Below are 144,179 nucleotides of genomic sequence, written 5' to 3' on the forward strand. Positions count from 1 at the left end.
TCTGGAAGCGTCCACCTGCCTTGAAACCCTGCAGAGACATGTTCAGATCTACCCTGGTTTTTGCTGGTAGCTTCATTGCTACACTGGGAATAGCCTCAAGCCTGAGTGCTCACAGACCAGAAAGTTTCTGAAGGCAAGGAACTGTCCATCTCCATCTCTTCCCTCCTTCCATCTTAAAACAAGAAATAATATATATTTCAGAGTCTCTTTAGGATTTCTTTCAATCTCTTACCTTGTCACAGGAGCCAAACTGTCACAAAAAGTGTGGGCACTTAACATCAGATGTCCAACAGGTGACAAGACTGCCCTGTAAACCAAGCTTAACAGCAGTTCCCAAATGCAGCTTAACAATCTTATATCATAGTCCCAAATTCTAAATTTTGCTTGATGGGCTTTGTGTTTCCTTCCACCTCAGCAATGTGACAACACAGGTATTGCCTTAAGGAGGTGCAGTAACAAATATTCAGTTTAGGCAGTGACAGGGCCACATCTGAACTCAAATAAATCCTCAGTACCTTGAGGCCTCATGCTGGCCTCCACACCAACCAAAATTTCCTGAATATTGGTATCTCTATTCAGCCTCAGTAACATGATGTGGTTGAGATGGGGTCCAGTGCCTGTAAATGGATTGGATTCAGTGTTAGTGAGCGCTTATACCAATATATTGCACTGTTTCTGCAACCCACAGACTCCAGGACAATTGCTCTACCTGAACACTCAGTAGCCACATGACTGCCCATAGCTGGACTTCTCTGAAGCTTTTTCACTGCTGGGGAATTACTTCTTATTGTGCCCAGAAGCTCAGCTCCCAAATGAAGTCAAGATTTTTGATGTATGAATCCACAGGAACTGTCTTGTTTCCAAACAACTCACAATTATTCTTCAAAATATTCATTCAGAATTCAGATCAGAGTGCAATAATTAAATCCCAAACTCAAGGATAGCAGAAAAATTCACAGTCTTTGGATCTTTTGGCAGTAAGGCAAGCATGAAACAGCATGAATTATGACATTGCCTGAGTGCTGCAGTTCATGTCTCAGGTAACCTTTTGCCTTCAGACAGCAGAGGAGGAGGAAGAAGAACTGCTGTGCTGTTGAATTGTTTAACAGTAGCTGTAAGCACTGTCTATAACCACACCCTGGTGCAGTCTCCTCACTTTCTGGCTCCTGCTGACCATGATACCACGGCAGCTTGTCTCTTGAGGGAATTGATTTTCAGTCTGGTGATGTTCTCAGGTATTAATGCATTTAGAGAGACCTCTAATCCATCCCAAACTGAAACTGTGATTCAATCCAAAAGGTTAATACATTGCTTTCACATAGTATTGTGAATAAGTTGAACTTGTGTGTTATCACTCATTGTTTAAACACTATAACACCTCACAAATGCTCAATGTGTTTCAGATAGGAACTTCAAAGCATTTTTTCAATCCCAAATTTAATTCCACAGTGCACCAGCCAAGTCAGCTGGCAGATACAACTCTTATCTTTTTAGGTAGGTAAACTGAGGCAGCGAAAACTCAAACATATATGTCCAATATGACCCATTTTCAAAGACACCAGCTCCTTGCATCTGCAACTGCTTTGGGATTCCTACATGTTTCTGAACTTCAGATAACATTTCTTGAAATAAATAATGAAGTGAATAATGAAGTGAACAAAACACAAATAAAGATGACAGATTATGGATGTATTTTCCTGTCCTTTTTGTGATCCTTTAGACATCATAACTTGTTTTATAGATCCAAAGAAGATGAATGGAAGGCCAGGGGCTTGGAGGTTATTTTGCCAGAAGGAATGGTTTGTGTTCCTGAACAAAGACACCTAATTTTTAGTGAAAGCTGAAAAGAGGAAGAAAATTCCATACTACTGGTATTATATATTCCCTTGTTTATACACACTGGCCTGTGTCCAAAGCAGAGCGTGTGGAAACCATATGACTACTATTGAATATGTGCCTAAATCAAATTTGCAGTGTTTTTCCTCTGCTTGCCAAGGATAAGCCTCCAGTGGGGTTAGATACCATATGTTAGGTAGAAAACAGGTTGCAGTTTTATTGCCTACCTTTCCAGGTACAGGACAACCTTGCCAAACTAAGTGACATCCAACTGTATAGAAACTCCATAAATGCCTTGTTTAGTCTGGGTCCCAAAGCCCATCCCAATTTCTCCAAAATGGTTGACCAAAGCAGACACCTACTCCTTCAAAATCTGTGTCTAAGCAGAGAGGGCAATGGAGAAAGTGAGGCTTTGGGTCTTTCTTCCATCTGATCTTGGGGAAAACACATTTCCAGGTAAGATTGTTAGACAAGTCATCAGGAAGCTACAGGCGCCATGCACCGTTGTACTCTGCAGCAACACTAAAATTTTCAGAATGTGTTTTTGCTCCTTGTTGGCACAAACCCAAATCTTTTAGAGTAGAGTCTGTGCTGTAGATTTGTTTTGCTGCTCATAACTCCAGGCACAAATGGAAGAGCCTGGCCCAGCTGCCAGTTTCAAAGGGAAGGGGCTCAAATATGGCTTTCCACTTTTGGCCAGGAAATACAGTGGAAGACTAGCCACTGGCCAGCTGTCATTTTGTTCAGAGATATGGAGTCTTCTAAGATAAATGCTAAGAGTGGCCATAGTGAGTCAAGTCAATGATCCATCCAGCACAGCAACCTGTTTCTGAGAGACACCAAACTCACATAACCACATTGCAACAGCCTGCTGCTCAGGGACTTCCAGATCCAAAATAATTTTATTTATTGGGTCTTTCTCTTATGCTAATTTTCCCTATCTCTCCCTTAATCAAGGTCAGCTTTCACCATTTGCAGCATCCCACAGCAGAGCATTCCTGTGGTTTCCAGACATGTTGTATAAAGGAATATACTTTCTTCTGTTTGTTTTGACTCTTTCCTTTTTTTTCTCATAAAGTATAATTCCATATACTTGGCCGCCTTTTCATCCTTCTCTGAACCTTTTCCAGCTTTGTTATACTCTCTTAGAGATGAGGGGCTCAGAACAACATACAAAACAATAACTTGGCAAGGGTATGCTGTAGATTTGAGCCATCACTTTAAATGGGTCACCTTTTCTCCACACGCATTTGCATTTATTTTCATTGAATGTCATCTGCCATCTCAGGGCATAATTACTTCACTTTTAGTACATTCTAGAGCATGGCATTAGTCAGTTTATGGAGGTTCACATAAAAGAATGTCCCGAGCAAGGAAACATGGCATACCTACCACACAAAGTACGCTTTAAAAAAGTGTATCCCACCTGTATGGGAGGACTCACACTTCTGAAAATGCAGGATTTACAGATCAAAAATTTAATAAAAGGATGAAGGTAGGAATGCATCCTGTATAGTGAGCTAAGCATAAAGTATAATTATATAAGGATGTGAAGATTTTTTAAATATTCTTCTCAGGAGGAAAAGTTTCAAAAGTCCATCTAAAATACTGCATGACCATATTGTTGTAATAGAATGTCTACTGACTAATTTCGTTTAGCATTTACTTACCTAACAAAGATGATAACTGGCATCCACACATAAATTTGGAAGCAGCACTCAGTTGTGGGGCACATAACAAACAGAAGCCAGGGTCACCGTGTCTCAAACATGGAACACTTGGCATTGACATTGGCATTACACACCTCAGCTGGCATTATCTCTGTGCCCTACTTCATTGAAGATAGTCAGAAGTGGATATCCAAACACAAAGCTCTGCTCCAGTCTTGGTTAAAATAATTCACTATTTACAGGCCAAAGTTGATCAAAAACTGATTTTGCTGTTGAGCTAGAGTTCCCTGATCATCTAGATCACAAATCCTAGGCCCCATTTCTTTTTTGAAAAGGCCCTATGATCTCCATGCTTAACTTCAGTCCTTTTGTAACTCAAATGCATGATTCTGAGATTTATGTACTGGCGATCTGTGCAAGAGCTTGAAAAATCAAAATCTCTCACAAAGTCACAATGTCTCCAACCCCAAACTGCCTACTGAGCTGCTGGATATGGAATAATTTTCCCTGGCTGATCACAGTAACCACATGAGGCATTACAGGGTTCCCAGAGCTGTTGTCTCATGTCCAGCCACTGCTGCCATTTCCTGTCACCATGCCTGTGCTGCCTGGGACTCTCCACTGCAGCTCAGAGAAAAGAATGCAAAGAGACACCAGTCTGAAGCAACTAACCCAAACTGTGAGAACAGATCAGCTGCTGGGGAAAGGTACTGACAGAGAACAGCACTTCTCAAGCACTCTAGCTCAAAACAAGTAGGAAGCCAGGCAGACAGACAAATGGAAAATGCAGATGTCAGGGTTCAATGGAAAAAAAGAAGGGAAAATGTTCAGCTTATAATCAATCATGGGTACAGTGGAGCATTACAAAAAGACTCATGTTACATTCCAGCACCATGATTATCCCATGGCAGTGGGGAGCTGACCTAGGATTGGTCTTCTGATGAAGCAGCAGCATCTGCTGTATAATTTTACCAGCTCTGAAGGTGCTCTAGATGCATGCATTGTAGAAGAAAAGTATTGACTAAAAGATTGCAGCCCTTCTACTGGATGCACTTACAGCCACTTACAGGCTAATGGATCAAGTTGCTTCTAGGTGGATGGAAAGCCCTCTGAAATCCATTCCAAGAAACTCTGCTAAACAATAGTAATGGACTGTCTGTAGCTATCCTCACATGGAGAATTAAAAATATAAAGCAGAGTCAGTGAAGTCTTGGGAAGAATATGTGCAGTGATTGGTTATATTAAGTGAAAAAAATTTAAGGCCAGTGTGAGAAGCTGGGAAACCTGTGAAAACAGAGAATCCTTCTCACTGGACACAGGCATAACTGGCATTTTGGAGTCCTGGCCATTGCTGATGAGCAGGCCACTGCAAAGCATGGACCTGACTGGCACATGAAGGGACCAAGTGCCCAAGTAATGACAGTTTTCTGTGTCATTTTTCTGTGTACCTCAGCTCTCTCTTTGGCTCATTGATGCACCTGAACACCTACAGGAAGACATCAGATCAGATGGGAAGGAAGTCCAGACCTGCAATAATGCAATTTAAAAATTCATCCTCTCAATAGCACAGGTGGCTACTGGGCAGGAAGTGGGCAGGAGAAGACAAAGTCTGCTTCACTTGGTGTTACAGCCTGTAACTAGACAGAGAAACATGGGAGCTAAATGAGCAGCCCCTGAAGGACTGGAGAAAAGCACTTGAAGCAGTCCCACGATTAAGCAGCTTTCATAGTCTTCAAATTCTTTTCTAAAGCAGCAGCAAACAGCAGCAGTCCAGGCTTCAGTAGGAAAGAGATCATACAAGAAGCACAGACACATGACCATGGAGAGAGAACACTTCAGATAGTTCCAAGAAATAAAGGAGTACATGGCTCATTGATAGAAGCCAAGGCCTTGGGCAGATAAGTCAGGAGAAAGAAGGAGATTGTGAAACAAAGCAAACCAATATGCAAGCCAAGAAAAAATTCAGTGACCAGATGGAAGGCTCATAATGTCAGATACAACAAAAGCAACAGGAGACAGGTTCATGGAAGGGGGTTCACAGAAGGAGTATCACCCATTTAATCTGTGATGGGTTGCTGGTAGAAGAACTTGTCAGGGTGCAGACTCTCAGTGACACTCAGTAATACAGTTAACATCTGACATGTGTGTCACACTCTTGTGCTGTCACACCCATCTGCAGGGCAGTGATCCTTCTCCTGGGGTGAAGCCAGGTGGCTGGTCTGGTATTTGACAGGCCATCCAGTTGTGCCTGCTGCTGGTGGCTCTGGGACCACGGCGTGTGGGGGTCAGGCTGCAGGTCTGGGACTGGAGCTGTCTTCCCAGAGGTTTCAGAGAAATCCCACTGAAATATGCAACCTTTGGCAGCAACCTCCATCTCTTCTCTTTACTGCCCACCAGTAGAACATTTTTCCATTGGACACAAGCTCTCAGAATCACTCGTGGGAGAAGTATATTTGTGTTCTAGCCAATCTCAGGGTCATTGTTTTTGTACCAATACCCATTTTCACACAAAATGCACAGAAAAATTTAACACTGAGGCAAGGGCAACAGAAAATTAACTACTAATTTTCGTAGCAATTTCCAAGAATTTGTTTTCTCTGGATTTAAGGCAGGTCGGGTTAAAACTCCTTAAATGCTATAAACATTAATTTTAAAAGACAGTCTTCCTTTGGGCACCATCAGAGCAATGGAAACAACCACAGAAAATACAGAGGAATCAGGTATCACTTGTAAGAAAGTAACTGGGGATGTAGTATTCCATTACACAGGATGCATTTGTACCATTTTAGCTTGCACAGATGGAAATATAGTTCAATGTTTCAACATCATTTGACTTTCACGTGTTAAAATATTGATAAGTGCTGCACAGGATAATGCCCCTATGGTTTCAAGTAGTAACTGGAGCATGATGTTTATTGAAGTGAAATACAGCAAAGCCTTTAACAAGTATTTAAAATTCTGAGAATCGTTCTCAACACTGTCATAGATTATTTCTTTATTTTTCTTCAGCTAATCTTTGTTGATATCTTCCAGTTTCTGGATGTTAAAATAGAATTCATCTTCTGATCACCTCAACGCTTCTGTGTTACAAGAAATCTTTTAAAAAAAATCCTATTTGAAAACTACAATGCTGCTGTCATACACAAAATAACAAGCTCCAATAAAGAAAAACAATGCCACATAAAATAGGCATAAATGGACCACATACTCTCTGTTCTAAATATTTATGGACTTTTACGCTGCAGCAAGAACATCTGAAAGCCATAAAACACATGATTATCCAAATTGCTCAACGAGGTCTAACTTGTATCATGTCAAAGCTTCAGTTCTAAAATGCACAGTATTTCCTACAACACTTATGATTGCTAAGACCAAATTAGTCCAGCCAGAAGTCAGCAGAGACCAGAAAAGATGTCACTTCAATATTTTTGAAGGGAAGATGAGCCATGAAGAATATTCTGAAAGTGCATATCACAAGGGTAAGACCATCATTCATTCAGAATTCATCTATCCAGTCTGCAGCATCAGATTTAGCACAGAGATGCTTTGGTCCCCTATGAAAGCAAGACTTCATTTTATACTTCCAATTGGCACAAACATGGAAAAAAATCAAAAAGGAAGGCAGTTCACCAGATATAGTTCAGTTGAACAGACTGGAAATTGTTTAATGCTTTCTGAATGTAATTTGGAAGAAAAAGAAAAGTTTTCAAGTGTAGGAGCAACCATTCATTGGGGTACACACGTCTGCAAGGAATTTAGGGACTTGACTCGCAAACAGGTAATTCTTAGAATGTACTCAATAACCACATCATCTCATGTGTACATTGAGTAGCCCAGAGCTACATGGGGAGCCTGAGTAATTCCCAAATGAATGTTCAGTACCAGGAGCTGTGTTTGCAATTCATGTGTAAAGGTGCACAGCAAATGTTCTCCTCTCCACTTAACCTCACAGTAGTTCTGAAGACCAAAGAGCACTCATTGCTAGACTGTAAAGAGAATATTTTTTTCCTCTTCTTAAAATAAAATAAGAAAAAGAAATCCTATTTATCCTATTGTGCTTTGTCTGACTGTAGGAATATCAGCTTACATGGAGTATTGCTTAAGGCATTCATATCTCAATGGTTGTCCCCTGAACAGTATTTAAATTAAATGTAAGTTCCCTTGTTTCCCAATGCATACACATATTTTAGCACATAAATCATAGCACTAAGAGTTATCAGTTTCAGTGTAAATTATTATTTTGCAGAGCAAACACTTCCTGTCCTTCTAGTCACTTCATTATCTGATAATTAGAACTTGTTATAAAAGTTCTAAGTTGCCAATTTCAATCCTGGTTGATGAAAGTTCTGTGAATGTTCTTTGCAAAGAATACTGGAGCATCTAATTTCTAAGTTGTTGAAGTGATTCCCTTTGTTTTTATAATTTATATTAAGAGAATAGAAAAGTTGATATTATTAAATCAAAAGAAATCCATACTAGCATGGAGTGTTGCAAACTTACTGAAACAGAAAATTCTGGTTGTTCATGTAGATATTCAGGAGTAACTAAAATGTCAAAATTTTGCCTCTTTGTTGTCTTAAGAGAAAAGTTTGAAATGTTAACCTTTGCATGGAATAAATTCCCTCAATTTTGAAATCTGCTGAAGATGTTGAATAATAGGCATCGATTGACTTCAAAGTACCACTTACAAGTGGTACAAGAAGTAGTACAAACCATCTCAGAAAAAAGAATTGTATTACTATGAATTAGTGATGCAGCAAGATGTTCAGGCTACTCATTATGTTTCACAGTGTCATATGTTGAACACTATTTAAAACAACAATAACATAATTTTTCCACTGGGCTTTGCAGAATCTGCCTTGATGTCTTCCTTTCTACAGGAATCTGGGCCATTCCCTGGAATAAATTAATCTCTGGTTTAATAAAAGCTAGCCAACAGCCTTAAAACAAAGCACATTGCCATGATCCCTGAATCGTTTGGAATGTGTAAAATGACACAAATCTTTCTCCTGCACCACAACTCAGCTGAGAACATGCCTCAGCTGTGTCCTCAGTGTGCTTGCAGCTCAGTCACAGAGGACCCATATGATCATATGCTATACTGCCCAAAAAATAATTTTCTCATGTGCAGAGAGGCATTTAACCAGAGATACCGTGTGTAACATCTTCTGTGGCCATCTGTTCAACCTCAGGAGCACAGGTATTTTAGAGCAGCACACAGGTTAAATGCACACAGCCAGGATGTGCCTCGACACAGCCCTGTACTGCAGTGATCAGTGCATTGGACAAGTGGAAGTGAAAGTGGCTAGCAGATTAAAAAATGGGTGATCATGGACCATAAGCTGTCATGTGGATGTCACACAGGCAAAGCAGAACATGATATCAATATGTCCTGCTAAAAAAATGGCTAAAAGTGTTTAAAGATAATGTTCTGTTTGATGTTCATATATGCTGAGGCAGAATCTCTTTGAACAGGCAAACCCAGACTAATAGCAGTAAGAGAAAAGCAGGTAGCTGGTAACTTCCCTGGATGGCTAGCTAGTCACTCAGGAGTCAAAAGCTGTCACATCTGCTTTCTACAGGTGTGACTGTCACAGTATAGCTTATTCAGAAACAAGCCACAATTAAAGACAGAGTACCCCTCAGAAATCTCATGGAGAGGAGTGTGACACTCTACCATTGTGTGAAGGCCTCATGCTGTTGGTTGATAGCTCAGGTACTTCATACCAGACTGTGCCTCTGCTCAGACCTCATGGAAAATGCCAAAATGCACAGAGAATGTAGGGGGGGTGGGAGGGGATGACCAGAATATGCCTGTTTCATGATACATTATAAATATCTTTGGTCTTACTTTAAAAACCTACAGTCTCAAAATACATATTATAATTCTTTGCATATCCTTAAAGAAAACCTGTATGCTTTGTTTGACACTGAAGTTGAGGCCAGATGGGAATCTGTGGGTTGTGTTTTATTCATTGATTGATTCATTGATATTCATTGATTCATTTATTCATTGATCCTTCATCTGAAGGAAAGCATGGTGTGTCCTGAGTCTGTTTCCTTGTGTCCAGACCATGCTTTTCAGATGTTTTTCATGCTGTTCAGCTGGCTTTTCAGAACGAGGCAGAAACAATTCTGCACTGCATCACATGCATTGTTGGTGCTCTCCTGCCAACTGAGTTTTAAACTCTGTGTTCTTGACCTCATTTGGGTGAAGATCCCTGCTGCCAAAGTCAGGTGTCCCAGAAGCTGTGACATGGAGCCAGGGGATGGTTGAAATAGTCAGGCAGATTCATGGATCAAGAAATGCAACTCAGAAAGACTACCTCAGAAACCTATTTCCTAAAAATTAAACCTAAGGCATTAAAGGAATTAGGACTTAGACAAGCCACTGCCCTAGAGGAATGTGGACCATCCAGTCAGAAGTCCTTTCCTTAAGTTGGAAACATGGAAGTAGACAGGTTTTCTATGGTTAGCTGTGGTTATACCCTGCCTTGTTTGGAGTAAAAATCAACACTGAAGTTTCTCACATTGTAGGGGACAATGGAGGCAGCAGTGTTTTTAAGATGGTAAATTGCTGACCCTTGAGTGAGGCCCCACAGACAGGCTCTGTCAAGGGGCGTTTGACCTAAGATGGCTGATGGGTCCAAGGCCTAAAACTTCTCATTGCCCTCAGAGTGCCCTAGAGCTGCTTGATGCCTTCAGAAAATTCCTGAACACTCTGTCTCTGAAGTGTGGACTTTGTGAAGGCTTTACTGGAGGGATCACAGGAACCTGGGAGGCTTAGCTCATAGTTGAGTGACAAGCCCTCAGTGGATCTGGCCCAGACAATCTACAGGTGGAAATGGAACACATTTCTCTAGAAATTTCTCCTAACCATACATTCCTCCGAGAAGTTTTTTTATGCATGTTATGATTTTCATGGGATAAAATTATTAGATGGTGTCATTATTTCAAATCAGCAGTCATTTGGAAATAAACAGAAAATAACATGAGGTGATACCTCAGGAAAAAATGCTGCTGCTATGAAAAAACACATAGCTGCTGCTATGAAAAAACAGTACCTTCTAGAGAAAGTGCTTGCAAAAGGCAGACAAAGACAAACTGATATTACTTATGTAGTATGACACACCTCTTCTGTCAAGGTTTGGGGGTGGAGTTCAGGTAGATACTGAAGAGGGAAAAGGGAGTAGGGAAAACTTTGGCACTGGTCGCCTTTAAATCTGACACTGGTAATGATGTAGGATATCTAAACTTGGGTTTTTTTCTGCAAAAGGAATGGTTTTTTTCTTCAAAAATATATTTTAAAAAGTTCTTAGCACCAAAAATGTGAAGTAACTACCTTATTTTTATACCTTATATAACTATATATATAACTACACCTTAAATAACTACCTTATTTGTATGAAATCAGCTTACACCTAGAGCTGGATAAAGATACATGCTCATATTTAGTTCTAAGTAGTGAATACACCTCCACTAACTAAAAGCATCGTCTTCCCCTACGCTTAAAATGAACGGCGTGGTGACCTCGCAGTGCCGCTGGCGACATTATCACGCCTTCTCTCATTAGGTGCATTTCCCACCGCTTGCCACAGACCTTTCCCTTCTCGGCTGTGAAAACGGAGGGAAGTTTCACAGACGAAGGGCTGCGGCCATGGTACCAGTAGATGGCAGCAAGAACACGCAGAAAAGGCTTCCCTGCCCAGCCGGGCAGCCTGGAAAGCGGCGCAACTTTAAACGGATTCAGTATTTGTCTTCCATATTTGGAGAGTGAAAAGTATATGTGACAATTAGAGGGTAATGCAATATTACAGTGCAAATAGGAGAGCGAAATTACTGTGTAACCACTGAATAGCTCCCTGATTTAATTTGTTTGTACTGACCTAACTTCTCTGCAATTGCAAGTTCGCCTCTGAGGGACCTGGAAAGAGGGATGGAGATCTGACTGCTGCCACTCACTAGGAACTTCCCCGGCCCTCCTTCTCTGTTATACTTTATGTGCAGGGTAAAGGTGATTAACACTGCTTTTAGGCTCAAAATCGCAGAAATCTGCAAATGAAAGAAATATCTCCCTTTACACTTGGCCATCATGATTTTTTTTTCTTCATGGAGGATTCTGCTCTCTATTACAGATACTTCTAAAAAAAAAACAAAAAACAAAAAAAACCAAAATGGTTAAATGGTTAAAGCATGAACACAAGCCCCAAATATGCACAAGTATGTGTTGTTTTTTTTTCCCCTGAAGAGACCTAGGGTCTGAACTGACTCACCATGTATTGTAGTAATTGCAAAGATGGAATGCAACAGCTCCAGAAAACTGCCAAGGAGCAGGCATAAAATCTAGGCATCCGGGAGGCAGCTGGGTTTCCTAATTATTGGCAAATATATTTATGTATAAATATTTTGCCAAGCGTGATTTGGGTTAAGAGTTCCTGTGAAGTGACCTTTTGCTTTCCTTTGTTTTATGTCTGTACACATGTCCTAGATAGATACATGGGGAGAGAGAGAGACAGACACACAGACCCAGATAAATGAACGGATTTCACACAGCCCTCCAAAATCCCAAACGATGCCTAAATTAAATGAAGAGGGATATGAAGCGAGGCATAAGTGCAAGCACAGATTTCAGAACTGTGAAAATATGTCAGCAGAGCATCATTTTTTTGTTCAGGCTGATAATCACTCCCTGCTCTCATTATAAGATCAGAAGGGCCATCTGTCCTCTCTGGATAATTTGGAGCTCAGATACAGTGAGCACCCTTGTTAGAAAATGACCCTCCTACTCTGTGTAATCACAAGCACTTGCAGCCCTGGATCCGCACGAAGCTGGGGAGGAACAGATTGGTTCCAGATCGGTATTGATTATGTACAGATTTGTGGTTTATTTGGCGCTACATTTGGGTGAAGAGGTTTTTATTTTGGAAGGGTGGTGGGGTTTGTTTCCTGCCTCCGTTTTTCAACCTGTCACCTTCACTTCTCCAGACTTTCCTCTCCCCTCTCGAGATGTAACACTGGGATGTTGCATGAGACAGAAGAGTCTCCTGATTTTGTAATGAGACAAGTAAGCATCAGTCTGAACAATACAGCTCGGGAAGCTGCTTCCTAAGACACGATCCCCGTCTGCAGTGAGCAGTTTCCCCTCTGATACACGGTTATTCTCGAGTGACTGGCTCACTCATTCACAGCCGCAGCAGAGAAGTGTAGAATTCGAGGATTCTTCAACGTTTGCTCTGGACCTGCAGACACAAACAAGCCTTAGTGACTTCACTGACATAGGACAAAGTCATTAGCCAAAGGGAAAAACCTTTGGAACGTAAGCTGCCTTCCTCTTCTGACCCAGATTCAGTGACAAAGTCCCACGTCCCCCCCATGTTTCCAGGCAAGAAGACAACTTAATCATCAGAAGGGGAGGACCGGAATGAAAGTGCCCCTTTTTGGAGAAAGGTTGCAGGAATTCACACGGGATGAAATCATCCCATCATTCTTGTGGGGACCGGTGTGTATCGCTAATAGCAGAACAAACATGAGAAACAAGACGGACAGTTTCAGGACATGAGGACACGGGGAAGTCGCAGGTGGGAGGAATCCGATTTTAGCACTAAGAGCTTCGTCGTCTCTAACGCCCCGCTGTAAGAGACTTAGGGTTTCAAGAGGTAGTTTATTATTATTCTGACGGTAGCGGTTTCTCCTCATTTGTAAGACAATGATGTTTAATATTCACCGAGGAGTAGTGAGGTGGCATTTGAACAGCCCCAGCCCCGCTTTGGGGCCAGGGTTCCCGTTGCACGAGGCTGCGCAGAGCCCGCAGGCACCGCTCCCGGCAGGGTCGCCGGGCCGGGCCGGGCCGGGCCGACCGAGACTCAGCAGCAGCCGTGGGATTGGGCAGGCCCGAGCCGGGCATCTTCCCAAGCGGCTCCAAAGCCATCCCATCTGCGGAGGTGGGCAGGTACTGAAGGACCTTTGCAAACTCGGCCGAGTTCAGCCCACGGTGTGTGCGCAGCCGGCGGGGACGGGCGCTGCCCCACCGTGCCCGGCTTTCCTGGGGAATGGGGGGGCGAGCATCCCGGACTGGGGCGGGCAGAGGCTAGGCACACTCCATGCAACATTCAGCAGGCATCCCAAGTTCGCTTTTTTTGCGATTGGCATCCATAAAACATGTCTGCTAAAAATCAGAACAAAGCCGAGCCCAGGTAACTTCGCGGTAGATACTGGCTGGCCTTAAGGACAGGCACATTTTGGGCAATGAAAATAATATCTCCGTTAACTTCAGATAGGTCTCTTTGTCCAGCAGATAAGTAATTTCAAGTGCGGTCTGGCTGATTGGGGTGAGGGGGAGAGTTGTGTTTGGTTTGTTTTTTTTAAAGACTCCGAATCCACCCAATCTTTAGCCTCCCTCTCCCTCTTTCCGTAATTTACCTCACTAGGAAAGCTTGTACATGTTTGTATAAAACTCGAGCACACTGTGGAGAAGGAGAGGGAGAGAAAGTGGGTGCAGGACATAAAAATTCTAACAATAAGTAGCCCCGAATATGTGAGTGATACGTGTATTTTCATTCTCGCTGAACACTTCTATATCTGCTAGGCTCTCTATCTGCTCAGTCCTGTGTACTCCTGTGCAAGAAAACGCAGTGAAATCGCTTTACGTGCTTATATATATGCGTGTGGGACTATACAGACAGATAGGTAGATAGACTGCGCTCGCATAATCTGCCCGTGTCTATCTATCTGGGAGGATTAGTTATCTCTGCATCTATTGAGAATTAACAAGGGCGAGAGATTATGTATCAACGTACAGACAACGGCTATGAATATGAAACCTTACGTACATAGGTAAGACGGATTCAGTCAGCCACTCAGCTGCAAAGCTCCTCTTTAAGGCTGCTCTGTCTTATCCTCTCAAAGCCCTCTGACAGCTTCCTCCCAGTACCTTCACCAGGGAATAAGGAGAAGGCTCGGCACTGCACATCCCTGCTTTTCACATCCGAAAATGACAGACATATGTCACCGCCGTGCCTGGACTTTGCTGGAAACGGGCCGCCTCCCCCGACCCCGCCACACACACCTTTTGTTCCAGGCAAAATAAACAACTCGGAGGAGCTGGGAAAGGGTGTTACGCCAGAAGGGGAGAGACGGCGGGAGGGCCGCGCTTCCCCCCGGCCCCGGCCCCGCGGGCGCGGATCTCTGCGGGAGCCCGGCGGGAAGGGAGCGGGCGCGCTGCGGGGCCGGGGGGTCCCTGCGGCGGCGGGAGCGGCGGCCCAGGCAGGGCAGGGCAGCCGGGCTGCCGGGCCGGGCCTGCCGCTCCTCCAGGTGCGGGCAAGGGGCCGGGGCTCCAGCCGGGGGGGTGGCTGAGGCAGACGGGGGCTGAGGGGAGCAAGAAGGGTGGTTGTACGACCGAGGGGGCCGGGGCGAGGGGCCGGGGCCGGGGCAGGGGTCGGGGAGGCGCGCGGCGAGGTCTCTCCGCGGCGCAGGACTGTATTTTGCGGCAGAAACTCTCTTGAGCGCAGACAATGGAGCGGGATGTTTACTGCGGGCGGGAAGACAATTAGCAATTCATCGGGAGAGATGTGTCACCCAAATGTCACGGGGAAGCTAACATGACATCTGTTTTAATGGCTCCGTGCTAATAAACTCCTCTCGAAGGGCGGCTTTGTGGGGACGTCAAAGATTATTTACAGAATGAGTCAGTTTCCAAACGGGCTGAGGCGCCGTCGGTGGCGGCGGGACCGCGGCGCGGCGGGGACACGGCGCCCGGGACGCCGGGCGGGAAGGACCCGCGGGGAAGGGGCAGCTGCAGGCACCGCTCCGGCCCGGCCCGGCTCGGCACGGTCCCGGCAGGGCCCGCCTGGCGAGGGGCGGTCAGAGCGCCGAGGGCAGGTGCAGCCCCGGGCGGGTGTCCTTCCTTCCTTCTTTCCTTCCCCCCGCGATGGCTGCGCCGCGACGGCAGCGGGACGCGCTCCGAGGGGATGCACGCCCGTCTCCGTGGCTTGCCTTCTGCTCAGCTTTGCCAGGAGGACGGGGGAGCCCCAGCCCCGGGAGAAACCGCGCCGTGCGGAGGGCCCCGAAGCAGCACGGACAGGGTGCCCGTCCTGGGCCGCAGACGCCGGGTGCGGAGCGGCCCGGCCTCGGGGATGGAAGTTCCTCGGCACCGAGAAGCAGCGGGGCCCCAAAAAAGCGGCCGGGTTTTCACCGAGTGCCACATCCTGCGTTATTGAACAAGACACGCTGCAGTAAAACACATAAGTAGACAAACTGAGAGAATCCATTTAGAAGTTAACACAGTGACTCGCTCACAAGCACACAGTGGGGGGAGACAATTTAATTTCCCTCTGATCCATTCGAAGATTTTTATGTTTAGATTGTTGTTTAGATGTCATTAAAAGGTTCTTTAAAATAGGGGAGGGGGAAACCTAGCGAGCCTCTGGCCACTGGCTTGTATTCCTGTGCCTCCTCAATTTTCGTCCTCTGTAAGGACAGGTTGGAGAGGGGATGTGTGGAATATATCCAGCTGTTCTTGCAGATACGTATGTGTGTAAAGACAAAGATGTGTTTCTGTGTTCCTGTCTCTCTATATACGCATATATGTGCATCTCATCTGTACAGAGAATGGATACTGCACCTTTTTAAGACAAACAGAGCGAGCCAATCCCAAAAGTCTTTACTCGGGCAGAATTGACGCTGAACGTAATAGCAGGTTATTGCAAACCTGTCCTCCGTACTTATTAATCGTCCAGATCAAATACATTAATGGATAGCGAGAATGAAAATAGGCTGAGAACCGTCTGTCGTCCTTTCAAGGGCAACGAAAACGTGGTACTGACACCGGGACTGAACGGAGCGGCGTGCTCCGTAACCTGGAGCGGGGAAGGAGGTGGGCCAGGAAGTGGGTGGGTAAGAGGAAAATTGCCATTGTCAGGAAAACTAAATGCAGTTTTAGGTGGCCCACAGCTGAGATGAGTAAATAAGCCTCAGATCTACTTTTCTTCCTGTCTCCAAAGGTATCTCTAAAGGTGTCTCAAAGACAGCAAGGACAGGCAAGCACTGGCCCCGCAGGTGTGGGATTGCCCAGGGGACAGAGCCGCGGGGAGCAGGGGCTCCTCCTGACAGGTACCCCGGTGTCCTACTTCCCCCGCTCCCACCGGGTCATTCTCTCCCAGCCCTGAACACATCTTCCCATTTTAATACAGACCTCGTGGCGGGGATCTGCTTCCCCGGGCTTCGAGGGGAGCGTGGTCCGGGCCTCCGGGGAAAACGCGCCGGCCGCTGCCCGGGACGTGGGCCTCGGGGAGCAGAGGAGTGAGGGATGGTGAGGACACCAAAATTGTTCCTACACGCCCTTCACTTACTTGACTGTTTGTACCCATCCCCGCACACGGTTCCGCAGCGGGGCGGCCCCGGCGGGGCGGGAGCGGCGGGCAGCCGGCCCCGGGGAGCGCTGGGTGCAGGGGGCGGCCCTCTCGCACAGCCCCCCCGGCCCCCAGACCTCTGAGAGTAGGGGGAGGCAGATCCCGCTCTCCATTCCAGCTATTTTCAGAGCTTGGGAGCAGGGTAAACAAAACGCTCTTGCTATCTCCTCGCGCAGATAAGGCAAGAAGTGGCTTTCTTTAATAATATGATTGAAATGTTAGGGGTATGATGCCTCCTCGTTAGTAATATTGGCTTTGCATGCAGAGCACAATCCCATCCCTCTAGACTGCTTAGCCAAAACAGAGCGTAAACTCTGTAATTAGTAACGTGTTCCATCATTAAAGAGCCCTGCTGAGAATTTCTATTTAATAATGGTCTTAAATTAGTTATGATGGTAAATACTCATCTGGAAATTCAACATCTAAAACCATCTACAATCTGGAAATGCTCCAGTGTTGCTGTAATCTCCTGTAACACAGAAATGACTATCACATTCAACCATCGCATTAGAAATTCTTCGTACCGTTTGGTCCACTAATATACAGTATGGATGTGTTAATTAGGTTAACCCATAGACTGTCTGCTTCACAAATATTTAGAAATAAACAATGAAAGCTCCTTTTTAATACGATACAGCCAGGGAAGAGAGGAGGAGGGGCGGATTTGACTCTTTCAGTTGGAAATTCTTTTGTTTTCTGATAAGGTGGAACTGCAACGTCGGGCCTAAGAGTTCGCCAGCACAGAGCCACGGACACGCACCCACGGGCACACACCCACGGGCATGGACCCACGGGCATGGACCCACGGGCATGGACCCACGGGTACACACCCACGGGCATGGACCCACGGGCATGGACCCACGGGCATGGACCCACGGGCACACACCCACGGCCATGGACTCACGGGCATGGACCCACGGGCACACACCCACAGGCACATACCCACGGCCATGGACCCACGGGCACACACCCACGGGCACACACTCACGGACATGGACCCACGGCACGGGCCCACGGGCACGGGCCCACGGGCACACACCCACAGGCATGGACCCACGGGCACACACCCACGGGCACACACCCACGGGCACACACCCACGGGCATGGACCCACAGGCACACACCCACGGGCATGGACCCACGGGCACACACCCACGGGCACACACCCACGCCGCCTCGGCCACGATCAGCAGCTCCCCACCACAGGCAGAAGCAACACCCACGGCTCCTTCTGCAGAATGTGGCTGTTACCATTCGCCTCCCGAGGCAAATCAATCCATACCACACCTTTGGGGTTTATTGGGGTTTTTTAATTTAATTTGTCCATTTTAGGAAAGAGTTTATCCCTTCTCTGCCGTGTCCTCTATACAGAGGGGCTTGGCTCCAGCAATCTTTTTAAAAAGAGCTTTAAAAGGATCCAAGGAGGAACAAGGAAGAGGCAGCAAAAGAGTAAATAAATAAATAAACAAATAAATCTGGCTTCCCCCCTGGCTGCAAGCGGAATTAAAGTTTCACATTCAGACTGTGATGCAGGTATAAATAAGTAATTCAGGTACGCTTATCCCCACTGGGGATATAAAGAAAACTTATTTGTAATAACAATAGAAAATCAGTAACTGAGATAGCTGGGGGTATTGGTAGGAGCAAGGGAGGGAAGTGAAGTATATTTTTGTATTTACCTAGACGTCTAAACGTTTATCCTCTCTAGCACTAACCTTTCATGTTTAATGAATGAATCTGCATTGCAGGTTTTTTTTCCCCCTCCATGTGCCGGCTAGTTTTAAATCTGCAAGCACCACAAAGAGGCCGTGATCCCATCTGCCTATGATTCCAAATTAAAGTTCAAACGGATGGCTTACACACTGCTGATCCTGTATCATAGCCTCTCGCGCCCCTTCAATTACTATTTAATAGAATTACAGTGTAAAATCCCAATAGTCTTAAAGAATGTTTTATCACAGACTGAAGAGAGAGAATATACAGACACCTCCAATGTTATTGAACTGTATTACTGACCTATTTAGATATTATAAGGGAATATTCAGTGTTCTACAAGATATTACAAGAGCTCCTTTAATCTGAAAACACGCATATGTGTGTACACATATATATTCCTCTCTGTGTGTGGACATTGTACACATCAGCTCCACCCCATCGGCAAGTGCCCACATCCAGCCACGCTCTGTGGGTGTGTGGGCTCACCCTTGTCCACACGGACACACACCCACGCGATAACACACGCTCCTCCAGGTCCTGTCCAAATTCGTGAGTTTTGGTAAACTGCAGCATAACTTTATTGTTGCCAGATATTGCTAGAGAGGTTAATCCAGTAGGGAAGCAGTTCTGGAAAACACTCTGTAAGTGACCTTATTTTTAAATGAACTTCCCCTGATGATGTTTCTATGGTGACAAAAAAAAAAATCACCCCCCCCAAAAAAAATCATAAAAACCAAACAGCAAACCCCAAAACAACAAACCCAACCAAATATTTGCAGTATAGCTAAATTGCCCTCTAATAACTAGAACTGGAATTAAAATCAGTCGCAGTCTGGATTTAGCTGTTGTAAATCTTGACTTCTAGTGTAGTTCTCGTCTTACTTTTTCTACTTGTTCAGCAAAGGTCCTGTCTGCCTCAGGGAGAAACGATTCTGCCACTTCACCTGAGCGAGGTGATTCTAACCATGTACTTGGAGGTATTTACAGCTACACTTTATTCAATACTCTTTAACATCTTCCTTCTCTTGCAGATCGCGAGGTACCAAGCCACTTCGAAGCCTCCTGGTCTGAAACCGCCTTACTTTCAAAATAAAAAAGAACAGCGTCGAAAACAAAACCTCACAGCCGTCCTTCCCCCAGACACAGCAACACAAATCCCTTTCGTATCATTTAATCACAGCTATAACCCGACAGCCCTTGCCTTTTGTCATTACCGTGCCAGAAGATAATATTTACCATGATTGTCGGTAATATCCTTAGTGCTTTCCCTTCCCAATTCTTTCTTGCACGTACAGAGGCACACAAACACCCGCCTCCCTGCCTTTGCCATCCCTTGGTCAGTTTGCAACTGGATGGTTTGGTTCATTTCCTCCTTTTTTATACACCATTTGCAAACTTCTGTGTCTCTGGGCTCTCTGCGGGGTGGTGATGTGGCTACAGACCCTCTGCATTTTGTACTCCTGTGTGTGTGTGTGTGTGTGTGTGTGTGTGTGTTAGTGTGTATTGGTGTGTGTCAGTCTGCACACCCGTGTGCGTGTGTGCGCTCCAGAAAAAGGCGATGTTTGTCTGTCCTCTCCCTACACGCGGAATCCAGGCCAGTGCGATGCGGAGCTCAATAAGAAACTGCATGAATAAACACGAATAGAAAGTTGTGCTCAGCTAACCGAGGAAATCAGAGCAATACCAGGGCACCAACGTCCACATTTCTTTTCACTTCGGGCCGGGGCAGTAACCTCATCTGGGTATGCTAAAAATTAAGGGCAACGGGCAAGCAGATTCAAGTCCCTCGAAAAGGCTGCTGTAATTGATCAGACAGAGAGAGATGGGGTGACCGAAGCCCACGCCTGACCGTGGAGGGCCAGCAGCAGCCGCGGCCCAGCAGGCACACAAAGGACCCCCAGCCATGCTAAAGGGCTCGGGCAGCCACCACGGAGAGAGAGGGAGGAAGGGAGGGAGGCAGGTGGCGTCGGTGGTCCCCAGACCTCCGCGCCGGGTGGCACGCGCGCCGGTGGACCCGCAAATCGGAGCTAGCTGGGAACGAAGGCAGTGTTACAGCAGTGTTATAGGCGAGGGGTGGGTGGTGAGGGGGTTAACCATCGTCTCCAAACTGCTCCGGAACCGGCTGGTCTCGGCCCGACTTCCGACGGGCGGGGCGGGGCAATGCCCCCGCGGCGGAGGGCGAGGGGCGGCGGTGCGGGACGGCGCGGGCCGGGGAGGCAGCTCGCTGGGCTGCCGGGCTCCGGCCATCTGCCTCCTGTCCTCCGGCTTTCTCTTAAATATTGATCAGACGCACTTCAGCTTCTGAGTAATTTCATCTTAATCAGAGGCCGGGCTCGGCGCGGATAACAAACTAATGCTGGAGAGGGCCTGTGGATAATGCCGGGCCAGGGGCAGGGAGGAGGCAGCCCTCGGGTTTGGTGGGGCTCGATAGGCCCTATCTTCCCGGGGCAGATGGACTTAGTGGGTGAGAAGGCTTAAACGCAGCTTTTCATAGATTTACACCTCAATCAGCCATTCAGGTTTTTTATGCAAATCCTAAAACAACATCATTTATCCATTACGAAGCCCGGCTTTGAAACGGCATATCATTAGCTGCGCCCTTGGCACCCCCAAACCATGCAGGCACCGACGCCCCCTGGATGAGATGTGTCCTGATCCCCCACAAACCCCGCCGGCTCCAGGGAGGGGTGGACACTCCCAGCGCGGCTGGGGCGGCTCCTCCTTCGGGTTTGGGCTGGGGATCCGACCAAAGGAGCAACTTTTGGGGATGGGGGTGACAAATGGCGCGGGAGAGTAAAGGCCCTGCCCTTCAGCTTAAGCTGTGCTGGAGCCTAAGGCCAGGTACCGGTGGGGCGAGGCTAAGGGCGATCTCTGGCCTCCCCTAGCAGCCACGGCACGACGGGGTGATATTCGGGAGGCTTAATCAGAGGGAAGAAGAATCCAAACCTATCAGTGTAAGGCTGACCTGAGGTAGATTATTGCTGCCGGCTTGACGCCTTCTAGCTGCAGCTTCGAGACGCGAAAATGAAAAGAAAGGAAAAAAGTACGTCCCAAACTTTCACGCCTCTGAATCCTTTCAGGTATTAAATTCCATTAAAAACGACGCTGCTATCAGAGAGGAACAGAAATACTGCCCTTAAAAACAATGTACCGACACTAAAGATCTTCCCACCCAGAACTGGGGGTGACTGGAAAGCCAGTTTGTTCTTCTAAAGGCCTCTCCGCTGCCTCTCTGCCGGCGGGGAGAGAAAAAGCAGCCCAAGCTTTAGCGAGAGACCCGATGAGGGTGTCGGCCATTGGGGAACCTTTTATCCCCTCCCGGGTAATATTTTCCCCTTCAAAAAGCCGCGTGGGGGAGGGGAAGAACTAGGTCCATCACACCACCCACGCGGAACACGGTAGCCCCATTGTGCACCTGCCCCCAGGCAACTCCCGTCCATTTCAGTTTCGTACGACGGGAATTTATTTTCTATTAGCTCCCCACTCGTGTTGGCGGCGGGCCAGCGGCACGGCCGGGGCTGCCCGTGGGCAGGGCCCCGGAGCGGAGCCGCGCGTGGGGCGGGCGCTGCCCGGGGCCGTGCGTGTCCTTGGGCGCGGTGGGACGCGCTCCCCACGGGCTCACTGCGCTCACACGCGCCGCTGCTCCTCAGGGGAGCCTCAGGTGTGCGAGCGTGTCCACACACCAGCTCGTCCTTTAAAATTACCCATTGGTGGCTTGGTCTAAAATCTCGCACCCTGTGGCAGTTCTCCCAAATCCACAGGTAGCCTCGTGAGGCGTGGGGGGGAGGGAGGAGGGGGGAAGAGCCCATGCGCTTTCTATGTCTCTCCGCAGACCTAGCTCGGACTTCACTAAAAAAAAGGAAGAGGGAAGAGGGAGAGAGGATTCGGGCAACACAAAGGTAGATGGGAAGACCATACTAGTTTGGAAATGGTCAAGAAATTCCAGGCACGTTTCTCTTTAAATCCCTGGTAATATTCAAAATTGTATTTTCAAGTAAAAACAAGTTTAAAATTCACCTCTTGCTAATTCACGGCTGAAAAATCTGCCCAGGGCAAAGCAAAACTTTAAGGAAAAGGAAAAAAAGAAAAAGGGGAAAGGAAAGAAAGAAAGATGCTGAAATACTGTTAGTCATGCAAATAAAGGCTTCTTTCAGCACATTACAATATACTCCGGATTCGAGGGGAGGAGCTGCAACCCGTTAAGGGCGAGGAGTTTTTGTTTTTGTTTTCATTTAAAGCTACAAAACAAATCCCGAAATGTCTTAACCGCTCTCTGGAGACACCCATCCTTGCAGGCAGGCGGTCGGGGAAAGCTTTTTAGCTCGCAGTGCCCAAAAAAAATGACCGGGGTGAGGGGAAACGATGGAGCCCGCCGTGGCGGAGGGGACACGAAGGGACACGGCCGTGCCTGGCGCCGCGGCCGCTATCGCAGCACTGTGTCCCCGTTGCCGCCCGCAGCCTCCTCGCAGGGTCGCTCCGTGCCTGTGAAATCCCCCCGGGCTGTCCCGCCGAGCCGGGGAAGGCAGGGCCCGGAGGGGCGCAGGGGCTGCGCAGCGCTGCGCGCCCCGCCGCGGGACAGAGAGCGGGGCCAGGAGCCCACGGGGAAGGAGAGATTTTCCGTGGCGGACAGAAACACCGACATCGCTGGGTAGATAAGAAAATGGAATACTGTATTTGATTTAGAAAGTTTGTACATATAGATAAACACGCAGTTAAGGAAACAATAGTTTAAGCGTCCTACGTGGAGTTTAAGAAGAGACCCCCCAAAGCTGCTATGAAATACTCAAAATAGCTTTTGCATAAGATAACTACAGTTGCACCCTAAGCTTTTTTTTTTCTTTTTCTTTTTTTTTTTTTTCTATCGCTGAGGTCCCTTTTGGAAACCAAGCACGTCAGATTTTGACGGCTAAGTTTGTGCAAGGAACACCGAGTCAAGGAAAATAAAAAGGAGAGAGAGAGAAAGGGTTGGAGGGAGATAGAGAGAGGGGAGGAAGAAAGAGGAGAGCAAATATCATATACAAGCATTTCTACACATATATTACAAACTGGGAAAATGACCGCATCATTAAGATATACATAATTCATATAAAATTTTGAAATAAAAATAAAAATCTGTTACAGTCATAACTATTCTTTTTCCACATTTATAACCAGTACCCACACAGGCAGTGACAGAAGTGTAGAAAAAAAGGTGCTTACGAATAAAATGATTGTCTGCGGAACAAAAAAACAGAAAATTGCATCTTGGCTGGACCATCACTCGGACTAAAAAAAAAAACAAAAAACAAAAAAGAGAGAAAGAGAGAGGAAGAGAGAAAGAGAAATAGGACCAACAAAAAGGCGATAAACATTTGTTATTTCCCTCTTCAAGGAGTTCCTTTTAAATTTTTTTTTATTTTTGATTTTTGTACAAATTCGATCGGAGTTTGCATTTGTTTGTCTGGTTTCTGTTTGTTTTCCTTTACTATAGAGAATATTTTTTCCCAGATACAAATTTAATCATCATCATCATGCAAGTGGGTGAAATGCGTCCATGGAAAAGCGCAAAGGAGAAATCGTGCTTGTCCTAAAAAGAATACAATTGTCACTTTTGCTTTGTTTTTGTTTTTTTTTTTTCCTTTCTTTTTATATATATAATAATTATTATTTCCCGCCCTCCCCCCCACCCTTCCCGCTGCAGCACCAGCGTTTGTGACTGTTGAAGTTTTAGCTCCATCTCTTGGTGGTGGTGTTGGCTGACGGTGGTGGTGGTGGTGGTGGATTCTCTGATCCCTGTCTGTTTGTTTGCTATTATGTTTGGGTCGGGTTTGGCCTTTTCTTTCCTCCCGGCTGTGTGTGTGCGTGCATGCGTGTGTGTGTCCTGATTCTAGGTTGCCTCGGTTTGTTTTGCTCGGGACGGGGAGAGGGTGCTTGGCTGTTTGGATTTGGATTTTTTGTTTGTTTGTTTGTTTGTTTTCCGATATCATACATCACATTCCGAGTCGCTGGAGGTTACCGAGAGGATGGAGGTGCCCGTCTCGGCTCTTTCTGTCAAACTGGAGACGCTGGTGGTCGGGCTGGCCGCCGTGGACGGAGACTCGGCCGAGCTGTGTGTCGGGCAGCCGGGCTCTGCCAGCGACCGCATGCCGCTCTGTCCTATCGCCTGGTGCTGGAGCCTGCATCGCGCCGGGAGACAAAACAACAGCACAGCCCCGCTCAGACACCGGGCGCGGCCGAGGGCACGGCGCCCGCCCGGCCCTGCGCCCTCCCGGGGCCGGCCCGGAGCGGGAGCGGCCCTGGGCCGTGGGGCGCGGCCCCGGGCCGGCCGCTCTCCCGCAGCGCCCCGCGCAGCCCCGAGCGGCGGCAGGGCCGGCAGGGCAGGGCCGGGCCGGGCCGCGCTGCCCCCGCTGCCGGGCAGGCCAGGCCGCCGCAGGGGGACGCGCCCGGAGCGCACAGGGCCACGGGGGCCGCGGTCTGACACGGGACGGGGAGCGCGGGGACATCGCTTCCCCGCGCCCGCGTTTGGAAAACACGAGCAGCGCCTTCTCCTTCCCCGGATAAAGTGCCATTCATTCGTGCCCGCAGCGCGGCGGGCCTAGGAGAAAGCGTGCGGGGCTGAGCCCCTGCAGCACTCGGACACCGCGAAAAGCTTCGAGGAGCGGTCCGTAGCGGACAGGAATCGTACTGGAACCCCGTTTTGTGCTCTAGCCAACACCTGCCTAAATATTTCCCAGTGCACAGACACTGTGAGTCTGCGGTAGGGAAGGAGGGAGGTCCTGTCCCAGGGGCGCAGCGCAATGAATAAAATAAAAGAAGGAGAATGTGGAACACAGAGCTACTCTCCCCTCGAAATTTAAGTCCTTTTTTCATCTGAAAGCCATAATCAGCTTTTTAGTGCTTTTTCTTTAATTTCTTTCATTGTTAACGCTTAAGGGAATATTACCTTTGATTTTTTTTTAAGAGGCAATAAATATTTTTAGGTACCCTAGCATATTGCAAATATTCCTCTGGCCCCGTTTATACCACTCGAAACCCAAAGCAAGCCTAATTCAGGGATAAGAGCTAAAAGTCCTGGACTGAGCAACCAGCCTCAACCTCTAGCGCCCAGGATTGCCTGTGTGAATCAAAACACACTCTTCGCTCAAATGTTTCTCACCGGGGTATTTTTTTAATTTAACTTCCTGCAAAGAACAGAAAAAATGTAGCCAGTTTATTCTACATTTCTCATTATTTTAAGCTGTCTAATTTCAGGGTCTTTGATTTTTCTCCCATTTACAAATCCTGGTGCATTCATCTGCTGTCAACAGCGTTGAGTCAACAAAAGCATCCGTAGGCAACTTCTGTTTATTTACAGTCCTAAGCTGATCTGTTTTCCATTTAATGGAAATTAAATAGCGAGGCACTTTTAGGTTGCTTTTCTCCTACAGAATCTTTAATCAGTAGCACCACTGCTGTACTTAGCAGGAATTTAAGAGACAGCATTTATAAGAAGAAGTTTTTGTTTACACGCTTACAGCGGTAGCGAAACTTAAATTAAAATAAAACCAATGTGTCAAACTAAATTAAGGGTCCATTTTCATTTGCAAAATAACTTTTACGACAGTAATGAGAAAGAAAAAAAAAAAAGCAAAAGAAAGGAAGAAGGGTGCCTCGCTTTTATCATGGCAAAGCGGAAAAGAAAAAAAAAGAAAAAAGACACCGAGAGACACGCAAATAAATGCAAGTGTAAATGCACAGGAAACACACGACCAGGAGGCCAGGTCGCCATGTGGTGTAAACACAGAAATGGAGATGCAGGGGGGAAAAAGATTCCCGGTCTCTTAAATGTTGTTTTCTTTTTGGTTTAGGTGTGGGTTGTTTTTTTTGGGTTTTTTTTCTCCATGAACTAAAGAGCTCTGGGGTATGCCAGTGCTGGTCCCGCTGAGCACGCAGAGCAGAACGAACAATTGGAGCGGAGCCGCCGGCTCCGCCGAAACCCGCTCTGAACCGCACAGCCTGCCTCGGCCCTTCGGCCGGGGAACCGCGCCTGAGAGCGGCCAGGCACGAATCCCGGCCAGCCCAAAGCCGAACCGAAGCCCACCGACCCGGAGCCGTGGGGTTTCCCGTCCCCCGCGCCAGCCGCCGGAGCAGGGAGGAGGGAGGCCGGGAGAGCCGGGCGCTGCCCCCGCGGCAGCCGAGGTGCTCCGCGCGTATCTGCACACAGGCGCGCCCGCGGAGCTGCCCACGCCCGCCGGGAGCCCCAGCCCTGCCCGCACCCCGAGAGCCCACAGGGAGCCGCGGCAGGGCTGGAGGCACGTCAGGCAACTTTGAGCCGTGCCTATCCCCGTCGCATCCCCGCGGCTGCCGGGAGAAGACCTACCCGCCCGGCGGGGGGACCGATTTCTCCCCGGTGGAGAGGAGGAGGAGGAGGAAAGGAGAGGCGGAGGCGCGCTGTCGGCCAGGCGGCTGCCGAGCAGCGGAGCGCGGCCGCCCGCCCGCACGGTCCCGCCGCCCACCTCGCCCCCCGGCCCGGAGAGTGGCACGGCAGCCCCACTGACCTGTTTTTAGCCGCCGCCGCTCTGTCTCTTTGCCTTCGGTTTTTGAACCAGTTGCCTACTTGCGTGGGGGTGAGCCCCGTGGCCTGAGCCAGTTCCCTTTTCTTGCTGGGGTTGGGGTAAGGGTCCTGCAGGTACCACTCCCTCAGGAGGCTGCGAGTCCTCTCCTTGAAGCAGTGCGTCTTCTGCTCGCCATCCCAAATGGTCCTGGGCAGCGGAAACTTCTTCCTCACCCTGTATTTATCAACCGGCCCCAGCGGGCGACCCCTTAGCTTCTCGGCCTCCTGGTAGTGCGCTTCGAGCCACATGGCCTGCAACTTGCCGTGGGACTCCTTGGTGAATTTGTGGTTCTCCAGGATGTGGTAGAGGTCTCGGAAGTTGCCCGTGTGGAAGGCCACCACCGCCCGGGCGCGGAGGATGGACTCGTGCTTGTTGATGGCCTCGCATGCCCCCGGCGCCACCGGCAGCGACCAGAGGAACCTCCCCAGCCTTTCTATGTCTCCAGTCTCCTCCAGCGTCTCGCAGACGCTGGCCACTTGCTCCGGGGAGAAGTTGAGTGTGGGCAGCTGAAACATTGACAACTCTTCGTGGGGTGCCCGGGAGCTGCCGCCTCCACCGCCGCCGGCACCGGGGCTGCAGCCCGAGCCGCTGCCGCTGCCGCCGCCGCCGCCGCCGCTGGCGAGAAGGAGGGAGCGGTGGTGCGGATCGGCGGCGAAGTTTGGCAAGAAGAAATGGGTGGGATAAAGCTCTAGCGGGGACCTGAACACCATGGGATGACCGGGGAGAGGGGGAGATAAATCAAGGAGAAAAGAAAGAAAGGGAGGAAGAAGGGAGGAAAGGGCACACGCACCGCGCACGCATCCACACCCGCACACGCACACACAGCCACATAGAGGCACGGGGGCACACACACTCACACGCACACGCGGGCACACGCACACGCGCGCTCACACGCACCCCACACGCACACGCACTCACACACACCCGGCCCCGCGCCGCCGCCGAGTCAGGATTCAGTGATTCAACAGCGATCGCCCTAATGACAACAGCCTCATAATATCTCCCCTAAATCCACAGTGAGTGCAGCGCTGAAACATTTTGTTTCGCTTTTCTATTGGTCTTCTGAGTGTCGTTGTGGCGTTGCCATGGCAGCCGCTGCCAATCACTGTCAGCCCTGCCAATCATTACGGAGTACGTAAGGGAGGTTTTTACCACTTCGCCCAAATGCACGGGGGGGAGGGAAGCCGGGCGGTTGGTGGAAAAGCCTGGTTTGTTGTTTGGATTTTTTTTTTTCCTCCTTAATCTTTGCAACTCCTAATCTCAGCACTTCCCCTTCTCTCTGTCTCTCCCCCCTCCTTCTCCACACCCCTCCTAAATAAGGGATCAAATAATGCGAAAAGCAGTGTGCACATATTTGTTGAATGGGATGAGCAATTAGAGGGTGGAATATTATTGTGATCTTAACGAGCCTCGTTAAAGCTAAAGGAGATATGGGGGAAAAGTAAATGGGCCAGGCTGGGATACGCGTTCGGATAAAGGGCTCCTAACTGAGACAATTTACACATGATTTGCACGTAGTTTCACTTCATTCTGCCTATCTGAGCACTAATAGTGCCGGGGAAGAAAAGAAAGATGAGATCATTAGACCCATCCTCGCGCCGGTGACCCTCCCAGAAGCAGGCACATACAGTACAGGCTGGGTTTAGCCCTGGTTCACCCAAGAGTCTCTCCTCCCCTCTCCCGCTCCCTGCCCCTCTCCGCGGAAGGAGGGATCCGCTGTGCGCGGAGTTCCGCGGCCGCTCCGCCGGGAGCCGCCCAGGGCGCCCAGCCCGGATCCGCTCCGGTCGCCCGGCTCCGCCACCGACCCCAGCTCGCTGCCTCCCCCGTCCCACTCCTCGCTTCCCCGCCCTCCTGCTCCTTCTCGTCTTGCCTTTCCCTCTCCTTTCTCTTCCTTCTCCCCACTTTGTTTTTCTTGTATTCTGGCTTTCCTCCTCCCACTCGCCTCACCTCCCCTCGCCCCTTCCTTTCTCCGGAGCCCAGCGACCTTGCGAGGTTGTTCCTCACCCCGAAATCCGCCGGGGCTTTACACCTTACCTCTCCTTTTCCCCGCTAACTCTGCCCCCCGACTTGCAAGGCTCTTGTCCGGGGAAGAGGAAAGGGATGAGAACCAAAGTGGTTTTGAGCTTTAAAAAAAAAAAAAAAAATTCATTTATTTATTTTTTATTATGAAATTGAGAGCAGGGAAAATATCCGTAGTGGTGGTTTGAGTTCATCCCTCAGTAAAACACAGCTGGGTCGTCAGACCTTGCTACCATGCAACTATATTTATTATTAGGTATGTTGCTTTTAAGAAGATTTAATCAGCATCTTGAGCTGGTAACTCTTTTGTTTGGTTTCTGTAGCTATGGAAGTGTGATTTACAGAGATTTGTACGGGTCATGGACATCTTTCCAGACTTACTGTGTATATTTAGACAGGACTTTGCTTGGTGTTAAAAAGTGTATATTTTGAATAGGTTCACACACAGTAGCAAACAATACCGACATTGTAAAGGCATGTACAACGAGTATTGAAACGCAGCATCCAGACTTCAACTAATCTGCCCTCAATAAAGCTGAAATAATTATCCTAAGCCGCCTTTCTAGAAGAAAAATCATTCAGGAATTCAAAACTTTTTTAAAGATCTTTTCTGCATTCCGATGGAGATCGAGGGGTGAGGCTTGGAGCCCAAACTACTTTCAGACATCAATGGAGGGAAGGAGGGGGGGAAGTGAGATATTACAATTAAAATGTGAAAACATAGCGTGACTTGCCCTATCCGAAGGATAATAATAATACTGCTATGGGTGGTAGAAGTTCTTTAGCTGCGCTCCAAACTGGTTGTGATCCTTTCACAGCGCACTCCTCGTGAAATAATTCTAAGTGGCAGATGAATAGGTCCAGTTGGAAGAGCTGCTGGACTGGAAGAAGCTCGCTGTATGACACATTCATCTGATTTCCACTAAACTGTCATCGGTGTGCTACATGGCTTCACAGTGCTAATGGAAATAATTCGCCCTCTTAATTTTTAGTGATCTGCTTAAGCACTTCTGTTAACAGACTTGGGAAAAACTTCTTTTTACCCTCCCACCTTCCCTGGCTCATATTTCCAGTCGTACAGCTAAGGAGGGAAAGAGACTTCTCAGCCCCTCTACAAATCGACTTGGAGGTATTAATTGGACAACAATATGTTTAGCCAAAGATTTTAATACACACACACACACAAAATCTTTTTCTTTGTAATCCTTTCCTTTTATGTAAAGGATTATAGAGGGGAGAGTGGGGGGAATTCCTGCGGGAGTTTCTTAATATTTGATTCAATTTTTCTTCGAGCTGCAAATTAAACTACCTTAAAATGTATTTCCAGAATAACATCCAAACCGTCTCTGTTGTTTTGGGTTGTTTTTTTTTTTTTTTTAATCCCAAGGACTATCATACACTGGTCGTTCAGCTTCAGGTTGCAACCTCTTTATTAGTATTCCTGATGAATCTCTGAAAGCTTCTACATATATTCTTTCTTTCTCTCTCTCTCTTTTCCTTCAGCTCCCCCCCCCCTTTTTTTTTTTTTACCTTTCTCCCCACCAGACATACGAAACATGTAACAACTGCATTTCTGGCGAAAATCTTTCTTCCACAATATCCTTCCTTGGGGTATTTTAATGCATGTATTCTGTGCGTGCGTGTGTCTGTTTACAACCAAACAAACCCACAACCCTGCCTATCAGCTAACACCAAGGTCTGCTGAAGCCCAGTCTCCTCTCTGTGCCGCACGGTCCAGCACGGGAGCTCTGCTGGCCAGAGGCTCTTACGAGGACGGAGCCGCATCCTCGGCCGTTCCCGCCGGCTCCCGCGGCTGGAGACGCGGCTCACCGAGGCTCGGTGGTCGCTAGCCAGACCTCGGGGAGCAGATCCTGCGCTTGCCCAGCGCGGCCGGGGATTCAGCGCTCCCCTAAGCCTGTTAGGGACACACTCTCATGTCCTGAAATGTGCAAGCAGATAATTGTTGGCGCTCCAGCTTTGTGTGAGGAGGCCAGGGTGTAAATGGCTTTTAATGACTGCAGCTGCTGGCTGCAAACTGTCAATGGGATCGGCTAATACCGAGCCCGGACGCGCCGGGCGCCCAGCCGCAGCCGCCGCCGCCGGGCGGGCGCGGGCGCGGAGCGGCGCGGAGCGGAGGAGCGGCGCGGAGCGGAGCGGAGCGGAGGAGCGGCGGCGCAGCGGGGAGCCCCGGCGGGCGCGGAGCCGGGCGCGGTCGGCGGCGGCGGCGGGAGCGCGGCGGAGGCGGCGGCGGCGGACGGGGCTGGGCAGAGGCTGCCCTCTCGGCCGGGGAAATCCTTTCCGGATCCTGTAAGTTTGTTACGGGCAGGCGGAGGTCCCGCGGGGGAGCGCCCAGGGGGTGCGCGGCCTCCCCCTCCTCCCCCCCGGCCCTTCCCCACCCCCGCGCTGGGGCCCGGGTCCGCGGCCGCGCAAGGCGGGGTCCCTCTGCTCTGACGATGGCCGTCTTCTCCAGGCCGGGGAACGTGCCGTCCGTTTCCAGTCACTCTTACTTGGTCCCGCATGATTTATTGTTTCAGCTGCTAGAATGACATGTGGCTCTGCAGGGCAGGGGAGCAACCACCCCCCACCCCCCTTCTCCCCAAAAACCTCCCCCTAAACAAACCCGGGCGAGCCGGTGCGCTGTCCTGGAGGGAGCCCTACGAAGTTGTGTGCGTGTGTGTGTGTCGGGCTGCCAACCTGAAGGACTTTTCTGGGGAGAGGAAGGGAAGCAGAGAGAGAAGCTCTTTTATTTCACTGCTTGTTTTGATGGTCTCTCCCAGGAGGCTGCGATTTTCTGCTGCCTAGTTAGTGCCCCTTAATCCTGACTCGGGAGTGACTCAGTCGACGCTTGCGAGCTCTGATTATTTTTTTTTTATCGGGGGAGGCAGTGGTTCAGACGGGGCTGGGGCGTAGCGGTCGAGGTACCGGCGAGAGGAAAATGCAGCACTGCGGCCGCGGCGAGGGGGAAGCCAAGGGGGGGGAGAAAGGGAGAGCCAGGGGCAGGTAAAGGAGAACCCATCGCGTTGGTCTTGTTAGGCTTTTTATGTTATTAATACAACGATTTAATTGGATTTTTGTCAGTCTTCAAGGGCAAGCGCTGACAAATTTGCACGGATGCTATCTTTAAAAACACATCTATCTTCCTCCTTCCTTCCTTTCCTCTTTCTTTCTTCCTCTCTTTCTTTAGTCACGATTTCCCGGGATAAATGAATGCGCATTTGATGGGTGTGTAAGATGTGGCCCATCCGGCTGGCGTAACAGAGCTCTGTGGATGCGGTGTGTTCTGTACCGGTGGTGATAACAAACAAGTGGCAAGTGGTGTTTTTTTTAGTTGCTTGGATTGTCTTAAGAGGTCGAGGGGGTATTTAATTAGTGGTCCAAAATACTGCTTCAGCTTCCAAGTTAAACTTCCGGGGACCCCTCTCACGCTTTATTTGCATAAACACCGAGGCTGGATGAGGGAAACGTGAAATACCAACAATTTTTAAATTACTTAAAAAAAAAAAGTGAGAAAAGGAATGCAGCTCGCCTCCGCGGTGAGGTGACGGCTTGGGAAGCAGAAAACTTTCCCGAGGAGGTGAGGAAGCCGCAGCCGCCTCCCGGCTGGGCTGGGCTGCTTTCCCTCATCCCTCTGGATCTGCTGGCAGCTCCCGCCAGTCGAAAGTTACCTGCTCTGCAGCAGAAGCAGCCGTACAGTCGCTTGCTCCTGAATTAAACACAACTCTTAATGATGTAGCATTATCAACAAGGGACACTTGATTGACTGATCTAGGTATGATATATGTGCTTGGCGTCTAAATTAAATATTAAGTGAAATACTTAGCTCTAATTAGAAATCGTAACCTAGCGATGAAAACTTGAAGAAACAAATTGCGGGGGGAGGAGGGGACAGGCTTTAAACGCTACGAAGAGGAAAGTAGCGGTGATGTGTACAGAGTCTGACATATTAGCAACAAGCAGCAACTTTGAAATGATTGACGTGTCATTAAAGCCATCAGGCTGATTTTAATAAATCTTCAAGGAAAAAAAAGGAAAGAAAAGCGAAGAAAAATATGGAACCTCCCAGACAGGTTATTTATTAATCAGCGCATTAAATCCGAGAGAAACACAATTACAATGGGGGAGAAGGAGAGAAGGCGGGAGAAAATCTGTTGACGAATTTAGCAAATAAACGTCCGTAAAAGAGCGACCATCCAGCTCGGGGCTTCTCTGGGAGATGGAGATGTCAGAGCCAGATGCCTTCTCCCCCGAGTGTGCCTTCCCAAGGTAAACAAGCACACAGTTGTCTCAACTTTCTCCTTTAGTACAAAGTTCCTGGTGCGACGGAAAATTTGAATATTTTATCAGTCTCTTGTAGTGACCCTCATTAGGTGGGCATCCTGCTAAGGCCTTGGCGTTACAAGAAAGCTGCCCAATCAGAGCATTTGCACGCCTTGTTAGCGATGGTTAATGAAGCTTCCCCATGCACTCAAAGAAAGGCCCCCTCGATGTAGATTTACCTTATGTCAACTCGTTACTTCTAATGAATCGCATCAAAATTCTTCCCTGAATGGGGCCGAGGCGCCCGGACCGGGATCCCCTCCCCGCCCGGCGGAGCCCACCCCTGCCACCGCCGGCACTTTAGCGGAGAACCCGGGACCGAGGTGACCAGGCGCAGTTTGGCGGTGGGGAGGGGGACAAGAGGCCGAGGGAGGGCACGGAGCGGAGAGCGCGGCCGGCGGCGGCGGGGGCACCGCAGCCTGCGGGGGGGCTCAGCCCGGCAGCGGCCGCGGCGGGGGCAGCGGCTGCGGAGGCTTCGCTGCTGGCAGGTAGACGTTCGCTCTTCGCCGCTAATTTCCAGGCTCCCCCCCACCCCAACCCCCCACCTCCCCGTCCCTCCGGGCTGGCATTTTAAAATCAATTAGTATTTTCAATTCTTGAGGTGAATTATTCAAACAAATGTTTGGGAGACCCTGAGGGAGAATTTGGCCGTGACAAAAGGTTTGATTAGCTTTATTTCCCCCCAAAAGCAACAAAGGCGTAGGGCTGCGAGAACAATCCGCTACATCAGGGCATGTTCAATTAAATGAAAGTCATTAGCTTCGCCGTGAAAGCACTACCTTTAAAATCAGATGGGGCGGGCGGGAAGGGGGGAGTGGGTGTACTCTGATAATTGTGGCTGGAGGATTTAACACTCCCCCTCCCCCTATACACACAAAGCCCTCCAAAAAGAAGAAGAAGGGGGGGGGGGGGGGGGACCCAAACCCAACACTTCACCCTTTGGAAATTTGTGCTCAGTCTAAACAATAGGAAGCCCATAATGCAGATTATAACACTCACTGACTCGAATCCATTATCTGCCCTCCACACTGTCTATATATTGATTTCCATATACTTTCTATTGCTCTCAATGACTGAGCAAAGCTCCAGTTAAGAGCCCGCGACACACAGGAGCGCTGCTTGAACTACATCTCACCAATACAAGCCGGAGCCGGTTGTAAACACGAAATGCTCCCACTTTCCCGGTGTAGCTGCGAACAAGCACACTACCACCCCTCCACCCCCGCAAAGAAGCCGGGCAGAGCCGGTGCGCTGCCCCGGGGCCCCCTCCCGCCGCGGGGAGCGTGCGGGTCCCCCTCGGAGCCACGGCCAGGCGCGCACGCCCGTGCCCACGGGAGAAATCCCGGGGCGCCCCGTCCCGAGGGCGCCGGGGCCGCATGCGGGCAAGGGGGTCTGGGTCCCCGCGGGGCGCGGAGCCGGCAGCGCCGGGCGGGCAGAGCTGGGGAGCTCGGCTCCCCGCCCGTGGCCCTCCGCCAGCAGCCCCTCTCCCCGAGACCTGAGCTCTTAATGAGGGATGGCCGTGGTTTCCTTAACTTTGAGACCCAACAGAGCAGAACTTTCCCAAGGCAGGATGCTCCGGACGGTAAGTTTGATATTTAGATTAAGATCACCTCCTCACGGGCTCCTGTGGTGTGCGTGCGAGTATGTGAATGCGAGGAAGAGGAGGAGAGGGAGCAAGTTCAGCTCCAAGTGACCATAAATGAGAGAGAAGAAACCACCAAGTGCACGACTTGATTTTTTTGGGGGGGAAGTGCTCTTAAAGGGAGGTGGGCTGGGAGCAGGAGGCCGCCGAGGCTGAGACGGGGAGCGCAGTCGAGCTGCCCCTGTCTCTTCGCAACCTTCCTCTGAGGGGCATCGCTCCAGGCGGAGGGCAAGAAGGTATCGAGAGGGTTAAAGTGCCGGGAGAGAAGTAGAAATTTGGAAGCGAATATGTGTTGGGGGGAGGGGGAGTAAAGCGGTTATTCTGCTGCTGTAAAGACCCCAAATAATCCACTTGGAACCTGTATAGATCGGAGAGATCCGGGACAGCGTCTTAAATGGTCACATCTCCTCTCCCCCTCCCCGCCCCCCCCCCCCCCTTTACTTTAATGAAGATTGTTAATTTGCTTCGAGGCAGTGCTCTGGGTTGATAAGTCCTCCCCAGCTAATATGTTAAAGTTTAAATACCAGCAGGTGCAAATTCACTCTACTTAAGGCTATAAAAATAATGCCGAAATTCAAGAGCACAAGAAGTCAGCCTTTGTATTGTGATTTATAAAAGGGAAATTGCGCTATACATAGCCAACTATTTACCAAAAAACCCAACCCCCAAAGCCCTGAAAGTGCTAAACTCTTCTTAATGATGCCGAAGGTGAAGTTGTTTCATATTGGACAAAATGGGAATTATTCTTTGTCATGTAAATCACCCTTCACTTGACCTCAGGTTAGAGGATAATGTTCATTCTTAGTTCACACTAAAACTTATTTAAATTAGAGAGCCTGAAGAATCATTTCACCAAATCCGTGTAATAAAGTGAAGAGGACTTAGGGATCTTCATTCAAAAAACCCATAGGTTAGGAGCGTGTACTTTAAAAACTGGTATTTGCCGCAAACCTCGAGGATTAGGGGGTTTTTATTTAATCAAGTTATGCTCCTTGGATTTCCTGAGAAATGTGTATATAATTTTGCGTAACAAGATTAAAAGAAAGGAAAAGATATGAATCAAAGGAGCTATAGATACACAAAAGACCTCCAAGTAACAATTACTGTAATACATATTTTAAAATAGGAAAAGAAATGAAAAGATATTTTACAATTGGGTAAAACAGAAATGAAGGTTTGATAAAGAAAATGCAGCTTGCGGTGCTATTTCATTCGATAAATATACTTTTGGTGTGGAGTGACAGGATGTGTTATTTTGACACAAAATGAAAGCGTTACTGCAGATACAGAGACACAGATATACACGAAGACAGCTGTATACACTTATTTATAAATTAGTGGGTGCACGTGGAAGGAAATCTGAGCGTCTCTACTTTCCAAAGCAGCACTGAAAAATACCCCATAGGTGAGGTACTGGGCTGAGGTAGGTTTAATATTGAAGCGCTAGAGATTATTGGAAATCAAATAAAAATTCGAGACGCACAGACCCATTAGAGGATTTAGTGGTGAGGAGGGAGAGATTTTCCAGGGCTTTTGTTGCTAATGTTTCAATGCTAGGCGCTAACTTTAAGAAAAGTGTCAGTAGAATAACAAATTGAGGGCATGAAAGGCCACGGAGAGAAAGCAAGCAAGGATGCTCTTGACTTCTTAGCAGTTGCTTAGAAAGGATCTCGAGCTTAATATGGGGACTCAATCAGCGGCGAGCACAAAGCTGGGCAGAGGGAAGTTGGGCTCAGCACGTGCACTTTGGTCAAGTCGCTCGAGTGAGCACCGGAGGGGGGTGGCCGCGGGCGCGGAGCCCCCCGGGCTGCACCCCCGGCCCCCCGCGCCCGGCACCGGCGGCCGCGGGCACCGCCCTCCCGCACCCCGGGCCGGGGCTGCCGCCGCGGGTGGGCACCGGCGTGGGCACACGCACGCCAGGGGCTGCTGCGCTGAACCCGTGCCCCTCTTTCGCCTCCGCGGCAGGGCAGGGAAAAGCCGCCTGCCCGGGACAGGCGCGGGGGCCGAGATGGGGGACTGGATAGAGCGCAACTTGTCCCTTTCCTGGAGCGCCAGCAGTGGGTTTTGTTAAAAGACTCTGTCATCAAATTCGGTCTTTCTGCGAGAAACAGCCGATTTTAAAGCCCGTCTGTAAAGATTTTTAACAGCTTAACGAAATATCAGAGATAAGGGAAACCTGGAAGATGCTCCCAGGACATCAGACCTTAATGTGCTCCTTCAGGGGAGGAGGGAGCTCCATTCTGTTCCCTGTACGTATTATAGTGCAGACAGGGTTCGATATATACTCTATTTAATCTTGCTCTGTGACAGAGCTGTTTAAGTGTATACCATGCCTACGTTCTTTGTATCAAGACCAAAAGGATGCATTGTTGAAAGAAAACTATTCAAAATCTTTCATCTGATAGAAACGATCCAGCAACTGTGAGGCAGCTCCAGCACAATGGTTCTGTCTGCATAATAGGTATCTCATAAAAATACAGCATGTCATTGCAACAAAAAGTTAAAAGTCTTAAATGCATCCATCTTATATATTGCATGAAGTCAATAATATTCTAACCTCTCCTGCACCCCGCCATTAAATGGTACACGGCACTTTAAAATCGAGGGCATTGTGATTGAAATCCCAGTCTCTAGCAGAGAAAGAGGGGAGCAAGGTAAGTTAGCAAGGACCATTACGGATGTAATGACCTCAGGGTAAATATTCATTAGGAAGAGGGGATTCCTCTTCTAATACCCAGTCTATTTTCTTTGGAATGCAATATCACGGAGAATAATGTGGTAGCAAGTCCCAAGATTTAAAAGGAGATTATTACCAAGTGTCTTGGGAAGAGTTTGGGAGATCCTTTTTTTTTTGTTTCCCCCCAGACTCTTTCCTCAAGTGGGACACAAATGCCAAGAATAGCGATTTTTAAAATCATCTTTCTAATTTTATTCGGAAAGCTAGAGAAGCTTGCTCCTTGCTTAGCCCCCGGCAGCAGAAGGAAGGGAACATTTAAGCAGCTCGGTGAGCAGCCCTGCCTCTCTTTTCCCTTGGTAGGTGCACTTAGACGGCGGCAAGAGAGCCTGCACACCCCCCGGGGACAGAGTTTGCCTCCTGAACTACACTTCTCTTACTGAGGAACAGTAGCTCCGACCTCCAAACCAACTGGGACTGGCGCTTTGAAGTAGCTGCGAACAGTGCTCCCGCGTCTCAACATGGTCACGTAGGAGATTTGAGCCTTTTAATTTTCAGACACAAGGAATAGCTCCCTCGGAGCGCCGGGCTGGTTTAGGTGGTCTATTGCTGGGTGTTTTGGTCAGAGTTTTTGATTTATTTTTTTTTTTCCTAATAAGAGAGCGAGGGAAGATGGGGTACGATTCCCTTGCAGACACAGAAGCATAAAGGGGACGAGAAAGCCTAGCCGGGGCATATTTGGCTGCGGGGACCTGCCCGAGCCGCTCTGTTGTCCCCGGCAGGATGGCGGTCGGGCGCTGCCGCCGGCCCGGCCCAGCCCTCGCCCCGGCCCTGCGCGGCAGCCAACGGGCGCGTCGCCTGGTGTGACCTTCAGGGAGCACATTTCCACTGCTAAACACCGAGAAAAGTGCTTCTCTCTCTCGCAGGCGCCATATTACCGCCGGGAGCCGGGGCTGGGGCGGGGGGAGGGCGGGTGCGCGCTTAGTCTAGTTTTACGCAGTTGTTAATTCAGACTGGACGAGCACTCGATGGCTCCATAAAAAGAAAAAAAAAAAAAAAAAGAGTACTTTGGGATTATTCTTTTCTTCTTAGCCGCCCCCCCCCCCCCCCCCCATCCTCCCTTTTCCAACTCCCCTCGAGGGGATGCGCTTTGTAACACTGATGCCAGCTCTGGGACCCTACGGAGCATCCTCCCCCTCCCCGCCCGCTGGAAAGGGGGTGATCCCCGAGAGCACGGGATGTCACGGAGGCCCTGTCCAAGGCCCCGACACTCGCCTTGCCGGGGGCCCCAGGCACCCCCGGGCAGCGCCCGAGAGCGCCCAGCTTCCCCCATCCTGCTGCTAGCCGGGGAGGGACTGGGAAAACTCCCGAAGCCTCGCTCCCTGTTTGCGCTGGGAAGGCTATGAGGCTCAAAACCAGAAAATACTCCCAACACCTCTTACCCCCATGCAAAATGTTTGTCTAAGATGTGGGTCCGCACTTTGCTGAGCTCTCTGCTCCCTCACTTCTCACAGAGACCTGCTCCTTAGTCAAGGCGCTCTTTTGTCTTTCCGCCTGCTTTTTTTTTCTTCTTATTGTGAAAAAAACTAACCAACCCCACCCAAAGCCCGACAACAACAACTTCTGTAGCTGTGCAGAAGTGGAGGAAGCAACACCGCGATCGCGGCAGGGACACAGAGAAGCCGGACAGAGCCGCTCCTCCCCTGGGCCGCAGGGCCGGTGCCGTCCTAAGGATTCAAGTCCTCTCAGGATTTCGGAACAAAGGCGGCCCAGCCCAGCTCCGCCACGCACGAATCTCCATTGTAATCCTGGGCTTATCCTTTCCCCCCTCCCTTTCTTCATTTGCCCCGTTTTCCAGCCTGCGGTTCCTGAAGGTCAGATGGAGAGGTCATAGCTCTGCACCCCCTATAAATAGATTTTGATATTTAGACAGCTATTGCTACTCGATATTAACTTACAAGATAATGGCGAGAGATACCGTATGCGCTGAACCTGTTATTCACGAGTGAGCAGCATCTGTCGAATACAATTCTCGTCTTTTTGCCCTGTTTGGCTGTAGCACACATCAATAGGGCGAAGGACGTCTTGAGGCTGGGCTAGGGACGGGGAGCAGGACGGCTCTGCGGGGGCAAAGTTGCAAGTACAGTGTTGAAACTCTACGAGGACTTAGAGAGCTGAAGTCAGGAGCCAGGTCGGCGCAGACCGGCTCTGAGCAAGTGCAGGACACATTCAAGAGCGGCAAAGATTCCAGCGGGCTTTTGACACTTCACATTAAAATATAATGAATGCTGCTGAGCTGGAAGGGTCTCCCCTCCGCACATTCACAGCCCGATTTCCCCTATTTCTGACTTTTAAAATCATGGGTTCCAGGTGGATCTGAACAAGAGGCTCAGAGCTCACCACTAACCCTTTCGCTGCTTACAGAGCGTTCAAGAGAAAGCAAGGTCTTCAAATGTGGGCTATACTTTGAAGGGAGCACTAAGAGTTCTCGTTTCCTTTTTACAGAGCATCCCCTCTTCTGGCTGTTCCCAAATCCTTCTCTGCCTTTCGCCACCTGCGAGGCAGAAAGGCCTTTACACTCCTAGGTCCTCCGTCCTGGGAGCCGGCACTTTCCTTGGCAGTGCGATTAAAATGAAATTCACGGCCGGGACTCTGGCTGAGGCTTCAGAGCAAGCCCACCCGCAGCCGGGTGCCCGCCGGGATGGGCCGATCGGGCACGGCCAGCACTTTGGGAACTGGTGGAACTGGCGGGCAGCGGCCGTGGCCGTGCCCCCGCGGGACGGGGAGAGGAGTCTGGCCAAGCTAAAAATACCATTTCTCCCTCGTTGTGCTGGCTCACGCGTGGGTCCTGCTCCTTCTGCAGAAACGATTCCCCTTATCGCTGTCGAGACCGCAGCTCTAGAAACTAGTTGTGATCAAATCTTATGTAGCAGGACAGGGAAGTACGCAAGCGTTTCCATCTGCTTACCTGGGCATGGAGGGAAGGGGGAGCAGGGTCGTGAAAGGCGCCGATTGTGTGTGGATTTTGAGGTTAAAAAGAGGTAACCTGAGGAAGGGGAGGGAGGAAAGGCGCTGAGCGGCTTAATTTAATCAATAAAATGTCTGAAATAGTTGTCGAGATTTGATTCCCGCGTTTGCTAGTTTAACTTGCCCTTTAATGCTCATGTGTAACATCTGGTACTGCGCGTGTCCAGCTGCGCCTTGCGGGTGTATTTTGAGAAAAGGGATAATTGCCAAGGAAGAGAAAAAGAGACAGTTTTAAGATGCTGCGTCTTCCTAGAGCCTTGCGGGTTTACAACCAGCTCAGCAGCAGTGAATCAAACTTGCTGTCAGAAGTTTACCGACGCTCAGCGAGGAGGAGCGCATCTCGCTGCGCGGCCGGGGACCCGCGGGCTTTGTTCCGCGGGGAACGAAGCCACGGGAGCTGCCACGGCTTCCTGCTGTCCCCGGCCGGCAGGCACGCTGGCCGGAGGGCTGGCGGAGCGCTGTCCCGGCGGGGCAGTGTCCGGTGTCCTCTCCCGGGCCGGCCCGGGGCAGCCGAACCGCGCTCCGCCCGCGGGAGAGCCGGCAGCGCTTGTGCCCACAGCCCGACGGAAGGGGCAGACGCGACTTTTCTGGGTGTTTTGTGGGTCGCCGGCGAGGGAAGGTGCCGTCTCTTCCGCCCCCTCGGCCTCCTCCGCCCATCTCTTCTCCCGGGAGCTCCGGAGGGAGCCGGGGGGGCCCGGCGCTGCGCAGCCCGGGCATACAGGGACGGCGCGGGGGGACGGCGCAGCCCCCCCGGAGCGGCACCCCCAGGGCTGCAGGGCAAAGATCTTGTGCTCCCTCCATCTCGGGGCTCTCTTTGACCCCGATGAGCTGCTTAGGGCGAGCTCTTACGATAGTTTTTCCGTAAGAAAAATCCGAGTTATTGTGAGGTGCCGTCCCCATGCATTTTTAACCATAGTGATTACTAAATTAATAGCAGGCCCTAAGACAGATGTCAAAACGTCTTGAAAATGTTTATCTGTGAATAATTGAGAAGGTGGTAAGACGCATTATCTGATTGTATAATGAAATATGTATGAGGAACAGCTGTTTGCAATAGTCACCTCCCGTTGTTTCATTAGCCTAGAGCCTCCTCTTTAAAGAAGCGCTTCCCTGAAGTTGGCCATTCAGCCTCTGCCGCTTCCACCGGCGCCGGCGGCCGAGCCGGAGCCACAGCGGGGAAAGGCGAACCCGGGGCGGTCCCCAGGCCGGTCCACGGGCTCTCCCCGCGGCATTTCCCACTGCTGCTCTGCTTCTAGGGCGGGAGGGAAGAGGCGCGGATGGGGTCCGAAGATGTCTTTGCCGGGCAATCTCCGCCTGAAGAGGACGCCCTGAGAGGAAGGATCCTAGATGCTCATCTCGGAAGCACAGCAAACAGCCATTTATTAAGATTTCATGCCAAGCAGCGATGCCTCGACTGCTTAGCGTTGACATAAACTTCCAGACGTCGAGCATATGCTGTTGCACAGCATTGTTTATGTGTGGTACCAGATGTTGCTTTGCATCCTATTGTCTAGAGACAATGTTTAGTTCAGGTTAAAATATCTTTACTTAAACTGCTCAGTTGGCCATTGTGTGAGCATTAGTGAAGTGTCATGGAGAGGTAATGGGAAGTCCGGGGAGGTTAGCTCTCCGAGCATGGCCAGAAGGTCCCTGGTTCATGGTGGGGTTACAGCCACCACTGTCATCTTTTGTTTTCCCTCCTCAGAGAACCCTTGTCCTTCCTCTAAAAGGATGTGCCCCGCTCTCATTCCCTTCGGAGTTTTCTCCACCGTTTCATGAAACGGCCCGATGTTTGTTTTTCTAGTTCCCCTAAATCGCCCGAAAGAGGAAAGCAAAGCACGGTCCTGCGTCACCGCCACCCCAGGCCGGGCCGGGCCGGGCGGAGTGGGGCGGCCCCACGCCCCCGCCCGGGGATGCTGGCGCCGGGGGGAATCGGTCCCGGGAGCAGAGTTCACGCTCGAGCCAAGCCGGCGGCTCCCTGCCCCCAAAATGCCCGGCCGAGCCTCCTTCCCTCCTTCCCTCCTTCCCTCCCTCCGTCCGGGCCGGGGCAGCCCCCTCCCGCCTGGAGCCTTTTCTTCCCTTTAACCCCGCAGTTTGGGCCGGCCGCGGCAGCTGACCTGTGGCAAGACTTTTGCTCCGGGAGAGAGGGGAAAAAAGCTATAGACTTTAATCGGATTTCTCCCCAAACACTTCTGGTATGTTGTTGTTATGCATCTATATGGAGATCATTATTTATAAATGAGCGAGTACGGTCAGTCGCAAAGACTTTAAGAGCCCGGATTTGTGTCACTAAGTTGCGGGCGGGGTGGTGTGGCTTGGCGGGATGGTGGCCGGGGGCCGAGCGGGATGTCACCTGCCGCCCCGCTTTCCCTGAAGCCACCCCGGCACCCCGGGCGAGTCCCCCCGCCGGAGGCGGTGCGGGCCCGGGGCTGCCCCCGCCTGCTCCGTGTTCTCTCCCTGCAGTCCTGCTCAATACAACGCAGGCAGGCTTCCCCGTGTACCAGGTGCCCCCCAAAGAGTGAAGAAGAGGTGAGAACATTTTCCAGCAGCAGGAGTAGCAGGTTTTGTTGGTCACTGTAGTCCCTACCTCTTCTGCTCCCCGATATTTGTGAAGTCGCTTCAGGGCACAGTTAACATCTCTCTAAGTGCTCGAATTAAACAAAAAGCCGCATTGTGTATTTCAGCATCGAAAGCGGAGGTTCGCAAAGTGATGCACCGAATAATGTAGATGTGTTTGTGCGATTTTCAGCATTTTTGCCTGTGCATAATCCCTTATGCCTTTTATTATACCCTACACATTACAGTTCATCTGTAAAGATACTGCTTCAGAGGGACCTGTTGCACACAGTGATGGTAATTAGTAACCTTGGTAACAGTTTTAAATAAAGGTTATAACAATGATGTCAACTGTTTTTATTCATCATACCGTAAATGGGGTCTCAATATTATTGTGCCTGTAGAGGACAGTGTTTAAGAAACTGTTACGAGGTTCCACTTTACTTATTATAGTGCGAGTTATCACTTTTTACCTTGCCCTTAAGTAAACATGACCGTGGTTCTAAATAGTATAAAGATTTTCAAACTGCTGAGGACTCTGTAAACTTTAATCTTCTGAATGAGGTAGATGTTATTATGAATTAGACTTGTCAGGCTCCAAGTACCCTTATGAAGAACACTGTAGTCTTCCAGAGAAATACCTCAGAATTAGTACTGCTTAGAAACCGTAATGAGCAATGTTAGCGGTGGCTATACCATTAGCCTTCTGCACAGGCTATCTCCTCTATTAAAGCTTACAGAAAATGCTCACAAGCTGAAAGCTAAATTGAATATAATTGCTTTTATTTACCTATTGCTTTCATATAATTAAAATATTTTTAGTTACATTTATCAAACAGCATCCACTTCGAGTATTACCTGCCACATCTATTAATCCATTTTTCTGTATTAACTACACCACCATTACCTATTGAAATATGTATATATACACATATGTATTACCTATATTGTCTTTGTCAAGATATGTTTTAGTTCTCATTAACAAAAAATATTCTTGTGGAAGAATCTCTGAAGCATGTTTTTCATGCACATTTATTAATAATCACAGTTGTCAAGAATTAGATATGCACAGATTGCAAACGGAAGGGAAATATTATATGCAAAATGAAATATAGAGTAGAATTGAGTATAACTATTTTTCCTCCTTAAAATAAAAAATTTACAGAGTGAAAAACTGAGCTATTAAGCTTACTTAAAAGATGGCTTTGTTGGTTTAATTATACTGTAGTTATTTTATAAATATGTTTCAAAGGAAGCTTGCCATATTGAATGTCAATGAAGCCTGTAAAGAAAAGACTTACAAAAGCTAATGCATACCAAATACCAAATTTTAGTCATTAGCATTCCTATTTATTACAAACTAGAGGAACCTATTAACAGACAAGAATTTGTGTTTAGCTAGCATTACAATGTTTAGCCATTAAAATAAAAAAGGGTAAAAACTTACAATCTTCTTTCCCTGCCCTTTAGAATTATATGTTCCTTTTACTCAGACAAATGCATCAAAAAACCTGATAACAGAAACTGTGATTCTTCATTATTACCATCTGTACCAGAGCAAAACCTGTATTGTTTTATTCAGGCAAAATTTCTACTTTTTTCAAAGGACTAGGGCTGTCTGATCAAGCAATTCAAACATTTTGCACGTACCTTAACATCTGCTTTGAAAGGACTTCTGGCCAAGGGGATGCACAGGCTGGCTTTGGGCTCATTCAGGCCTACAGGGTCAAGCCTGGAGGCTGCCAGGCCTGATCCAGCATCAGTAGGCACTTCTCTATCACATTCAGTAGTTTGGGTCAAGTCTGGGGTGTGGATAGCAGCTTTCATGCTTAGGATGGAGGAAGGAAGGACTAAACCATTCATGAGGTTAAGCAGGCTGCTAACCAGAAGTTTCTTTCCAGTGCTTGTCACAAAATCAGCATATTTATTCATGTGCTGCCTATTTATTCAAGAATTTATTTAAAATCTCTAGGCCAAGCATTTCTACTTTTCAAATACCCTTTAAGAAATTGTATTTTTGTCTCTTTTGAAGACAAGTGTGTGAAAATGTACTACCCCTCAGAATTTCTGAAAAACAGTTAGGTATATTATTATATAACATATTAAATTTCAACTATAAATTATAAATAAGCTTACTTGTGCTTTCCACCAAACTGCACACTTTTGTGTAAAAAGAGAAGTTTTTGGGGATATTAATGGTGAAGTAACAAACTGATAGATCTTTTCCCTTTTGTTGCATCCCACATGGTCCTTGCCTTCTTAGCTTGTGGGTGAGCATCACTCCTAGAGACTCTGTTGCGTGTGTTCAAATTGACAGAGAGGTGCAAAACAAGACCAAAGAAGCAGCAAAACATCTACAGAACTTCTGTATGACAGATGCTGTCAAAACGCCTGTTTTGCCTCAAAGATTACTTCAGTTTTCAAAGAATGGGGGGAGAGGGGTGGAGAGCAGTTCAGGAAAGTTCAACCCATCTGTTTTATCTTTGTTTTCCAATTTTCATTGTTAATTTCTAAACCAGGCTTTACACTAAATTTAATAAAGTGTTTGGTTTGACTAATAAGGATCACTTTTGATTTTGATTTCGCAAGAATAGAGTGAAGACTAGTACAAAGAAAATTCTCTTTATAAACATCCTGCCCAAGAAAGGAAGGTTCGCCCATACTCCATCTACAGGATTTGTAAGTACAAGAAATTTGTTCTCTTCAAAGATTTAAACTCCTTGGCTTTAGGATGCCATCGTAGGGCTGGTTGTTTATAGCTTTTACATGAACATATGGTGAGAAGTTTGACTGAAATAGTTCTACAAACAGCATATCTTAGCATGTATGAAATATTTTGAATAAAGGAGTTCCTGTGTGACCCCATTTATGTGATCCACATTGCTGCTTTTCACTAATGAAAACAAAACTGATCTGAAATTTGCATGAGTGTGATGTCTGGGGATAACAGTCTCATGAAATCAAAATGATGCAGGCTGTCTCTGATTTTGCTAAGATAAATTAGAATTTGGGAGGAAGAATCTCATGGAAAATAAAAGCAGAGAGAATTTCTGAAATTTTAAGAACCCCTGTTTTTTCCTAGGAGATTTTTTTTGAGTCAAAGATTTTAAGTTTATAATCAATGAAGAGTAATGGTTCAAGAGGCTGCAGACAGCACAGATTCAAATAAGCCTGAAGAAATCTTTATATTGTCTCTGAAGTATTGTAACTTTTGCAAGGAGGGTTTTTTCTAGGTCAGCATGTCTATAATCCAAAATGGAGCTGATCCATAGATCTACAATTCAGATGCTGCCACAAAGACCTGCCACCTGCTTGCAGGTCTTTCACTTACACATGCTAGATAGATACTGTGAGAAGTTTTTTGGCAGAAAAGCTTTAATTTGCAATGTTTCTGCCTACCAAACCCAAACTGATTTAACTCTAAGTCCTGTGGCTAGAATGGCAAATGTATTTAAAGGAGAAATGGTAGTAATGCAATAGTTCTGACAGTGAGGTTCAGACAAAAAAAAAGAGCAGCCCTATAGAAGAAAAAGTGGTCTAATGAATCACTTCTTTGTTCATACTGTCCCTTTAAAACAAAGCAGAATACAAATGTTTGAACAAAAATGCTTCAGTTGTTGCATTCTCAGCAATGCATTCTCTTTCTCACCTTAAACCATCCAGAGTCCTTTGTAGCCACATACAGTATGCGACAGAACAATTGGAAAAGATTCATCTATCAAGTTTAACAACTTTCTGGTGTAACTTCAGAGAGGTTTATTGCTTATTCATGTGGAAGTGAGTACACCCAACTTGTTTTGCCTGGTTTTGCTACTTTTGCTGGTTTGCAGGCTGTTCTGGTAGCTGCAAATGGCTTCTCAAGTGACATTTGCTGACATTCAGTAGTGTATATTTATCAGTATTCTTCACCTCACTTCTATATGTGTAATCTATTTTATTTTGTTCCTCATAGCAGCCTCCTTTCCACTGTCCATGGCCTGAAAATGATAAATGGCACAGTGGCATATTTCCCTAGCTGCACTAAAATGTCACTGTGAAAAATCTTTAATGGGCTAAGTGTAGCTTTTCAGGTTATGACTTGTCAAGTTATGGAGAAATTCTAGAGTTTCTTCCTAATCCACCATTCTTTGGTACCACAGCACTGCCGGCAGAGACTAATTATAAGTTACACCAGTCAGAGCAGGGCAAGAATAAATGAAGTAGAAACTGTTTGATCAAGGCTCATTTATACTTGCTTTCTGCACTTGTGCTGATATGCTCTGTGCAGGCTGATGCTGGATGTGCCTTACTGCCTATGTATGAATATGCACACATGCTGAGATCTAGGTTATTGAAAAGAATTTGCTTATCACTGCAGCACTGGACATGTTTATACTGCTCCTACATCTGGGAGTGCTGAGGGAAACCCTCCAGGCTGGCCAAAGTAATGGAATGCTCTAAGAAAGAGTCTCTGGTGGCACCTGTGATTAAAATGAGCACCAACTGGAAATAAACAGATGAGAGCACCTAGTGTTACTATTCTCTTTTAGTTTAGGTACCAAAATAGGTCAAGAGAGGCTGACTTAGATTTTAAAACAACCTCAGAAATACAGTGTACCTGCCCTGGACTCAAGGATCTAGAAGACTATTCTGCTTTAGCTTTTCTGTTCCTTTTTCAGCAGTTCTTGATCAACTTTTTGGACAAAATTCTCAAGTCCAGAATAAAGAACAGCTTTTGAGAACATTCACCCTAAATCTGACTGCAGATGATACTTGGGTGTCACTTTTCCCTAGTTTTCCCTGCCTTTGCAATGAATACTTAAAAGAAACATCATAATTCCTTAGTTCTTTTCTTTAAAAAGAAACCTTCCTTTTCTTTAAAAAGAAACCTTTCTTTAAAAAGCACTTTCCCTGTTCTATGATCATAAAGCATCATGCCCAGATTTCCTCCCATCGAAGAGCTAGAAAGCACAAAAGGAACTAAATGCTAGAACCAACAAGAATATTTGTTTTGCAGCAAATGGTGAATGTTGTAATTTATCTGACAAAGAGGGCATTTTTGGCATTGAGGGACAGCAGCGCTTCTTTAGACCATGCCATGAAGTAGGAAGTAGCTGAAATTATTTTTATGTGATTTTTCTATTACTTGCATTTAACTGGTATTTTTTATCAGTGAGGACAAGAGCTTGTAAATCTTGATATGACATGCAGCATAAAATACTTACTTGGCTTTTGAAAAAGAGCCAGGGTGGAAGTTCTCTAGAGTAAAATCTACCTTCTTCTTCTCCCATGCCCTACACCAACTTCCACCTTACTACTAACATGCTGCTATTACAAGGCCTGTGCCCTCATATCCATACTAGTTCCAGAGGGTCCATATTTCACCCTTAGGACTTAAGTGTTCACATAATCCATGATGACCTCCTGCAAGGATGTGACTTTAAGTCCCTATGCCTACAAAATGTGCTCAGTGGGGAAAAATCTCTTATCTGACTAACTTTAAAATCATGTCAGTCTTAGGAAATGTCATGAGTCCATCAGCTTTCCCAATTAACATTTTCAGTGCTAATTTACTGTGTAGACATAGATCACCCAGTACTTTGCTTTAGAACACAGTTTAGACCTCACTTTTTTTCCAAGGGAAAGTTTAAGGGAAAGAAACATCTTCTAGTAGGATAACTGAAAGCAACATCTGGAGTAAGGTATTTGTATACAAAGGAGGATTTGTGTCTGGAGCTTTTTTCCCCCTAGTTAAAACAGTTGGTCTAAGAGAAAATATTGCCTTTTCCAGCAGTTTTTATTATATTCTTAGACCATACTACTAAAACAGCCAATAGTATTACCATGCTTTGCTTGTCCTGAAGGGGTGAAAAATAAACTTTAAATGCTTTTGAAATGAAGCCCTATTATGCTTTTAAGCCTTTGGCTAAATATCTTCAGCTAACACTCCTGGAAGCCAGCAGAGGCTCTGTGCTTGGATCTAGAAATTCTAAAATTTACAGGCTTTTCCCTAGCACTGCTCCTAGAGGACAAACAAAGGCTTTTCTCCAGTTCACTCTGCAGCCCTTAGATTACCCTGAGCTCAGTTTACTGAATTTACTACCTGCCCTTGTGGAAGCCAGATGAGTAAGTTCTGCTACCACTATGGTCAAGCATCCCAGGAGCTCTAAAGAGCCTTGGGGTTTTCTACTGCTTCAAAGGCACTTTCTTCCCACTCAGAGGAGTGTAAATTCTGCCACTGACTGGGGTCTGACCATGGCTCTGAGAGTTTAGCTTGCAATGTTCTGGGGCTGCACCGTCCTTCAGAAACGCCTCTGCCTGCTCCACAGGCATGAGGCCACATCAACCTGCTCTTTGCTCTTCTTCAGAGACATTCACCAAAAACTCTCTGGGTCAGAGGAAGCAGACCAGCATGGAGCCTTCATGCAGAAGTTGCCAGTTTGGCACCTATATTTTTTTCTTTTTTCAGCAAGGCATTGCAAGGGATTCAGCTTTTCACATCTATTTATTTAGTTTGACTGCTTATGGCCTTTCAAATGCAACTGTCTTCTGTGTGTCCAAATGCCACGGGGGATGGTTTGGCTTTGTGAAAAGATGGTGGAAAAAAGGAAATAAAGCAGCTTCCCTAAGGGCTTATTCGTAAGACACACTGCTGCTTGTGGCTTGTTTCCCATGGAGGACAAAATTTCTCCTAGTGTTTGACATATATGAAGATACCACCCCTGCTCTTTGCCAGCATCAAAAGGGAAGATGTACTCAAAGATCTCAAGCTGCATGCAGAGACTATCAACAGCTTCAGATTAAGCACAGCCAACATCACTGGGACCAAACTGGATATTGTATTATTGTCCTTTTTATCATCCTTTTTATTCTTGTGTGTGTGTTCAATAGTTCACTTGAAAAACAAAACACTGAAATAAAAACCACCCACATTTTTCCTACTGAAGTGATCTACCTGACAATAAAATTCAAGTACTTCTTTCTAAAAGGTGTTTCAGAAAGCACTGAAGTTACAGTAAGGAAGAGAAAATATATTCATACTGGCCTTTTCAAAAGCACTTGCCTGATGCCCAGTTTTACTCAATTTTAGTTGGAGCAGAGCTAAGGCATGACCACAGTCCAGAGCAATTTCACACCTACAAGCATAGGTAGATTTCCTGGTGAACATTTAGGGAGTGGCAGACCCTCTCCTGTATCCTTGCTAGATTACAGGCTAAATTGGGGCCAAGTTTCTGCTCTGCTCCCTAATACATATTATGGGTGCAATCATCTCTGTGTAAATCCCCATGTGGATTTGGGCCTGAGTGTTTTTGAAAATCCCACCCACATGGGATACCCGTAGGTCAAATGAAAAATTGCATAAGATATTAACTAAAGCTACAGCTTATAAAAAGTTACCCACAAGAAAGGTACACAGGTTAGTGCTGCTCCAGGGCATCCTTAAGTCACACTTCAGCAAGTTATAAAGTTATCTTTGGAGAGCAATCAGACCAAGTTGTCAGTCCTGTAAGGATAGATTTATGTGTCTCTGACATGTCAGTTGTCATCTTTGCCACTTCATTGCGGCTATGATATTTCAGCAGGAGGTAACCACTGCTATTCCCCTGCCTGAAAATCCACAGAACTTTCTTCTGTAAACATTTATTACCCTGGATGTTTTCCCATCACAGGACTGCATCTCTGAATTCATCTACATGTTTTTTTAACTCTCTCTCACAGGTCCGTGCTTGTTTTTCTCAAATTTTTCTCATTTTAATCTACATTTATGTAGCAGAAGGTTCACAGCCAAACATTTTTCCCCCCAAAACACTCCATACTTCGTTGGTGTTTTTAGTGATATAATTTAAAAGAGCACAGTTTCTTTTGTTTGTTGCTGAGGAAGTAACCTAGGTCACCACCTTGCACTGGAAGAGTTACTTACTGCCTTCATCATGAAGGGGCCTAATCAAGAACTTGGTTAGTAATCTGTACTTTTGATGCAATATTGTCATTGAGCTTACCTCCAGAGTTGGGCTTGTTTCTCCCTATATTCTCCTGAAATACTGTTCTGCAGGTTGGAAAGATGATTTGTTCTGGCTGAGTCTAAAGTGAACAATTAGAGAATGGAAACTCAAAGTGAGTTTATGTTTAAGACCTTAATTCTCCTGGAAGGTGAGCACAGTGGCAATGCCAGCACCATGCAGCAGACTGTGTCCTGACTGCAGCTACCCTGGAGCCTGAATCCTCTTCCCAGCTCCACAGGAATGCACACAAAATTGGTGTTTTGTACACAGAAGCTGGAGACAGAGCAGTGCATAGCCCAGTACGAATCTGTAGCCTAAGAGATATGGTCCTCCCAATATTGTTAACTTTTGTACAAAATGCCCCCTGGAGACACGTTTAAGAGTTGCCATTTCAGCAAATGACATTTTGCATATTCTTCGGAGATACCACATGGGAAATGCAGTCATACTCAGCTCAAAGTGACCATGGGGATTGAACATGACTCAGCTGCTCTCTGGATTACTCACACAGGGTATTTTATGTCAGCAGACAGTAAGAGGAGCTGAAGTGGGGCTAGAAAATGGAGAAAAGACATCTTGCCTTCAGCACTGCCATTTTGGTAATGCTGGAATGTTCTGCACAGGTAGCAGCTTATGCTGGTGCATAGTGGAGATCAGCTTTGTAACAACAGAACTTTTTTTGTAAAAAACAATTTTTCTCAAGTGTTTCTCTCTTTAGTGTGTTTCATCAGAATTAATATTCAGAAGCTACTAAGGAAAGGTCCTAAAAACTGTAGTGATATTACTCCTTCAAGCTCCCTTCTCTTGTTAGAGCATATCAAAACTTACTTGAGCCCCATATCACTTTCCCCCTAATTCAGTACTTTAATGTCCTGTTTTCTTTACTGATTTTTTTACTATTTCTTTTGAATTACTGATCTGATTATTCCCTTTGACCACACCTACCTGCTGTGGTCTCCTTCCTCATGCTTGGTTTTTTTCCTTTTTTGGGGACAGCTTGGTTTTTTTCCTAATTACCAGAAGGCCTTCCTATTTCTCTTTGGAATTATTTTAAAAATAAATTTTCTTTGTCATTAAGGCTCCTCAGATATTTGATCATGATTTATTCTGAAGTTGTTTGTCTCCTTTAGACTGTAAGTATTTTACAAGTTAAAATACATCTGATCTCATGGTTAACAGCAGGCAGGGTTCAGAGCAGAACCAAGTTAGGCCAAGTAAATCTACCCATGAAACTTCCCAGCATTCCACTGATGCTCCAGTGCTCTCTAGCAGCAAACATAAGTGCTTTTGGAAGGCTTGTTTTTAGTATAAACAAACAAACAAACAAACAAACAAACAAACCCAGCTCCCACCAAAAGAACACGTGATCTCCCCATGCATGCTTGGGTTCAATTTCCTGACCTGCTGTCTCTCTAACTGCAGAGGACTGTGTCAATTCACCCACAGCCTGATAGTTGTCCTTGGGCAAGATGCATTCCACAGTTCCTCCTGGAGGTGATCTACTTCCTATAACAAAGCATTTTTCAGAGTCATTATCTGAATTTGCTTCCTCATATATTGGGTGAGCATCCCCACAACTGCACTGCAGAACTGCACTGAAACTGAGCTGCACTTTCTAATGAAAATTCATTTCATTGCAAAATTCCCAATCAGCTCTAATTTGGAAGCCCCAGCTGAGCTCCTGCTGTGAGATATATCATAAGAGACAGATCTTGCTGTGAAGGGCTGGCAGGTTGGAGAGATGAAGGCTGGGAAGAAAAGCACAACAGAAAGGTGAAATGGCTTCCTCGGAATCACGCAATGGGTCACTGGCAGTTTTGGGTCCTCTTAGTGCCAGCCACAGACCATGCTACCTCTCACATCCTGAGCTTGCAGACAGACTCAGCTTTCCCTGGTCATCTTTCCATTAACTAGATTATTCTTGCATGTAGGTTAACGCTTGGGTGCACAAGTTCAGCAGTTTTGAACTTTGCTTACAAAGCATCATGTGCGTATATATGGCACCATCAAAAACTTTGAGGTAACAGATAACAAAGATGTCACAGTAAAATGCTTAAAAGGCAGACCCTATTGCAACAGAATAGGCAAGAGGACAAGGAAAATCAAGTGTTGTTCTAGCTAAAGGCTGTCAGCTGCTCTGAACAAGGTAAGAAATACCATGTGAATTTCACAGTTTGGAAAATCTGGCATAAGATGGTGCACCTGAGCTTGTACAGGTTGTTAAGCCAATGCTATGGTTAGAATGTTATCCCTTACTTAAACTTTTTCAGATGCTTCCCAGATCTCTAAGACTATAAAAATTTTTAGTTTTAAAACATTTTTATTTTTTCTTCTGGCCTGACAATGATTAGGAACAGAATTAGAGACAACTTGTTGTATATTATGAATAGTAGACCATTGTATTTTGTTTATTTTTCCTAGGAGCTTTCTGAAACTAAAATTTCTCTTTGAGGACAGCTGGACCATGCCCCTGAGGAAAAAGATGCTTATGTCAAGGCTGAGGTTAATGATTTTAATTTACAGTTTTTGTGGGAATACTGTTTTGATTCTGCAGATATCGCTGTCTCTCCATTGTTTTAAAAATGCAGCAATACTTAAATAAGGCTTTACATCTTATTACCCCAAAACACGTTTAATTTTGTTTGACTAGATCATGTCAGTATGTTAATAGAATAATTGTTATTCCAAACATGCTTGGTGAACTTGAATACCAAAGTGAAGTTTATATGTTTAATCAAATATACTCAGTAATTCCAGAGGAAAATGCAGAAGTGTTTTCTGTCAATATTTTCTTGACTTTTGAAATGAGTATACATTGCCCAAATTGTCATTCTTGTGGATCTATTTTCTATCCAGATCCAAGCAATTGTATTTATTTGTATGACTGTTTACAATGGCTGAAAAGGGAAAAAAACCCCACGAGGTCACATTGGCAATACTTCTTGCTGGAAGTACTTTTACAGGTATGTGATCAAGGGAAGGAAACATCTTGCAGATTTTCAAGCCATGAGTTGTCAGATGGGTCCTAAAACCAGCTGCAATTCCCAAAACTGTACTGTATTTTTGGATGTATTATAAAAAGGCTGCCATTTCTCTTTTTTGTCTCTCATGCAACATTTCATCTTTCCTTCTGCATGAGATGATGACTTAAATCTCATCTAGTTCCTTCAGAGAGCTTCAAAAGAGAAAAAAAGGCTTAAAAATATTACTTGATAAAAAGCCTATCCATAGTGCTATCTGGTTTAGAAACCAAGCAGGGACCTTGGGGTGAGAGCTGCCCATGGAATGGTGCTGTGCAGGCATGGGCAAGTGACACGACAATGTGGTATGAACGGGAACAGGAGCTTTGGGAGCAGTGGAGATTCTGAGAGGACGCTTGAAGAGACATCACAGAAATGGGATACGAAATGGAAGAATCTGGAGGGCACAGGAGCAGAACAGCAAAATGCAAAGAGTCTGTAGGACTAAGAGGGATTTAAGGGATCCTACAAGTCTCCTTGCTGCTGTTGACCCAGCTACCTCTCAGGGTAACATTGTGGGAAGGTACCCAAAGGGAATTTGTAGAATGTGGTTTGTAAACTTTCTATATATTTATCACTACACCCTCCACATTTTCTTGAAGCAACTTTCTCCAGCAGTGACTGCTTACAGACCCAGCCAGGAGAGAATATTTGGATGGGCTTTTGGAGGTTGACGTGGCTGGCAGAGAACAGGTGAAGGCAGTGCCGCTGAGCTCAAGTGTATCATGCTTGCAATTTGTTTCAGGACTGACCCTGAACCTTCCAGGCCCTGGAATATTTTCTGTCCTCAGGGAATGTGAGGAAGTGTGGACACAAAGGGAGAGACTTGAAGTATTTCTCCAGGAAGAAAAGATGTAAATATTTTTGTATATTGGCTGAAGATTTTTAAAGATTTTGCTAAATAGTATGGTTTTATTACTTCTAATAGTAGAAAAACAAGTTGTCCTAGGATCACAGTTGTTATACATTTCCTCAGATTATCTTAGTTGGAAACCTCATTTGAGATAAGACATTCTTCTTTTCAGCAGTATAGCTCCTGTTAAGTTATTATAGAATTAAGGAAATGATGATTTTATTGTTAACAAACAGTAAAATATAATCCAACGTTTTCACCACATTCAAAAATGCCATAGAACTGCTGTGATGGAAGTGTGTTATTCTTGCTTCTAGATAAAGAACATCAAAAAAGGTTGTTTAATATGAAAATTCGCCTTTCCCAATTATATGTGTTTTCAACATCTACGGTGTATTCAGAGTATTTTGTGCAGCTTCTCTGCTCTGAAAAAAATACATGGACAAATTTTCATGGAGAAAGTTAGATATAGATGATATAGATATAGCTATATCTATTTTTCTTTTAGGTGAAAGTGGCAGCTGAACAAAGCCTGCTCTTTCAACGAAGCAGCAAAGCAGCAGTATAGGGCCAGAGCTGGAAGTCTTTCTGCTGTAAATCCACACCAATCCAACTAAGACCAAGCACTTGTGAATATTAAATTCACACTAGTGTAGCTGAGAGTAGAAATGGCCTTTGTTTTTGAAACCCTTGGAGTCTGAAGTGAAAAAAAAAGGAGCAGGGTTTAACCTTTAAACCTTTCAGTGACCTTTAAGCAGTACTTTGGATTATATCTGCCCTTGTTAATCTGAAGCCACTTGCAAACATAACTGGCATTCCTGTTTTTTAAGTATACTTCACGTACATTATAGAACGGGTTAGCAATTGAAAAGTTTGGCTCCTGTTCATTGTGTCTTTATCACCTTTTAAAGTGATGCTTATCATTGTAAACAAAATTTCATAGTAAGCAGCAACATGAGAAATGCTTTGTGTCAAAGTGCATCATGTAAGTGATGGCCAGGCTTAGATGTGTACTCTTGGAGGAGCAAGCCCAAGATCAAGATCAAGATATTAAATTTTGTAGAATTCCTGTATTAATGTAGAACTCAACAAGGACCAGCTTTGTTGGCACCTCTTTCTATCATAAGTGAGTAGAAACTTCTGCAACATCCAGCCAGACCATTATTTTTCCTTCTTTGCCTTTTCTTTCTTTTACACTATTCACATCACTGCTTTGCATGCACTTTTTTCTCACATACCTTCCCCATACATATCTTCATTTTGGTCTATTAAATCCAAACTATTGGTACAAATGACATAAAATGAACCATGAATTTATCTTGGACAAGATCTCACTGTTCTCATAATCTAAACAGAGTTTAATTAACACTAGAAACATCTACTTCTTGATATAAATAAAATAGTCTAAAACTGGTGATTGTAATTTCCCCTTTTCATTCACACAATGATTGCAAAATGTCTTGCCATTCACATGGAAATTTTTCTTCTAAGTACGTCTGTCTTTAGTGGAACAATGTCATGGGCAGAGCACAAATTTATAGAGGATGTATATGTTTAAGAAATAGCAGCTATTTCATATTCTGTGTCCATCAGTTGACTCAAGAATTTTCCCGCTGGATTGTTACAGTAACACAGAGGAACTGATGCACTGCCCCTTACATTCAAGCTACTTTTCAAGTGTAGAAATACTGGCCTTAGAAATTGACAAAATTACAAACAAGTTATTTTGCCTTGAAGTATGAAATGCTGGAAATTGCTGAGACAACCTAGCACAGCAGAGACAGTCAGGCTGAATCAGTGTGAGGAACACCATTGTAGGTTTAGAAAGATAAACACTTGGGATTTGTTTTCCTGAAAAGTTTTACCAGGACTTGACATTGTAAAGACATTGAGTGTCATAGGCTTTTAAAGAAATAGAGAGTTGATAAGCTGAGAGCAAACACTGAAAGGTCTTGTGATGTAGATGGTGAAAAGCACCTGTTTTTTATGGTGGATATTTATTTGAATATGAAAAGTACTGTACATTTCTTTTATCATCTCCTCATCTCTGGCTGTTGCATGTTGGAGAATTGCTAAATCTCTGGAGAGGGATCAGATCTGTAAAAGTTGTCAGTTGTTAAGACAAGGTATTCAGTGAATAAATGAATTATTGTACTGAAGTCCTTTATTGAATATTCCTGGTGTCACTGCTTTAGTTAAGCACAAGAACACAGGCATTTAACAATATTACTTTAAATTCAAAATGCCTTGAAAGTACTGAGATTCAATTTGCAAATGTAACCAAGAATAAAACATGTGCCTTGGATTACATGTCACTTCTTGGGATGTTTTGACATAACGCATTTAGAAAATACTTTCCTGTGACAGAAATGATTAAAATAAATTTCAGTTATCTGTGACTTGTAACAGTCCAGTTCTTGGTTAGTTTGTTCTCTGCATCACAGCAAGCACCATCTGACATGCTCACTTGTGTATCAGTGTGGAGGCCAACTGCTTAAGGCTAAAGTGCTATTGTGTTCCTTGTGTGAATAATCCTGTTAGCAGCAAGGGAACACAGGCATGGAAAAAGCATAAAATGGTCACAAGTGAGAAAATAACCTGACTTCCTTCTCTTTTCTAGGGATGGTCTGTGCAGTATTTTTAGACAGATCTCTTGCGTGATGGTACCAACATCTTCAAAGACTCCATCTTTTTATCTCCTCTCAGGGGTACCAAAACCACACCAGCTCTTCTATATGTGTTCAGATGGGCACACTTAGAAAAGTAGATAAGCAAATCCATTCAATAATCTGAGCTCTTCATTTCCAAAATACTGGTACCAAGATAGAAAATATAAGGATACACAGGGAGGTACTTTTCTCTGTGTCTTTCATGAAAACACACTTACTCTAGAAATTCAGTATATAAGACTACAGACCACTATTCCCAAAGAGCAAGCATGTCATAATGGAAAATATACACCAGAAATTTAGTATTAAATCTACTTTTATTAAATATAGTTAAATTAGCTACAGCTTCTCAGTATCAAATTTTAGTATTATGTGCAGTATTACATTAAAAAAATTAATCCAAGTAGACAATTCCTACTACAGAGTTATGCTCACATTTCCCACTCATATTTGTGGGACTTGCAGAAATCCAAGAATGGTGGTTTTGGGTTTACTAACAAAATGTCACAATTAAACATATCGAGGAGGTCAGGTAAGACTGCCTGCAACCTTATAGTATTTATATTAATAGTAACATTCTCAGAACAGCATGATTAATTCACTGATCATATCACCTGCCCATCCATCTAGGCCAGGTAAATACCAAAACCAAAAAAAGATTGTTACTTTTTGCAGTGCACCTGTTCTTAGCACATGATGAGACGATTGTGAAGACAGTGATGGAACATACATCAAAAACTTGTTGCTTCATGCTCTGTGACACATTTGCTGTACCAGGAATGAAACAGAGAGAAGGAATTTGGTTGCTGGAATTATGAAATCCAGAACCTGGTTCTATAACCTGCTGATCATATGGACTTCTGTTGTCATTTGGATGTGATTACATATTCACTGTCTTAATTAACAGTTATGGATGTTGCATGACATGGTGTTAACACCCTATCTGAAAATAAAATGAGTACTGACATGTCGAGGACTTGGCTAAAAGGTGTTTTGATTTCTCTCTGATTAGTGCTGGATCTCACTGTTGATTTGTCAACCATTTTAGCTTCATCAGATGAAACAGAAAGATGGGCAAAGGCAGGTTCTGCTTCCCACAGCATCCTGGGGCTGGTACCAGCTGCACAAGAGGTAAGGCAAGGTTTAAAGTGCACTGAGGCAGCCCAGGTACAGCTAACCAGTACCCACCACTTCTGCTCAAACCCTCCTGCTTCCCCACATTCAGGGGGTGGCAGAAAACACAGATTATTCCCACATTCAGTGGGTAGCAGAAAACAACAGCTGCCCCACTCCTTAGGCTATTGGTTAAGACCTGTGGGACTCATGCATTTGAAAGCTTCATGTGGGAAAAGGAAGTAGAGACTGAAGCACTTACACCCTTGGGAAAATGCACAGATAACACCTCTGAGGGCACAGCAGGATGTGGAGCACCATCACCAAATTTTCTCAGAGATCAACACCTCTTGGACTTTTATGATGTCCCTGACCTGAGGGATGTGTTCTGCATAGAACATTTCAGGGGCAGCCCCTCGGGTGAGGCAGACACAGCCCTGTTCTCTACATGGGTCACAGAGGGAGTGAGACATGAGGAAGAGGAAAAGGAAGAAGGTTGCCCTGCCCTGGTGAGCAGGTGCTCTTCTTAATCTGTATCATAGCAAGTAGCCCAGGAATATTAAGGCTGGAAATTGAGGAGCTTTAACCTGCTTAAGGCTCTGGGGCTCTTATGCTTTTATGTACATTTATGCAGACAAGAAGCACGTAAGACTTGCAGTTCAAAATACAGATACAAATAATGCTGATGTTTGGTAAACAGTTCCTGTCTTCTGCTATGCTCCTTTGGAGAGAAAAAAAAAAGTAAAAGAGACAAAGCAAGCAAAACTCCCACAATTTAACTTTGCTACAAGATTTGTCTTCCTCCCCTTAGAAACATTAAAATCCAAGTACATGCCAGTAAAACGTTTTCAGGAGATGGTACTCAGTACATAAAAAGCTAAGCAAATAAACTTCAAACATCAAAGTACCAGATCCTAAAGCTTGGAATTTAAAACTGCAAAGTGCACAGAAATAAAACCCTTGTGGACATGTTAAAATGTCTAATTCATTATTATTTCAAAAAAGATTAAAAAATAATTTCTTAACATTAAAGTGCAATCAAGCTCTGAAGAAATTATTTAAACTTTCCATAGGAAAAAAGCACACTTTAGAATGCTGCAAGGGTATTGATGGCTATTAAATATTTACTTTTCTCTCTAGCTCACACTAGAAAGAGTAATTTGTATTTGGCAGAAACTGGCTGCAATTACATTAGTCAATCCAAAAGCCCAACTTGCTCATACAAAATGCAAACAAATTAGTTAAAATGGTCTAATTAGCAGACTGTAAAAATGCAAAGCAAGGCTGGCATAAAAAATGTGTGCTAGACAAGTATACTTTTACAAAATAAACAGAAAGGCAAATATGAAATAGTCTAATAAATCCTAGCTAAAGGACTATAATGTGAGCCCAAATATTTAGGGATTGCGTACTTTAAAGAAAATTTTCTATGGGCTCTTAAATATTTTCTTGCAACCCACATTCCATCATGAATACATGATTAATACCACAGCTGAAGTTCTGGGATTTCAGTTGGGCCCTGTGGAGCCGTGTGAGGGCAGGTTATATATACATTTTGTGTGAGAATATACACAAACACAGCTCCTAGTCAAGTTAATCAGAGTGCAAGGTAGCTTTGGAGCACACAAAGAATATAGGATGTGGCCTATGGAAGGAAGGTCAAGTCATTTCTTTACATGTAGTGTATTTGTTTTGTTTCCACAATTAAGATAAATAACTGGAAGCATACGGAAGTGTGGAAACAGCTTAGATAAAAGATAAAACATGTTTGCTCTATGAGAAGTATAAACTGTGGGCATTGTCCATAAGGACTTAGCTTACTGGCTGAAAAGAATCACTACACAAACTCTATTATTGTGGTCACTGCTATATAGGACCAGAAAGGGCTTTAGCATCTTTTGCTTCATCACACCACTGCAGTTTCTTAGTCTGTGGGGTTTTAACTTTCTGGTTTCTACACTATACATAAAATAGTCCCTGATGATTCATAACCTATCACATGAAAGAAGCTGTTGTGAGGTGATGTGAATTTGTCTCATCTCATCACATGCTTCCCTGTCCTTCGGCACAGTGGAAGCCACATTCTTTCTTCTTGCCACCTGACAGATGGCAGGGGACAGGTGGCTTTGGCAAAATAGTTAAAGACACATTGAAGAAAGAGTAACCATGAACCTCCAACAAAAATGTGATGTTATTTGGCACAAAGAACCTGTGTGCAAAAGCAGAAGTGTTCTGCCTACCCTGAAGAGGAGGTCACCCCGTAGAAAACATGCCTTGGCAAGAGCAGAGCAGTGGCCACAAGGTGTGGTCATTACAGCCATTAGAGCTCATAGGAGCTGACTCAGTTATTTCACTGAAATGCTTTACTGTGGCACCTTCACTCCCCCATGCTGTCTTCAGATTGCCTCTCTGTGCCAAAGAGGTTCAGTCCAACACTCTCTCTCATGAGGGGCATTTATTTGGTGGGAAGGATGTCTCTGCTGGTTTCAGTACCACTGGAGGAGGAAGGTACTCGTGAGTGTAAGAGCAGAGCTCAGTAGAGATGGGCTGTTATTTGACTTAGTGCTTGACAAATGGCTTTAAGAACAGTAAAGGTAACAAGCTACATCACAGAAATGGTCTTTTCCACTTTCTTACCCATAGCCAGATATTTCCATCTCACAAAATTTTCTACATACGCGGAATCTTGAATCCCACAGAGCTCCCTGGTGATGACTGGATCAAACAAGGATGTTGGATATATGAGGAAGAAAAGGAAGTGCAGGCATCAAAAAGGACATTTGAGAGAATCAGAGCTTGAGGTGTGAGGAAAAAAGTCCTATTACATGGGAAGGCTTCATCCTATTGTAAAGAAACTCCACTATGTTGTCCCAGCTCTGTTGCTCCATGTCATGGGTGACAGACGGGTGACAGACAGGTGACAGGATGGCTGCTCTGTCTCTGCTCTGCTCATGCTGAGATTACAGAATCACAGAATAATGAGGTTGGAAGAGACCTCTAAGATCATCAAGTCGAACGTATGCCCTAACACCTCAACTAGACTATAGCACCAAGTGCCATGTCCAGTCTTTTTTTAAACCCATCCAGAGATGGTAGGATGTTGAGATGCTTGAGGGCGTCCAGAGGAGGCAACAAGGCTGGTGAGGGGCTTGGAACACAAGGCCAGTGAGGAATGTTTGAAGGAGCTGGGGCTGTTTAGCCTGGAGAAAAGGAGGCTTAGAGATGACCTTACTGCTCTCTACAACTTCCTAAAGAGAGGTTGTAGACAGGTGGGTGTCGGTCTCTTCCATCAGGCAGCAACTGACAGAACCAGAGGACAGTCTCAAGCTATGTCAGGGAAGGTACTAGTTGGATCTTAGGAAGAAATTTTTCACTGAAAGTATAATAAAGTACTGGAATGCTCTTCCCAGGGAGGTGGTACCTAATTACTGTGGTTGCTATCTCTTTGAAAGAGCCATGGGACTAAATACCAAAATTCAGCACAGTTCTCCAGACTGGTGGCTACAGGGCTTGGTGTCCTGTGTTTCATTGCTGCATCTACAGTCAACCACAGCAAGCCCAGGTGAATGTATCAACTTCCTGCCTGGTGCATGGCTTTGTTCATTCTTCCCTACATCTGCTGGCTGCTCCATTATCCCTTAGTTGTCAAATACTAGGGAAGGCATAGATTCCTGAGCTTTTGCAATGTTCCTCCTAGAGCTACTCACGCTTTGCAAGTAATTCACTGGAGAGGCAGATGAATCTGAGAAGACTGTGTTTCAGCCTGGTGCACCTCAGCCCACCAGAGCAGTTCTCCCCCTCTTATCACAGCGTCCATGGTCAAATAGCCCAAGAGGGGAAGTGGCATGTTTCCTGTTCCCTAAATCTGCTGGGAGTAGCAGTGCAGTGTCTGCAAACCAGCCTCATACATAATTCAGCCTGATTTCACAGAAAGCTTGGCCCCAAACTCTACTTACCCCAGTGAAGAGACTCCTCTAGACTCAGTGACTTTAGCTCATGCACAGGTTACATCTGGTTGCTATTTTTTGTGAGAGATCAGCCCTGGAATGAGAGAAATGATGCAGATACAGTATCTCTAGTAAACCTGCATAAAGAGATGTGAGTAGTGAGGAGAAGGTTGAGGTCATCCAGGAAAGGGTAACAGGAGGTGTTGTAAGGGAACTTGGGTGGATGGCAAAGTGAAGACAAAGACACAGGGAGGAAAAGTGGTAGAGATAAAAACTGAAGCAGAAAGGATGTAAGAACTACATCAAGAAATAATGTGTAAAGAAACAAAAAAGGCCAGTGACAAGGAACACTAATTGTATATTTCATTGCCTGAAATAGTGTCTGTAGCTGCAATATGATAGTGCAAATCAGACTTGTTTCTTAGGCAAACACAGCATGTTCACCATGGGGGAAAAGTGTGAGGGGACCAAATAAGGAAGAAAGACCAAATGGTCAATTTTCTCAGTGAAAACAGGATACTGCTGGAGACCCATGGGAACCTGGGCTGAGATCTGTACTAACACTGAATTACTCAAGATAGAAAAATGAAAACTTATGTGAAGAACTAAAGAAAAAAGCCCTCCTGATATACACCTTTTGATAGACATTGAGGTGCTGGAGCATGTCCAGACAAGGACAAGGGAGCTGGGGAAGGGTCTGGAGCACAAGTCTGATGAGAAGTGTCTGAGGGAGCTGGGAGCTTAGCCTGGAGAAAAGGAGGCACAAAGGGGGATTTTGTCACTCTCTACAATTGCTTGGAAGGAGGCTGTAGCCAGGTGGGGGTCAGTCCCTTTTCCCAAGTAATAAGTGATAGGCCAAGAGGAAATGTTGCACCAGGGGAGGCTTAGACTGGATATTAGGAAAAATTTCCTCATGGAAAGGGTTGTCAAGCAGCAGAATAGGCTGTCTCAAGGAAATGGTTGAGTCAGTATTCCTGGAGGTATTTAGGTGACTTTAGATGTGGCACTTGGGGACACGGTTTAACAGTGGATTGGCAGTGCTGGGTCAATGGTTGGACTTGATGATCTTAAAGGTCTTTTCCAACACAAAATATTCTGTAATTCTTTTATTCTGTGAGTGTCTGGGCAATGAAGTAATAGCCAATATATTCTATTTCGATAATGACAATGCATGTAGGAAAAACAAACACATGTACATGGCTGTGATCACTAAATTAACAAATTAATCTCAGGAAAGACATCTTGGAGAGCCTGGTAAATATGTCAGCCCTGTGTTCAACAGCAGCAAACCCAATTAAGAATATTAGGAAAATAATAGAGAACAGATCAGAAACCATTCTGCTGATATATAGCCTGTGGTGTACTGTCACATAATCTCAAAAACAATATGGTTAAACCTAGAAAAATACACTGAAAGACAGAGAGAATGGTCAGCTGCATTGATCAGATTCTGAATGAGGATGTCTTACAGAGTATAAGGGGTCTGTGTGGACAAGAAGTGACTGAGGGTTAACATAGAATGTCATTTCTTCCTGAGACACAGAGAAGGTAAATATGAAATATTATTGACAATTTATCACAATGCAGAAACAAGTGGTACACAAAACATTACTGGGGAACAAACAAAATGAAAGAGACGTTTATTTTTCCACAGATTAGGTAGATGAAGTGCGGGACTCATTCATGTCCACAAGTTGTTGCAAATCCTTAAAGATAAGTAAACTCAGTAAAGACAGTAAATTAATGGAAGGCAAATCCTGAAACATTTACAGAATGCAAAATCTGGGTTTGTAACTGTAGCAAGTGATGAACCATTGTGTAGTTACTTTTGCTTTCTGGAGACAGAATATTGGGAAAAGCTGTTTTGTTGTTTTGTTTTTTTGTTCCAATATGAATGAATTTTGGTAATCTATGAGAAAAAACTAAAAGTGCTTTTATCTTTGCAGGGAATACAGAGTAGCTTTAAGGAATCTGAACTAAGTAGGATGCTGTGGGGTAAAAAGCTTGATTCATTTTTTCCTGAAGAGAAGAGAGCTTTACCTTTGGCTCTGAGGTAGCTCAGGGAACTTGCAGTACCAGTCTCACATCACTCTATGTCCTACTTTCACCAATCTTCTTTCCTTTGCTGATTTCATTAACATTCTGCTATTCAGGAAAAAAATTGGTCTAAAATTACACACACACATACAGGATGAGGAAATAAACTCTGGTTCTCTAATTCTAAAACACAACAGTTTTCCCTTTGTGACTGTGGACCAAGCAGATCCAGAATTTGTGAGGTGAGCACAATTTATTCCAGACTCATGTAGCAGTACTTTATGTTCTTGAGCCTTTGCAGATGTATAGTCACTAGAGAGCTGTCTGCTGACAGGAGTTTTTACACATATTCCATCTAAATCAACACTCAAATGCAACACTGAAGGTGCAGTGAGCTTGTGTGGATTTGTAGCACTCCCTGGAGGACTCTGTGTCTAAAAACGAATAAACATTTCACAGTTCTCAGTAAGTGAAGATTTTAATCATTTTTGATGCATGCAGTATTGACTGGGGTTCTCATTTCAGTATTATTCAGTATTAATTTCAGTATTATTCTACAGCTAATAAGTAATTGGAGAATAACTTCTTGCAAGTGAATGATAAAAGTGAAAATAAATCTTTCCATACTTAGCTGCTGCTTTTTTCATTATAAACAAAGCAGCAAAATGGCATATTCATAAGCAAAATGTTTTTCATACTAATTTGGAACTACTGCAAGATATTGATATTTTATCATCAGAACAAGTAAAAAGAAGACAAATAAACATTTATTTTATTACTTTATACTTGTTTAGGTTTTGTATACCTAATATGAGTGTCACAGGTTCAGTTGTGAAAAGTTACAATTGTTACAAGTTTTAAACATATGTGGAAATGACAATTTCTAATAATCAACCTAAAGTCAGTTAAAAAATGAATGACTGTATATGTGGTTAAGATCTCAAATTTATTCCTTAAACAGAAAAATGCTGTTTTTGGAATGAATTGACTATAAAATGTTTCTGAAAGGCTGGTCAGGATCCACCACTGCAAATGCAGAATTGCAAACATATTGATGGTGTGGGTGGCCAGTGTTTACACAGGTCTATGAACAATAAATAATCTAGATAAATTAACAGAATAATTGTGAAATGGTTATTTCAGGATATGGATTAGTGAAATGCACTTATTTAATAATTCTTGATTTTATTTACAGGAATTTCTGTAATATAAACCACTATAATTGGCTATCCATCTTCTGTTTAAATATGATGCTATTCTTTTACATCTTGAGGCTCTTTACATCAAACACAAATATCAATGTCTTTACATTATGATCCAAGCACAAATTGTTTAGCTTAGAAGCAGTGGCATTGGGTCCCCTACTCTACAAACAAGGTTTTACACTCTGATGCAGAGAAGTTTTAGAGAATCCTTGCACATGGCCTGGGCAAAGGGAGTAAATATTTAATGTGAGATATGGCTTTCCATTTTTTTCTGTAATCTAAGATATTAGGCAACAGCCAATTGAATAATGTATTGATGATTTATTAATGTATTTTTCACAGCAGCTAATCAAGCACTTCAGGAGTACCAATTCATTTGCTGATATATTTGCTGTTACTTTTTAACAATACTTACAGATGTGCAAATGGTCACCAGCAACAGTTTTCTGCCTACCTCCAAGTGCCTTTTAGTTGAACAGAACTCCCTACAGCAGCCTGTCTTCCCTGTGGGCAGTGGCTGGTGTGTCCTGCTCAGGCTGGAAAGTTGGATGGTTTTTATAATGAAGAGACAGACAGCATTCCTTGTATTCTGCTGCATGGCACTGGTAGGGATGAATGATGCTTTTGGCCCCAAAAAATTGTGCAGTGGCACCAGGATTTCCTGAGAGCACAGGGCCCTCCTGGAGGTAGGAGGGACATTGTCTTGTACTCCAGTGGTGTTGGCATGGCACCTTCCAGAGGAAGTGACTGTACCAGTGCAAGAATCACCCACTCCTTTTCCTCTCTCTTTCCTTTAGTTGTATCCTTTGGTTTAAGCCAAGGAACTCAAAAATACAGAGCTCACCAACTAATCAGCCACACAGCACCTCCCTCTGCTCAAAACTTGCCCTGGAAATGGGAGCAACCAGCAGGGAGCCTGAGTGAGTCCTGAACAAAACAATGTAGTTGCTGTAGGGAAAGCACTGTATTGGAACTGCCTTTTGCCTTGGATAGGATGCCTGAGGGAGTCATTTGCCTCAGGATGCCAAGCACAGCTTCTCCTTCCAGCTTGCCACTGGGGAGAGTTTTCTCTCTGCACCTCTCCTTCCTCCCACTTCCTTTTTTCCTTTATGATTTTTGGTATGTGCCATCAACTGTGGAGCCTGCTAATAAATTCTCATTCATATCAGTTTGTCTTGACATCCTTTCTGCTACACACAGATTCAATCATGCCTACTCTCTCAGCAACTTAGAAAAATCAAACACCACTTCTTGGCCAGAAACTGAAAGCAAATATTAAGATTTTGAGCCAGCAGATGACATCCATTTCTATATGGAAACACTTGAATGAAAGACAGTAGGCAGCAAGATGTCACCTGGCTGGGACAATGGGTCTGGATCAAGTGCTCAGGTTGGACATGGAAGTAAAAAAGTCTCAGCCAAAGCTGGGGGCAATGCAGGGTGTGGTTTGAGTGTCCAAAAGGTCATGGTCCCATCAACATCCATGCTTTTCAACCTAGCCCTACAAACTTTGCCACTCTTGCTGCCAGCAGCTCTGCTGCTATTGCAGAACTTCTCAAGGCATGCACCACCAGGGCAGCCTTCAGCAAGGAAAGCAGCAAGTGTGCCCAGGTGGTTATCTTTGCTGAATGCAGTTTCCATAATTGTGAACACAGTTATCTGGTGGCTCCCCAAAAGATTAACCCTGATGCATGACAAACAACTTGCCAAGTACACAGCACACTCCATAAGCTGAAAAGACGTGTTCTACCATGTGGTTGCTGGTCTGGGATATCAAGAAATACTTTTCATCTCCACAAATAAGAGTTAGAAGTCTGGAGACTGATTCAAACCATTCAAGGGCTTTTTTCACTTACTCTGAGAGGGACAAAGTCCTGTTGATGATGCACTTTATATCTTATCTTAGAAGTTGTGGAAAATTTATGGCCAAATCTTTGTATTCTATGCAGACTTTAGGATACAGAATTAACAGTCTGTTTTCTCTTAGATATAAGAACAACTTTTACACAAAAATGACACGCAAGAAATGTTGGTTTATGATATTTGAAAGCATTACATAGCTCTGGGATTCTAAGCCTTTGCCCTTGAAACTGAATATGGCTGTTCAGTGGCTGAGGATAGCAAGTAAATCAGGTACTCTGAGACCTAACAAACATTTGTCCTAAAAGCTAATGAAGTTACTAGATGCTTGGACAGGCCAGGTCCCCTCTGAAGTCACAGAGTTAGGCAAGCATCCACTGGAGATTGAGGGATTCCATTCTCCAGCTCTTCCCTTCTCTCCCTGTGGAGGCTGAGGGAAGCAAGCAGGGTGTTACAAGTTACTGTCAATGACTAAAAGGAAAAGTGTCACTCTCCACTGTTTATTTAGTATTCAAGTTAGCTCACCAGTTTGGGAGGCAAAAATGCAACCTGAAATACATAATAAAAGTGTGAAACACACACAAAAAATTGTTGGCATCTATTTATTAATGTGTGCCACTCACCTGACTACATTCAGAGTTGCAGAAGGTTAGATCCCATGGCACAGTGCTTTTGCAGAACACTTCCTTTATTTCACACTTGGCTACCTTATCTCCATAGGCAGAATTCTTGCCTGCCCACAACAAGCCACTCCAGGCATATCAGCAAGACCTGAGCCTATATTTAAAAGTGAAAGGGTATTTTTGAAACTTTGTTCTCCCATAGGAAGTCTTGGTGGTAGTTTGACTGGTGATTTCTCTGTTACAATTTCCAACTCACTTCCACCTCTTGATACATTTCAGAACATCTTGCAAACAAAATCAACCACCAAAATTTCTCATGCAATCAAAATTTTCTGTTGTATTGTAAAAACAGATGCTAGAGAGAGTTGCTTCTGCATAGAGCCCCCATTTTATTTTCTTTACTTAGCTCCTTCTAGTGTTAATGCATCTGTGTGCCAATAAGGCTTTTTAAGCTCCCAGAGCCCTTGGTCATCATTCCAGGACTGTCTTTACTGTCTTTAAATTAGAACAGCTAAGACAATTTTGGTGTGACTCCCCACAGGGACTTCTTGATACAAGACCCAGTCCAAGCTCCAAGTTCAAATTATGAATACGAGTTCATAATGCCCACTTACAGAATCAAAGCTACATATTTGAGCCAAAAACTGTTGCATCACACAAACTCCAATAAAAAACAGGGAGCGAAGTTGTAATGTGATTATGCATCCCACGATACTTATGTGGTGACTGTAAGGGACTAGCAGGATCTTTTCCATCATCTTACTTTTGTGTTTCATTTTAAAAGAAGTCTAGTATTTTGGAATTGGAGCTGGAAGTAAATACCAGAAGACTTCGGCTTTTTTAAATTTTTTTTTTAACCAAGTATTTTGCCTTAATTGCAGATCCTCAGCAGTTAATCCTAAAAACATCTTGGAAGCTGGAGGGGAACTTTCTCCTCTTTAGTAATGTCAAAAGAAAAGTTTGTATATATCTGTAAAACAAGAAGTTAATGGCAGGGAATACTGTGCCATCTATGTCAAGCTAGACCATTGAAGCCCTTATTTCACCACTACAGTTTATAATTTATTTCAGAGGAGTCCTTTCTCATTTATTCCAGCAAACACAGATGCCGGAAAAATATTTGAGATATACTCATAACTTTTCTGTTAAACTGAAAAAAAACCTATGACCTCAGCCCACAGGAATTGCTTCAACTTAACACTGGAAGTTAAGGATAGGATCCTGATTGTAGTCAGGGAAGTTACATCAGGTGAAGTAGAAACAGGACAGTAAGAAATTCCCGGCTGCTGGAAAGTTTACTGGACACCTGACTGCTACTTTTTTTACTACACTGTGGAACTTAGGAATTAATGGAGCAGGAACAAAATAAAGGTCTTTATTTGCAATTTATGTGAACCAATTTTTAGTGGAAAGGAAAAAATTGGGGTTTCTAGCAGTCCTGGTTCTCTGCTCCTCTGCCTCTCCTACCTGTGAGAATTTGGAGGTGCAGCTCACCTCCTTTAAAATGGCCCCATGTAGGGGCAGCCAGATTGGACCTCAGCAAAAGGGGTGTTTCATACATGAGCTGTTAGTTGCAAAGCAAATTTTTATTACACTCTTTGTTTCTCTAAGCCCTGGTTTCATGCATAGAGTGGTCAATTAAAAAATCCAACCAAAACAAAATCCTCACAGTTTTCCCACTCTCTCCATGGTCAGTATACCTACATTTTAAGTAGAAGCTTCTTTTATCACCTCAGCTAGCTTGCTTACATATAATAGATACTGCTGAGTGGTACATCTGGTTAATGATTATCTTTTACATGTTGATATTAGTACCTGAAGTGCGAACAGCTCATTTCCTGAATATGATTACCATTCTGAAATCTTATGCACAGGGGAAAAAAAACAATTCTATAAATTAAACAAGAAGTTCTGAGAACTTATATCCCCCAGTTCACATCCAGATACTAATGCATCTCATTTACTTTGTTGCTATTCCCTTGAGTTATCTGTGTCATGCAGACCAGTCTTGCATGTCATGTTAACTATCCACTGAAAAAAGCTAGAAGTGTACTTGTAACAGTGCCCTAAGCGAGCATACAAGGTAGGTAGAAGAACATAAAAAATTCATCACTGTTACATTTCAAGTTGCTGGGATATTTTCATTCCAATAGGACAGAACCCGTGTTAGCTAAAGATGGAGCTATAATTAAACTGATATGGCATTCACAATTGCCTCGAAACCCGCTGTAGTTGTCATATGTTTCTTTTCCCCATCTTTAAACTATATGGAAATCAATTATCTCAACAAACCAGCTGTAAGGACTGTATGCCAACCACTTACACTTGAAGTGAATAAATTATTTGAAATTCATTATTGATGTGAACAACTCTCCAAGATTTAAAGCACCAGTCCATTTTCTGTGCTGAGATTCACATGGAATTTTAACAAGTTCAGCGCTATCCTCCGTCACAAATTCGTACAGCAAACTGTTATGCAAATAGCTCGAGTCCAGGGATTGGCGAGCCATGCACAGAAAATTATGCTTCAGATGACAAAGTGCCCATGAGTTAATGGTTCTTTACATTTAGTGACAAATTTGCTCCTGATTTACCCCAGAGTGACAGACACAGGGTAAAAGGGGGACATCGGAGACTGAAAATACCATTTGTGTGTCAAGGATGTTAGCAACCTGGAGTGGTGATAGGCACTGGTGTCTACAGGATATGAAATTGAGTTGATGTGATGTCATTTTGGCTATACTGTAACCTGGTTATCTCTTGCCAAGACTTCATGTATGATTAGTCAGCTCGGAGAGGACAGCAAGCCTTATCAGGCACACTTCCTGACATTCCTGTCAACTTAAGAAATGTGGTTAAGGAATTTAAGATGAGGTGTCACATCTTCATATCAAATCCCATTGAGTCACCACCTACAAGTTTGAAGACTCCTTCTAAAAATATTAATGAAAAAGAAAAAGGAAGTTTGGGCTGGATTTGACCTTGTAGTGCACTTTTCATGCTACATCTCTCTAAGTTAGTGTCTTTATTATGCATACATTTTCTTTGTACTCAGAGAAAATAATTGCTATACAGGCTGTGGAAAAATAATATCAATTAATACTAATGCAAAAGCATGCTCTGAGTTACCTGAGTTCTAGTCTGTAGAATAATTTTATGTGCCTGAGCAATTTTAAAAGAAGCTCCTTCTGTAAAAAGCTTGCCATCCCATATATTTAACAAGGACTATATTTGGAATGATTAATAGACACATGAAAATACTAAGCATAACAATATTTTTTTCATCTCTTCAAAGGAAAATTTTGTACAATGTAATGGTCATACTGTATACAGACTCTTTCAAGTTCCTTTTCAAAAGCAAGTTAGCAGCATGCTATTTTCATGCCATTACATTTGTCCAACTGCACAATTTGTGTTAATAAATGCAGCTGCATTCACTTCCTTGCAGTGGGGCTCAAAGTTAAAATTCATTGCTAAGTCAAAAAGATTCCTGATACTCTGCAGACCAAAAAAATGCATAAACAAGGCACAGTAAAGGTCTGTCTATAGATCACCATCTGGAAGACTGAACATGCAAATGTACCCAGTTTTTCAGCCACTGCCAAGGAATTCTTATAAGAATTTCAGGGCCTGGTAGGGTCCCAGGAGTCTTCTCAGGCAGCATACAACTGCTTCACAACCCTTGAAGAGAAGCTTACAGTCCCAAATCCTGACACAAGTTACACATTCATTCAGTAACAGCATTTCTGATGAATCATTATATCTCTACTAAGTAAGCAATCCAGGGAAAACTGACTCTACATGGCACACACAGTCATGTCTCCTTCATTGAGAGATGACCCTGGGCTGCAGTGCAGGCTCAGAATGGTGTAGAGAGAGTAAGCACATCTGAGAACAGATACAGAACACTGTAACTGGCTTCAAGGGCCCTGCTAAAAGGAACATAAAGCTATAATTACACTATAACATTTGTTTTTTTTTCTGTTAATGAGGAGAACAGCAATAAACTTTTTGCACCTTGCCTTATTTATTTGGTTGATTCCACCTTTCACCAAAAAAGTCACTATTTGGCTGAATAGTGCTACAAGGGCCTTTTTGCTTTTCCAAAACCAGTTTGCAACATTTGAGAATGTGTAGCCTGAAATCCTGCTTCCAAATTTAAATGCACTACACAATAAAACACAAGCAGGAAGAACCAATGGAAACACTTTGAATGGAGCAAATGACTTAGACCTTTAACTCTGTCCCTTTTCTCATGACAATGAAATGGTGAAACAGGAGCATCTGTGACCTGTAGGTTCAGCCAGCCAAGCCCATGGAGCTCAGAAATGTCCTCTGCTTGCCTTGAAGAACTGTCCAATAGCCAGAACAGTTTCTCTTCAAGAAACAAATGGTAAGTCATAAATCTTTTTGTGCACAAGGATAGGCAACCTGTCCTTTGCCAAACTTTCGTGGCTATTTCAGAGTAGACAAAGACAAACATAAAAGAATGGGAGGTTTAACACCTCAATTATCTTGAGCTGAGTTATGGAAATGTTTGGTAATTCAGAGAGAAAACATTTACTGCTAATGTACAGCCTTCAACCTGAAACTCTGTAAAACTTTATTGAGTACAGAGGTTATGAATCATCTTCTGAAAGTCTCCTGTGGAACAATAATTTAATTGTGTAGCTCTCTCAGTCCATAAGCATGCATGAGAAGAGAGCAATTGATTAAATATGTATTCTTTAAAGCAATTAAAGATGTATTCTTTAGAATAGAACATAATTTCCAAATTCTTCAATCTAAATGCATCCAAGAATACCACTGGATCTCTCCTTCTTGGATCTGACAGCTGGGTTGATTTTGATTGAAACACTCTGATTTTTCTGGGGATAAACATTAACTTTTTTAGATGCTGGATATTTTTGTGTTAATATTACCCTTAACAGTGATGCTCAACTGTAACCTGCTTCCTTGTCAACTACAAAATGAATATTTTCACCAGAAAAATGGGTAAGCACAAGGCCACTGTCAATGCCTTCCAGTCCCAGCCCCAAGGCAAGACTGAGAAAAAAAGAGTTTTCACACTTGTCTTGCCAGTAGGACTATAAGCATGCTTACACCACCTGCAGTTGTCAAGGTACACTGTCCCACATGTCTCAAAACCAGCCACCAGTCTTAAATAACCCACTGGTATGAGCACACATCACCCAGCTATATATGTGCTGTGTGCACATAACTCCCTGGCCTGCATGTCTAATTAAGTAATTAAATCAAAAGATGCTTGGCTGGCAAGTGATGATGATCTCTCTTTCTGAAATTGTCCCAAAGAGGAAGAAATAAAGACCGTTGGAAGAGATAGAAGTTTCTCCTGTAGATGTTTCTGTGATAGAAGCAGGCAAAAATCATATAACAGGACAGTGATTAAGACATGGAAGGTGATGAATGTGGGAGAAGAAAGTTCATTGCAGTGGAACTTCAGTTCAGTTAAGATTTAGTTCACCTAAATGTTAGAGCCTACACTTTAGGTGTTTGCACTGTGCATTGCTCACACTGCCTCCACAGCCAAGCAAGAGAGACAGGCAACCCAAGGGCAAAACACCTCCTGCAGTGAGAATTTTCCTAGACCAGAGGAAAGGATTTCCTCCCAATCCTTTGACCATGGAGCATGTTGTAAGGTGACAGAACAAGCTATTACCTTATATTTCAAGGGCAATTTTTGTATATGGACATCTGGCTTGGGCTTATCTCTTACTCTGAAAGTAGGAACACTCATTAGAATGGAAATGATACTTCTTAATATTTGCATTTTTAAAAGTACATTGGTGGGATAAAGTAGCTGATGATCAGTGCATAATGCAAGGCCAGTCTGTGGCACTTAGCTCTGCAGGAGACAACATTAAGAGCTTATATTGACTCCAGTCTTATTCTCATTGAGGTCACTGGAAGTTTTACTACAGATGCCAAGGAAAAGAAGCTCATGACCAGATAACAGCAGCCATCAAGTCCTTGCCAGTGTCTCAGAGGAAGAGACAGTTGCCTTCTAACCTTCCTCTTTTTATAAAATTTATTTTCCTTTATAACTGGACATTTTGATATCTATTTTACCTCCCAAATTTTTCTGAAATAGCTTCTTCCTCTACCATTAGTCTCAGTGATTGCTTCTGCACTTTATTGTGTCTTCAGACAGCATTGAAGTTCCAACAAACAACCAAACAAACAAACAAAGAAACAAACAAACCAACCACAGAAATAACAAATAAATGAATAAGACATGCTGACTTTATGTGTAACTGCAATAGCTCCACCGAGCTCAGTTGCAGTCAATGGGAAGAGTCATGACAGAAGAGAGTCCTTGCTCCAACTGCAACTTTTTGCTGATGGTCGAGGACAAAGAAAATAATTTTACTTTCTTTCCAACACACGTTGCATTTCACTGAGGTGAGATTAGAAGAAGGTGCCAGGAGAGGGGCCCTTCTACATGAGACATATGAGAAAACAACCAAGCCAGAGGAAAAATGGAAACAAATGGAAAATTTATGGGGATAGAGAGGGAGCAATTGAAATTTAATGCTAAAATATGTACATAGCATCTATTCAGGCAGGGATACATATCAGAATATGACTTTCTAAATATGCAGTTTTGCCTTACGAGAATTATTTTAATTGTCAATTATCCCTTTTGAAAATGGGTGGGAGTGCCACACATCTTTACCTAAGAAGAAAAATAAGTTATTATACATTATATGGTCATAAGCTGCCCTGAAAAACCCTGTAATTAAATTGAGGTCTTGCTTTGTAGACTCCAAAAGCTTTGTCTTCCTGGCTCCTGTACTTTTCTCTGGCAAAGGTTAGCCAGAGCTCTGGCAAAAGGACATTTGTTTTTCCACAGATGGGAAAAGAAAGAACCTCAGGGTCCTGGCCAGACCTTATTATGCTGTTATCCATTCCCAACTCCTGATTTCCTTGCACAAGGTCTTTCAAGGGTGTTTACACCCAACCCATCCCCTCTGGGAATGTCGTCCTCGTGTGTGTGTCCTGTAAAACACACTAGTTCTTCCTAAACGCAGTCTGGTTCTGCTGTTTTTGCTGGGCCTTTGACAATGTGTCATCTCCCAAATGTCACTGCATTATCCTTTTGCTATGTTTGGGGTGCCAGTGTCAACGGCAGGCGCCTCTGGAGGGATGTGCATTTGATTGGCAAGGACAGGATGATTGACAGCAGGCTGGCCTTCTGTCAGAACTCGGGTGGATCACTGCGTGGTGACGCTGCTCTGCTCAGTGCCACCCGTCCCCTGTCCCTGCCATGCTGGTGCATTTCAGCCCTCTGTCAGGGACAGCTAGCAACTGCTACTGGTGCTCTAGGAGCAAAAGAAAACCTCCTGCTGATCAGTGACAGACAAGTCTCTACTTAGGCCACTAAAAAAAAAAAACATTTGAATTCTATCTGTCTGCCTGGGTATCTGTATATTTACACATACATGCACCCCGTCAGCTAGTTGATTCTTTGGTACAAAAATGTGAGCTTTGAATAATTAATATGTAAGGCCTGATTCTTCAGTCTTTATTTTTTCTATCTAGGAAGTAAATGGGAGTTTTCCTACATCCCAGTCCTACAGATTAAGCCCAGTTATCAGTAGCTCTGATTTGGATACCTGCAAAGTTTTAACATGTTCTAACTTGTTAGTGTTACACTTAACTTTCTGCTTTAAAACTGAAGATATGGTTGAGAGTAATTAAGAAAATATTTAAATAGGAGGATAATTATTCAAGTAATTTGTCTTTTAAAATTAGCAATATGCTCTTATCTGTTGGCCTAAAAACCTATGTGAAATTTTTGTACTATTCAGAGAAGTCATTCTATCACAGTCTTAAGTGAAAGGGTTCATTTGCATTCACTGATCATCTCATTACATTTTGCCTGTAGTCCTTCCTGTAATTTCAGTTGGATATGCTATTCTTCTCTCTTAACACCTTGGGCAGCGGGCCACAGTATTACAAAGGTGGTGCTTCTCAGCTGCATCTGACAGCCAGTGAAACAGCGTTTCATTTCTGAATATGTGAACCAATGATTAAAAATCTCAGGGTTCCTGATTTCGTGCTTTGTACACATTGTCTTCAATGTATTTTTAGAAGTTGTGAGGTTTTAGAAACATCACAGCTTTAGGTTTTAATATGTGTGTCCATTATCAATGAGAAGGTTCTTTCTAACACTGGCTTTGTTTTTTTTCTTTCCTTTAGGAAGAAAAAACTCTGTTTTGTGAAACTTCTTATGGAAACAAATTGATTTCTTGAAAAAAAATATCAGGGCTCCTTACTCAAGATAGCAGTGAAGGCAACAGTGAAATATATCCACTTATGTAAAACACATGCTATCTTCTCAGTCAGGAAAGTTCTGTTGGTTTGGAAAGGATGTTAGGCTTTCCCCATCCCAGGGACTTCCACAGATAGAATTTTTTATTCTGTTACAGAGTGAAACTGATGGCTACAGCTGTGGTTAATTTACAATGAAGAGTCCAATTCTGGTTTTGTACTTTTCTTTATTCTTTCTTCCTTTCTATCTTTGGATATCATCCGCTCATGTTGTTTCCCACAACTTCTCAGCTATATTTGCTGTCTCCTTCATTTCCCCAGTTTTCTGCTGACTTTCCATTGCATGCTTCCTATCCATAGACCCATCTCTTAAAGACAGTTTCCAACTCTAAGTTTGTGTTATTACTGCATGACAAAATTTTGTCTGAGTATTAAACTACTCCATCAACTTCTGCTTTAACTCATCCCTGCTGATCCAATCCTGAGATGTTTATGACTTCCTTAATCTCACAGAACTGTTCTCAATAAACTCTTTGCTGAGCTTTTCTCATTGTGACCTTCATGCATTCTTGGAGAGCTTGAAACATCCTCCCCACCACAAAGTCATATTTCTCTTTGTTTTTACAGTTCTCTCCTTGTGTCTCTTTTTAGCACAATCTTTTTCCTTCAGCCAAATGTGTAACAGTTAAGGGGCAACAGCTCAGAAATTTATCTCTGCTAGGTACCATCCTACCTTATGTTCATCCATGTAAACCTGTGCCTTAGCCTGTCTCCAACAAAAACCCAAGCCCCTTGTATTTCCTTAAACATTTTTGATCTCTTCCACACTATCTGTGCCACAATTTTCTCTGACACTGAGACTTGTAGCTGAGGACAGTCCTTGACTTACTTTCCAACCACACATACAGCCTGCATTACACTTCTGCCATATCTGTCTCCAGATCATATGTAAAATCTCTCTATTTCTGACAAAATGTCAGATCTGAGGGAGCTGGGCCTGTTCAGCCTCCAGTAGGGGAATGGCTCAGAGGGGACCTCATCAAAGACCGTCAGTATCTGAAGCAGGAGTGTCAAGAGGAGCCAGGCTCTTCTCAGTAGTACCAAGCAATAGGACAAGAGGCAATGGGCAGAAACTGATGTACAGGAAGTTCTGTCTGAATATGAGGAAAAATTTATTTACTGTGTGTGTTACTGGACACTGGAGCAGATTGTACAGAGAGGCTGTGGAGTCTGTGTCACTGGAGGTATTCAAGAACTGTCTGGACACATTCCTGTGCAATGTGCTCTAGGATGACCCTGCTTGAGCAGGGAGGCTGGACTGGATGACCTCACTTTTGGTTCCTTGCAGCCTCAATCATTTGGTGATTCTGTGATCAAAAACTCTGAACCATCACCTGCTTTGACACCCACTGCACCCACTCTCCTCCTCTTTGGCTCCCCTGACATTCAAATCCTGGCTTCTGCATACAAAGACAAGTCTCATACTTTGGAGTCTTTGTCTTAAATCTCTTCACCAAAGTCCTCCTCCCCCATATCAAATTCCAGCTGTTCCAGAGCCCAACCAATGCCTTCTTAATTCTCCATCCTAATGTTTTTGCATTGCTCACACTGTACCCTATTGACTGCTCACTGCCATTGTCTTCTCTCTATTTAGTATTGCCTCTGAGCAGGCAGTGGGTGCCTGAAATGCTGTTGAGAGTCATTACCGACTTCTGCTTTGAGCACAAAAGCAAATAATGATTCATGGCATGGTTATTTGATACATAGGAACAGTCTATTTACATACTGATAGATGGCTAATTGGTTTCATACTTACTGGTAATAGTTCTGCTTTGCCTTTTCACATCTCTTTCTCCATTTCACCTGATCAAAGTATCTCTGATTTGTGACAGGGGCTCTGGAGACCTGTGACTTCAGAGAGCATTCTGTAAATTTGAAGCAACTTTGTAATACTGTATTATTAGGTAATAAAACCACAAGTATGAGTCATAATTTTTCATGCACTCAGTATCTTCCTATATTTTTCATCCTTTCCCAAAATTCTTCCATAGTATTTTGCCTTAAATAACTACTTCCCTGTTTAAAATATTTATTTTTTAAAGTATTTATTTTAAACCCCATTGTGAACAGACTAAAAATGTTTGTAGTTATATTTATTAAAGCTATATACTATAGCCTAATTAATACAGGAATTACTATTCTGATTTGTGTGTAGTAATTATTAATAGCATAAATACGTATTTGGTCAAAGTTTTTCCATGCAGAGAGCACAGTTCATTAAAAAGCTTATAGAAAACCTTTTCACTGACATAAAATTTAACGAACACTGGAGAGAAACTCTAGCTCACTTCACTGTTCAAAGCAACTGCATGGTGTTTAACTCTCATTTAATGCTGTTTAGAGATATTGATTGAGCCTGGCCTTACTGTTTGACCGGGGCATCTCTGAAGGCAACTTTTTCTTGATGTGTTGAACCTGCAGTTTTGACATGGAACATGTTTGGTGTTTGCCCCACCAATTTAAGTCATTTGGAAGGATTCAGTATGAGCAATGAAGTATGTAGTGGGAAAGACAATCTCTAGGTCTAACAGTTTATCACTGCTAGATAATTTTTCAGGATTCAAACAGTCTGTCACATCCCAGCTAGGAAGTGACTTGCTTTTACAGCACCATCCATAAGAGTGTATTGCTGTGCCGATGGTGAAATGCACACACAGATGATTAAGGACTGATATCTATGAATAGGGGAAGATATCATCTGCTGAGGCACTGGTAATGATGAGCTCTGTGATAATCTGACAGACTCGAGATATCTGTGGCAGCTTCCTGGAAGTGAAATGCAGTGTGGATGCAGTGGCTGTACAGAGATCTGAGATAGCCTGTGATTCAAGAGGGGAGGGTCTCTGCCTCACAGGCATGGCTGTGTAGGAAGTCAAAAATGTGCTTCCCAGAGCAATGCTGGGGGCAGGGGACTTTCTGTATGGAATTTGGTGGCTTCCTGCTGCTAGCTGTCTGACTACCCAAGTTTTAGGGAGCCCATAGGACTTTCAAGTTCTCTTATTGTTATTTAGACACAACTAATAGAAACATTTCCTCCTTATTCCCCCTCCCATTCACTATATATCTGACTGAAGGACAGTACAATGTGCTCATACACATTCATCCTTCAAGAGATATTTTGTAAAATACACAAAAATTTGAGCTGATGTAAGGTACATTTTTTGGTCTAGAACATGATGGAACAATTTAAAAATTTCTTCTGGTGAATGATGCAAAATGTTCTGGAGATTACTGTGTTTTCAGTCTCCGAAAAAAGCAGGCTTCATGCTATTCCAAAAGAGATTTCCACAGAGGGTCCCGTAAAAAGTTGTTTAAAACATATGATATTTCACAATATGGAAAACATTGGCTTTATCAGTTCCATGAACCAAATCCATGTACAATATGTTTAACATATCTGAACAGTTCCTTGGCTTGCTTTAGCCTAACATTCATATTGTCGGTAATCAAGGTATGAAAAAGTTTAAAGAGTAAATCACAAAATACACAGCCAGTTAAGTACCATCCCTAAATTAATACCAGCTTTCACATAACAGGTACCCTGCCACTCACTGATGCACTGTTTGCTCCTGCCTGGACAACTCTTCATAGCCAGTTCCAGCAGGATAAGGAGAAGAAGATTCTTGAGAAACCAGAAGTACAGATGAATGTTGAATATTGCAAAATAAACTTAGGTCTTGGGGTTGTTGTTTGGTTTTTTTTTTTTTTTTGTCAATTGCTTTCTTTCTGTAAGATGGGTATCTCTATTCTGAATTGTTTGTGTCTATCATACTTCAAAGTAAATCCCATTTACTTTTGACATTCACTCCCTGTGGGCTCATTGCCTGACTGCCGCCCACCTCATGGCGCACCCTGGTAGAACCAACACTCCTTGGATACATTGCAACATTGTCATTGGCATTCAAAACTCCTGGTCTAATCCCCTTTTCTCCATACCTCACTTTCCTCAGCCCCCTGTGTCTTCTGCCTTCTGCTACACAGCATGTAAGGACTTGCTGCCCTGCACACATCCTGCGCTGCACTCTGCTCCCCACACCATCCCTGCTGTTAGTTTCTCTAGTTCCTGACTGCTTGTTTCTCAATCCTCTTCCTGGGGCTCCACATATCACCCATGATCCATCCTTCCATCCATCCATCCATCCATCCATCCATCCATCCATCCATCCATCCATCCACCCACCCACCCACCCATCCATCCATCCATCCATCCATCCACCCATCCATCCCTCCATCCCTCCATCCCTCCATGCCTCCATCCCTCCCGTGCCAGTGTCCTGCTCTCCTGCCACCCTGCAGAAAGCCATGGGTGTCCTTAGCTGCAGTTGCAGTTTCCTCCACTGAGCCTTCCTACCCTGTGTGGCCACCCAGCCCCCGCCTCCCCTTCAGCCCCTTGGCGTTTGACACTCAGTTGCAGCTCAGGTTTCTGCATATTTCCCATCAGGGAATTAAGCTCTTCAGAGGCAACACATGCCAAATTTTTTCTCACTAACAGAGTGCTCTCTCTGTATGTTTGATCCTCATCAGATAGGACTATAAATACCTGAAATACTGGACAAACTTGTGTGACCATTTTTGGATTACATAGCCTACAGGATTAGACTTCTTGCAAGATTTCCAGAACTTCCTGGTTGACTGAGTGTAAATATTTTAAAAATAACATCTTACAGAATTTCAGTGTTTCTGTTTCCTCTATTGGTCAAAAACAGGAAATGCAGAAGCATGTGAATCTAAGATTTTACTAAACTTCAGAAAAATAGGTTCAGAGAGAGAGCACTTTAAAAAATAGAGGACCGGATTAGAAGGCAGTTTCTATTTTCACCTAAACCAATCCATCTGCTTTAACCATCCTTCAAAAACAACACTGACCAGAGTATTTTGCATATTTGTAATGTCTGACGGAGATAATAAGCAGAGAGCAGGCTGGTTCCAAAATAGGCTCGTGCTCCTTGTGTAACCTGGTGAGTGAACATCCTGACATGCAATTATTTGTTTTTTCTCTCCTTACTAGTGCAAAACATTTGAGTAGCCAGGTTTTAATTTATTTCCATTTACATTGTTACCTAAGGACATTTCTTATCTGAGAAAAGCATTACCGTTTGAAAGAGCATTTTCCCTCTTTTAATAGCTGCCTGTCCAGTGCTAGTTACCTTATTGCATATATAAAGTTAGGGCTGTTTCTTCTCATGTGTATCACTGATCAGCACTGAGTTTCATCTGCCATTTTATTGCCACTTCCACAGCTCTAAAAAATGAGCACCTAACCTTTACCTTATCATTTATTCCTCTGAAAATGTATTCTGCAAGTCTACCAGTTAACTCTTTCCCCTCACACTAGCATCATACTACAAGCTCAAGCATAGCACCACCATGGAAGACATTTGCTTGCAATATTTTATACTGTTTTTCCAATTAGCCTATTGGACTTTAATTTTTTTAACTTTAGAATTATGTTTTCCTCTTTTTATTCTCACTTTGAAATTATAAGGCTTACATTTCACCGAACTTGAACCCTGCTGTCCTGCTGCCTTTTCTGACATAGTATCCAGCCTTGGTAAGTTGTGCAATGGGGACAGTGTAAAACAAGGACAAAAGAGAAGCTCTGCAGCTTGTACATCCATTCTTGGTTGTGGTTATAATTTCACCTTCTTCAAACCAGAGAACGTTTAATATCTGACACTATTTCTGCTAATTTTCTGAGGCCTGGTTCAGAAATTACATATTCTCTACCACCTGCTACAGAAAAAGGACATTATCAAGGACGTGTACAAAACTCAGCTAAAGGCTGAATGGAGTTTGAATGGGCCAATGTTCCCTTGGCACTTTTCCTGAAGTTGTTTTGGCACAAGTTGTTGCTTGGTATCAGCTGAAGTCGATTAGTACAGCAAGGGTCAATCAGTACAAGCAGAGGGCATTGCTTTCCAGATGTGCTTTCTCACCTTAGAACAGCTGGCAAGTCAGTGACTTCTGAGCCAGAGGTGACACCTCTGTGTTTTAACAGCTTTTATGGACTGCTTTGAATCAATGTGAGCATCCACAATATGCTGTACAAATGAGTAAGAGCAGCTTATGAATTGAGAAGAGAAAGAGTATTCTTTCACCTTCTTGTACTCCCATTTGTCTATTTCATATGTTCCCCTTAGCTGTTGCACTGTTAAAACCCTTGAAAATGCTCCACACCATTTGTGATTTTAAACATTTCCATCACATCCCACTTAGTTATCTTCTTCTAGACTGAGAAATTCCTGGTTCCTCCAGCACCAGTGTTAAATCACCCTTCCCTTCCCTTCCCTTCCCTTCCCTTCCCTTCCCTTCCCTTCCCTTCCCTTCCCTTCCCTTCCCTTCCCTTCCCTTCCCTTCCCTTCCCTTCCCTTCCCTTCCCTTCCCTTCCCTTCCCTTCCCTTCCCTTCCCTTCCCTTCCCTTCCCTTCCCTTCCCTTCCCTTCCCTTCCCTTCCCTTCATCAAGAACTCCTCCTGAAGTCCTCATGTGCACTTTTCTTTACATTCCTAAGAAACTCAGACCAGCAGTACACTTTGATACCTTGGCATCCACTGCTTTTCTAAATAATTTACAAACATGCAATACCTTACAAATAAGTTTCTGTGAGACATCACTGGAAATATTATTCTGTTGAAAAAATTTATGAGTCATTCACAGACTGTTTCCTAACCTTTAATCATAAGAGAGTAAAACTTTTTTCCTACCACTTCTTTCATGTCACTTTAATTCCTTATGAGCTTTTGTGGAATGATGCTGTTGAAAATGAAAACTAAAAACTTATCAGTTGACCTCCTCTGTGCACATTTTCCATGGCTTCTCCAAAGGACTCCAGCAGATTTGCAAAGGATGGCTTCCTGACCACATCCAATTCTGACCCTGTGCCAGGGGAGGCTGAAGTGGAGCAGGCAAAAGCAGAACCAGACTGCGGAAAACACAACAGAAGATATTTGCTGCAGAGTTAAAGTAACAAGGTGCTGATATTTCAGAGGGGAAAATATGTGTTAGTGCTAGTGCTGCTGTTTGAAAACAGCATTAATTGGACCATGTTGAAGAGATGTGCCCTCACTGAGAGACAATAGCACTGAACAGCACTTGATAGTCAACAAAAAATTTACATAGAAATGCAATTTTATTAAATTATTAGGCTTAAATTCTTATCAACTTGTTAATCACCCAAAAAGAGGGGTCAAAAATGCACAATATCGAAGTAATTGATAAAATGTCTTTAAAAGAACCTCAGAGAGCTTTAGCAAACTTCTTACATGTAGATGTTCTCTGGGCATGGTATAAATATCTGAATGTGAATTCAAAGGCTAACATCTTTATAAATATTAAAAGCATCAACAGAGTTTTGAATGAAATGTGTTTTCAACCATTAGGCAAGGTTTTTTTGAAAAATGTATAATTCTTACATAATTGATAGCAGCAGCTAATATTTGTCTCATTATTATTGTCATTTAATTACAGTGCAATTCTCTCCAATATTTTTTCAATGTAATTTAACAAGTTGTATGTCATCTGATAGTATTACAAAATGTGCCATTACATAAGCAATTGACAGCTATGCTGTTTTAAAAACATTGGCTTCCCAACAGCATAAATTATACAAGTGTAAAAGAAAGTCCTAATGCAAAATGCATCTTCACTAAATCACTGCAAAAAAAAATTAAGGAAAAGGAGTACTTCAGCCACAACTGCATACAACAGTATTTGTTTAATGGCTCAGGGAGACTAGGAAGTCTGAATTTTATTTGTACAAAATGTTAAGACCAGAAGGGTTGTCATCTCAACTCATCTTCCAGTAATGCCTACTTACAAATGTCTTCTAGAGTTCCTTGTGTACCACCTTGTGTATCACCCTACTAAAGGAACAGACAAATACTGATAGTGGTTCTACTATGTGATGCTGAACTGTCCAGAAGTTTTGTGTCCATGGTCCAAGCTCAGCCAGGGAAAAAGTTTCTAGTGACTTTAAAGGACCATAGATCAAGACTTACAAATCAGAGAATATGTAAGAAACCGTGTTTAGAAGCATGAGTGTTTCTGAGCTTGCCAGAGAGACAAGTCCAAACTCAATCCTTACTTCTCAAATCAGCTGCAAACTTACCCTGAGTCTATCAAGAAGGACCTTTGGTGACAAGGGTTTCATTCTGTGCCAAGACTAAAATACAGACATTTCAAAATTTCTTGAAAAGAACTATTTGAAAAACACTCAAGGTCATTCATAAAAACCCATTTTGAAGTCAAATTTGCATCTGTGCTGTAATAAATAATCAATTTTATTAGAGAAAATATAATACAAAAGCAAAAAACAATTTCAAGAGAAAAATTAACCCCCAACAATGTTTAAATGGATTATCTTGACATTTTTCCTTTCTTTCTTTCAAAAGAAAATTCAGGTGAAATCAAGTTGACTGTTTGCTGTGTAATTTGGATTTAGCAGAACCATGACTTCTCATGGAGCTAGTTCCTTACAAACCCTTCTCACCAATTTTTGGCGTCTCTCTTGGCTCATTGATGTCAGACCACTCTGGATGACAGCAGCCTTCCAGGTGAGGGCTGGTGCTCCCTGCCTGCCAAGCTCACAGTGATTCTGAGGCTTTGCTTTCTCATCAGCATTTGCACCTTTGGGCCATCACCAAAACTCGCACTCAGAACACCCACTTCTCCTAAAAGAAGAGAGTAGCACTTCACAGTAAAAGAGAAGAGAGCAGCACTTCACAGCAAAAATAGCCTTCTTCAAAAGCAAGACACAAGGAAAAATGCCATCCTGATCTTAACAAAAAGCCTGGTTCTTGCATCGTTAAGATGTTTAAGAACGTTATGTAGAACTTTATGTTCCTGTGGCTTGCAGGAAAAGGCAGAAGTGTCACACTCACACTACCACTAAAAATAACTGACACGTGTAAAAATAAACAAAGCACCACTTTGCCTAGTATCTTTTAACAATGAGAAGAATACTTGTACAGTAGGTGGTAAACTGAAACACCCCACATTTGATATGAGAAGGCAACTTCATGGGGAGTGATGGAATAAAGCTATGCAATCATGTCTCCAGGGTCTAATTTGACTGTAAGATTTAAATAACAACCCTATATCCCACTTGAACTTGTATGTTTTCTGCAAGGCAGCAGAAATTTCAAAATTTGGAAAGGATATGCAAAAGCTGCAAGCTCACTTTAGACTCTGGAAGAGTCTAAAAATATGGGGCCAGTGTAATCAGCATTTGGTCCTTTAATATTGGTCAGCAAACGAACTTTTGAACACTCACATTTCTGTCAGTACTGAGAGTGTTCTTCAGTTTTTTCACATTAAGGCCTAAACAAAAATTGCTAAAAGTATTCTATGAGTCAGCTCACTAGCCATAAGTGGTAGAATAGTTCCACACACACAGTTGAAGCAGGCATATATCAGGTACAGACCAGTTAATTCTGGAAGTCCTGAGAAGCTTAAAAAAAGCATAGAGTGCTGCAATCACTTTTGGAGTTTATCTCCCTGACTGGATACAGGGAAGTTGTACTCATAGTTGAGGGGACCGGGTTCATAGTTTTTAACTAACAGGTTACTGGGGAGTAGGAGAACAATAAAACTAGGCAAATGGAGTAGCTGAAAAAAAATTTCAAATAAGAAGAAACATTTGCAAGTGTAAGCTTATCCAAGGAGAGCTGTCTGTTCTGCCCTTTGGCCAGCCTTCTGCAGACATTCATATGGAAACTCTGTTAATGCTCAGTGAGATAAGAGCACACAGTTGAACTTGTATTTGAATCGGGATTGTTTATGTGGGATTTTCAAGTCAGAATAAGAAACAAGGTGATTTGAGACCTCAGGGTTAGTCCTGATTTTTTGTCATCGATTTCATAGTGTCTTTCTTTTTGCCTGCTGTAAAAAATGAATGTACGCATGAATGGATGTTCAGCAAAATTATATTCCTGCCCTGCTTTGCATAGTCTTAAAAAATTGCATGAAGTAAGCATCAACTTGAAAATATTCTCCCCAACTTCAATTTTTATTCAGTTTCCTTAGAAAGACATCCCATATGAATCCTAGGCTCCCTTTCCTTCACATTCAGATCCCCCAGTACTCCTATATATCTCTTCTGAAGTTATCTGGATCCGTTTGATATTGTTTATGAAGGATGAAGAAAAAAACACCTCTTCATCTCAATGTAAAACACTAACACCCATCATCAAAGCTGCTATGGGCCAAATGAAAATCTGGTTATGAAATACAAAAATGGGTAATGAGCTAAGCAGTCTGAATTAAATGACAGGCCTTTGGAAAATGTTGCAACTAATATTTCACTTATTACTACGGAACAAATGTTCTCTAGTAATGAGAGAACTAATGCAATTGAGTTTTTAGATCATGTGGAATGATGAACAACTGAGAGACTTGAATTAGAATTAGACCTTGAATTTTTTGAAGTCAAAAACTTGAGAAGTTTGTCTTTCAAGCCAAAAATGGGAACAAACCCTAAATGCATAAAAAGATAGTGCCATATGATCAGAGAATAGAAAGCATAGTAAATAAAAAGGGAAAAAAAGAATGTTTTGGCCAGATTGGTTCATTAACCTAACCTTTAAAGTTTGCCACATTTTAGAACAGGTTTTGAAGGAACAGATAAATAAAGGCTTGGAGGTAAAGGAACTATTGGATATCATGCAGTAGGATATATAATAAAAGAAGGGAGATCTAGGCAGACCAGCTTAATAGCTTCCTTTGATAAGATAGCTGATTTTCTAGACAAAGGAAAAGGAGTCAATGTCATCTATCTAGACTTCAGTAATACATATGGTATGGTGCCACATGGGAAATTATTTGTTAAGCTGGAGAAGATAGGGATTAGTAGAGGAATTGAAAGATAGGTAAAGACTGTCTCAAGGAACGACAGCAAAAGATAGGGTTGAAAGGAAAAGTAGCATGAGGGTTACCAGTTAGCAGTGGAATTCTTTATGGATCTGTCTTGGGTCTGATCTCCTTCTTATTTCAATTAAGATCATGACACAAATATTTGGAATGTGGTGATACTGCATGGGTTGGCACTATCAATACACAGGAGAGAAGGATATCATGCAGAAAAAGGCTGGATGACAGTAAGGACAGGTGTAATAGGAGAGGGATGAGAAGCAGCATTTTGAAGATAATGAAGCTAGTCACTTATCCCCAAATGAAGATAATGCATTTGGAAACTAATAACAAAAATTAGGAATCAGTTAGAAAAGACTGAGTGGAGGGGGACCCCAGGGTAGCTGTCTGTCACACTACAGCTGAGGGCTAGCAGTGAGATACTGCAGTAAAAAAGGCACAAAAGGAATGCATCAGGAGGTGTATTTTGGGTGTACAGAGCACGACGAGCTCCACTCTGAAAATCTCTGCTGAGGTCTCATTGTAAGTGTTAACACAGTCCTGCTAAACAGTCTCAGGTGAGATAAATCAAAACAGGACCAGGTGCAGAGAGGGCTAACCAAAACAAGAGAGAAAATGAAGACTAAACCAACAAGAACTCAGTCAGGGATACTTATAAATTCTGAGGCTGTCATTAGAAAATAAACATGTGTACCTTAACTCACATTCAGGATGTAAGATTTCTCCTTCAAGTCTGTAGTGAGACTCTGACCCTTTGTGTCTCCTGAGTGATGGATATTATCAGGAGTCAGTGCTAACAACTGGTCAGACTGAGGGAGCTACTTACATCTTTCAGGGAACACATATATAGCATTTAGACCTAAATGCCAGCCTATCAGGCAGGAATCTTTTGTTTCTCTCAGATTCATAGGGTGCTTCCTTCTAAGGAATTATGGCACTCCATCACACCTTTGTGACCAAATGAGTAACACAAGCAACAGCAGTGCTCCACAGGAGCCAGGGACCTGTTTTGGAGCCCTGACAGTGGTCATCTATTGGCCAAGACTGATGTCCTCCATTCCTTGATGGCTACAGACCTCATTCCACACCAGCCTTACAAGATATCAGGTACTCACCGGTATTACAAGCTCTTACCTCCCTCAGAGTGATACAAAGATGGCAGATTATCTAGGGAATCTGATTCATCTTTTCCATAATCCAACTTGGATAGTGATGTTCTAGGAGTTTTCCTATTAAAACAGCCCAATTAGCACTTTGGAAACATGTCAGCAATGTTTCAAGCCTTGAAACAGGATCTTATTACTTCATAATGAACATGTGCAGCCTTGCTTGTAAAAAACACTTCTGCAACCTTTAAATAATAAGAAAGACTGGTGTAAAAATGACCCTGCAAAATCCTCCTTAAAGTTAGCGGAACAAAACCCCTTTTGCCATGCTATTAATGATATCCCACCAAATTCTAGTGGAAGAGGAATTAGCATTTCAGGTCACAGGCTCTACAGAAGACAAATACCTATTCCTGCCAGCTGTAACATCTGGAAATTCTGATCATATTCTGCTATAGACTTTCAGACTATTTTCTCTGATGCACAAAATCCAAAATTGCTGCTGTGGTATATTCTGGTGGTATATCCTGGTGTGGTATATCCTGTAGTCTGCTGCACAGCAATGTGTGGAAGGAGGTTGGGTGTAAAATGACTGAGTTAATGTTTACTTACATGGATCTTTTGCCACATTAGGACAGGTCCCCAATGTCTGTGTCACTTGGAGTTTAGGTTGCTGCTGAAAAAAGCTAGTCACATCTAAGTATATTCTTTCCATTTCATCACTGTCAGCAGAAGTCCAGATATCCCCTTTTTTTCCTGTCATTCTCTCAGCAGTGTTTTTTTACAATTTAAGAAATCATACAGAGATAATTAATAGGCTATAAAAATCCAAATATTTAGGTAATCATTTCCCCACTTTTAAAGATAAGCCATTGCAAAGGAAAGGATGGCAGTGCAAAGACAGCATTCTCAAAAGAAGTGAACTGAGACAACATTCTGGGAAATAAAAAGACTTTTGGGCATGATCTCAGTTAAACAATCCTTTTAGGTAATTTTGTTAGAATACGAAATTTTACAGCAGAATTACAGTCCACAAAAAATAATTTGTTGTCTTTCAAGGAAACAAGGCAGGAAAGAGGTGAGTTCCAATATTTACCCAAAGAGGCAGCTGTATTCAACAGATTTATTTATAATAATATTATTTGGTAGCAAGGAACTTACCATGGCTGAATGTAAAAAAGTATTTTTTGATGAGTTAAAGAGATTAAGAAAAATCAGGCAGATTTTGACAGAGAATGGTGTGTAAATGAGAGGTGTTATCAGCCTGAATCTGGCAGCTCCATTTTTGTTATGGTGAAAAATATCAGTATTATTTACTAAGAAGATTAGGGCTGAATTGGAAGAGAGGCTGGTTGTTTGGAGATTGAGATAAGATAAAGGATTTTACCTTCTATGCACAAGCCAAATGCAATACACACAGGACTGTTATCTCCAGCTCAGGCCTAGCAGAGGTGTATTAAGATGTACATTGTAATTACCAGTGGCAGGAGTAGATTTCATAAAGGCTATTTTAAAATCGAATAAAATGCTGGCCTTTAATTATACAGCTTTGAAACATTTTTCTTAGTTAATTGCAACAGGGAAAAAAAAATCCACCTAATATTTGAAACTGATTCTTGCAGAGAAAACACAAGCAGAGCAGGCAGTCTTTGCCTGATCTGCACTTGTTTTGCTATCTGGCTTCATTCTGTGATTTGAAACACAGAGACAACTGAGACTGCTAAACACCTTCCTCATTTTCCCCCTGCTATCCAGAAAGCAAGATTAGCAAGGATTGGGGAAGGTGGGGGCTGGCAGGAGTGGGGGAAGAATAAATCTCCCTTTCATGACATAATTAATTAGTTCCAAAAATGAGCTGCGCTCTCGTGAATCTCTCGTGGCTGGCAGTGGCAGTTCCAGCTCCCAGTACTCCCAGTGATGTCTGTAGGGTTGTGAGGGGCAATATTTCTTTTACCACTGAGAAGTATCCAAAGGAGAACACCAAACCAAGTGGTATGTTTAGCACCAAGACTGTTTGCACCTGGGCTGGTACTCACACAAGACTGCTGTTGTCAATAAACACAGACCAAGCTGGTAGTTTTGGAGGGAATTAAAAAACCCCTGAACTCCCTCTCTTCTAGAAGATGTTGTTATTGTCATATATCCCACAACAGCACCATACCTTACAGCAATTCTCTGGCTCTTTAGGTTGCACTGTTAAGAAGTGAAAACAGGAAGGAACCTCAGGCTGCCCAGGAATTGCCATGAGGCACTGCCACAGTGCACGTCCCCTCTGGGCTTCCATTTCTGCTTCTCCTATGAGGAATATTACTGCCATGTTTAGCTCTTACAATGATGATCAGTTGCTTTCCCTCTTTCCCACTATGGGGAACATATCTATGTTCAAAAACCCTTCTAAAGCACTTCCATGTGGTGAAAACTCAAAGTTATTTTGCGATTTCAATTTCCACACCAGCCAAAAGCCTTCATTACATCCACACCTCTATTTATTTATTTGAAAATCCAACATCATAAGCATATGGAATATAACAAGTGTATGCAGTCATTAGCAAACTCCTCTGGGGAGTTTACTATTCATGTTACTAAAGGCAAATAAATGCCCTTAGACTTGAGAATCCTGAAGAATATATTTGGGTTTATTTTGGTGTTACTTTTCTGCTAGAAATTGTGAAGGCTGCAGTTACACAGCTGGCTTTTCATGCTATGACTGCTATAAGCAGCTAATTAAATTACTACTGACTCTCTATTGCTCAGTGAGTTGCTGTTGGTAGCACTACTTCATATGACCTTCAGTTTTGCTGTTTGTACAAGGTTATAAAATCTTGCCCATTGGTCATATGACCTTCAGTTTTGCTGTTTGTACAAGGCTATAAAATCTTGCTGGTCCATTTCAGTATAACAGTGGTGAAAAACATGATGAGATAATAAAAAATGTATAGTTGTATCACAAAACAAAAAAATGTGGAAAACGATAGTATTTTTCATGAAGACAAAATGCAGATAAACTCCTCTTAAAAACAATGTGCAATTCACCAGCTTTCTAAGGTACTGCCCTCTCTACATGTGGGGAGTCCCTTCTAGTGCTCAAAATATCTGCATCTCAGAAACAAGCTGCTAGGAAAGCTGGGGTGGGCACCACTATGGATCTTGCACATTCCCGTGGCTTCCTCCCTTTAATCTACAATGTTCTGTTTCTCGATATCTGTGGGAAGAGATCCCAGAATATATCAAACCACATGATTTCCCCCCTCTTTGTTTGGAACTAAAAACACACACAGCCATTAAAGGCAAGACAACAGTTACTGACAACTCAGATACACTGATCAGATCCAAGCGTTGTACCAGCACAAATGGAGTAGGAAAAATTTTGTGCAATTTTCCCTGAAGGAAGCTGGAGTTCGGACTTCTGCCTACAATAGCAATGCTTGGATGCATTGTGTCCACACTGCTGTGGTCTGCTGGTCTCAGAGGAGGTTAAGGTGCTAATTTACAGACAGAAATACAAATAATAATTATTTGGATGTGTCAGAAATTTTGCCAAAGACTAGTTTTAGTAGGATGTAGCATCCTACTAGTCTGTAGGATGCTACATTCAGCATTTTAAAGGTGCTGTGAATCTGTTCTATGTCTTGATGTAAATTTAACTCACAATTTTTTCTGTCAACATTAATGGCAAAATAATTTCAACACTATTGTTAGGCTGTAGCGGAGCACTGAAAGCAACTGCTTTTGTTAGTGGGTAATTTTGTTCCTAAAAACACAAACTGTGCATGAAAACAGTCAAACCATTCTCTGACCCCTGTCTTGTTCCTGAGCCAGTGCAGCTCCTTCCCCCTCTCCTTTTGTCCAGACAGCAATGTTCCTAGCTATCAGGTTTTGAAAATCTTGCCCTGAATTAATTTAACAAGAACCATATTTGAACAGAAGTAACAAATCCAGCTTTATGAATGCCCAGAACAAACAAAGTCCAGATTCTGGACTGCAAAAGTTCACTCAAATCAACAAAGTGATGCTCTTTCTCTGCGCTTCCAACCAGTTTATTCTAAAATAAAACTATAGTGTACTAATAGACCAGAATCTATTAGACTTGTTCACAGTTCATCTTTCTTAGTTATTGGTGGCCAGGAAGTATAGAAAATTGCAAGTACAGTAAATATTGCATTCTGTTGTAGAATAGTCATCCATCCATGAACATAATGCTGAACACAGAAATATTACAGTGTTTTTGTAAACTGGATAAATTGTACTTTAATGTGCTTTTATGGAAAATGACCACTTAGAGAACAAGTGCATTTGTTCCATGTAGGTACCCACAGACTTCTTGCAGTGTAGAATATGTTTGGTTTGCTTTTAAAAGCAGAACTAAACAACAGAACTTTACATTAAAGTTAGAACCATAAGCAAGAAAACATGGTGAAAGCAAACGCAACTTATATTTAACAGCTGTGTTTGCTTTTTCTTTTCCTCAACAAAACCTGACCAAAATGGCAAATTTCATAAATTAAAAAAAATGCCAAAACAAAATATGTAGTAGTTTCATTGATTAGGGGTAACAGCAAGTTGCCAATGGAACAGTAAATAAATGGAGGCTTTCAAGAGCTGTGCACTTCCTGTGTGGTGCTGAGCACCCACTGCATATTTTAGGGTGCTTGGAGCATTCATCATCTTGCAAATGAAGATTTGAAAAGAAATCTACTTTGCTTTCCTTGAAGCAGAGTTTTAGTTAGAAACACAATTATATATATATATATATATATATATATATATATATATATATATATGTATAATATTATGTATAAATATATATATATAGCTGGTATGTTTAAGAGTTATACAACAAATGCTGAATAAAATACATATATTCAGATTGGTTGAAGCAATTAAAACTGTTTAGTGTGGTAAATACAGCAGGAATGATTACATTCGTAATCGATACCATAGGAAGAAGATCTGGGAAAAGAACTGGTGATGAACAGACCTAGAAATACAGGCTGGATGGCTTCTTAAACATAATTTAAGCCTACTTTGTTTCTGGCCAGAAATTTCTAGTGACTTGCAAAGCTTGCAGTTTTAGCCTCAGCTATGCAAGTTACTTAGTATGCTAGGGTTGTCTTCAAAATTTCCTGCCTGCACATTTGGGGAAAAAAAAGATATCTCAAAGGCCATAAGGCAGAAATCTAGTTTCTAACTTTGCCTGAGAGTAACAGTGTTGGTCATGTCTTTGTGGGCTCAATGTGCTGTTTGGTTGTTGCAGAAAAAGAGGATTCCTTACTGTTCCAGCTATGATTACATGCTCAGATATTATCTTGATGGCTTTAAGAGACATCCATGTGTGCAGTGGGGTGCAACTGGTTGACACAAAATAATATTTTTTCCAATTTGTTCCATGGTGACAGTAATTCAGACAAGAAGATGATTTTGTGTTCTTCTGTAACATTCTACCTGGCCAATAATTCCAAGATAATACAATGGATATTTACAAAGACTTTTCTTCATATATATATATATATGTATATATATATACACATATATATATATGAAGAAAAGTCTTTGTAAATATCCATTGTATATACATATATATATGTATATATATACACACACACATATATATATACATACATATATATATATATGTATGTATGTATTTATAAAAAATATAATTGCTCATATTTGTCAAGGATTTTTTTTGTTGTTTTTGTTTTATGGATTTATGTGCAGATGAACTCCACTGCAAATCAGTTCATTACATTCCATATTCATGAGTGACCCTTCTCTAGTGTCCTTTTTTTCTTCTAAATATGAGATATGGTCTTGGTGTGTACAGGGAACCTCTGACAAGCAGTTCTTGGCAGGGAGTGCTCAGGAGTACCTAAAATTCAACATTTACCTAGGTTGCTTGTCTTAAAAGGACAGAGTAGATCAAACAATTCTTAATTTAACTTACTTAATTACCTACCTCTATCCTCAGTTTTGGTAAACTGCAATGAGGTTTCTGGGGAAAGCAGTATTCCCAAAGAACTAAAAAATAAAGGAGACATGCCTTTTTCTTACTTAGCAATCTAATTCAGCTGAGGGCTGAGCACACTAAAAAGTGTAGAGTTTTCAAATCCTAATTCAATCATTTATGGACTAATGTCTATTTCATTTGGCCCAGAGAGTACTCACTTAAAGGTCATAAGTGAATTGGAACAAAAAAAAAATTACATATTTTAATTTGAATTTCAGGATTTCTACGCAAATTGTGTGTCCAGGACTGCTGGCTATCAAATATATGCAGAGTCTATTTACACCACTCCGCCTGCCTGGAGCACACCATAGTTTGTAATGTTTCACTAACATTAACTAATAAGTAGCAAGCAGAGATTTTCCAAGTGTTTGTGATAGTTAAAATGTTAAATTGGATGGATGCCACCAGACCATCAATCTCAACTCCATATTTTGCAGAGATCTCTAGCAATATTTCTTAGACAGCTGTTGCATCAGTAAATTTTGGAACTCCAAACCCAACCATGAGTAACATTTTAATGCAAATGCTGCTATGGATTTTTTACTGAATGACAGAAAAATAGTTCACATTTTCAACCTTGTGGGGTCCTTGCATCTTGCAAATGTGAGTAATAAAAATTGCATTCAGTCAAATGGAATAATACAACAGCAGTCACCATTTCCAATTGCTTCCCCCAATTTATGGTTCTTACATCATTTTTACCAGACTCATCTCCAGACATGCAGAGAACTTCAGCCACATTCTTTGGATTCCTGAAGTAAAGTCATATGCCAAAGACAGATCAGCACATTGAAAGCTTTTCACTTAATTTTTCTTTTTCTAATGTGCTTGTATAAATTTTGAGCAAACACAGAACCATTGCGATCCCACACTTGTAAAGTACCTAAAGAAAGGAAAAGTTATTGCTGCAAGATTACCTTTTGCTAGATGTTGAAGAGAAAGAAATGCAAATTCATGCACCTCTGCTCATCAGTACCTCATGAGCCTCAGTAATGAAGAGAGCTGAAGGGATCTTCATCACTAGCAAGGAGAGGGATGCACAGGGGAAAATGCCCCGCCTACAGGTGGCTTCTTCAGGGTCACTGTTCTGAAAGACAAAGTTAAGGAAATACTGAGGAATCAAAGGGATTGAGATGTTCTGCTCACTGTCAACACTTCTTTCACATTCCATCCCCAGAGAAGACAGACAGACGTTTCCAGCGCTGGTCAGTTACTACTGGAATAGACAGAAATTCCTCTCTTTTTAAGCAAGCAGTAGGCAGCTGCTTTGATGAGCCTGTATCAAGGTGAAAATACTCATTTGCCTTCTCCACCCACAAAGGCATCAAACTTCCCTATGAATTGTGGTGTAGAGTTTTTGCCCGTACCCAGAGCAGACAGCAGCTGGGAAGTGCTCGGGAAACACTTTGCATGCATTCTCCAAACAACACCCTGGCTGCCTTCCATGGGTAAGGAAAGCTCAGTCAAATCTCATTGGTTTTAGCTAACAGCTAACAAGAAATTTCCTCAGAATGTGAGGAATTCACATCAGCATCCAAGTGAAGACAGCTAGGATTAACCAGATGTCCACCAACCCAAATAAATCCACTCATTGGGATTTTGCAGAGAGCATAGATGCTTTAATTTGCCTATTGAACAAATTGTGCCTTTATGATATAATCAGTTATTTTCCACATGGTAATTCTATTGCCAGTGGTCTCTATTGTTGCAAATAATGTAAACACTTATTGTATAAATTACTGATTGTCATTTGCAAACAAAACCTTGGACGGCATGTTTAGGAATCACCTTGCAGTTGATGAAAAGATCACTGTTAAGATGTACTAGACCAGCAAGAGAGCAAGCTGCTGGCAACAATTTATTTTACCTCAAGGCGTTTTGGACGACTCAGTGTTCTATTAAACACTGAGCATGAACCATCAAAACAGATGCTGCCTGGCAGATATGTCTCAGCCTCGTACTGTTCCAGGACTTACGCACTTAATCAGCATCTTCTAGCAGACTGTTTTTGTGAGCAGCTAACCAGCTCCATTTTAAATGAGATGAAAGCCAAAGACTTAATCCACCCATCAATGCCAGCAGAAGCCTTTCATGCCCACTGCACTCCTATGTTGTATTAATTACACCAAAATGAATCCTTCCATCTCACCTAAACATGTCTCAGCTGTGCAGTTCTGACCTTGATCTATAACAAATGCTAGATCATTTTCCATCAGTAACAAAAGATCTTGAACTCAACTACAAGAATTGAGAACTTTCATTCTTACCTGATACTCTTAACTTGCACAGTTCTGAAGCTGTCTTCATTTCTCTATGCAATCATTTAATCTGTTTCTTCTGACCTATCTTGCTAAGGAATTCCTTAACTGTTCTCCCATTCTTCTATCACCGCTTCCACTGCTACCATTATTTCAGTAAATATGAAGTCCTTACCAGGACTGGAGCACATTTCTGAAGCATTATCTTATTTAGATAAGGGAGTCTGTCAACCCAGACAAGTTACAGATTCACTAAACTGCACTTCAGCAAGTACTAGCTTTAGCCCTTTGTTCATTGGGAATAACAAGACATTAAGGTCCATTGCTGCTGTGCTAAGGTGTCAGGCTCAAGCAGAGCATTATTTCATCAGGCAGTGAGAGGCTGGCTACAACCATCTTGCTGACCAGATGTATAAAGGCTATGAAGGAGAGGTGAGGTCAGTGTTCACTTGCTTTCATTTGCAAAGGTGCCCTCCTCAAGGTAAGTATAGGACTTATCTTTCTCCTTTGTTTCCCTTGGGGGGCTGCCATGCATCTACATGCTGTGACAGTCCCAAAGTCGACACAGTGTCATCTTGATGAGGATGAGACAAATCCCTGCAGAGTCCAGGAAGCTTTGACTGTAAGAAATTACATTTGATAGGACTCCTGAGGGAAGGTTCTGGCTTCAGATGCTCTGACACAGTGCTGACACAACACCTTCAGCACAGGGAGGCCACACAGACTTTCAGGTTGCAGGAGCAGGCTGCAGTAGTGTAAAATGCACCCAATGAAAACTTCCCAAAAAGGGACACAGTAGAAATCATTAAGACTGTCACCAGTGATTGGGCAATGAGGTTTATGCCATGTTCAACCCAGTTGCAATCAAACACAGCTTTGTAGCCCTTCTTCTCCCCAAAAAGTGTCCAAATCACTATATCTTGCAGTTTCTCATGGTAGGCAATTTAACATTCAGAACAATGATATGCAAAAATGTATTCCATAACATAACCTGAGAAGAAACTCCTCTTACTTCAGGCATTGTCTTTTGTATGGAAAATTCCCAAGCCTGTGATGACTCTGATTGATTGATTGATTGATTGATTGAATGATTACTCCATAATGATGCTTTATCTACTGTGCTTGTTAATCTAACAACTTGTTTACAATAGGCCCTTAGAGGTAAGATTGTACATACATAATGCATCAAGGGTGACTGTATTTTTTGCCTAATGCACAGAGGAATCCTGTGAAATGGGCAGTTACGTGTATTTTATCAGGCTACAGTTTTCATTAGCTGGATGAAAGCTTGAGACTTGGCCACTGGACATACAATCTTGCACTTCTTACCCTAACAGTCCCACTTAAAAGAGTGAAAGTTCATTGCAAGATAAAAAGAATCACCACCTTAAATCTTGTCTCTCTTGTATGTAGATATTTGCATTTATGCTTCAGCACATTTTTGTGGCCAAAGGTGTATCTTCTCTGATAATGGTGATAATAGGAGCCAGTCAGGAATAGCAAACCTATTTTTCTTATGTATTAGCACTCCCAATTTTGAATAGTCTTACTAGCATGAGTCTGTAGTACTTACAATTTCTGTAAGTACCGATTATATTTTCGAAGTCAAAGTGGGATAAAATTAGTGCATTGTACCCCGTTGTTGCTGCTTTCTATAGTAGTCAGCCATACATAATGAACAATACCATGTGAATGTAAGTTTGAGAGGTAAGAGCTTGATTCTTTGAAAAAACACTTACGTGGCAGTATGAGCTCTTGCTGAGGATCTTCACCATGTGAATATCATGCATACAGTCTAGTTAATAAAGAAAAGCTGAGTTCCATGGATACATGGGACCTGCTGTGTAGGTGGAGTCCTGGCACATGAGTGTTTTTTTCAGCACTGAAGTCCATTCAGCAGCCCAGAAAACCATGTCTTATAACATTTGTACACTCCACTTCTTCTCAGGGAATGGTATCTGTATATCTGGTTTGCCAATGTCAATAGGCAAGTGTTGTGGTTTAGCCCCAACCAGTAATCAAGCAGCCACTCATCCACTCTCCCCTGGAGGGATTGGTGGGAGAATCAAAAGGGTAAAAGTGAGAAAACTTGTGGGTTTGGATGAGTACAGCTTAATAGGTAAGCAAACACTCTGTGCACAAGCAAAGCAAAATAAGGATTTACTACCTCCCATGGGCAGGCAGGTGTTCAGCCATCTTCAGGAAAGCAGGGCTTCCCACACATATCAGCTACTTGGGAAGACAAAATGTCAGAACTCCAAACATCTCCCTCACTCCTTCTTCTTCCACCAGCTTTATATGATCAGCATGATGCCATGTGGTGTGGAATAACCCTTTTGTCAGCTGGAGTCAGCTATCCCAGCCAGCTGTGTCCTCTCCCAGTTCCTTGTGCATCCCCAGTCCCCTCACTGGTGGGGTGAGAGGCAGAAAAGACCTGGACTCTGTGTGAGCTCTGTTCAGCAATACGAAAAGTATTTCTGTATTATTAGCACTGTTTCCAGGATAAAGCCAAAACCACAGCCTAGTACTAGCTACTATAAAAAAAATTAAACTATATCAGGTAAAACTAACATATTTTCCAGCCTTTATTCCATATCATTCATATCAAGTGAAACCCATGGCAAGCACAGGAACCTGTCACCAATGAAACAGCAGTAACAGTTATAAATTCAATCCAGCACATTCCTATCAAACCTGTGAAACCCTTTGAGTCCCACATTAGGCACCAAAAAGGACAGTCATGGTTTAATCCCAGCTGGCAACTAAGCCCCACACAGCCACTCGCTCTCTCCCACTGACAGGAGGAGGAAGAGAACAGAAAGGGTGGAAAAAACTTGTGGGTTGAGATAGAGGCAATTTAATGGTGAAAACAAAAGCCACGTGTGCAAACAAAGCAAAGTGAGAAATACATTCACTACTTCCCATTTTCAGGCAACCAATATTCAGCCATCTCCAAGAGAGCAGAGCTCCGTCATTCACAACAGTGACTTTGGAAGACACACAATGTCACTCTGAGAACCCCTCCCTTCCTTCTTCTTTCCCCAGCTTTTTATTCAGATCAGGATGTCACACAGTGTGGGTCAGCTGCCCTGGCTGTGTCCCCTCCAAACTCCATGTGCATCCCCAGCCCCCTCACTGGTGCTGTGATGGGAGGGAGCAGGGAAGGCCTTGGTGCTGTGTAAGCTCTGCTCAACAGCAGTGAAATGTTCCCTGTATTAGCAACAGTTTCCAGCACCAATCTAAAGCACAGCCCCATACTAGCTACCATGAAGAAAATTAACTCTATCCCAGCCCAAATCAGCACAGTGAGTACTTTTGGCCACTGCCAGTGAGTGGGATTTGGGAAGAGAGTTTTCTGTAAGTCTTGCAGGTCCATCTGGAAATGATGGATGACTTTCAGCAGCAAAGATTTTCTAACAAATGACATTCCAAAACAGAGTCTTACAAAGTACTTGTAGCTAATGTCAATAATTCTCTCTTTGCCAGTTTAAATATCCTTCTCAGTCTTTCTCACCCTCACTGGTACAGTACACTGGCAAAATTAGCAAGCTAATGTCACCACTCCTTGTAGATAAACACATGTAAAGTGTCAGGCATAAGGAGGAGATTACAGAACACGTACTTCTAAGTACCACTTGTGAATACAACACATGTAGCTCATGGAAATGTTGACATCATCTAAAGAGGAAAGCAAGACTTGCAGCCACAGTGGATTATATCACTAGCCAAACTGGAAAGCAATCGTTCTTTACAGCTGCAAGAGTCTGTGTCTGCCCTGAACCTCCTGTTTTCCTGAGGAAAAATATATCACTACTTCAATATAAACATTTTGACTGTGAAAGTTCCACAAAACATGTGTGACATACACATTTTAAATATAAGCACTTTGCAGCTGATGGATTTAATCATCTCATTCTTGCTAGAGAAAGAAATGCCACTAAGCATGAGAAAGAGTGTGAGAAGCATGGATGCAAACACAGACAATTTCCAGAATTCACACCACCATGGATGGGGTATGAACCAGTCAGGTTGCTGCAGTGGCACACAGAGGGTTCCACTGGTTTTAGGAGCTCACAGAGGTTGTGCTGCTCAAGGCAGAGCAGCCCTGCCCCAGAAAGCTTGCAGTCAAATAATTCAGGCAACACAAAATAGCTGGAAAGGAAAAATTATAAAATCAAAGGCATGTGTACCTGGTCTCATTGTGGACATCTGCACCCCTTCCTGCCTTTTTCCATTCTCCTAATGGTATTAAAATCTTCTGAGCCAGCTGTGAGCCCAGGGTGTTTCCACCAGGTGCTGCTGTAGCAGGTGTGGCTTTTGCAGAAATGGCTGAATAATGAGAAAGCCTTACAAATGTGCCCACTGGGTGCTCATTTGTGTTGAAAACAAATGGTGATGTCCAGACAAGCTACTAACCAGGAGCAGGCTGCAGGCTGGTGACAGCTAGGAGGCAAGGCTGCTGCTGGATGAAGCTAAGCTCAGAGCAATGGGAAGGCATTAGGAAAGGAGGAAAGAGCACAACTGAGGGCTTGGAATACTAGGCATGACTACAGCTGGTTTTCTGTGTGTATCAAAGAGATAAAACATGTGCTTAAGAGCAAGAAAAAATAGGAGGAAAGAAGTGTAGGAGGCTATAAAAGCTTAGATGATAGTTTTCCTTGTTTTGCTGGATTTGGCCACTTTCTTGGAGGGATAAAATGTCAGGTTAGCAGGTCTGTGGTCACAGGAATGATATCAGTGTTGGTCAGTGTAATGAAGCACAGGAGACAAAGTAAATCCAGAGTACAGAGGGAAGCAGAAGAGGTCAGTTTTGACCATATTGAAGATGAAGCATCTTCAAAAAAGGTGAAAGATTACAAGAAGTGTGGCAATGATTTAAGGAACTATGCCAGGAATGGAAAAGTAAATTTGCAATTTTCTAGCAGAAAAATATTTCAAACAGTGTTGTCTGCAATTTTTTTCTCCATGTAAGGTTTGATTAATGTTCTCCTCAAGGCAAAAAGACTTTTTTTTTAAAGCTGTTAATGAGATGAGGTGCTTCTCATAGAGGGTAATGTGGAAAGTGAGAGGTCAGAAAGGACTAGAGCTTTGTGAGAAAAGGGTAAAGGATAAAATCTTTGTAAGGATTAGGAGAGTTGATCCAGGGTTTGCTAATGGCAGAGGAGGAAAAAAAAGCCAACCAGCTGTTTTATTGCATACCTTTGCAGCTGAGTCACTCTAAAGCAATGGAGAAGGAAAGGCATCCATAGGGAACAATGCACAAGTTGCATCTGGGTAGGTGACTGGGTGTGCAAGACAAATACCAGGAAAGCATGTGCATGGAAGTTGCATGTGCCAGTGACACTCTTCTAAATTTTGTTTTTGGCATCTGTAGAGGACATGGAGGAGAAATGTGGAAAGACTATCTGAGTCTGAATGGCTTGTGGAGAGAAAGAACTGATGCAACAAGAAAGAGAGTGAGAGGAGAAGGCAGCAGGGAGGTCATTATCAGCCAAAGGATGCAGAGATGGAGCAGAAAGAGCTGAGAGCACGAAGGGATGACTAAAAGGCCAACATGCCAGCTTGTGAGAGACCAGTGTGGGCATCTGCACCCTGCAGTATATTGAGCCCAGCATGAGTGCAACACTACTGGAAATGTATGATGTGAGGCATTCAAATAGGCCTTGATGACAGCAACAAGAACATTTCAGATTAAGAGGATTTAGTAACTCAGAGCTCTGGGAGCAGTCTTTCACAGGATTTTGAGTACAAGAGAGGTCAGTAAAATTATTTGTGTTCTTCTGCAAAATTCTCGGTACCTTGACAATTCAGACCCTAAATTAAAGTCCAAAGCCAGTACTTTCATACACTTCTCAGCTTCACCCAGGAGTTTGCAGGTCTGGCATTCAATTTACTGTTTCTTGGACAGTATCACACAGGCAACAGTGGAGCAAAACCCTGATTCCTCTTTCTAAGCTTTCTACTCCAGATTTTTTCTTCTGTCAGTTTCTACTCCCTGTAACATCAGCACTTATGAAGCTAATATGGAAGACCTCTTCAAAAGTAGTAGACAGCCTCTGCCCTTACTAGGCACTGAACAGTACTGAAAGTATTTTGGTTTTTTTATTTCATATTGTGTTAGAACTCGAAATTTCCCAGTTAATTTTTTTCTGCCTAATTTTTAACAGACGAAGAAGAAAATAACCTGGAATCTGGGGCCAATCATTAACTGGAGGTACTCCAATCCCTATTTCTTGTCAGACAGAACAATACAATACAATACAATTTATTCTGTCGATATATTACTTAAAACCCAAATGAACCACATCAAAAACCTGATTTTTTTTTTTCAGAGTGAAGTACACTTTGTATCCACTTCATTTCAGATGTTCTCCTGGCTAGGAGTGCAACAATACTTTCATAGAAAAAAAATTGACTACTTTGACTCACAATCAAAGTCTTATCAAATGTCACAGGAGGTTCAGGCCAAGTGTTTTTATTTACTGTGCTTGATTACAGATCAGTAGGAGATAAAAAATTACTCCTAGCTCTTATATCCAAGCCATACTTTTCTCCCTAACATAGATGTTCACAGACAAGAACCCAGGTGAAATGTTCTCATAAAAATGGAAGGGGCAGAACACATTGGCATGACAGCAACTTAACCTTTTTGCCCTTTAACTTAGAGGCATACTGAAAATACATTTTGACTCAAATAATATGACAGATGTAGTCAGAAATGTTTAATACAGAGAAAATTTGGGCTGGTGCAAAGACATATTTTTGAGCTTACACCTATATTTAACCTTGTCTAAATTCAGACCCTTGAGTTTAGTAATTATCCATGAATTTCCCAAAGGTTTCCACTCCTTTTATAAAATTGTACACATCAGTTTGCAGAAATAAACTCCTGCTTACACTGTAGGTATAGCCAACATAACTTTGAGTTTGGTTTGGGACATCTCACCCGTGAAATGCTCTGTATTTCCTGCAGGATCCAATACTAAAAAAAAATAGATGTGAAAGTTTCCTCCTTTCCTGTAATCTGCATATAACTTTCCTGATCATACTGTAGCATTTAGAGAAAAAAAAATTATCTCTGCACATATAGATCTACATCAGTCATTTCCAACTAAATTATTTGGAAGCCCAAACTACATTTACACAAAAAAGGCAGGTCAATTATTCTGTCACTGAGCCAGACCTGGCTTGTCTTTATCTTGCATTTGAAACTAGTGCAAGGGGTGAGGGTGGCAGGACACCCCATTTCATGCTGTGTTTCCAGCTTCAGCTGTTTGAAGTGTCTCAGCAGTGCTGCAGGTGGAGAGGTCAAACACACGGAGTGGGTGGGACTCACATCTGCAGTGTCTGACACTGAAGCCATCGTGTCCGTGGCTGATTTTTCTGAACCAGTATATTTATCCAGTACACAGAGATCTGTTTTCCTTCTGTACCATGAAGAAATCAGTGCTTTTGAACTCCTTGGTATCTAAAACAGCTATAAGTTTACTTGGATAAATAACACAAAAATTCTCAGAGTGCTCTTGTAATTCAGGGGAGGGTTTAGGCAAATGATAAAACCTTGGTGCAAAACTTTTTTTGGCCACAACTATTTATAATTAGGACAACATTTAGACAAGAAAAGCCAATTAAATTGACTTCCCACAGCTTTATGGAAAATACTCTGCTTTTGCAGTGACCTATGACCTATGAACTGATGAGCATGTGATAAATGCCATGTATTAGAGTGGTAAATAATCTATTTAAAATGACTATGGGTTTTTAAAAATATTTCCTGTAGGAAAATAAGTTAGCACATAAGAAAAGGTAAACTGGGAAAGTATGGCTGAATAAGAAATGATTTCTGTATGTGAAATTTGATAATATTTTAGAAATATATCAAGGCAAACCATCATTATTAAATACACATCCAGGAATGATGCTACAGAAGTTCTGCCTACCTCTGGTTTTGGTTAGCAAAATTTAATTTTGCCTATAGGCAATATATATTTCAAAGAATGTCAATTATACTTAAGACACATTAATGCATTTTTAGAGTAATTTCTGTGTCAGTGAAATTATTGCCTGCTCTCCCCTCCCCACGCCCCATTGCTGTCACATATAACTATAACCACATGGAAAAGTAATATTAGGAAACACATTAAAGATGATTTATCAGCTGGGAATAGGAAAGAGAGCCAAGAGCAGGTGATGAACTCTTCAGAACCACTGCATTAAGCTGAGACAGAAAAGGCTGCTCCATTATGTCAACTGACCTGAAATATATAATCAATTTGGACCAAGTTCCATTCTCATTCACTCTTGCCTAATTACATACTATTTAAATGGCATTACTCCGGATTTCTACTCACACAAGTGATCATCAGAATTTGGCTTTTATTTGGCCCCACAAGAAAACATGATAAAAGAGCCTCACAGAAACCATGACTCACTAAAGCTCCAGGAATGCACTGCTTGCTCTCTTTCAAAGGCAAGGTCTTGCAGCCTTTACCATTTGTTTGCAAGTGGACCAATGTGTTTTTCACCAGAGTTGCTCACTCAGGTAGGATTTAGAGGTGAAAGGTAAAATAAGAGAAGTCCTAAATCCCCAAACTTAAAAATCAGCCCAGGGACCAGTAAATGAACTGCACAAGTTGTTCAGAGCTGCTTTAATATGCCCAAGGAAAAGATGCTGCTTAACAAGTAGTCAGGCAAATCCTGCATGGGCTGCAGTTTCCAGATAGAAGTGAAGAACAGTCCCATGTTGAGCACATTATGGTATCTAATCTGGCAGTCACAATGGGTGACTGATGCAAGACTCTCTCCCAGCAGAAAAAGTATTTGACACAGGAGGTTACTTAGCAACATTTAGACAGAGGCTAAAATGACAATAGGATGGAAGTTTAATAAGGGACTACTAGAGGCCCAGAATTCAAGACTGACCACAGCAACAGGAGGAAGTGTAAATGGTATCTTTCCACATAGCCAAGACTCCCACAGGGGATTTACTAGTAAGGAGGATAGCCCAAGTCTCTTCTTTGGACTCCAGCTGAATTTGGTCAGCAGTGGCTGTGATGGGAGCCTGCAACACCCGCTTCAGCCCAGCTAACCTGGCAAGGCACTTCCACCATCCTTTTCATCTCCTTTCAAGTCATCCCTGAGGTCAGGGAAAGAGGCAACCTGCACCATGGAAAAGTCCCATATTTCTAATAGATTTTCATTTCCTGGTAATCCATGGTTAGGCTTATCCATGTGCTCAACTCACCAGTCTCCTTGTCTTTAACCTGTGGCTCAGCAACGCATGCAAATGTTCACTCACACGGTGATTAACCCTGGGAAAGGAGACAGTATCAAAGAGAATATCTTTTAATAATTCCTTTAGACAGAAAGGAAACCTGGGGATTCCTCTGCTACATTCTGTGGAAATTTGATGAGCAAAGCATTCCTTTTCAGTATCCACTGTCTCAGGCTGATCTCAGTCACAAAGGTGTCACAAGACCAGAATGCCATTACAATCAATTATTTAACAAGGAGCAAAATCACAAATCTGGTTTGTTGTGGATTTTTTGCACCACTGCTGTGCTGAACTGCAATAGATTATATTGCTAAATGGTCATTTATCTTTTTTGGCAGGAAAATACAAAATGACCTCCCCAAAGGTAACAAAGCATCACCTAGAGGAAAGATTTTCCAAAGGCTACAAGAAGGAAAAAGATTTACTTTAAGGGTTAAGGGCTGGTGTTAGAAAGTTCAGAACTGCTGAGGGATGCATGTTTCCTATTCAGCGACCAAATATTTAAATGACTCTTCAAGTTCAAAAGTTTAAATAGCCAGTTTAAAAAACTGCTTTTCTTACTTCACGTGTTTGAACAGCCACACTGAAAAAATCCCTTTCACTTGAATAAGCAGCTGATCATTTTTCTGAAGTAAATTTACACAGAATCTGAACTCCAAAGGAGCTGTATGTGGTAATCAACACATTACTCAGTATAATGAGGAAATCATCTCTGTTTTCTAGAAGCATTAGATGGTTGCACGATAGCGGTATTACGCGTTATCAGCACTAATACATCATCTGTGTAGGTGTGCACAGGAACAAAAGTTTTTCCTGTAAAAGCATGGGCAGTGCCTGGCATTCCAGGGCTGTTAACGCTCCCGAAATATCTCCCAAGTCAATTTGCCAGTCCCATTTTTCCGATGATGCAACTATTTATCTCACATGACTGGGTCTGTGGAGAGGTCCCCGAGGAGGAGAGGCGGCCGTGCCTCCCGCAGCAGCGCCCTTGCCACCGCAACTCCGCGGAGCCGCCGGACCAGCCCGGCCTGAAAAGGTCTGGTTTACCTAAGGGACCAGTGCTCCTCCTCCTCCCCATTTTTATACTACTGTGGGGTTAATAGCTATGTCGTGTGGGGTCAGGGAAGACATCTGTGTCTCAGATAATATGCTTACGGTGATTACCACACATAATTGACTGACCTTCCCTCATTCTTTTCCTGCTGCAGGCCATGGCTGATAGGGTGAGATGCTCCAGAGGAGTTTATTTTCCATCACACACTATTGTGCTGCTGAGCAAATATTTTAGCAAGCCTTGAATGAATCACCTTTCAGACTTTGGGTTTGACAGTTAAAATATGAAGGCTGTGACCAATCTAATAATATTAGATTTTAAATCAGCTTTGGGAGAAAACATGGAAAAAATCCTGCTTAAAATCCATTTATAGATACCTATTAAAATCCTGGTCTGAGTGGTAAAGTCAATGTAAATTTTTTGAGAATTCTTTTTCTTTTTTTTCCCTCTCTGCAGGCTTCATCTCCCTACCTCACTTGGAACATTTTGAGCTCTTGAGTGGGTTTGTCTCAAAAACTAAATGCAAACCTGGGTGTAATAAATAAATAAATAAATAAACATTTATGCACTGCAGGAGCCAAGCTTCCAGGTAGGAAATACTGAGGTCTAATTTAAGATCCTTACTTCAAGAGAGATCATTAGAAAACCTTTTTAGTTCATGGGGCTGTGCTATAGAAATACAGGACTGTGCTGGACTGTTCTGCATAAAAAAGTATGGTACATTTTATAGCTGACAAGAAATAAGAAAAGCCCTCTCAGCAACAAAGCAATATTTTTACGACTTTGTATAAAAGAAGAGCAAAATTAGCTTTTATTTTCAATATACACTTACAAAAGGAATGGAATAAGGAATGGAATGTAAGAGAAGATCTTTTTTTAAAATACTGCCAAATGAAAGCTTCATTTGAAACATTAAGATTTTAACTTTCTGATACTGTTTAACTCTGTTTTATCTATCTAGCAATTAGTCTATCAATCCAGACATAATATACTCCCACAGGAAACAATCTTTATATATATGAATATATGTATATGTCCCAGGTTCAATTGTGAGTGATTAAAGGTTTGTACCAGGAATATTCATCTCTCTCTGGGAGACCAGGCAATACACAGAGATGTCTGTACAAACACACACACACACACACACTCTTACTTTCTCCCTCCTTTTAAAACCCTTTTGTCACATGGAAAATAATCTTTACCACACACCACCAGTGCGTCTTTATGGGCTATCCTCAGAATTTCAAACTGCAGCAATTTCACTGGGAATTAATGGGCGGAATGATATGATACATTGAACAAATACATCTGTTCTTACTCCTGCAGCTGAAAGCTAACATTTGTGCAAATGAATGTTCCAGCACTACAGCCAAAAAGTGTTTCCAACCTCAGTAGTTCCTCCACTTTAATTTGTCCAACAACATAATCTACAACCCGAGCTGCCATTTACAGAAATTCATTTGGAACTGCCATCATCTTTCAAACATTTAATATAATTCATAAAATGTAGCAACTGCTTAACAAGGAAAAATATACATATTCTAAATGTATGGGTGATCTTTAGACAAATCTCAGCATCACTTCATAATTATATACTACAAGTTTTAATTAACTAAAGCTCTGAAAATCATAATGCCTTATTAAAATGCAATTAATCCTTTGATTAAAAAACAAAAAGCACAAGTATTTACAACAAAAACACAAGTAGAATAATTACAAATATCATGTACCCATTTCTTTTATTTGGGTGTCACTTATGATGTCTCACGTTCCCTTCATTAATTCAAATACACACATTATCTCAAATCCACAGCAGACTGAGTGACAGTGGCCACCAAACACACAGCACTATATCCTATTGATTTCTGCAAATCCTGAACAATGCCATTTGCATGCTTGTTTCTGTAATAATAAAGATATGCCATTCAGAATTAAAGCACCGGCCAGACTAGTGGCAACTAATTGTGTTGTGTGTAATGAGTGCAATTTCAATTTGATATAACCCTCAGCTTTTCTTACAGCATTCGCTAAGTACTTTCAAGTCTTTGTGGGGAAATAATTGATTTTTTTGTGCTGTGGGCACAAGAAAATTATTATGATCTTTTGAATAATGCCAAAGAAAGGACCATGAATGATTTAAATTGGTATATGAAGAAGGCTTCACTGTGGATTGCAGTTTGACTGACATCCTACTAATGTAGTATCTAGATTAGCAATTTTTAAGGAGGCAGCTAATATAAAACTGGTAAAACGGAAAACATTGCTAACAGGGATTTTGAATTTGTTATTCAGTGAGGAATAACAATATGGGGATTTAAGGCATGTCAGACAAACACTATACTATTACATAATTGCCCTCACTCTTTTCTTTTATGGCACATGTATTGAAGGGTATGTTTCAACTGATAAATTACACATTTAAAATATGTAGATACAATGGTACAGTACTGGGTTATCACAGCAGCTAAAGTCCATTGGATGTGTCGGGCTGTAAGCACCACGTACAAAACCTTTTGTTTTGCATGATTGTGACAGAAAGGTTAGCAATCTTCCAATAATTACTCTTCTGAAGAATTGAGATAATTGCCTTTCCTTTCAAAGGAAGGAAATCTATTTCCTAAAATGCTGCCCACACCAGAGCACCAACCTGCCCATTTTATCCCCTGCCCTGTAAGTTTTATTTAAGAATGAGAAGTCAGAAAGAGGTCTCAGCCATCTAAAGCAGCATCCCAAGTCAAAATCACCCAAATCACCTCCTGTACATAACTAATTGTAGATTGTTTCAACCTGAAATTGAACTCACTCCCTCCTTTCTCTTTCTTTTCAACTGATGAATACATTTTATGTAGCAAAAGTGGTGAGTGAATAAATAAGGACATTATCCACATTCCACCTTAAAATGCATACCTTCCAAATCTTATTCTTCAGAGGAGGGAATGTTGTTAATTTAGTTGGTCATAACTAAATAGTTTCTAATCTGGAGCAGGAGTCTGCTGAGAATATTGGACAGTTTAAAGGTTAATCACCATTGCCTGGTTACACAAGTGAGGCAGAACTAATTCCTCCAAAGGCAAATGGCTTGCAGTTTTATCAGCAGTGCAGATTAGAAGTGTTAATATACAGAATAGAATGGATGCTCAAGGGCCAGTTTTCCCTTATCGGCAAACTTTGCAACAGAACTCAGCTACTGCACAACCTCTGCACTTTCTATAATAAGGCCCCTCATTTTGCCTCTCGAGCAGAACTATCAAACAATCCTCCCCAAACCACTGCCACCAAAATCAGGGTATTACAGACCACAGCTAATTGGAAGATCACTATAATGAAGTAAAAGATAAAATACTTTGGCTGCTGGCCTAAAATGTGGATCAGCACAACATAGGAAGCTATCTGGCTATGTCACATTCTGAGAGATTTACATAAACAATAAACTCAAACCAACAGCCCCCAAAAATACATCTTTGTTTACAGTAAATGCAACCTAAAGCACTGGTTATAAAAACTGTGGGGATTTACATATTCAGCATTATTGTTAAGAGAGCAGACTCTACCAGATATATGTAACTTTATGTATGCAGTGCAAGAAGATAAAAGAAGGCAGGATATGTAAGAGCACATGTTGTAAAACATTTACATATTTATGTTGCTCAATGTGCACTAGAATACATTTGTTACTGCCTCACATCACAGCATACAGACTCTTGCTTGACTTTTTCCAAGGCTGTTCTATGCTGCGGGTGTTTTCCTTCAGGAAAAAAAAAAGGAAAGGGGAAGATCCATAAGTGTCACCTGCTATTTCCCAAATAACATATGCTGAAAGACAAGAAAAAGGTACTTTGTATATATACATCAAGGAGAAAAACAGGCAATTCTGCTCAACAAATAAGAACAGTCAGTTCAGAGAAAAGTCATATGAAATATTACAGTAATCAACTTTGAGTAAGAAACCTGGGCACAATGAGAGTATGTTTTACAAACACTGAGCCTGAACCTGTTCCTTGTGAATGAGTGGGAACTTCTGCCACTGACAGAAGTGGGCTCTGGACAAGCTCTGTAAGTTCTCTTGAATTTCTGTTTAAACTGTCCCGGCTGTCCTCTCTGCACATCTCCTATGTCACCAACACACCAAACCTTTGCCCCATCCATGCTGTTTCTTCTCTGCATATGGGCTCCAGCTGAGAAAAATATTTCATTTCAGGACACCAAGTACTTAAGTCCCATTCATATCTAAGTTCAGTTCAGGAGGGGGAAGTAGAACATCATAAATTGAATTATTTTCCTAAAATAAAGGGCTGCTATTTTAAATGTGAGATGTGTGGCACGTTAACCAAACACAGAAAATCTGATTCCTTCTAACTGCCACAGAGGGAGAAGTATTTTTTTATAGAGAAACAACTTTTCCATAGCTGTGAGCTTCCAGAGGATATGTGACACTGTCATACCTTGCTCAGGGAAGCAGCAAAAGGAGACACAAAAGATGTAAACAATAGATCATTTTGCCTCAAATATCACCTACTACAATAAATATGTTTGAAACTGGAATTGGGGAACTACAAAACCTTGCTAGCTAGCAACAGAAAACATGATCTCTCACATACATTTTGATGTTTTTAAGAATAATTTAATTAGATACATGAAAGTATAACCCCAAGCACATTAGGTGTAACACAAGTAGAAAGGAGAAGTTGCCTTTTGAGAAGGATTTGTGCTTGGGCAGAGTGTGCCTATCCCTTAATATTTCAGAATATAAAACCACACCTGTCTAGATTCACAGTTAGTCATCACTAATTGTTACCAGAGCAAAGATACTCTCAAATCCTCACAACTGAAAACAAACCAATGCCTTGTTGTCATCACACTCTAGTGGCATCTCCCCTCCCTTCCAAAAACTTGGGTGAACTTGAGTTCTGCAGTGTCACCTGAGAGCCTACAGTTCTGCGGAGACTATAAGACTCATATCTCCAGCAGCCAAGGAGCTATCCATCAGCTCCAAGGCTGGTACCCTCCTGATCCCTCAAGGCACATCAGTTTACTTTCACTGACACAGAATCAAAAAAAAGGGAGATGGTTTCTATAGCAAGGATCATAACTATCTAAAATTTTTTTTCATGTAGTGGAGTGTGGACATTGTTGGCTGTTAATGGAACACCCCATCACAAATAAAACGTAGCTGAGGTTTGGCTCTGGTCTCATGGTGTAACTGGATGTAGGTGCATTGCAGGGATCTAATCTTGAGATGCAACTGAATACAGTTTCATCACCAAGCAGATTAGATGAAAACATTCATAGCTACTGCCATGGGCATTATTAGACAGAAACCATTAAGGACTCTAAGGTACTTGCAGATTGAGAGAGACAATACTAAAAGCTTGAAAATTTTCATTAAAAGTGATCACTAAAGACTAGTGCTGAAAATCCCCTACCCTCAGCTGGGTCTCACCCTACCAGATGATTTTACCAGCTAGAGGGGGGGTCAAGCACTATCTTAGCAGTAGGTTCAAAAATTTCTTCAATGGGTTCAACACTTCGTAAAGGTAACAAAGATATTTACCATCACTCCAAGAAATCACTCTATTGCTCTCAAAAATTAAGATTACAGCCTTCACCCTGACTGAAACAATCTTATTAAAACTTCTCATTGGAAAACCAGCCATTAGTGTAATCAGATGATGCCAGTGAGAACTCATACATTTTCAAGAACCAGGAGCAACCTGTTGATCAAATGAGACGTCCTTTGAGGGACACACCAAGCCTACTAATAGGTGACCAAACATCTCCCACCCTACAAAATCCACAGATACACTCAGAGAAAAAAAACCCACAACATATGTTTAGGAGAAACATGCAGATATCTGAGAAGCAAACACAATGAAATCAACACAAATTGATAAATTAAGTACTTTGGTCTCTTATGGACTATTTCAAATAATCCTTTCTTTTCCTGTCTATCCAACATGAGGAATAAAATTAAAGGCAACACAGAATAAAAGCAGAGGCTATAGAGGAAGATTTCTGTTGACCACAGGCACCAGTATCTTCTTTCTGCTCATCTGTGTTTGTGGACAACATTGTGCACTTGTAGATAGCATTGCTGTTCATCAAGCACTAACATAGCTCTGGAGGGATTAATCATATCCTGGCAGGAGGCTGTCCAAAATGACCCATTAGAGATTTCTGTCTTCAGCATTTCCAACTACAGGACTCTTGGAGGCCGGTGATTTGAACCTAGTGATTCAGAACAGCAGGAGATACTGTTGGTTTCAGTAGGCACAGAAAATATTCACTCTGTCTAGCCACAGTTTTTATACAACTCTGTTATAAGAATATTCAAGTGCCTTTGTTGTTTGCAAGCACTTAGAGACAGGAAGGTTTGTTGTATATATATCTTTGCATTTGGTTCATTTTGCACATCCAGCAAGTATGTGAAAATGTAAATGAGTGGCTTAATCTCAGGAAGTTAATCTATACAATCATAAACAATGGATAAATTTCATTTGAAAAAAACAGAAGAGAAAATGGTTGAAAAATTGAGGAAGACAGACACAAGAATCTTTTGTAGTCTGGTCTGAGAACAATCTAATTGGAATTTGTCACTGAATGGATATATCATTCCATGTCTGCCTACTCCCAGGCAAGGCAGAAAATGTCCATGGGCTTCTGTCAGTTATTCTCCTCTTATTCAGAACTGCATCGTCAAAGGTAATCACGTATTTCTTTGCCTCTAGCACCCTGCCTGAACAGTTTAAGTATCTCTCCATTGAGCCCACAGGCTACTCTTTTATCAAGAGTTTATTAGTGTTCTACCCTGCCAGACCCACTCCCTTTTTTTTGTTTGTTTTGTTTTTTGTCTCAGATCACAATGCCTGCATAGATGCTTTAAAGAAGATGTGACAATACTTTGGACACATTCCGACTTTTTCTCATCATATAACTGCAAATCACCAGATACGTTCTAGAACTATTGTATTAATGAAAGTACAGAGATAGCAAAAATAATCAAAAATCCCCTTTTGCCACAATATCTAGATGCCCTGTTCCCATTTGGCATCAGCTATAAGTTTACATAGCCTCAAGAGGAGACTGGGCAAGGCCACAGAGCAGAAATGTATACAGGGTTTTTAAACACTTTGGAACTACATCCATTTCATGAAATTCTTCAGCCATGTGTAGGTGAAAGTTAGGAGAATACTTAGGAGGAGGCATCAGATATGCAAGGCTGGGTCTCTTCTCTGCATACCCACTTATGGCTATTGTTGGAGCCAGGATATTGGGCTACACTGACCTTTGTTCTGAACCAGTATGCCTCTTATGTTCTTATTATGTTCTTATGTTAAGCAGGAAAAGAATTTAGCCTCTGGATAACACCCGGTTGTGCTTGAATTCAGCAGCAAAATTCCTTTTCATTGTTTCAGATTTGAAAAATTATTAACCAAAAAAGAAGTGTGCACACCAGTATACAAAGTTGTATTGGTACCAGACATAGAAAATTATTTTTTTTTTATAATTAAGAACCTCACAGGTTTTTTTATGACTACATGGATAGGGATTTTTTTTTCACCCTGAAAAACATGTAAGCCAAGCCCTGGTCTAGACTCCAGGAAAATTCACCATTATGAGGGTATTTTAAGTATAAAATAAATATAGAAATAAAACCATCCACCTAAGAAAGGATTCTGTAGCAAAAATTTCTGTGTGAGGTCGCAAGAGATTTTAGGCAGAACAGTTAAGTTCATGACCTCGCAATCTTTGCCAGAATATGTATGGTTTCTTAGATCTTTAGATCCAGACTCTGGGCTCATCCAGACATTGGCAATTTAGTGGCAGCTCATAGAGTGGTATTGCTGGTTTATAACATTTTTTTGAATTCTGTGATTTTACAATGACACGATTTGAACTCTGTTCAGATGGAGCTTCAGCCCCCTTCATTGAAATGTTTTGGAGACACAAAATGACTTTTGAAAATATTTTGAATCTCTTACTGAGAATCAAGTTTTATTCTCTCACTGTCTACAAGAGATACTGTTCCAGAGATTCTACTTGGAAAGGTAAGAATTTAGGCATTCCTGGAAGTCAAGATCTACACTGTGAATAAATACTTGGCTATGTTGAAGACAATAACAACTTGTATAATGGGTCAGGATGCCTTACAGAAGGTTTTAAAAAGATACAGAAGAAGTGCAACAGGAAATACACAAACCTAATTGCACAATAGGGAATTCTGGGTAATGTCTTAAAATGGACCTGCGGACGTCGTTACTTACCAGCAACACACCAGGAATTTATTTCCTCCACACATCACAGTTTGAAGCTGGAAAGCAATCTTGCATAGCTGCTTGTTTTGGTGGGACTATACAAGCTGAAGTGAAATCAGACAAAACCACATGTAACAGCAGAAAAACAGAGGAGGCTTAATTCTAAGTGTTTCTGAACTTGGCATGGGAATAAGGAAATTAGAACATGATGAATACTAATTTTTAGATTGCCTGTGCATCAAGAGGTAAAACATCTCAGAAAAGCAACCTCTGCTGTGCATATCAACCTCTTATTCACTGATGTTTTGTTATACAAACAGTAGTCAGATAAATATACACATAGAGCTCAAAAACCTACAGTATTTCACAATGTCACATCAAGTGAGGGATTCTTTTGATTTTTTTTTTTCAGACCAGCTCATGTGCACAATTTCTTTATGCCTCATTTGCTGTAAAAATATTGGTCGATGAACAATGAATAAGTAGACATATTTCATTGTATAACTGAGAGTGAACTGTCTTTTTAGGTTTGTCTTCATTTTGCAAGCCCACATATCTTAACCTTCATAATGTCTGTTTACATTGATAAAGTCAATTTATTTACTGAATTGTATTTTATAGTTATTTATTTATACTTTATAAAGCTAGACATTTACTAGAGTAAATTTATGAATAAAGTTTCACAGAAACTTCAAACATGCACGAGTCTGGTGTGCTCTGTTTCAAGAGATGTTTAACTTTGACCACTTCAGTAGGACTGCTCTTCTACTCACAGCTACCTAAAACAACTCCTGAACTGGAGGTGCAAATATGTGAGGCAGTGGTGGAGATTGGTTTAGTTTTTGGTAGTCCTTGATTTCTGTCACCTCTGCCTCCACGAGAGGCTCAATAGAAAATGTGAAATGTATCTGAACAAATAAAACAGATTTGTGGAAAACCCACAGACAAAACACACACAAAGTATAATCCAGAACAGATATTTTAAAATATTTTTAGAAAGAAATACTATCTTAAAACAAGTCCATATACAGCTACTTTATTCTTGTTAGGGTTATTCCATTAAAAAAAAAAAAAAAAACCTTAAGAGAATTATCAATACTATCTGCCACTATTATAAATGGACAAAATTAATCCAAATGGGAATGAGCTTGCAGAGAAAATAGGGTGATACCAAATGTTGGCTGCTGTTATGGACCAAGTCAGCAGATAAAGCCTACCAGCTGGTTAAACATCTGGAATGAAGAGGTAGCATTTACATGAAAGATGGCTATGATTGCAACAGTGAAATAATCTATTTCTTGTGAAATTGTAGCAAAAATGAGCTGGCTCTTTGACCAGGTATTGCTGGTGAATGTCACTAAGGTACTACTTGAAGCAATATCTTGTTTTCTTTGCAGGAGTTGCCACAGATATGGTAAAAGAACCTGCCTTAGTTTGATATTTAATAAGTAATAAGGAAATTTAGAGTTTCTTGAAGCATTTCTTATGTCCAGCTCTATTTTCATTCTGTCAAAAAAGAATAGAATATTTTATCTGGCAAATGCGTAATGACCCACTGGCTGAACTTCATGTGGGTAGGGTTAGATGCTATGGAAGTGAATGAGAGCTATGACTTGGCTTTCTGTTTATCTAAAAAAAAATAAAAAAAAAGGCCCTTTGTTATTTGTATTGGCAGCCTGGCTGTGTTGTTATGTTTTGAGGTAAAACTGGGAGGGAGCAAAGGAAAGTTGAACATCTTTGCAAAAGCTCCTAGCCTTAAAACACAAGTTCTTGTTCTCAGCTCTACAGTGCAAGCTTGTCTCTCAAGGACAAACTCCATTAGTATTGTGTAGTCTTCAACATCCCTAACTCAAAGCAGCCTACCCAATAAGAAACAAAAAAGTATTGCGGTAAGACAGGCTTGCAAATCAGTCACACTGCAACAATCTGTGCTGGCCACCAACCAGTTTCCTGATGGCATTTAAGGTTGTTGACTTAAAGCCATGCTGGCAATTTACCAGTGGGGAGGTGAGTGGGAGGTACATTTCTGGCCCTGTTGACAAGATTCAGGGTGGAACACGCTCGATAACACGTGAAAGGGTAACTTGTGCTGCCCACGTTGCCTCTCACCAACACAGTGACTGCACCCACCCTAAGAGCCCTAAATGGCATTCTGCTGGTGAGGAGGTTGCCTTCCTCCTGCTTAAATGGGGCAGTGGTAATCAGTGAGGATGCTTAACTTGAAAGAGAATATGAGATCAGGAACTTGGACTCAAAAATTCTTAGTTTCTAGAGCAGATGCCCAGAGCCAATAAAAACCACCAAAAAAAAATCAAAGATACATTTTTCAGAGGTTTTAGAGCCTTCATATTATGAGGGGGTTTTAAAATTCCAACTAAGATCAAAATGCACAAGATTTGGCCCACCAAAATTTAAAATAGAAAGATTTCACTGTTAGGTAGTTAAGATGATTCATTAAACTTTAACTTTTAGTTTTTTACATGCTTCTACAGTACCTAAGAAAATATTTGAAGGCATTCAAAAGAAAAATGTTTGGAAAGAGGAAAGTGAAAAGTCTATATTCCCAAAGACATCAAAACAAGATGTTTTGACAATGCCAGGAAATTTTTATCAAAATTTTTGTCCAAATTCTCTTATAAGGAGATGATTTCATATAGTGTTTTGATCTTCACTAATTACATTTTCTTTAGTAGCACCACACAAACAATGCATAGAAGGATGAAACAATGCATGCCTATCAAGTGAAATGCTGGCTTATTTTCATCTATTCTATCAGTTGAAGTACAAGCTCATCTGCAGGTAAGATTGCTATGAAAAAATACTTAGTGGAAGAAAGCATGCCATAGAAAGTAGGAGAAGGGAACTGGAAAAAGTAAAGCCTTATGATGAAACAGATGGAATGAAAACATTTGGCAAATATCAGTGGTGGGCTATTTTTTGATATAACTGTTAGGTTTCTCTAGTGTGAAAAGCCAAATAATTTGGCTAATAGTTACACGTGCACATTGGAATTAACATTTAAGCATCAAAAAACATTGCACCAAGACTTATAACCAAAGAAGGAATCTTACTAAAGTTAGCACTGTCAAACTATGAAAGGTCCAACAGTCTTGCTCTCCCCTTCCAAAGATTTGCATTTCAGCCTTCCCTACTTGCAGTTTCCTCCACATAGCAGGAGTTGAGAATTCTCCCAGTGGCTGGGACCAGAGGTTTTCTACCAGTAGACCTGATAATTACAAGCTGTTCTGTATATGAAAAAAACACTACAGAAGGACAGATAATGGGAAAAGCAAAATGAATCTGACCTGGAAACATCACATTATTCCTTGGAAGTCTTTTTTCCCCCTGGTATCAGACATTGGGAGTGAGAGTTATGCTGACTTCTTTGACACCAAGAGGTGCTTTGAATTCCTCAGCACAGAAGTAAATTGAAATTGTAAAAGCCAGTTATAATAAAGAAAAAACTACAGCACTGTGTCACTGTGTTTAGCATCTCTGTGCTCTGACTATCACAGCAAAATTAAAATATGCTAAAGACCTTTATATTTCTATCACAGCAGTGTCAAGTTTAAAACAATAAAACAATAAACTGATTTTTCATAACGCCAAGCTACCTTCCCCACTCTTCTCATTCCCACCTCTGAAATTCTCCTTGAGTTCATCTTTACCTTGACCTTGCTTCTGCTGAAATCCTTGTTCACATTTTAATCACTTTGCATCCTGAATACTGCAATTCCTTCTACGGTCTGTCTAAATCCCAACTCTCTCTAAATGTCAAGAGGTCCAGAATGGTATAGTCAGATTAATTTCTTGCTCCATGCATGGATAAACAATATGATAGAAGGGGTGTTTACATGTAGTTAAACTGAGAAGCTGCAGTAGAAGATGAGGTGATTGTATAGAAAAACAAGAATGGCAGAGAAAAGATATACTGCAGCTAGAAACCAGCTAACATTCTCAGGCATTATTACTATTACTACTAGAATATAAGTAGCAGCAAGATCAAGAAAGTTGGAAATCCCAGGAAAGCTGGAAATCCTCTATCATTGCAGACAACAAATGTCTACTCTGAGTCTTTGGGAGTGCCTCTGCCTCCCAAAACAGTGGCACACATTTGGTATCAAAATAGGTTCTAAGATCTTCACAAGCACAATGTAACTGTTGTGTAGGAAAAAACTTTTTCTCTCTGCAGCCAAGGGGACAGACAACTCTCCAGGCTTGCTTGGCCAGCCAGAGGCTACCACATCACATTTTGTTAACTATCAAGAACCAGTGTAAAGAAATTATTTGGCAGAGGAAGCTAGAGCACAGGTACCCTATGTCATATTGTGCTGTTCTGCAGGGACATAGGATCCTAAAAATCAGCCTTTCCAGAAACATTCGTCATAGAAGTTGTCCTGCTTTTCTGGGAATTTTGTGAGTTGTCCTGCACTAAAGAAAAAAAGGGAGTATAAAGATGATAAGAAAGTCCAGATGTCTGTAGCTCTGCTTGAAATTGATGAAACACTGTGGCTACTTGGCTTCTCTGGAATCAGTGAAAATAACTTGAGATTTGCCTGGAATATCTTCAGTAGAAAAAGTTTGCATCCCATATGAATCATTATACATCCAACAGCAAAACTACCATGAGGCAAACTTGATTCCAGCCTTCTTTTCTGGCTCTTAGCATGCCTCTGACGCTCTAGCAACATTAATCAAAGACACATATCCTGACTACATTTTTAAAAAGCCCCAAAATAATAATTTAACTCATTAATGCAAAAGATGCCTCATCCATTGTTTCTATATACTCCAGAATCATATTCAATTTTGTAAGAAAACATTTTCCTCACCTGAATGGCAATTAAAAACCCTAAAAGGAACAAATAAATCCCTCTCTGAAACAGTAACACATCTCAAGAATGCTTGCAAACAACTAATCAAACAGCATAGTTTGGATGATTCAAATATTTCATTTCAGTACTTTTGAGAATTAATTTTTTTCCATATTAATGGCTCAAATCAGTGAAGAAAACTATTCTGAATCAAGAAACAGAAAATTTCCAAGAAACAGTTCTAGGAAGTAGTTTCAGGTTCAAAAATAATCCAATCTCTTGCAGAAAGAAGCACACCTGCTTCCACCTCTTTTTTTCAGCTGGCTTAAAAAAAATCTCAACCAGCTGTAGCTATTTCTACAAAACCAGTTAGCAAATCTGTTTCTGCCCACCTGTGGCTGCTCCTTCAGACCAAATGCACAGGCCTGGAATGGGGTGGTGACCTTGCTGCTGGAGATGAGGCTGAGTGCCCTAGAGCTGGTTTCAGCCTGGTTACATGCCCATTCTAAGCCAATTTCCAATTATTTCAGGTGCAAGTTTTAGCATGTGCAGTAGCCCTCCCACTTTGTTTCCTCTCCTCATTACCATACGAAGACTTGCATTAGATGCCCACAGGCATTTTGCAAATTCAAGGATTTTCAATTACCCATCCTCTGACAGGCACCGTGTCATCTTTGTACAGCAGCTTTACATGCGTGAATGGGGGCTTGTGCGGCATTGTTGCCAGCAATGAATAACCACAGTCACTTCCCTCTCCTGCAGAACCCTGAGCAGCAGCAACCCATGCCCTCTTGAGTAAGCTCTGCTTTCCTTCCACAAATATCGCTGGGTCTATCTGTGGTGCCAGCTGTGGACGGGAATTTTTTCAGCGGTGGCTCTGCATCGCTTACGGTGCATTTCATCAGTGCTGTTCCTGCGTGTGCAAATGGAAAACATAACTATGGAGCCAGCAATATCTGAGGGATTAATATGATTTCTCACTAATGAGAACTCTGTGACCTTTGGTATGGGATATATTTAGCCTGTTTGTTCCCTTTTTTTAGGAGAAGTATATTCTGCAACATGCTGTGATTTCTGGCCTATTGATTAATGGGTCTTTCCACCACAAGAAATCTTAATCTTTCTTAATTGCCTTAATGGCCTCATGGCCTCTCTTTTATACTCTCTGCCCACTATGTTGTTGTTGCAAATGCTTTTGTATCTTAACTTCATGACCATACTAAGGACTTAAAGGAAACTGACTGTGAAGTCTATTGTTGCTCTTGTTCTTTCCATTATTTAAACTCCCGTTTCAGGCTTCTAATATCTGTAGGCAATTTTTGGATGTAATTCTGCATATATTATAAAACAATTGTCCAGAATCCATCAATAAAGGAGTTGATTTTTTAATAAATTCACAGTATAGTTCTTCTTTTAGTTCCAGAGATCTCTAGTGCAGACCAACAGATATATATATATTGTTATTCAAATCTGAAATATTAAAATTCATGGCTTGTGTTCAAATGCAGTAGTGAGAATCCTAATTCTACAATTCATAAAAGACTTGAGTAAATCTGCCCTTAGGAAGAGTTTGCTATGATACATAGAATGAAAGATGAAGAGTCCACAAATAAATATCTGGTTTGTGTCTCTGCTCTCTCCTGAGGGTTGATTTAGAAACAAAAGAAGTGATGAGACAAGGAGCTATCAGATTTTTTTACAGTACACGTCATTTAAATTGCACCATGTCTAGGTCAGTAATATTTGTTGGTCACTGTATTTTATTTGTGCTGTGAAATAGAAAGAAGGCAGGCCAAGTAAATGACAGCAGACAGTTTACTGACTTAATTTTCCACCTACTCTTTCTCTCCATGAAGAGGTGGAATGCCAGCAGGAATACATGGACTGCCTGTGTCACCATTAGCCCATGGGCTAAATACAGTATCCCCACACCAGGTTGACTCACACAGCACAGACACTTGCAGGAGATGTACCCACACAAAAGAATAATTATAACAGGGGTGTTGTTGACATTCATAAGTGACCCTAGGCTCAAAAATTTTAGTCCACAAAGTCTACTCAGGGTACAATATTTTTTCAAATGCTTGCAGGCAAGAAGGAAAAAATTTAAGAAAGATTTCATCTAAATGGTGACAGTAGCTTAATTCAAAGTTCTTTATTTGCCTGACACTAAGTTATTCCCAGCAACTTCCAAGTCTAGATCTAGTCTAGAGCCAGCTGTGCAAAAGCAAAGGCAAAACTGTGAAGGCAGCAACTTCTATGGAAATAATTTCACTCCTCTCAGAAGGGAGAAGGTAATGCACAGTAATTGCAATACCCACAAACAGCAAATCTTTAAAACTGTCAGTAGTCCAGAAATGTGTCACTTAGACCACTGTAATTATGGGAGAAAAGGTGACATTTAGGGCTGAAAAAAGAAACATGCTTGTGGTAGAGTCTTTTTATAGGAAAATGTCACCTGTTTAAAAGCTGTTCAGAATTTTGGCAAGTTAGAAATAATCATGGCTGACATTACTTGGCAAAGAGCAGATGGAAAGATCAAAACTGGATAATAGATAAAAGCAATCTGGCCCATGGTTCCATCTTTCAATTTATAATGGCAGCAGCAATGTCAAACACTCCAAAACCTGACAACCGATGTGGTATGAGCAGGTCTGAAAGCAGGGGGAAAATGCCCAGGGGCAAAAAACCCCAACAAACCACACTGGCAATTTGAAGGAGAGAACAATACATTTCTCCCAATTAGACAGACATGTGCATATGCATAAATATTATTTATTTGCTCAGTTTTGGTGGGATAGTAAATGTTAGCATCTAAGATTGAGTAAGACTTATGGTTGGTTACCTCTGCAACATTAGTCTTCATCCTTTCCTTTAGCATGATGTATCACATTAATGAAAGCAAGCTTCCATTCTCTGAAAAGCAGGTAAATCCAGACCTTACGAAACCTTTCTAACACAGAGGCCAAATTTAGGTTGGAAGTTTGAACAAAAATTCTGATTTCAGATTTCTATCCAAATAGCATGTCTTTAATAGAATTTTCTGTACACAGTTTCCTAAAATGCCTTTTCTTGTAGATTTTGGTGGGCAAGGTCAAATGAAATATTCTTAAAAAGGTTCTGATCCACACAATAATAATTTCAGCTTGTATTGCCACTAGGGTTAGGCTCTGCAGATTTAGCACTGACACTGAAACAAGAGTTTTGGAACTTTAGTAACCAAAGTCAGAAAAAGGCAGTTCTCCCAGTGATGAAGACAGATGGTCAGAAGGAAGTCAAAGAAATGAAGTGTTTTAATGATGTCTCACCTATGCTCCAAGCACTGTTGCACTCAGTTCTGATACTTTTAGATGCTCATCAATTTCACTTGAATTTTTTTGCCATAATACCAAATTTGGACTTGTTATACAGAGCCTCAATTGACTCAGAGAGTCTGATTGTTCAATTTGTGGTTATCTTAATTCTAGTTTACCAATAATGCAAAATTAATCTTAACATTCAGCTACAGATGCCACATCAGCTTTTACAGGGGGAAAGGTTTTTTCCTATCTTTTAAATTCAAGTATTTCTAAAATGTTTGAAAAATCTTTCTATAGTAGAGTCCACCCTGGGAATACAGAAAATTTGTGGTTTGATTTTTTTGTCTTTTTTTTCATGACCTACAAGAAACTTTTTCTTTTGTTTAATGAAGAAAAACATAACAGTAACTTACCCACCCTACTAAAAGGTGATTGAGAAAGCAGCTAAAATATAAAGTAGTTGTTTGTGGCTACAGTTACCTTTCTCTGTTGAATAGAATAGATCAGGCCTGTATAAAACATCCAGGGAAAAAGCCCCTGTGAAAAGAGAACCCCAGCTAAGTAGGAGTTGAGACACAGGAAATCAGGACATTAAGGAATGTGCAGTGCTCAGTGCTGAAATGGTTTTGTTTGTGTATTTGTGCTTATTTGTTTGGTTTGATTTTTAGTTAATTATATTTGCAGGAAAAAAAACAAAACAAGAACAAACCCAAAACAATTCGTGACTATCTCTGCCCTTTGCATTTATTTTCCTTCCTGGGACTTGGGGAAGAGCTGGCATTTTCTTTAACAACAGAGCTCAGCACCATCTGATGGATCCTCTCAGCTGCATCTCCAGGTGCTGAACACAGCTCTCTCATGTGATGGTACTGTGGAATCTATGCTGTGGTCAGAACAGTACAAGTTTTTGATCTGTAGCCATCCAGGTGATGGAAAGCTTGTCTGAAACTTCTCTTATAGCCTCTTCCACAGGTGAAGCACATTTGTAAGGAGGACCACAACTAGAGTAGAAATTTGATACTGATAGTATTAAGTCCTGGCCTTATTGAAGTTAATATTTTCCATAGATTTTACTGTGCCTCAAGTATTCTTTGAATCTCAGGGAACTAAGTTTTAGCTAGCTATAGCATCTCTTTGCTGATTTTTGTGGCAGTTTTTTTTCAACAGAAGTTATCCAACAACCACAATTATGCTCACATCAAACACCTACCAGCATCTACTGAGCTACAAACCAGGAGGGTTTCTTGGGAATGAAATGGCTCCATGACAATAGAAGAAACATCTTTTAACACCACCTCCACCATCACACTTCATGAGCATCACTAGACACTTTCCTGAATTCTTACTCCTCTCACAGGCCCAAACTGATATATAAGGAAGGAAAGAAAAAGAGAGAGAGAGAAATACCAAAAATCAAAGTGATGTTGCCATGAGAACCAAGGGGCTACAGAGACAACAGGAAGTCAACATTTTCTGGAACTAGAAAACATGAACATTATAATTACATTAATAATTAAATCTTTATGACACAAAAGACATGTCACTTCCCAACCTCAAGGTCATACTATGGCATGTCACACTTGTATGTCCTTGCCCATACCCTGATTCTTCCAAGACCTATTTAAGTGTTCAATTTTACTAACATAAAGAATCTTCATGTGTCCACCACTGAAATACATCTCAAAGAAGTGGAGGCAAGTGTTTGTGCCAGGACTTAAAACTTCTGTTTTTAGGTACACTCCACTGTTGCATGTGAATCACTGTGTTTGGTGCACAGCAAGCACATTGATGGCTGCAGGACAAAACTGGAAAGATGGGGGAAGTGAGGATTCATCAGATTCTGTGAAAAGAAAACAGCAAAATTTAAAATGAGTTTGGTGACTGTCTGTAGGATGCTATTCCACCTGGAAATAATAGATGAGAGCCAGAATTACAGCTCCAGCAAGAGCAGTGCCTAAATAATTCTGTGCTGTGCCCACAGATCTACCAAAGACATTTCTCTGCTCAAGAATATTTCAAGTAAACTCAAAGCAGTGGAACTGAAGACTGAAAGGGTTGTGTATTGCAGCTACAATATTGCACGTCCTCAGGGCTGAAAGTTAGGAGACCTGAAGTTTTAGATTAAACTTGAATGCTACACTCTGATGTAAAATTAATGCAGAGGGTGTGGGGAAAAAAGCTGGTAGGAAGCTCTGGAACAAAAAGAGATATGTTACCTTTAGCATTCAGTTTGCATTGGCCTTTTTCTGTTCAGCTGACCATGTACCTTGCTTAGAGTAACCTTTTTCACCCACCCTTTTTGCTCCACTCTCACTCGAATCTGTGCAAATGCTATCATCAAAAGCTCAAGTTCATCAGGGTTGCATGGGTGCATACATGGTCTTCATTATAACTCATCTGCTTGCTTTCTAGGTACTTGCTTTTTAAGTACTTAGACTCAATTGTATTCTTAAAAACACTCAGAGCCAACCCCTAAGACAATTTTCTTTTGTCTTATTCCAACCAACATCATGGATGTATTCTTTTCTTTGGCTCCTTGTCTGCCCTTTAAACTTGCTGTCCCTGTCTGTAGTGCTCTAAAATGTCTGCATACTCACCAGCATTTCTCCATAGATTTTCTTCCCCTTATTTTGTCTGAATTCACTCTCTTGTCTAATGTCATACAGTTCTCTTGACTTTTTCCTCTGCTCTGGACCAAAAGTAGCATCTGATGTTTTTTCTTCTACTTTTGAAACAGTGCCCCTGGCCTCTGTCGTCATTCAAGCAGCCGTTCATCCCCTTTTGACCATCATTATTTTCCTCATTTCAGTTCTTCATAAAAAGGCAAGAAAAAGGAGGAACAACACAATGCAAGAGTGTATCAGAAGTGCTGAGACTCTTCAGAAAATTCAATTATCATAATTTTATTCTTAGAAATAATCACTATACTAAAACCACCGATATTTTTCAGGGACTATTTAAAATTATAATTTGATAATACAGATTTTGAGATAGCAGATCCCACTTGATGAATGACAGCATCTAAGTTCTGCATTGCCTTACTTAAAGAATTGGACCAGAAAACCACTGAAGATAAATGTAATGAAGTGTGGAAAAACAGGCATAAAAGAATAGAGAACAGAGCTCTCCAAGAGAGGACTCTCTAATTCCTGACTCTGTGATGGCTCTTTAGCTAAGGTTAACCCTGCACTGAAGCCTGCAGTGCTGTGGAGCAGTGTGCTGCCCTAGCTCCTGCAAGGAGGGCAAAGTTCCCCCCACTGGGTAAGATCCCTGTGCTCCTCACCTCGATCGTGGGCTGTACCTGAGCTGTTTGAAGTTTGTAGCCCTGCAGAGTAGACACACACCATGGAGGCACAAATAGTTTTGATCTGATGTAGGGAATAGTTGTTGGGTGCAACGATAGGAAAGGCGATCAGCAACTTCTCCCGTTTTTGACATTTTGTACATTGTGTAGAAGGAAACCATTACACTAATTTTGAAGCCAAATAAGTAGGCCAGAAAGGGCTTCTCCACACTTTTGTGATCAAGTTGGCATGTAGCCTCCAAGTTCACTTCAATCTCTTTCATCTTTTGTAAAAGAATTGTCAGTAGCCCACTCAGATGCCTACCTGTGCTTTTCCTGGAATCCCTAGGGGATTTCACAAGAGGACTTTCCAGATGGCCAAAGTGTCCCTGTGCACAAGCTGATTGCATTTCTCAGTTGATGCTCACAAGTTTTATGCCCCAAGAATTTCTGCTAATTTACAAAGAAAGTTGTAGCATTAGTTTTGAAAGAAATAACTTGCACTGGAGTCTAACTATGTTTGCTGATTTTTCTACCAGCAGCCAGTATGGAGCATGAGGAAAGCTAATTTCCCTTGCAAAAAAGAGCATGGATGCTTTGTGACATCCTTTCTAGCCCATACAAGATTCTTTAGAAACGCTGGCCTAAACCTTTAAAAAAATATTTCATAACAAGGAAAAATGCACTGATTATTTTACTTCCAGCAGGAAAGAATAACCTCTTATGTGAAAACCATGTACTGAATCTGTCCACCTATTCTCCCTGCAAAACATTTTCTAATCATGCTGTTAAAGGGGATGAACATATTTTAAAACATTAAAATTTGATTTTGCAAAGACAAATTTCAATATTAAAACACATATAATGACTCTTAGATTAAGCTTTTCTGATATACTTAATGCCCAAGCTAAATAACTAATCCACAGAGAACAGGAGGTGGACTCAGCAGCTGAGTAAGATTACAATTTCAGGACATAGTGTAGAGGACGCAGGGAAATGCAATCTCATCATTTTCCTAACAACGTTCACTATATATTGGTTAGTCAAAACCAGCTGGCATGTAAATCAGGAAAAAAACCCAACATCCTGCATTCAGATTGAAATTGTCTCATAGGCCTGAGACCTGCCCAGTACCCAACTGCAGCTGTGTAGTTTTGTCCTTCAGAGAAGAGGCAGAAACAACTCTGTGAGCTGTATTTCCCTCAATGGTCTGTTTAGCAAAGCACAGGTATGCTCAACTTGGATATATAGTTCAGAGGGAAAATACACTCTCCAAGAAAAGCTGATCAATCACAAAATGAGTGGAACACAGTAATTATTAATCATAGGTGAAAAAATCAGTGCATTATTACTAAGACAAAAGATTTGCCAAGGGTACCTAAAAAATTTCACTGTTTTTATAGCATCAAGGTGTCAAAGCAGAAGAAATAGAAACAACATTATAGAAAGTCCTTTCTCAAAGTAAAGTAATTTTTTACTTTTTACTGGATTTGTTCTACTTTTATGCGAACCAGGAAAGGTAGTAATGAATAATCCACCATATAATATATTTCAAGTAATAAGAATTTGCCAAAGTATTCAAATCAGTGTATATGCATGCATCTGCACAGACATTGCATTAATGTACACACACTCTGTTATCTTCACTGATGTCCACATTAATGTGTCATGGTTGGTCTTTAATGCCTATGACACCGTGTGCATATGCACATGGTAGGGAGTAGAACATTGCCACATGCAACATGTGAACTGTTGCAAAGTCCTCTTGAAAACAAGAAACAAAAAACTCTCTACCTGAGAGACACTATTTTTCACATATAGTATAGTACATGCAAACACAGATGGAAAAACATAGCTAAAATACCAATTTTCTCCACTTCTTTTACCTAACTCAACGAAACATAAATTTTTACTAGGCTGTTATTAAATAAATATTATAAGTTATATTTCCTCATGTATGTCTACATGCAAGGAAAATAAAGCTAATTTAATTTAATGATTCTTAGGCAGATTATCTCATGAACTGTTCAGTTATACTTTACATGTATTTTTCATCAGCCTGTAAAAAATTAAAATGAAAAAGGATGAAGGTTTATATTTTAAAGTGTTTTTTTAAAATGAATTTTTTCATAAATTACTTTTTTCCTAGCTGAAAATGGTTTATTTTAAGAGTAACCAGATCTTTACAGAAAAACATATAGAAATTAAAAAAAAAAAAAAGAAGAATCAAAATCATTTTACCTCAACAAAAAGAACCTTACAATGATTGCTCTCACTAGGACCAAAATATAAAGTGAGATTTAAGAACACTTCAGAAGTTGCCTGCAATTCTCTTTGTAATTATCAAGTGGTTCAAATGATGAAATGTTGTTAGCTGTAATAGGCTATATATTCCAGCTATGTGACAGGTTTTTCTTTCCATCCAGCAAAGAAAATTCATTATCTATGCCACAGGAGTAAAGCTAAAGCCTTCATTTTAAAGAAGGTGCATGAAGGTTACTTGAATGCCTTTGCTTTCTAAAAGCACCAATATGTCATTTATATTCTCTAGAAGGAGAGAATTTGTCAACAAGCAAATGTCTCTGTAAAACAGCAAGGTTGCTAATATTTAGCATATCTATATCTCAGCACATATTTAACCTGAACTACTATCTGCTTCCTTAGGCACCTATATTGGCAAAACAGATTAAAGCGGGCAGGAAATAACGGAACCGATTTTTTAACGTGAGCAGGATTGGGCCTAACATGTTGTTAGCTTGAAGGAGAAGGAACCTGGTCTTTTTCATGTGCCTCTTAATACAGACATCTCTTCAGCTTTGCAGAAAAGATGATTTCTTTGAGGAATTTCTGTCATAAGTAATTTCCATGTATTTTTCCCCAAATGGGATAGGAGCTCTTGCCTTGCTAAAGTAGAGTGGGGCAGAAAATTTAATTCCATGCACAGGCTCATCCTGGGAAGCACAGCAACCAGGCTGAGGTATTTTTTGATGTCTACTTGTTGACACTGACCTGCACAATATCTGGGGCAGAATATATATCAGAGAGATGATGTGTGCCCTAACCTCAGTATGCTATCACAAACCACTTGGCACCGTGCAACACACAGAGGGAGGATGGCAGCAGGGGAAACAGCAGCGAATTAAACTGCTCTGTCTCACAGAGGAGGCCCTGGAAGGCACAGGTTTTAAGCACCAGGTATGGAAATGAATCTTCTCCTCAGCTGGCTCTGGAGCACAGGCTTGGACGTGCTTGCAGCAGTCCAGGTGGGATGTTGGGCTGGGTGACTGCTGGGCAAGAGGAAGGAACCAGTGAACTACCAGGCTCCTTCGTGCAAGTCCCTGCTTTATGCTTATTTGGATGAAATAACTGTATTGCAGGATTTTTAATAATTCAAAATTATCACCCTACTTTGTCACCAAAATAGCACAATAGATAATTGATCTGCTGATCCAAAACAGCACAACCCCAGTAGAATGTTTGTGTTAATTCACGAGGGCTTTTTTTAATGAATTTGGGAAGCTATCTATATACCTACACAAGGGTCTTATTTTATTATTAACTGCAGTAATTTCATACTGGAACCCTAATATTACAGTGCAATTTAGTTGAAACTGTTGAACTTGTGAACTGTTAACAATACAAATAACACAATAATAGCAAAGAATCCAAACACTTAGCAGCAGCAAACTAATAATCAGTAACACTTTCATGCCAAATAAGCTACCAGGGAATTAATAATTTTGCCTCCCTCACTGCAGCACCACTGGTGTTTCGAGACATTTCTCCTCTAAGAAAAGAAGCTGACATGTGCCCCAGCCCTAAACCAGGGTGGGTGTCTCCTCTGGGCAAAGGTTTGTCTGCTGGTGCCCCCAAATGTTTTCCACCCTCCTCCCCCTCTTGATGGGGCCCTGGTGAGCACAGGCTGTGCGTCACCAGCCCTGTCCCAAGCTATGCAAACAAGATACATTTCCAGCACCTCACCCTCGTGAGGTGATTTGCCTCATGAAGGTAAGGAGCTAGGAGGTAAATAAATAGGTCTGTTGAGCCAGGCCTTGTCTGTACACACCTGTATCAACAAGGATGCAAGCACAATTACCTTACCTTAACGAACTTAATCTTTAATTTCACAGCTTGGCCCTTGTGCTCAGCCTCTTAACAAAGGAGCTGAACTGTTTTAGTCCATATGACCACCCTTCCTCCAACAGCTGTGGAAACTTAAAGCCACGACAAGGATTTTTGCCCCTTGTGAAACTGTCAAAAGCAATAAATATTTTTCTTTTTTTCCATCATTAGACCCCGTTAAGAAAGCCTGGCCATTGTCCACTGTAATTCCCAGCGCTCACGGGGCAGGAGCTTTATTGTCCCAAATGAATCCTGAAGTGTGAACAATGCGGGGGAAAGCGGCCACCCTTTTCGGCAGGGTGTAGCCGCGAGGAATGCAGCGCTTCCCCACGGACGGCTCCGCCAAAAGAGCACTTGTGTTTTTTAACACTGGCCTTTCAGGAGGATGCTCGAGTTAAGGCATTGTGGCCCACTGTAAATAGATGCACTCGCCAGAATGGGGCTTCGTCATCCCTAATTAGGGAAGTAACTCCAGAGAGACAGCATGTCACTTGCAAGACTGGGCTCATTGTTGGGTTTGTGCGCGTCCCCACAATGTGAGGTAATTGGAGTTGTACCTTTTAGAAAGCTGCTAATTTCACATAGGAAGTGCTAACAAGACCTTTGTGTGCCATGTTTTCCTTCGTCCTTTCTAAGGAAGTTACAGAGCTCGAGTACTGGGAATGGCTGGGCCAAGGCCTGCCGGAGGAGGCTGCGGTAATGAACCACTTCAGCCCCCCGCCAGAAAAAGGAGGCCTAATTTTCGGGCCTGAGAAGACGAGGACGGACAAAAGGTTCTGTTTAAGCTTATTATACAAGACATTCTCAGTGCCTACACAGCTTTCCTCGAAATGACCCTCTCAAAATAAGTGCATCAAGTTTGAGCAAATAGAAACATGCAACTTTCGAGGCTGGGGGTTATAGTTTTCTTTACAAAGCCATTTATATAATGTAAGCCGCAATTAGCGCGGAACAGAGCAACAAGATCTAGCGAGGAAAGTTCCCCTGACAAAGGACAGAAATTAGGGGAATAAGTAACAGTTAAATATTGGCTTTGTATAACTGGCTGAAAAGGCCTTTCAAATCAGATGTGGATGTAGAAAAATAAAATAATTTTACTCCAAATATCTTCTGCCGCAAAGTTTGGCTTTTAAATCGCCGACTGATTGATTCCACTAATTTCAAATTATCTAGATAGAATGAATCTGGCCTTAAAAAAAAAAAAGAAAAAAACCAAAAAAGCCTCTCAGCTTTTAAGCCTGACAATATCAGCAAAATGTCCATAGGAATTACATATAAAAATTCAAACAGTAATGAAACAAATTACTACTTACAGTATGAAAAGTCTGCAAAAGCTTTTTATAGACTTGAAATGCAGAAGTTATATAAACTACTCAGTGAAAAGAATTAGCAAATGACCTTTGCAGATCAGGGGCAAAAATGAACAGTCTTCAGGGGGAAAAAAAAAATCACTGTTAACAATGGCTTTTAATGCCATTTTGCTTCCCTCATTTATCTAATAATCATGGCAAGGTTAGGGTAAACAATGAACAGTATGTTTTCACATATTCCACCTTTAGTGTCCTCCATATGAATTTCTAAAACACTTAAGAGAATAGATACATAAACCTGTGACCTTCAAATGAGCTTTTTGCTACTTCCAACATTTTGAATAAAAAAGGTCAGAAAATTGAACCGCTTTTGCGCAGTAATGAATTCCATTCTGTTGGGTAAACAAAGCTAAATTTTAAAACATGGACCTGACATCTCTATAGCTCAAGAAGCTATTCTCTTCTTTGGGCGCGGGGGGGAAGGGTGAGGAATGCAAGCACTCCACCAGCCACCCCCTAAATCACTGCAGCACCCGCCAAGGAAAGAAGGAGGAGGAGACAAAAATATTTGGTTTTATTCAGCGAACAGCCATGATTTCCAAGGCCAGTGCAATACAAATGTTGGATTTTTGAGACTTTTTTTCCCTCCACCTCTCCCCCCTCAGTGAATAATTGATCCAGTCCACACAAAAAAGAAGCCAGTGCTACCCTCATCAAGCCAGCTCTTACTGATGAGGGCCTCCAAAAGTTACTTCAATTTCCGCCGTGCTTTTGTCCGTGAGTTGTCCTGGCTGAAAGGCCCAGTTAGGTATTGTTGCAAAAAAAGTCTGCGCCCACGTTTATTCCCCCCTCTAATTCATACTCCGCATTGTGGGGTTTTGCTATTCAGGGACTGATTGGACAACAGCCCAAAGAATGGCCCCAGTGATTAGGCTCTCAGCATGGGTCTGGATTGTGGGTATAAACCCAGGGCTGGGGCTTGAATTCATGGCTGCATTCTGCTTCCTCCTAGCGCCTCCCACACCCAATATTTTCTGCATCCTTTGCTGCAGGTAATGCATTCCTTCATAACAGGAAATGGAATCTGTATAATTAGCCAGCACAGTAGTGTGTGAGCCCTTGAAAGTCCCGGGGTTGTGCCCCAGGAAGCAATTGCGCTTCGGTATTGATAGGAACTCGCGGGATTTTGGTCAGGGTAGGATAATACCCAACCCCGAGTATTGTCATGACAAGCTATTCATCCTGCTCGACAAAGGAAACTTTGCTGCCATCCCCCCAGGGGCACGCAGGGGCGATGCTGGACACAAATTTGTTTGTTTAGAAGTGGAGGTAGGGTTTGCCCAGCCCAAAGGCCGGGCCTGAGCCCGTCCGTGCCTGCTGCTGCAGCGCGCCATCCCGCTTCCCACTTTGCTTTACGTCTGGAAGTATGGCAGCTGCGCGAGGCAAGGCAAGAAGTGTACAGATGTCAGTCTGCCTCTTACATGTCAGTAACTGGAATTAATTTACATTTATTTGCCAATTGTTTTATATCATTTTATGACAATGTGCTGCATAATATAATTTAAATCTTTAATGTACAACTAATTCTCTACCATTAATTTGTCAACATGATTACTGGATATGCCACCAGTAAATGCTGGATGACTTGAAATATGTAGAAGGCATTCCTGTAGCTTTAAAAGAGGTTTGTATCTGAAATGACAAAGGTTTACAGAACTTTTTTTGGTCTGTCTGTAATTTTATGAAAACTACAATTTCAATGTGATTTCACAAACTGAATTATTCCAAATCTCAGTCTAAAATAAAATCAAATGTCTAATATATTAATTAGCCCAGGGAGAGAGTCCCAACAGTATTGTAAGAAGCAAAATGATAGTTTGCTTCCTGAGAAACGCAGCCTTCATCGTGACAAATCCTGGCTGATAGGAGTTTAAACTGTCTCCCTGCCAATAGTATTTTATTTGGGCAGAACAGGAATCTTTTTAGCTATGTTCTGGAATTGAAAAGCAGCTCATAACAAGAGCAGGTTGCAAATTTTTTGACAGAAAATGGTGATTTGTTGAAAGTTGTCCCGGGCGTGTAGAGCAGGAGCTACAGCCGGGAAGGTTTCTCCGGGTAGAACTGCTGATTAAAAAATGGAGAGGTAGAGGGAGAGAAGGAGAGAAGGAAAGAGGGAGAGAGGAAAAGAGGGAGAGGGTTTTCTCTGCCTCCCAGCCCTCCCCCCAGCTGCCGGGAGGTAGGAGGTCAGGGCACTCTCCAGGGATGTGGGAGAGCCAGTTTCAATTAGTTCAGCACTGTGCTTGTGAGGGGCAATTCAGAGCACATCACCTCTCTGCTTTCAGGGGGGTCTGGCCCCCATTTCTCCTGCAGCTCCCCTGCTGCTTCTCCCCCTCTCCCAAAAACCGAACGTGTACGTGCTTCCCTCGAAAAACCAAAGCGGACCAGAACCCAGACTGAAGCGGAGGCCCCGACCTCGCAGCACCGCACCGGGCAGTTCCCTGCGGGGCTCCTCCCGCGGCCCCGGGCTCGGGAGATGGGTGCGAGCAGCACCTGCAGAGCACAAGGATGGTTTGAATCCCGGGCTCTGCCTCGCTGATGCCCTCGGTGCTCTGCTGGCAGCCCGTGGCAGGCAGGAGCAGCCCCTTTGTCACGGTATGCTCACTTGGTGCCGCACAGAGCAGCCAGCCCTCGCCAAGGGACCCGGCAGCTCCGCGGACACCATCCCCTGACTATTTATTTAATTCAGGTGGGCTCCCTGCAGCTCATCCTGGGCAGACAGAAACCTACACTCACACTAACATTGCTCCAGGACCAGGGTACATGTACAATGAGTACAGATGAATATGCTGGGGAAATGATGAATAAAACGGATTGAAACACAGCAATTAATTTCCGGGGAATAATTTGCTAAAGGAACATTTCATATTCTTACACTGCTCTTTTTAAAGCTCAGCTTTCTGCCTCTCATCTTCACTCTTCTCTACCTTTTGGGTATCTCACAGGAGCTGTATGAGTCATCAGAATACTGGAAAAATCTAGCAATTTCTTTCCTTAAAAAAAAAAAGGAAGAAAAAAAAGAGGGCTTGATTAAAAATTAAAATAGGAAAAAAAGAGAAGATGTTCACTGAAAAAGAAGTGTTTAGACAAAGCCTGTCTGCTTCAATTTCCCAGCTACGTAAGCTCCCTTGCCCTGAGAGTGACAGTAGATTCCATAAATTAACTGAAAATCCCTCTTCTCAAGAGCCTAAGTTATCTCTTCTTTGCCTGCAGCTCTGATTTAGAATAGGCGCTCGTTTGTTTACTGTTTTAATTAATGCTCCTTTTCAGTGTGGAATAGGGGAAGGGAAATGAACTGACTTGATAAACAGGTGTAGCTGTTATGTGTTATATTTGGGATCATTCAGGACTTGCAACAGATTAATCAGGCTTGACTGGACGTGAACCTCCTAGCAGAAAAGGTAGATCAACTCTGCTGGATGCCCAGTAGGTGAGTATTATTTTAACTGCTAGCCTGTGATAGGGAAGGCTTAGAAGGACAGTCATCAGTGGAGAATATCTCTGGTTTTGCCCAGGAAAGGAGTCTGATTCTTTCCCCCACTGCTTAACAGTTAAGGAGACCTTGACAATATAAGCCACTTTTCATCCCCCCTCTGCTTCCCCTTCTAACCTCGCTGCCTCATATTCAAGGGGAAAGAAACAAATCATCCCATTATTTTAAAAACATTTAAGTGTCACATTGGGGAAAATGCTCTCCTGGGTTAACTATGAATGATTGAAGATTTTTTTTTCTAAATGCAATATAAGTGTAATAACAGTTTAAGTGTCATGCTACACTGTGTATTGCCTTTGCACCCTGTGTAATGCCTAGCACACTCAGAGCAGAAAATGATCTTAAATCAGTCTTTTCTCAAAGAGAGTTTGAATTCTTAGCCTCAAAGGAGAATAATAGTTGAGCTTAGGTTTCTTCATTATGAGGCAGCAAAGAAATTGTGGGATTTAACTGCATCACAGCAGTAAAGCACTGTTCAGCTTAGGAATATCAAATTCCAGAAGAGACTGCATCTCTTGCTTTCCAAATAAAGTAACATCTAAAAATACATCCATTTACTCCGCAATTTTTCTTGGCTTATACAATTAATACGTGTACAGAAAGCAGCATCACATTAAAAATAAGTGAAAAGGAAGCAGGGAGTATCCATTTATAATATTATCCGGCTGACCTTGGCAGACTGAGGCAATGTGGGGATGTTGCACAACAAACCAGGCAAGTGCTTTAATTTTAACTGCATTACATTAAACTACCCAGAGCTTATGGCTGTCAAATGGGACCGTGCTCACTTGTGTCTCTTGTCAGCAGACTGGCTGAAAACCAGCTTTGGTATCAGCTGTGAAGACAGATGCTCACCCACCTTCTTGGGAAAAGAGACTTTGGACACAAATGTCCTATGTCCTCACTGCAGAGCACAAATATAGGGCTAGGTCTGGCCTTCCTTACACTGTCTCCATCAGGAGTATAAGTCCTGGAGTCAAAGACATTCAGAATATGACACAGGCAATCTTGTGTCATATCTGGACCTCTGATTTTACCCTACCATCACAATTTTAGTAGACTGCCCGAAGGGAAAGTTATTAGATATGGGATGGAAAGAAAGGATAGAAGTCCTGCTGGAATGTTCTTAGCATTTTACTGACCCCCAAATACTCCCAGACATGCAAGGAGCTTTGATATGTTATAAAAATCTCAGATAAATGTCCTGTTCAAAGATAGCCTCTAATATCTTGCTACAACCATCAGCTTGGGCTACATGATGGCAGCTGATAGCCTAGCAATACCTACCATGCCATAATAAAAAATTTAATTAAATTTAAATTTATCTTATCTTGTTCATAAATGTCTAAATGCTTTCCTACCAAGATAAAAAACAGCTCAACAAGGTCTGCAAGGAAAACATTTTGGAGTTACTGCTGCGTTCTCCTCTCAGGAAATTTACAGCCTGACAAAGGGGGAATTTTCAGCCGTCCAAACAGCATGGATGGAGGCCTGTGGTAGCATTTATTCACATGCCAAGTTAAGGAAGGCTCTGCCAAAGCCAGACCAAGGAAATCACAACCCAGTCTATGGATCCTGAGAAATCCCCCCTGAAAATTTGGTTGGAAGATCCCTTGTTTTCCTAGCAAGGTACTGTACCTGATCATCAACACGTATGTTTGGAACCAGACAAATGCACTTGGCAAAAACAGCATTAGACTTGTGGGAAATCTAAAAAACCCAGATCCCAAACCCAATAGCAACAAATGGTCAAATTTCTGGGGAGAAGGCCAGTGCCAGCTGCCACAACTCTCCCTGGACAGAAGTGTGTATGTGCTGGAGCAGGAACACGCTTCAGTGCATTTCTCTTGCTTCTGCCTCCCTCAAACACTGAGTGGGAAAACATCAGTGGGCAACTTATGTGTGATCGGAATGGCCACTGCTCTGGACTTCTCTCTTCTCCTGAGTATCCATTGACAAAACACAGACAAATCCCATACAGGAGCATCCATCCCATGATTTTAAGCCAAGTAAGGGCAACCATAATCCTGATCTTCAGTTTTAGATCACAGCTAACTCATATAGGGAACAAATGACTTATTAACAAAACATAGGGACCTGAAAGTTAAGAATTAGGAAAAGACACCACAAAAATGGAAATTTATTCCAAGAATTTTTGTGGATCTTTCTAAAACAGTAAGAACTGTATTTTACCAGTCAGCTAAATTTGCAGTATGAGAAACAGCAAAGCATGTGACAGAAAATCAGGAACTCCTAAGCCAACATTCACCAACAACTGGTATTGTCCTATCCCCTTTTTTGCATGCAAAAGCAGAATTTTTCTCCCAAGTCTTTCTTTTATCTCATGAATAGCATAGAGCTGTAGGCAAATGAGATTTAAATTATTTATTTTAAGAAGAATTGGTAGAACCTGTCTGACTTTTGCCCAGGACAGATCCATGAGGCATTGGCCTCATGAAAAACTCTTTGGTTACCCTGCCAAAATCCTTCTGGACCTCCAGGGCCAGGCAAAGTCCCCAATGGCATGTGAGGGCAGGCAGAAGGTTTTCTCTTTCTGGGGAGATGTGCTCTGTTAAAACCTGTGTTTCATTACAGAATATGAATGACATGTGAGGCTGTGGAGTGTCACAGCTTTTGCCAGTATTTGAATCCTTCCCACCTTTTCACCAGGAATTAACTCCACTATTACTGTTTATTGTGAACTTCAGTGACTGAGCTTTGGAAACTGCCCAAAATCTGCAGCGCAAACCAGCATCCAAAAGCCAGAAGAAAAGGAGGAAAGCAGAGGCGTGGAGGCAAGTGTCAAGCTAGTTTTGCAGAGCAAATAGAGTATTATCCTTTTGTTTAAGACTTTTTATCTGCTATGTGATACTTTGCTTGGAGGAGCAGCGCATACTAAGAGCTTTCCTGCGCACCCCACCGTTCTTGATTGCTTTACTGTTCTCAGTGCAGATTTATTAAATTTTGAATTAACATGTGTTAAGGAGGTTGATTTTGTTTGCTCTGCCACATAACTTACTTTCCTAAACACTTAGTAATAGCAGCAGTTAATCTATTGACCAATGGCTTAAGCAGCAGGTGGCTTTAAGACCAATGGGCCAGTCCTGACAAGGCCCACAGAAATTCCTAAGGCCTCTTTGTTACCTGGGCTGGAATAGAGAAACTACTTGTTTGGAAAATGTTTCTCCTCCCACAAAACATCTTCAGTATTAAGGGTCTTTTGTTAGCAGAAGGCTGAAGAGGGGGATTATGAAGGATAGTCTGTCACACAAATTGTTTCTTCTTAGACATATAATGCAACCTGCATTAAAAGTTTACAAACTAATCTAATGAAATTATCATTCAAACAAAGCATGTCTCCGAACATTAAATTGACGCCCCTGACCTGCCGTGCAATTTCCTCACTGGAAATCTCAAGATTCCTGCTGCTATTTTTTCTAAAAAGATTTTTTTCTAAAAAGCCCTCAGCACTGCTCTGTTTGAAACAGGAACCCAGATAATCTGCGAGGGCTCATTTTCTTAGGAAACCCAGGCAGTAAAACATTAACAATTAAATTAGTTCCCATGTCTTAAGGAATCCGGAGTTCACTGTGTGTCATCTGGGTCATTATAGCCTCTCCCTGCTGTGGCATGCAAATCCACATCAGGAAAGGTGTTAGTTTTTTTCAAATTTATTACTAGATTATTTAGTCAAATTCAGCAGCAGCTGCAGCAACTGCAACTTGCAGTTCTGTACCCTTTCAGACTATGTTGACTTAGCTGAAGGCAATATTCAGCTGTGACTTTCTTTAAGGAGAATTTTACAGTGTGTGGTAGGGAGTCACCTCTCTCCAAAAAGTGCCCATGCATGCACAGAAAAGACAGTGGCAGTTCCACTATAGTAAAGAAATGGTGCTTGGGGGAATAAATGGAGCCTTTGGGGTAGCTTTCATTTTGTTTGCCAAGCTTTCTGTGTTGTCCTGATCCGAGTTAGGAAAAATATAATTCCATGTGGTCTGTATGTGCACATACGTGTATGTGTACATGCACAGATGTATAGACATACCTATATTTGAATACACACACAGACACACACATACACATATATACTCTGACTCCTGAAATACAAATCCAATCCTCTATTCTCTGTATCAGAAATACAGTTGCAAACAGCTGCCCTGCAGCACATAAAAAGATATGAATAAGAGAAGCCAAGTCACAAAACATTCTGTAGCCTGTTTTCACTTTGCTGAGGTTTCTTCATCCCTTGAATTGTGTGTCTATCTATATGTTATGTACACATATGTTATAGAATATGCATTAATATGAAACTTCTATTTAAGACCTTTATATTTTGGGGATCTTGATCTCATCTAGCAATGAGATCCAGTAGCACCACTAGGTGCTACTGTAATACAACTAATTAATATTATTTTTACTGCTAATAATAACAGCTGTGTTTACTTTTAGCATGTTCTCACTCTTGCCAACATATGTTTCTATATTCTCTAATTTTCTCATTCTTTGCAGCACAAATGCTAAGAGGTATCCTAATTAACTGCTCAACATTTGACTTTCATTTAGTTTTTCTCTCAAACTTATTTATTAGGCTTTGGTTATCAGTGGGAGAGTTTCTAGCACTGAGACTGCCAGGATTTACTCTAAGCCTCTTAGTCTGATGTTTCCATGGCCCTGGCTCTCTCTGTAGAGAAGCTAAGAAAACCATACATACAGATTTGGCCCCCTTTATTTCAAGTCATCTAGAGCAGATGTGAGTTTCTTTTTCTTTGGTGTGGGGGGGGAGGTGGGAGGTGGGGGATGGAAAGAAAGGCACCTGATTGTTACATAAGCTCGGGAAAATGCTGATTTTCGGCCAGAACTTGTGGAGCACTACTGAAGAAATTTTTTTTTTTTGCTTGTCTGAGACTACATAACTGGATTCCAACATATTTTCAGGGCATTTCTCTGAAGCACTGAATTCCCATGAGTAACAACAGGAACACCTTTGTCTGATTTCCACACCAAAGGTTTCCCCAGAGACCTACAGCCAAAGCAAGCCAGAAAATGTAGGAAGGCATTCCCTCTGCAGCTGTCCCCCAGGTCCCCAGTGCTCTTCCAACCTGTGATCTGTGTAGGACACCCTCTTCAGTCCTGCACCTGCAAGAAAGGGGCTGCTCCCCGTCTCCCTCCCTGTTACCCCATCAAATACTCAGTGCTCTTTTTTCTCTTTATTGGTTTGTTTCTTCCTCTTTTTCTCCCTTTCCTTCTCTCTTGCTGCCTGTCTTCTTTCTGCCTGTCTTTCCTTTTCTCTCTCTGTTTTTAAAATAATTCTCCAAGAGGCGAGGTCTCCTCTCTCGCTGACTCAACACCTAATTAGAGCAGTGAAAATTAGCTGCATTCACTCTGGCTTTAGTCCTGGCAAGAGTGTTAGAGAATTGGCCCACTTTTCAAGGTGCCAAATTGAAGGCTGAATCCAGGTGTGGTCAGAGGCGAGGGGATTATTTTCCTCCCATGGGGTGCAAACAAAGGCCTCTGCTAGGGATAGATGGGGTGGGGACAGTGTTGCCCACAGGAGGGCTAAACGCTGCTGACATTTGAGCCCTCAGCACACTCAGCACCAGGCTGGGTCACAGCTTCCACAGTTTGAGGAGCTGTGTCACAGGAATGGCAGCAAGGGAGGACTCTGTGTTCCATGGCAAGGACAGAAGGAAGGGTGGAGAATCCTAAAGGTATGGCAAGTCCCAAGGAGAAGTGGGTACTGATGAGTTTGGGAGACAAAACCACAGCATTTGTTGCAGGTTTTCCATACTCTCCAGCAGCATCCTAAGTCCTGTTGTGTTCCAAACTCTTTATGTTATCCAGCTATCTAAGTACCAGTGAACAGCAGGGGAGTAAAACAGGTCATGCTTCATCTGATGGAATAAAGCTTGCTGGTTGACTGAAAAGTCAGAAGGTGCAGGTCAGTGTGGATAACCTCACTTCTATTATCCTATCAAAAGGAGAAGATGTAGCTTTCCTCACTACCCTTGAAGAGTACAAGCATTGACTGAGGAAGCAGCAAAGTTAGAATCTCAGAGGATGTCTGCATGTTGCCAATTTTACTTCAGAAAAAAGAATCTCTTGTTTGAGTAGAGCTCTACCACATCCTGTAAATTGTTGTTGCCTGTGCACCACCATCCTCCATCCCCAGAAACGGCCCTTTTATCTCCTCCTGTGGATGCAGAGCGTAGAGCACAGAGTCCTTGAGGAATGCAAGGAGCTGGGAAACATAGTTGTGATCAAATATCACAACTATAACCAGGAAGAAACATGAGGAATATTATCAGGAACACCTGATAATATTCTGCTCTGATTTTTCATGAGCCCTGACAAGTGATATAATGTTTGACACCACAGCCTGGACTGGGGAGCTTCAGACCTTCCTAGATCCTTCAGGAAAGAAAAGCAAACCATCTGTTTTTAATGTTTAAAGTGTGGAAACTTCTAACACAATTTGTATTTTTCCTGTTTTGCTTTCCCCGATGCATTAAAACCAACCGATGAAGCTTCAGAAGGGACAGGCCTGTATGGAATGCCCTATTGCAATTATTCTGCGAAGAGCAGGGGGCAAACATTATCTCCACTACCATGTGTCTGTGTCTTTTACTGTTATTTCTTTAGGGTGGGCTATATATGAAATAGTAATGAACAACCCTTTATTCTTCCCTCCAGACCCCTCAAATTTGGCTATGCTTTGCAGTTCATCTTTGTAATGAAGCCCTACCACCACTATAGTTCTTTGAAAGGGTCATAGGGAATTACAGCAAAGTGGTACAGAAAGGTAAAGATGTCAAGTGAGTTATATGAGCAGAAAAAGAACTGCACAGTAGGTCAAGGTTTGGGCAACAGCAAGGAGATTTTTGTTAAGATAACGTTACTCCCAGTGGTAGTGACTTCCTTTGTAATCCATAGCTGCCCAGAGAGAATTGCCTCTATTCTCATGGAGTCACAGGCCCCTGCAACAAGGTCCTACTGGCCCTCAGTGCAAGAGACACATCACTTGCTTGTAGAAATAAACTTTTATTATATCAGCACCATGAATGGGCTCTGGTGTAATGTTTTGTAATGCTCCACATTTTCTGGTTGGTTTTAAGACAATTATCAGAGTCCCTTTTCAAAGCTAAATGGAGGTTTGTGCAGTTGTGTTTTCCTTTAGGAAGGGTAAAGGGGCAGAAGTTTCTGAATTATAGCCCAACTAAACCAGCAGAGAAAAAGGGCAGGTCCAGCACAGGAGAATCTACAGTCACTGGTTTTGTCTCTGAGGCACACAAGAGCACTTTGGGAGGATGTAAGTTCAAACACAGGCCAGAAGCAACCTTCAGGGAAGGCCAAGAGAGAAGGTTCAGGCTGGTGGTCCTGCTTAGCACAGGTCTATGGCACAAAGAACAGGGTCACAGCCTTCCACACATCCCATCTAAGAATGTAGCAAAAAAAACCCCCTGGTCATCAGTCCCAAAGCTACCCACTGGAGGATTTGGATTTACAACCAGCCTACCCTTAGGCTACTCCTCCCTGAGAGAGAAAGCTCATAGAGGCCGAGACTGGACCTTTGCACACAAACCATGGGACCTTCACTGGCCAGAGTGTAGAGGGCCAGAGGCAGGACAGGAAGCACAAATACCTTGAGTGTATCCTTTGGCTTAGCACACTGAGGTCAACATAGATGAAACCATATTGTGCCTGAGCTTGCAGTCAGCTTGCAGTTTAAAGTAGCTTAGACATCCCTCATAGAAGCACAAGGGTTTTGAACTATCACTGCAGGACTGTTTGCCTTTGGAAATCAGATTTTAAAAGAAATCTGGGAATATTCCTGCGCTTTAAGCATAGAAGACGCATTGCAGAGCACCACATTGCTACATCAATATTTTT

General features: G+C 42.5%; 1 protein-coding gene and 4 long non-coding RNA genes across 10 annotated transcripts in view; 2 read left to right on the plus strand and 3 right to left on the minus strand.

The window, feature by feature from the left end:
• Positions 1-23,276: 23,276 nt before the first annotated feature.
• Positions 23,277-28,389, minus strand: SIX3 (SIX homeobox 3). The gene is made up of 2 exons (XM_054629563.2): positions 27,144-28,389; positions 23,277-24,782 (listed from the first exon to the last, which is right to left on the minus strand). The coding sequence occupies exons 1-2, from the start codon at positions 27,908-27,910 to the stop codon at positions 24,590-24,592; spliced, it is 960 nt and encodes a 319-aa protein (XP_054485538.1). The 5' UTR covers positions 27,911-28,389; the 3' UTR covers positions 23,277-24,589.
• Positions 28,390-30,945: 2,556 nt separating this feature from the next.
• On the plus strand, positions 30,946-58,932 carry LOC143693600 (uncharacterized). Of its 6 annotated transcripts, none has more exons than XR_013181463.1 (6): positions 30,946-31,526; positions 46,030-46,114; positions 47,099-47,212; positions 53,839-54,380; positions 55,183-55,291; positions 55,799-58,932. It is a non-coding gene; the product is annotated as an uncharacterized LOC143693600 (long non-coding RNA). The 6 variants fall into 6 exon arrangements; XR_013181461.1 differs by having other exon boundaries at positions 53,839-53,919; positions 54,274-55,291; XR_013181459.1 differs by having other exon boundaries at positions 53,839-55,291.
• Positions 58,933-61,982: 3,050 nt separating this feature from the next.
• Positions 61,983-68,985, minus strand: LOC143693601 (uncharacterized). The gene is made up of 3 exons (XR_013181465.1): positions 68,745-68,985; positions 65,060-65,161; positions 61,983-63,113 (listed from the first exon to the last, which is right to left on the minus strand). It is a non-coding gene; the product is annotated as an uncharacterized LOC143693601 (long non-coding RNA).
• On the plus strand, positions 64,309-77,584 carry LOC143693602 (uncharacterized). The gene is made up of 3 exons (XR_013181466.1): positions 64,309-65,521; positions 73,023-73,137; positions 76,968-77,584. It is a non-coding gene; the product is annotated as an uncharacterized LOC143693602 (long non-coding RNA).
• A 48,162-nt stretch (positions 77,585-125,746) lies between these two features.
• Positions 125,747-144,179, minus strand: part of LOC143693734 (uncharacterized) — a 22,710-nt gene continuing 4,277 nt past the window's right edge. Inside the window, exon 3 of the long non-coding RNA XR_013181676.1 lies at positions 125,747-125,867. This is a non-coding gene — a long non-coding RNA (uncharacterized LOC143693734). The remainder of the gene's footprint in view (positions 125,868-144,179) is intronic.

This window comes from Agelaius phoeniceus, chromosome 3 (genome assembly GCF_051311805.1).
Source record: "Agelaius phoeniceus isolate bAgePho1 chromosome 3, bAgePho1.hap1, whole genome shotgun sequence".
Lineage (NCBI taxonomy): Eukaryota > Metazoa > Chordata > Aves > Passeriformes > Icteridae > Agelaius > Agelaius phoeniceus.

Excerpts from the sequence above, each read along its gene's own strand:
- SIX3 (XM_054629563.2), bottom strand. The coding sequence starts at position 27,910 with ATGGTGTTCAGGTCCCCGCTAGAGCTTTATCCCACCCATTTCTTCTTG. Across the intron at positions 24,783-27,143 it reads GCGGCGGCGGCTAAAAACAG|GCTCCAGCACCAGGCGATAG; the intron begins GTCAGTGGGGCT and ends GGCGCGATGCAG.